At 47.2% G+C, this 140,103-nt stretch overlaps 6 protein-coding genes and 2 long non-coding RNA genes across 33 annotated transcripts in view; 5 read left to right on the top strand and 3 right to left on the bottom strand.

Moving 5' to 3' along the window:
* LOC101074348 (pleckstrin homology domain-containing family A member 5) overlaps window positions 1-22,121 on the top strand; it is a 46,602-nt gene extending 24,481 nt beyond the window's left edge. For 3 of the 15 annotated variants that reach the window (XR_003889528.1, XR_003889538.1, XR_003889537.1), the window contains 24 exons: window positions 4,733-4,853; window positions 4,931-5,035; window positions 6,193-6,265; window positions 7,582-7,682; window positions 8,700-8,815; window positions 9,736-10,242; window positions 11,311-11,788; window positions 11,952-12,035; window positions 12,533-12,652; window positions 13,326-13,379; window positions 14,041-14,121; window positions 15,941-16,003; window positions 16,090-16,170; window positions 16,312-16,461; window positions 16,559-16,660; window positions 16,913-17,050; window positions 17,596-17,751; window positions 18,128-18,245; window positions 18,404-18,519; window positions 19,464-19,682; window positions 19,766-19,927; window positions 20,275-20,408; window positions 20,558-20,985; window positions 21,364-22,121. Coding sequence is in view for 2 of the 15 variants with exons in the window: in XM_029841543.1 (XP_029697403.1) it covers window positions 4,733-4,853; window positions 4,931-5,035; window positions 6,193-6,265; window positions 7,582-7,682; window positions 8,700-8,815; window positions 9,736-10,242; window positions 11,311-11,788; window positions 11,952-12,035; window positions 12,533-12,652; window positions 13,326-13,379; window positions 14,041-14,121; window positions 15,941-16,003; window positions 16,090-16,170; window positions 16,312-16,461; window positions 16,559-16,660; window positions 16,913-17,050; window positions 17,596-17,751; window positions 18,128-18,245; window positions 18,404-18,519; window positions 19,464-19,682; window positions 19,766-19,927; window positions 20,275-20,408; window positions 20,558-20,700; window positions 20,889-20,977 (3,511 nt within the window). In the remaining 13 variants the exon portion in view is untranslated. The remainder of the gene's footprint in view (window positions 1-4,732; window positions 4,854-4,930; window positions 5,036-6,192; window positions 6,266-7,581; window positions 7,683-8,699; window positions 8,816-9,735; window positions 10,243-11,310; window positions 11,789-11,951; window positions 12,036-12,532; window positions 12,653-13,325; window positions 13,380-14,040; window positions 14,122-15,940; window positions 16,004-16,089; window positions 16,171-16,311; window positions 16,462-16,558; window positions 16,661-16,912; window positions 17,051-17,595; window positions 17,752-18,127; window positions 18,246-18,403; window positions 18,520-19,463; window positions 19,683-19,765; window positions 19,928-20,274; window positions 20,409-20,557; window positions 20,986-21,363) is intronic. The other 12 variants (XM_029841543.1, XR_003889530.1, XR_003889529.1 and 9 more) reach the window with 12 other exon arrangements.
* Window positions 22,122-22,755: 634 nt separating this feature from the next.
* LOC101074123 (zinc finger protein aebp2-like) lies at window positions 22,756-36,393 on the top strand. Of its 4 annotated transcripts, XM_003967666.3 has the most exons (9): window positions 22,758-23,389; window positions 23,965-24,175; window positions 24,318-24,425; window positions 24,631-24,817; window positions 25,052-25,176; window positions 28,415-28,482; window positions 34,001-34,114; window positions 34,992-35,021; window positions 35,559-36,393. In XM_003967666.3, the coding sequence occupies exons 1-9, from the start codon at window positions 22,869-22,871 to the stop codon at window positions 35,563-35,565; spliced, it is 1,371 nt and encodes a 456-aa protein (XP_003967715.2). In that variant the 5' UTR covers window positions 22,758-22,868; the 3' UTR covers window positions 35,566-36,393. The 4 variants fall into 4 exon arrangements, with proteins under 4 accessions (XP_011605847.2, XP_011605845.2, XP_003967715.2 ...); XM_011607543.2 differs by lacking the exons at window positions 34,992-35,021; window positions 35,559-36,393 and adding an exon at window positions 34,266-34,430 and having other exon boundaries at window positions 22,757-23,389; XM_011607544.2 differs by lacking the exon at window positions 34,992-35,021.
* LOC115250993 (uncharacterized) lies at window positions 36,236-42,264 on the bottom strand. The gene is made up of 4 exons (XR_003889541.1): window positions 41,860-42,264; window positions 41,655-41,733; window positions 36,753-36,823; window positions 36,236-36,651 (listed from the first exon to the last, which is right to left on the bottom strand). It is a non-coding gene; the product is annotated as an uncharacterized lncRNA (long non-coding RNA).
* A 20,509-nt stretch (window positions 42,265-62,773) lies between these two features.
* On the top strand, window positions 62,774-111,502 carry LOC101073903 (cGMP-inhibited 3',5'-cyclic phosphodiesterase A). Of its 5 annotated transcripts, none has more exons than XM_029841641.1 (15): window positions 62,774-63,345; window positions 64,137-64,397; window positions 92,589-92,639; window positions 97,880-98,140; window positions 100,033-100,190; window positions 104,308-104,381; window positions 104,467-104,618; window positions 104,728-104,865; window positions 105,426-105,537; window positions 105,727-105,840; window positions 106,363-106,562; window positions 106,754-106,957; window positions 107,062-107,223; window positions 108,247-108,502; window positions 108,581-111,502. In XM_029841641.1, the coding sequence occupies exons 2-15, from the start codon at window positions 64,329-64,331 to the stop codon at window positions 108,865-108,867; spliced, it is 2,238 nt and encodes a 745-aa protein (XP_029697501.1). In that variant the 5' UTR covers window positions 62,774-63,345; window positions 64,137-64,328; the 3' UTR covers window positions 108,868-111,502. The 5 variants fall into 5 exon arrangements, with proteins under 5 accessions (XP_029697501.1, XP_011605843.1, XP_011605842.1 ...); XM_011607540.2 differs by lacking the exon at window positions 62,774-63,345 and adding an exon at window positions 63,435-64,055; XM_011607541.2 differs by lacking the exon at window positions 64,137-64,397.
* A 1,421-nt stretch (window positions 111,503-112,923) lies between these two features.
* Window positions 112,924-119,348, top strand: LOC101073679 (solute carrier organic anion transporter family member 1C1-like). 3 transcript variants are annotated; one of them, XM_003967664.3, is made up of 16 exons: window positions 112,924-113,138; window positions 113,233-113,353; window positions 113,983-114,081; window positions 114,830-114,971; window positions 115,154-115,286; window positions 115,481-115,593; window positions 115,735-115,881; window positions 116,016-116,114; window positions 116,223-116,471; window positions 116,669-116,833; window positions 117,330-117,525; window positions 117,599-117,764; window positions 117,829-118,010; window positions 118,087-118,151; window positions 118,231-118,348; window positions 118,529-119,348. In XM_003967664.3, exons 3-16 carry the CDS (start codon window positions 113,992-113,994, stop codon window positions 118,752-118,754), a joined length of 2,091 nt encoding a protein of 696 aa, XP_003967713.1. In that variant the 5' UTR covers window positions 112,924-113,138; window positions 113,233-113,353; window positions 113,983-113,991; the 3' UTR covers window positions 118,755-119,348. The 3 variants fall into 3 exon arrangements, with proteins under 3 accessions (XP_003967713.1, XP_029698099.1, XP_029698098.1); XM_029842239.1 differs by having other exon boundaries at window positions 113,980-114,081; XM_029842238.1 differs by having other exon boundaries at window positions 113,233-114,081.
* A 153-nt stretch (window positions 119,349-119,501) lies between these two features.
* Window positions 119,502-121,137, bottom strand: LOC101073452 (B-cell receptor-associated protein 29-like). Its single transcript, XM_029842240.1, has 8 exons — window positions 121,043-121,137; window positions 120,785-120,885; window positions 120,566-120,666; window positions 120,339-120,486; window positions 120,128-120,263; window positions 119,969-120,065; window positions 119,725-119,825; window positions 119,502-119,655 (listed from the first exon to the last, which is right to left on the bottom strand). Exons 2-8 carry the CDS (start codon window positions 120,874-120,876, stop codon window positions 119,620-119,622), a joined length of 711 nt encoding a protein of 236 aa, XP_029698100.1. The 5' UTR covers window positions 120,877-120,885; window positions 121,043-121,137; the 3' UTR covers window positions 119,502-119,619.
* A 1,861-nt stretch (window positions 121,138-122,998) lies between these two features.
* Window positions 122,999-129,903, top strand: LOC115251134 (uncharacterized). Of its 3 annotated transcripts, none has more exons than XR_003889692.1 (3): window positions 122,999-123,051; window positions 127,422-127,636; window positions 129,790-129,903. It is a non-coding gene; the product is annotated as an uncharacterized lncRNA (long non-coding RNA). The 3 variants fall into 3 exon arrangements; XR_003889694.1 differs by having other exon boundaries at window positions 129,793-129,898; XR_003889693.1 differs by lacking the exon at window positions 122,999-123,051 and adding an exon at window positions 125,468-125,525.
* On the bottom strand, window positions 127,677-129,803 carry LOC101078384 (G-protein coupled receptor 22-like). Its single transcript, XM_003967517.2, has 2 exons — window positions 129,670-129,803; window positions 127,677-129,260 (listed from the first exon to the last, which is right to left on the bottom strand). Exon 2 carries the CDS (start codon window positions 129,254-129,256, stop codon window positions 127,943-127,945), a length of 1,314 nt encoding a protein of 437 aa, XP_003967566.2. The 5' UTR covers window positions 129,257-129,260; window positions 129,670-129,803; the 3' UTR covers window positions 127,677-127,942.
* Window positions 129,904-140,103: the final 10,200 nt, after the last annotated feature.

Here is a 140,103-nt window from a genome sequence, read left to right as displayed (position 1 = left end):
TGGAAATGGGAGTGTTACTCAGTGTGTGGGAGGAGGCGGGAACCTGCCAAAATTCCACCGCATGCGTGCTGTATGCCTGAACTTTGGCTAAAGTCTCCCGATTTAAAATCCAGGACGTCGACCTTTAGGACTCGTCAGCACATTTTTTGAGTTTGGGCAAACTTATCGAGTTTGCAGGACTTTCTGCGTGCAGAAAATGTGCCAGATCCCATAACTTAGCCATGTTTGGACATTCTCCTCACTTCTCTTGAGGTCACACCCTCCAGTTATTGGCTCTACATTCATCTTCCATCCTCACCATCTCAGTGTAATGCTGTGTGACACAGATCAGCTCCACCTCCTGTTTCCTTCTGTTATAGCAGATTCCCTCCGACTTTGTGCCACTCCGGTGAAGTCATCTCTTGTGATGGAAATAATCACATTGAGTAATCTGAAAATTCTGCTTCATAGCTGCTGCAGGAAGGATTCCCACAAGGTTCTATGTTTTTTCCCATTGCACTTTATAAAATGAAAGTTCTGAACGTTTTAATTCTTTCCTGGTGGTCATTTTAGCCACATTTGGTTCAGCAGAAAGTAATTGAAAGATGTTTGTGAAGACATTTGGAGTGCCAGAACTGCCACACGGCACTTTCCCGACACATTCCTCCCCTCTCTGCGCCGCTCTCACATCCATGCTGTTTTTCACATGGAGAGGCTCAAGAGGACAACCGCGACAAGATGTCTAATTTGGAGATTATTGTCTATTCATCAGATGCTTTCAAGGTCAGCCAGTGGTCAGTGACATCAAATGAGATATAGTCTTTTTTTTTGGTTTATTATAGAGCATTTTGTCCAATCGCTGGCTCTATTTTGGTACAAGTTATAAGATGGGAGAAAGAAATTCCCCCTGAAAGAGTAATAAAAGGCAAAGACGGATTTAAGCTGCCACAGGGATAAAGAGGCCAAGCTGAAAATCGCAGCCTAATCTTCTCGACTCTTTAAGTACATCAAAACAAAGTTCCACTTCCAAAAATTTACCCTGAATTAAAGTAAAATAAATAACCAAATTTAATATTTCAGCTGATGGAAGCCAGGATTAATATAGAGTTAACGGGCAAATGAACAAATGGGCTTTTCTACTCTGACCGAGCAGCAACCCGCTTAAATAAACACTTTAAGGATTTAAGGATAGATTTTGTTTTTTGTTTTTAAAGTGCATGAACCTGACGTGCAGAGGGGTAGTCTTCATGTAGAGGAAAGTTTAACCAAATTAAGTCTGAACGTGTGAACCCAAGAATCTGAAGCTCGCTCTCAGTTCGTTTAGCTTTGTGCGGCTACGAAGCCGACGGCGAGATAAACACGCTGGGAAGCAAACGTGCGCTCTCTTAACCTCCAAAAAGTTCAGCATCAGTGTTTATCCTGCAGAACTGTACCTATAGAAATGCAATAATGGCATCTGCTGTGCACTCTACTCCTCAGGCCGCCCTCAGATCCTCCCATGTCGTATGTTAGCGTCGGCATGCTTCGGTCATTACTCTCTCATATCTGTGTCTATTTCTAGCCGTCCTCGTAAACATGTAAAAGTTGACGTGGTCGGCGTCCATAACTCACATGTAAACACACCTCCTAAAATACCCCCTGACCACGTCTGCAGATCTGTACTTAGCTGAAATGAAGAACATTCGCTGTAATTATAGTTGAGGAATATGTCATAAACCCTGATATGATGTGACTGAAACACCGGTTAATGTTAAGTTGTATCATAATGGCTGACTAGTTTATTACAGTGTGCTGATAAACATAAATCTGTTGGGTTTTGCTTTGATTCGCAACCTCATGGAATGGAATGACTGTTCAAATAGTTGGTAGGATTTGACTCAGATGTTCTGGGATGTGTACTGAAATCTCAATACACCTAGGTGAGTATACAGCATACAATGCTGACTAATTACAGCTGCTCCAGGTCCTCTAATATCTCCATGTTTGCCCTGGTTTGTAGGGTTTGTTATCCTGGAGAGTTTTGTTAGCACTTAGCATGTGGTGCACTCTTAGCTGTGTTCACAGTTGTTTTCTAACACTCTAGTCTGTAAGAAATCTGTGCTCCTGTTCCTTTGTGAACCACTAACCTCGGGGAGCTTCTATCCTCATTGTTCCTGAAAACTGAGATGTTAATTTGCCTCCGTCTTTTGTGCAGGTTCACTCCCATCTTAAAAAAATATACTTCACTTCGGCCTAAAAGCTGCTGATTTATGATACAGTGTCGACTCAGCAGGTTAAAGGCTAAAGGCTAAATCTGTAGCAGGTTGAGGTCACAGGTCACGTGAGAGATGGGATGGACAAAGTTAGCCCTGTGAGTAATGGGCAACCAGAACCAGTGTCGCAGGCAGATTGATATCACTGGGAGGGATGGGAAGGCCTGGGCTCTCATGTAGCAGGAGATAAGACCATTAGAGACAGGTGTGGTGTTTACTCAGGTGACTGTCAGCAGGAAGTCACGCCCTGGCAAGACATAAGAGGACACAGCACAGACTGTGATTATGAGTAGCGAGCCACTGTCTGTGAGCTGCTATCAGCAGTCTGAGCTGTCATCACAATGCTGCGTGAATGGCTTGTTTGAAAAGTGCTGCGTTTTACCAAACTGCAGTTGCATGAGTTGTGTTTCATGCGCAAGTGTGTTATCCATTTATTTTTGTGCTCTCCGCTGCGTTCCGTGAACTCGTCCCAAATGTTTGCACTGGCATCTTTATCTTTCTATGTTTGCTTTGTCTTCTGGTCTTTGTTCAGGAGATAAAGGTCAGGTTCACTGCTGTACAAGAGCGTTTAAACGCTTGTTATTTCTTTGGAAATGGCTGCGTGGTCATTTAAAAATGCACCCTCAGCCTCTCGGCTCAGTGTGCCTCCAGCACTGAGCCGCAGTTGCCCATCAAATCCCTCCCACGCGCCCAGAGGAACCCCCAGAATTCATTGTTGCAACATTATAACAGGGTCCATTCTGCAGAGGTGGAATCAACAAGGTCCCCTGTAACCAAACAGGCATCTAAACCTAATCCAGCCATTTTGTCCAATCTTATGTCTCAGTGAGGAGCGACCACATTTAACCTGTGATGTTTGATGTCTGGAATCCACAACGTTCCGTGTGTGTGTGTGTGTGTGTGTGTGTGTGTGTGGGTGTGTGTGTGTGTGTGTGTGGGGGGTGTACCTGCCTCTTCAGATCAAAAGCATACCGCTTCTCTTCTCTCTTCTCAAGTGGTTAAATGACCTCCGGCTTTCAGGCCGTTTATTGTCCCAGGGAGGTCAAACACACACGTCCACATTTCTTTATTTGCAGTTACACTCCATAAGCATTCCATACATGCTCAGTGGTGTTTGCACAGCAACCAGGATACAAGTTAGCCACCTATTTCCTAACTACAAACAAGTTCCAAGACGATAAGGCGGAGCTTTTGTTTTGAAATATTTGTGCGGCTATATTGAAAATCTGATATCTGCTGTTTGGAGGCGCCAAACTAAAAAAGTAAATGTCCATTTATTACTGTCATTTATCACTCTGTGTCAGTATGAAGAGACTTTGTCATCAGGTGGAATAAATGTCATGGTTTTTAAGTGTTGAGGAGAGTGAGGATTCATTTTACAACAAATCCCTAAATTCCAGACAGCGCGGTGCAGCGGGAGGAGGCCTACAGACGGTCTGTTGACAAAATAGAGTCCTGGCTCGCCTTTAATTCAATTCCTCCACATCTAAGGCTTTTAAAATCGATGACAAGTCAACAGATTATTGATCATCCAGGACTTTTTCTGCCATCGGAAGTGCTAAAATTTCTGAACTTGATGTGCAGTGAAATCGTTAGATTAAGGGTAAAGCAAAGCATCTACCCAGCAAGCTGCATGCAGACCTATTAAAAAGGAAGAACAGTATTTATTTTCACTTCTAGACAACATTAGTCTTATAAACTGCCTGGATAGTCTCTTCCTGCCAGTATCACACAGAAACCCCCGATTATACATGATTTATGAAAATACATTCATCACTAAATACAGACCAGGTTAAAAGGATAATTATCATAATTTTCCCATGTCTTCATTACAACAGAATCTTCTGACGTTATCTCATGCTCATTACTTCTTTTTACTTTTTTTACTGATCTCTGTTGACTTAGCCAAATCTGTTAAATCTGCTCAATCATTGTAATTACTCATCTGTGGATTATTTATTGAGTCATTTTTCACACTGATTGGTAATGCAGTCGGGCTATAGGCGTCAAATCCTTGATGTAAGCTGATATGTTACAATGGAGGAGGGTAGATTCTGTCCCTATTTACTGACCTATTTGGTGACGTGAAAGTGGGGCAACAGAAATTTATACTTGTGTCACTGCTGAAATCCTGGTTTCATTCTTCCTGGCAACGGTCCCTTCAGGCCACATTACTGTTCTTTAGACTCTAAAGAATGCAGAGGCCTTCATGCCAAGACACAGTTTGCACTGATTTCTTAATTTCTCTTCTTAAGGTATCATGACCAGTGCTGTGGTAAATTATTACTCGTGTAAATCACTGAAAAGTTCTGCTGGGCTGGAAATGCATGTGGATGACACGCTGGGAGTCATTTCCTTGATTAACTGGAGATGTCATCATTCAGAGTTGCAGTTTTGGAGGAATGTTTGGAGAAAAGAAAAATCTGCTTCATCATTTTCTCATTTTCTATTGGATATCAGCTGTTTATTTTTCAGACTAATGTTCCGTCGCTTTCCTTCAGATCGGTCTCCAAAGTACCAGCGAATGAGAAGATGGAACGGCCGCTGAGCACCATGAGCGAGGCCTCCAACTACACGGGTGGTTCGGAGAACACCACCAATGCTGACAGCCCTGCAGGAAGAGTGAGTGACGCGTGTCATGTTGAGAACCCAATGCCACACCACCAGGAACGTTTGGCTCTAACATGCTGTGTTTGCAGCCCTCGAGGTCTTCCAAAAAGATTCACAACTTTGGGAAGAGATCCAACTCCATTAGAAGGAATCCCAGTGCCCCAGTAATCAAGAGAAACTGGCTTTATAAACAGGTGAGCATGATTATAGAAAATAAATGAAAAGTGGAGCAGTTTGGTTCACTGTTTTAAAGCAACAGATCATCTGATGATCCCTTTATGTGGATTCTTACACTTGCAACTTTAGAAAAAAGTTCAGCAAAGATGCCTTTTGATGTCTTCCTGCTCCTCCAGTCCTCCAGTTATATAATACAAATCCCTCATCACCACTCCCTCGCCACACAAAGGAGGGTGGTAAGGGGCTCCTCAAGGCGTTCCAGGGGCTGCAGGGACCCTCTCATGTTTCCTAAGAGCTAGACTCGTGTAGTTTTGATTGCAGTCTCCCATCGCTGCCTGGTGAAGACATGACGGCTCCCTTTGGTGGAGCTACCAGCTGCTGTGTCTTTGCAAACCTCCATCCAGGGTGGCGCAGATCAAGAGAAGGACTCGCAAATCTGCTACATGGAACAAAAGCTGGATTTGCACTTGTATTTTCAAGTCTCATTCAAACCTGGAAGCTATTGAGGTCCTTGGCTGAAGAGAACACTGCGGTCTTACACTTCCATCCAAAACACCCCCGTGATTGATGTGATGGGGAAACCTACATTTTTCACTTCCTGCTTTAGAAATGATTCAGATCTAACAATATCGGTTTAATCATGATAATGAGAATAAGGCGTCACAGGACACAAAAGATAAGAAATCATCTCTTCTCACTGAGGCCTCTCTGATGTGCTGCCATTATTAACATTCTGAACAACATCTGGTAAAGCGACGCCGACTCTAATGAGTCAAACATTCTGCTTCAATGGAACTGAATTTCCATTTAAAGCAAACTGCAGCCCACATGCAGTTACATTAATAATGACACAGTTGTTGAGGACCCTCCCCTACGATGAAGGCCTCTGTTCAGGTTTCCAGTCAAGAAAAGGGGGACTCGACACCTTTTTCCTCACCTTTCAGCCTTCACTGGCAGCAGCCTGGAGCCCTCTTTGATTATAGTATTTTTTATATAAAAAAAATCTGCAGAGAAGGACCACATGTGGCGGCTGATTCATTGATTTGAAATTCAAATTTGGCACCAATGTTGTCTGTTGTGGTACATGTAATAAACGCTAATGTAGGATGTATTTATCCAGGTCAGCTCGCGCAGGAGATGGTATTGTAACCACCTTTTGATGGTGTGTTTTCAGGACAGCACGGGGATGAAACTGTGGAAGAAGCGCTGGTTTGTACTGTCGGACCTTTGCCTCTTCTATTACCGAGGTGAGTCCCGTCCTCTCCGCTCACGCTTCATTAGTGCTGAGCTGATTAAAGCAGTGCTGGCTGTCGATGGGTGGTTTGCATCACAGCTGTGACCTTCAGAGGCCTGAGCTTTGCTCTCTGTGATCTCTAAAACATGCAGCATCTTAAACCAAGTCAGGAAACATTTAGTTCAACAACATTTATAATATAATAAATAGAAAATGCAGAATTTCTGCTTTCCTGCTGCTGCAGCGCAGTAAGAAAATTATTATCTCTTGCATAAAGAGGTGCAGTTGGCCAGACAGACTCTCTCAGCCAGCACTGATGTTCATGTCAAATATTGACACAGCTGGGCAGAAAGAGCATTTGTGAGCTGTGACCACGAAAAAAAGAAACAGCCACTGTGAATCATTATAGATGTCTGCTTGTTTACCGCCTGCAGCTGCGGAGAAAATCTAAATCATCCCAGCATCCACTCGATGCAGATGAGGTCATCATTGCTAGACTGTTTTTATTTCTTTCTGCCAGTTCTGTGACTTTCCTGCCACCCACCAACTTTTAAAAGTCTCAGACAGTAGCGCATCATAAGGTTTTATCCATCCATGACACATCCATCCATCTGCAGAGCTGACAAAGAGATCATGAACTGCCGGATGACTTCTTTCCTTATTGCGCAGCCAGGACAGCGCGTCAGTGTGTTCAGAAACTGTCTGCTGCAGAGAGGCAGAGCTGCAGCGACTCGATAAACATGCAACCACGGGCTCGCTGTGCTACAGTTTCTACTCATGCTGACATGTCAGAATTGAAAACGCTTCATTGTTCCCTTGGGGAATTTAGTTGATTACTGTAGTTCCAGTCAGTCCCATTAATCAATGCTTCACACTCCAGTGTTGGCGGCATCATTTGCCACATCTTCTGCCTTCATTTCCTGTTTTTAATCAGCCATTTTCTCACCAATCATCTCATTAAACACGCACAGGCCTGCAACACTCTCTTTCTTGATATAATTTGTTTTCCAGCAGTTATAGGTAAGCAGTATGTTGCTCAAATGAGGAGACTAAGCAATTTTCTGGCTGAGACTCTGGACTGGGTTTGATCCCTCCTATGGAGAGCACCCCATTGTCAATGCAGAGTCCTGTCTGCAGACTTAATGAGGATTAGAGCGGCCTTGCTGCGTAGGACATTAAATCAATGCTCAATCTTTTCCACTGACTGGACTCGACTGACCAACACATTTCCTTTTTCCTTTTTTTTAAGTCTCGTTAATCACATGGTTAACACACGAAAGTTGACCAACTAAATAGCTGCTGATACTTTCTTCCCCTGTCTTCCCGCAGATGAAAAAGAGGAAGGAATACTTGGAAGCATTCTTCTGCCAAGCTTTCACGTATCCATGCTGTCTGTGGATGATCATGTTAACAGGAAATATGCCTTTAAGGTCCGTGCACATTTTCATTCCTCTTATATTCCTCCTAAACCCTAGAGAGTATAGCATCAGTCTTCTTTAAAAGTAAAACTTTAATTAGAAAACTACAAAATATCATTGCGGTATCCGTCTATTATTTGCATTTTCTTAGCTGCCAGGTACACGTTTGTTTTCTGCTGCTTTTATTTGATGTCAGTGAAGTAATTCAAGTCAAATCTACCAAGCTTGAAGTGCTCCACTGTTGCCAAGAGAGGAAAGTAGGCCGCTGCCAACAATCTGTCTGTGTTCGAGTACTACTGTAGAGGGCTTGACTCACAGATCCCAAGTTTGAGTGCAGCAGTCATATTTTATGGGACCTCGGCAGCGCGTACAGTATTTGACTACGGGTTCTTCATAAACCTCACGAGACCACAAGGCTGACCTGCCAAGTGCAACCAAGCGCAGACGCCTTGGAGTCTGCTGAAGGTCTCTCCGACCACACGAACCGTTCCGTTTCCAACTCAGACTCGGGCGGGAAGAGAGATAAAATGAGAGAAACGCGAGCAGGATGCAATCACTCCTCGTTAAAGTGACTTCCTGTCTCAGCATTCTACTTTTGGCAGTTGTCAAAATCATTACGACACTTAAATGCTTTTGAATTGATCAATCTCAGTAATTGTTTTTCCATCGATCAGACATTGGTGAAGCTCATATTTCGTCTGTTGACTGAAGAGTCTGTTTTTTTGTTTCCATATAAATACTCTGGGATGTTCGCTGCGAGCAATCAGAGCCACTTTGGAGACGACGCACAACTCACAGTAAGTCGTTTGGCACTGTGGCAGATTTACTGCACCGATCTGGAGGTGTGCAGGGTTTGACTGATGCTACAGATGCTCACAGCTATTTTCTTATTCCTATTTTACTAAAATATATGGTGTATTATATCACTCCACAGTTTGCATGAGAGACAGCTCATTCGTTTTCTTTCTTTCTCTTTCAGGATACTTTTTTTTGTCTGTTGCCTCTCCCCTTCAAAACAACCCCAAACAGGCAGCACATCCCAACATGCGGACGTACTATTTTTGCACTGACACAGCCAAGGAGATGGAGTCATGGATGAAAGTCATGACAGACGCTGCACTTGTGCAGGCAGAGCCAGTCAAAAGGTTTGTGCCAGTGTTGTCACTTTGTCAGGGGAAAAAACAATTCTGTTAGGTTTGAATGGAGGAAAAATAAAATTTGCTGTTAATACTTGTTAAGTCCTGAAGCAACCAGTCTGGCGCCCACATGTGACATTTCCTTCATCAGCTTGAGGTCTAACTCTATTTATTGTTTATTTTAGTTTATTAGTGCCACACTTTCTTCCTTTGTGTTGAATGCAAGTCCATGGGTCCGTCTGACTAATGTCCTCCTCTCTCATGAGGTAGCAGAGGCGTAATGGGGAAGCTCTGTAATTACCTAGTAATGCTTTTAATGCAGCCACAGTGTAGGATCGCAGCACTGCACCTTCTATAAGCAAATACTGTTTTTTTTAACATTTCATGCTCAAGTCTGGGATATTGTTAAGAAAGAATCAATGTCAGAAAAATTCTGTGAGTGTGGAAGACTGGAGAAATCATTATGAGCCTAGAGCTGCTGTTTAAAAGGATAGAGGCGAAAATTGTGAAGGAATGCCTCTCCCACCGCCGTGGTTTTTCCTAAATCCCACGCGAGGGGTATTGGTGTTTATTTTCTCTGGAGAACTGCGTAAAGACCACAAAGCTGAAGATAGGTGTTCCAGGAATGTGCAAAAAGAGGGCTGGAAACTGGATTAGCAGAGTCGGAGCAGCACCTGTGTGACTGCCCCCACAGTGGCAGCGTTTCATTGGGGATATCAGATTTCCTTTTAAATGCCGTGACTTCCCCTTAGCTTGCACTGACACACAGGCTTTATACAGGCAGGTTTTACACTTCTAAGTGGATTTCAAACACACTTGATAGCAGCGTTTTCCCAAATCTTTCTCGTACCTTGTAAAGGTTTACCTGTTGCACTGTCTAAACTTGCAATTTGTGACAGGTGCCTTGACTGATTTCTGTTTTTAATTAGGTTAGACAAGCTAAAGGTGGAGGAATGCGGGCCGCAAGAGAGCAACCACGTGGAGAACCACAGGTCGCAACTCACCGAGCCCGAAATCCAAAAAAACGAACGCAACCGTGAGGTGGACCGTGATCACACTGCCGCTGTTGCCTCCACGACCACAGAAGAGGAAAGAAAGCAGCGAGATGCAGAGCGGTACGGCTTCCAGAAGGACGGGGGGGAGCGCGAGCGTCCCCTCACCAAGATCAACAGTGTTAAACTGCAGCCAGCACAGGCGGCAGCTGTAAAGAACAACATCACCTCGGCGCAGGTGTCCACAGAAACGGACGGGTCACGCCGCAGCCCGCAGGTCAACGGATCGGGCGAGCAGAGTCCGGCTAACGGCACAGGGGGGCCGCCACAGAGAACGCCTACGCATGAAGCGGACCGCAACCTGAGCAGGACCAGTTCTATGCATCAACTGGAGCAGTGGGTCCGCACTCAGCGAGGACGCGGCCAGGACGAGGACAACAGAAGGTCTGTTGGTTGGTGGTGATCCGGCGTTAAACCTTCGTTGATCCGGTTACAGGCCAGACGTGGTTGTCAGTGATGTGCTAAGTGGAAGCTGTGGAGCAGGATGATCTTAATGTCATTAGACGACTCTCACCGTTTCGGCCCTCGGTTGTAAACTTTGTGGGGAGCTTTTGGAAATGCAGCGCTGCCAGGTAATCCAGGGTAAAATGGCCGTTGCTGGATGGCGCTGTCATGTTTGCTCACGGCTTAGCTGATTATGTTTGTAACTGACAAACAGGGATGGCGACAGTGCTGGTGATCTGAGGAGAGCTAGATATTTACCAGCATTGTGCTTCGCCTCTCTATAAAGAAGGGGGGGGGGGGGGGGGGGTTCTTCCTGTCTGTTTGTCTTTAAAGCGTAGAAGGTTTGTTGTCAGTGAACTTTTGCCGCTTCTGACACAGACTTCAAACTTAACTCCCTTCTGCCTTTGGATGCTGTCACCTGTTGATTTTGGCAGGTCTTTCATCGTCACTGTCCCATTAATGTTAAAATGAAGTCACATTAAGATAATGTCCTTTTTTTAGTTATTGTCAGCATCAAGTTAAGATATTTCCATCCATCCTCTTTTCAAATAAAGTCAAATCTTTCTGTTGTGGTCATATCTGCCATGCACATCCTCCTTGCTCTCCACAAATCTTCAAATCTCTGTTTTTCATTACTAGTGTGCCCTGGAGGATGTGAAGTTTCCATGCAGTCACAACTCACAAGCATATTTTTGTGCTACTGGGTTTTACACGCCGATGAGTGTTTCAGCCGCAGTCAGGGAGTGTCAGTAAGAAGGCTTTCCCAGCGCCAGCTGCACTGGCTTTGAACCCACTGTGGGAGTTGAGCCTCTCAAAGCTTTGTTGTCCCTGGAATGGTTTAATGCGTCCTGTCCAATTTGTTAGAATCAAAATTGAAAGGTTTGAAATCCATCTGGGGAAACATGAAAAAATAATGGAAGATCAATGGGGGCTTATTTGCCTGTACTTTTGGTGGAATTCTGGGGATTATTGTTGATTTCATATGGTCATTTGTCTCTTTCTTCTCAGCATCGCGTCATACCAGACGCTGCCTCGTAACATGCCAAGCCATCGGGTACAATACATGCCTCAGTATGGAGAAACCTACTGCAGCATTCCCAGGAACAGCATTGCACAGCGGGACAGCATCTGCAGTATCTCGCCGTCGCTGTACGAGGCCCTGGGTCCCTCGCCAGTGGATAAGCGCCGGTCCATGCGTGACGACACCATGTGGCATTTATTCGAGTGGCAGCAGAGACAGGCCTACGCCCGGCAGCCAGGACTTTACAACAACATGTCCAGCCCCAAAACCATGATGAACCTGTCGGAACACGCAGTCCCGATGCATTCGATCCCACCCTCCCCCTCCCATGGGTCGCTCTCCATGTACGGGGGCTACTCCCCGATGCGATCCTACAGCATGCTCGGTGCTCGTTCGGAGGTGTCTTCTCCCATCTACAGAAGAGATCAGAGTTTTGAGAGACGGCAGAGGCCACAGTACAGCAAGGTCAGTTAAATGTTAGCTTTGAGTGCCGTAAGGTTTGATAAAACAGTCTGGATTTATGGCTTCTGGGCAGAATGACCAATTTCCTTTTTAGCTTTTCAGGCTATTCATCATTGCTTCTCCTTAAAGAGCTTCTAACTGGGCCATTTCTCACTGTGTCCTGCAGTACGTCTACCCACCTGACCGCAGGTCCATGCCTGTGGGGATCCCAGTTCAGACCATCACATCCCAGTCCCTCCAAAGCAAAACAGTGAGTCATAATCCTGGTTGTCTCAGCTTGTGCCCGTCATCTCTGTCTTCAGGTCGAAATTCTACCTGACAGCGATTTCACATACAGTGTGTGACGTTTGACTTCTTTGAGATGCACCTCTGCAACCGACCCGAGCGTCTCGCTTCCATCAGCCGAGGCCTAAAAGCCCGTCACTCACAGCTCCCTCAGCAGGATCGGGATTTTATGTCAGATCCACACATGCGTTGCTGCTGAAGTGTGAACCGGAATCTGTTATGAATACCTTTTTTTGCCTTGAGTGTGTGTATAGACGGCATGCTGGCGACAGTGATAGCACTAACAGCAACTGTTCACCTTCTGAGAGCGTGTTCCTGCTAAACCTCCTGTCCTGGTGTGTTCTCTCCTCTCCTCTCCTCTCCTCTCCTCTCCTCTCCTCTCCTCTCCTCTCCTCTCCTCTCCTCTCCTCTGTGCTGTGTCGCTCTCTCGTTTGTGGCTGTATGTCCGTCCCTCCCCTGCAGCCGGAGGAACTGACTCTGCTGCTGATAAAGCTGCGGCGGCAGCAGGCAGAGCTAAACAGTATCCGGGAGCACACAGTAGCACAGCTTATGCAACTTAACATGGACGGTGACCACCCAAAGGTCAGGCCCCCCCAAGACTCCTCTGCAGGCGTGTGTGTTAGAATGTGCAGTGTGTTCCATCTTTAATCATTTCTAATTACTGTCATTTGTCGTCATTTCTTTTTAGTTTTCTATTTTTGTTTCAAAGTAGAAATGTAGAAAAGGCTCTGCGTTAGCTAGTGGACTACTTTGAGGTCTATTTCTAAAATCAAATTTAAGGTTTATTTAGCTACTTTGGAGTCAATTCATGCAAACATCGGGAAACAAAATATCTATCATACAACAGCTTTGGATTATCATATAACAGACAAATGAGTCATTTTGATCTAATGTCTGACAAATCATCTCAGATATTGGCTCAGACTGAAGGTTAATCTCAAAATTATTTATGAAATTTATAAGGACGTTCGAGTCTTGGTCTCAGTTTCCTGCTTTTTTCCTATTTTCCTGAAGGCTTTGCTTTATTCACATCTTCTACTCATCGAATATTTATGTAGTGTCTTTGTTTCCTGACCTTGACCAGTCCTCATGTCTGTTTCTCTGTACGTGTGTAGGAAGGTGTCTTTGTGTTACTGTGAATGTGTATGTGTTTATGTGATTAAGAGGCAGCCCTGAAGAGAAAGAACTGGTCCTTTTCTGCTGTCTCATGCTCGTGTTGCCTTTTCTATCCTCTTCTTTTTGCCGCTGATGTTAGAACGACATTCTTTCTCATCACCTCCAAAGGAATCTCATGTATTTGGACAATCAGGTGGGGTAATGCATGGATGGCCGGCCCTCGCGCCTCTCTTAAAATCCCATTAATGTGCTTATTTTTGCGTCTATTAGCACTTTCATTTTATGATTTTTTTCCTCCCAACTTGCCATTGATTCATTTCATGTGAAAACCTACTGCATAAGCACATCATATGAAGCATGCCTGCATCCCATAGCTAAGCATTTTAATCCCAAGATAGCTCAAACCAAGATGGACCTCTTCATTTATTTATTCATTCTGTTATTTATTCATGTGTGAATACATCAACTCACCGTACCAGCTGGACATCATCTTACTCATTCTATTTTGCTTCAAAAACATCTATTGCTTTTTATCACATTAAAGTAATATTTCTCCAGTCGTACATATTCATAATAATAGACATTCCGGGGATGTGAAGTGTACATGGATAACATTGTGCTTGCTGTAACTGCATCATTGGAACCTAGCAGGCACGTTAGACTTGCCTTCCAGGGTCCTCCTGATCCTTTCTGTTGACATCACCTGTCGTCACACATCGCCGTGTCCAACTGTGCACACTCCGGATGTTTGTGTTGCAGTCCCGTGTCATGCAAGAGAGTGAGCGAGGTGTTGTCTCTAAAGTGAACAAATACTGTAAACTGATGCTATATCACTCCTTTCCTCACTGGACAAGATGAAGGAAAATGACCCCTTAATCGTCATGACTCACGCTATGATTGAGAACTCTGCCCCGAGGCCTCAACTTTACCAGCAAGTAAGGCCAGTAAGGCTTTGTTCCACCTCATCCCTACTAGCCGTCTGTTGTGCAATGCTCCTCCTCCGACGTCTCCGTCCTCATAGCACCTTTAGCCTGGTCTGTGTACAGCAAGCAGCTCCTCATCCATTGCTTTTGACTGTTATTGTGCAAAATCATGCAGATACGGGAACCACTTGCCAAACAAAAGGTAGCATGAATGTACTTTGTTTGGTTTATGTAAATGGAAGAACAGTTGTATGTTTAGAGAACTGTGTAGGACGCTGTGGGTCTGTCTTTAATCTGAAACTGCATCAGCTTTAACATGTACGGTTTATGCTCGCAGCCTTTCATACCGACTCCACTTGTTTTGTCTAGCTAGCTAATGGACCCGTGTGTGATTTTTCATAACCTTTCCCCCTCATTATCTGAGCAGCCTGGGCTGTAATTAGGGACTGTAATTAGTTGAAATTAAAGAAATCACTTTTCACTGTTCAAGCTTGTGTATCGACAAGTGGATTCAAGTGATTTCTTTGTTAGCAAGAGTACTGTTATAATGATTAACTCTGTTCTGGATGCTCACGCATGAACCCACCAGCACAGGTGATCCAACAGGCATATGAGGCGGTGGCCTCATCTTTTCATTTCGCTGGTGAAAAGGTTAAATGCCTGCGTGTGATTATGGCCGTGGTGTCGCTTTGCCACTTTTGTGACCACTTCTCAAGGTGTAAAAGTGCCGCAGACCACATGCACCATGTCAAGCCGGCAACGGCTGCGTTCCCATCTCCTCTGCTGCCAGCTGCCTGCTCCTGTTTGCCACGCCACACTACACAGTTGTGACCTGCGGGAAAATCTGCATGTTCGGTGTGGAATGATATGTATTTTTCCGGTTCCACCTGCTTTGATTGCTCGTTTCTTGCCCGGTTCAGTTGAGAAGAAACGGAGCTGTTTAAAAAGGTGTGTTTGTGGTCTTAAAATATTTGGACAGTGAGTGTTGATTTTAAGCTAGAACACCAAGTTTCAGTGTAATTAATGTCAGTTTAAGTCAATATATTTATCTTTCTGCACACACAAGACAAATATTACATCAAAGCAGAATGTAAGTCCACTAAATAACAGAAAGTAACAGGTTCAAGGCTGAATGTTGTCACAGGACTGGAGAGACCAGCAAGTCACTGGCTGGATCAGGATCAACAGGAAAGGTTTCAAAATGTCACTGTCCTTAGATTGTTTTTAGACTTCACTTTGTCTCTGGTGAAAGTGAATTTTTTCTGAAGCGCGGGATCCAATGCAGTTAAAATCCAGTAGCACAAACGCACAATTGCGTCCAAGATCAGGCCTCAAAAGTCTAAAAAGGCACCGCTGTGACGCAGTTTTGCGTTGAGCTGCCGGCGTGTAGTTTAGCCTTTGATGATTGTAATCTGATGGTATGTAAATCCTGAAGAGGCTGAGCCGTGCTGCTTCACCTTAACGGTGAAGGCAGTACACATTCAGCTGACCACAGCTCACCGTGGATCAATAGGTTCAAGGCAAAACCGCTGCTGGGCGCAGAGTTTGTGCTGACTCTGCACTTTACTCGGCATGATTGATTTACATTCCTTCACTTGTTTTTCTAAATCAAACCAAAAAAGAAAAAAAAAAATCAGAAAAGCATTTTGTGATAAAAGACCAGGCTGTGTGTTTGGACAGGCTGCTCTTCCGCTGTTGTCAGATTCCCTGAAATACGAACGTCCACGAAAGGACAAATCCCCTTTCATGACACTGCATTAGATCTCCAGATTCTAATGTGGACGCGTTTCTGGGGAACGTCTCTTTTAATTTCCTTTTCTCCCCCTCGCAGTTGGGTCCGGATGATTACAGAGACTATGCCTACACGTGTCTGCCAGAAGAAATGGACGTCGATGTAAGTCAGGTGTTGTCTGTCTTTGACACCACGATCAGTTTGATGTGAAAGGAAGGGTCACGCCTCTTTGTTCCCCCCCTCATCAGAGTAAACTCAGCAGGATGTGTGAGCTGGATAAAATCCTGAGGACACAGGAGGAGAAGCTTCAACAGTTGTACAGAGAGAAGGTAACATAAATGCGACTGGTGGAAAAAGTCCAGCGTGGCTCGATAATCCTTCCAACCCTGCGAGTGTTTGCTGTTCCGAAAGGTTGCGGTGACAGACACGGTCACGTTGTAATGATGTCGATGTCCTGTGTGTTTAATCAGCACACCCTGGAGACGGCCCTCTTGTCAGCCAGCCAGGAGATCGAGATGGGCTCTGATAACCCTGCCGCCATGCAGAGCGTCATTCAGCAGAGAGACCTGCTGGAGAGTGGCCTCCTCAGTACCTGCAGAGAGATATCTAGAGTCACAGCCGTGAGTCCAGACACACCACACACACACACACACACAGGCGCTTGACTCCAGTGGTCTCTATCCGGCACTGACAGAAACCTCATCTTCTCCAAACCAGGAATTGGAGCGGTTATGGAGGGAGTATGACAAGATAGAAGGTGAAGTGACTGTAACTAAGAACATTCTGCTGGAGCAGCTTGAAGCACTCGGAAGCCCTCAGGTACTGTGGAGGAAAGGCCTGGCTGTAGTCATGGTGGCGTAGGTCATTTAGTCTCATCCTTCCCAGTTATTGAGACAGTTAAGCCAGTCAAGGCTGCAGAGAAGGCTGCAGGCTACTGGGAAACCCTTTTCTCTCCCAGTCCAATCTGTCGTGACTCATGTAGACTCATGCTCGGTTACTGAATCACAAAGTGTTTAAATGCAGGAAAAGGTTCCAGATTCCTGAGCAGGTGTCTTTTCTCTTCACAACCAGATGGAGCCTCCCAGCCAGCAGCACGTTTTCTTTCAGAAAGAACTTTGGAAAATCCAGGATGTTTTGGAGGCCCTCAGTCAACACAAAGCCCAGAGACACGCTGTTGATGGGATGAACCCCTACAAGCACAGAGCGGAGGTGAAGCGCCGACCTGCCCCATAATAGTCAATCACTGGAGAAAATGAATCACTTCTGAAGAATAAATGAGCACTAATATTGGTTGATTGCAGGATTTTATCAGCACGTGTATTCCTTCAGTTCTTTGTGTCCACAGTAGATACAGGGTGGTTGATAACCACATGATCACCACTGCAGCTCTGCCCCTGGTGGTGGGTTGCAGTAAATAAATGGATCAGGCGTTTTGTTTTTTCCCCCCCCCCTTGGATGGAGATGTTTGAGCCTTCTGCTGTAGTCTTGCTTTTTGGCCAACCCTAAGCTGACTGCTCACTTGTGATGTCACCAGTGGCTTTACATCTGTCCGCCAAGACGGCCCCATGTTGAAAGTGGGCGCCCTACCCAGATATGAGCGGCGGTGGCGTCAGTCACCCTTCGACAGCATGGGGACGTTTCTCTCTCTCTCACGGTCTCGTGGGCCAGAACTCTTAACCAGATGCTGACCGCCCCGAGCGTGCGTGGTGGCGCCATGTGTCACGCTGTCCTGTCATGCCCTGTGTGATCCGCAGGAGGAAGACTCGGCACCCCCGCGGCCTCCCCTTCCCCAGTCATATGAGCCCATCCCTCCCACCGTGCCCCCCCTGCCCTCTCGTGCCAGCATACGGCCTTCGTCTCTCTACAGGCCGGAGGACAGGAAAGCCAGTCCCAGGAATGGCACCCAAAGCGTAAGCTCGCTGACCTGCTGACCTCTCGGCCGACCCACCCACAGTCGTGTCATCATGCCATTGCTTGCTGTGGTGCTTTTTGCTTTCATTTCGGTGGACGTCTCATGTCTTTTGGATTATTTGTTTCACATCCCTTTGTTCACTTGAAGCCATTCTTCTTCAGTTTTCTGAAGTTTTACTTCCTTTTAGCCGCCCAGTCACCTTTTGAATACTGTTCTTTTTTGTTATGTTATTTCCTTGGTTGCAAACTAAATTCTGCTTGAATTTAAGTTGAACACAGTTTCACACCCTTTTTAAGACCGCGTGGTATTTTGAATGTCGGGGAATTTCCTCCCAGTTCCTCCCAGGCTGAACTTTTCACTATGATTCCCTTCAGCAGGGCCCAGACTACCGGCTGTATAAGAGTGAACCAGAGCTCACCACAGTGACTGAAGTGGATGAAAACAACGGAGAAGACAGATCTGAGCATCCGCCTGAAACTCCTGGAAACAAAGGTGCTTTCAAGAAGAACATAAAGGCACTTCAACACTGACGTCTGTTAGCTGTTTTTGCTTATATCTCCCGATTGAGCTGCATGCTGACTATGTTTGCTTGATAAATTAAACTCTTGTAATTGTTTTGAACCGGCGCTTTTTTTATTCTTACCTGTCAGGGACGTCCTACCCAGTTGGCATTGTCCCACCCAGAACCAAATCTCCGGTGCCTGAATCTTCTTCTATAGCTTCGTATGTTACCCTGAGGAAGAACAAAAAGTCTGATTCCAGGATGGTGAGTCTGAAGAGTCTAAACGTTAAAAACAACAGTAATAATGATCATTTTCAAGATTTTTCTCTCTTTTTTTTTTGCATCCTGTTGTGTTGCAGCAAACTCGACACAGCTTTGATTTGAATGCTTTGTTTTGGTTATTAAACGGCTGTTTGCGATCAACCACGTGCCAGAAGTGGACGCTCTCCTCCTCTGGCCTGGGAGTGACTCATACTTTCAAAACCAGGCGGTCATAAAACACATGCTAAATCTGGTTTATACAATTTCCAGTCTCAAGCACTATCAACTTGGTTATTGTAACCACGTAGTTTGAGTGCCACGCTGTAGGGCGTGTCCACTCTTCAACCCGACATGTTTAAAATAGAATAATCTGTCTGCGTAACTATGTTGATTCCCATTTAGACAGTATTTGTCCCATTTATTTCCACATTTTACTCATCGCCTGCCTGAAGTCTGAGCTCCTGAGACTGTCACAGGCCTTTAGATCTGAGCATTAAACACCAGCCTGAACAATCTGGACAGCTGAGGCTCTCGGAATCTAGATCTGCCAAGCCCTTCAGCATGAGGAGCGCGGCTCAAACCTCTCCTCAGTTCACTTCACATCATCAGCTGCATTACACAGCCCCCGGCCTCTGAGTGCACCCGTGTGTACCAGCAGGAGCGCAAGCGCACGTGTGTGTGTGTCAGCACGCAGTCATTTTTAGCCTCATTTTCACAAGTGATCATTACGAAGCTGTTTCACCACCATGATTTTAGTCATTACGATGATCTCGACTGTTTCAAGAGGCTAAAACATTAAAAAAAGAGGCACGAGTACGTTGAGCGAGACCGCACAAAACCGGGTGTTCCGTTGCTCCAGCTGTAACGTTGACTTCAGTCCTGTAGGTAGTCGGTGTTGTGGTTGTTATTCCGTGGGGTTTAAACATGTCTGTGGCCGTGGTCTCCAGCAGGAGCGTCCACGCAGCGCCGTGGAGCAGCAGCTGTGTCCTGGTGAGAGCGGGCGGCCCAGAATGAGCGTGGAGGAGCAGCTGGAAAGGATCCGCCGCCATCAGCAGGGTGCCCTCAGGGAGAAAAAGAAAGGCCTGGGAATCCGGGCGAGCAGCCAGGACAGCACGCCGTCTCGCAGTCAATCCTTTACTAAAGAGAACCATTTCCGCAGCGTCCAGGTATCCAGTTGCTCATAATCAGGAACTATTTAATCACGTGAGCAAATTCAGTGTAAATGAATGCTGCGTTTTTATTTATTTAGTCACAAATGAGACGCAGAGACGAGGTGATCAGCTGCGACATTCAGGAGCTGGAGGCCTCGCTGAGGCAGCAGGAGGTGGTGAGGGAGCAGGAGACGCCTGCAGAGGAAATCGCCCGTCTCAAAGAGGCCTCCGCGGATGACCACATAAATATGGACCGAGAGGTAGGATGACATTTTCAGAGTCCCTCTTGTACGTCCGCTGTCATTTACCCACAGGAGCTGTGAACACAGACGTTTGCTACTTCTGCTGGTGTTTAACGAGCCTGATGGGACGGGGGGGGGTGTTCGGAGAGATCTGCTGCCTGCCTCCCTGTCTGAGCACGCAGATTTACATAAACTCATTGCATCCGCATTTGGAAAAAGGCCCAAGTCATCAAAATGTGAATGCTGATGTTCATTTAGCATTTATAAAGAGGATAATTTACTCCTTAAGTAGTTATACTTGCATTATGGGTTCATTTCTACACCAACCACGAAATAACAAGTGCATTTGCTGTTTGTTTTTGCAGCTTTCTGTACCCGACAAAGTGCTGATCCCTGAACGTTATGTGGAGTCGGACCCCGAGGAGGTGCTGAGCCCTGAGCAGGAGGCTGATAAGCAGAGAAAAGTTGATCGCATCAAAGCTCTCATAGTCAAAAACAGGTAAACACCCCATCATGACTAGACTGGAAACCAGGGCGGAGCCTCACTCAATGCATTCACTTAACTGTGTTTAGGTTTAAGTATTTGAACTTTACCTCCCCCATTTCTATATAAACTGGTATCTCTGTGTCTTTCATCCCTCCTCCCAGCATGCAGAATGTGTTACCCAGTTTGGCTCTGAGCCCTGAAGACGACACAGTAGAGGAGGTGACATTACAGGAGAAGGAGAAGTTGATCAACATCTCCTACGAGCTGGCAGCCGAGGCCTCCAAACGCAGCAAGCTGGTAGCAGGTAGACGACCACACAGAGGAGCGAGGCCGTGCTGTGCATGTTGCACTGATGCCGCTCATTACGTCACTGATTGGGTTGACTCTGGTTGTGCTCTTGTGTTTGACCACTTATGAACTGTTGATTTTTAGTTTTTACTATTCTGTGCCTGTCTTGTTCGTGATTGAACATGTTGCTCTGTTTCATTGCAGTGAAAAGCCTGTCGCAATCTCCCCCTCCCCTTCCACAGTCTCCTAACACACCACAACTCACTGACGGGTCTCACTTCATGTGTGTGTAGTAGCACCAGTAAGGGCATTCATCAACGTGTTTTGTCCATGCTCATGATGCTTTAGTGTTCACGTTGCGTTAGAAGCTGCCTGAAGTGTGTCCTGTGCCCTCTTTTATGCTGCCTGGTACCTACTCGACCCTTCTCGGCTGTATTGACACGGTTTTCACTGCGGGCTGCGTTCTTCACAGCACCAAAATTCCAAACAGCGTCTCTTTATTTTAACAGCCAGTTGTGCCGATTTGACAACAGTAGATTTTGGTCGAGTTGACTTGAGTGGGTGCCATGCAGTCGAATTGCAGTCAGTGATAATTTTTCTGAATATAATTTGACATCTCTGAAACCCCCAACTGCTCTCTCTCTCTCTCTCTCTCCCCCCCCCCTCCCCCTCTCTGTAGCACAAGCCCTGGCGTCAATTAAATCCTACACATGAAGGAAAGATCCAGAATGCATCGCGAGACGTTCTCCTGGGCCTCAGCACACGACCACAGCTCTCCACATACTCTCTACTCTATGCTCACTGTGACTCCCAAACTCCTCTTTTTTCTGTTATTCCTCCTCTTTCTTCTGCTTTCTTCAGTTATTTTATTTCAGTTTTTATGATTATCGAGTTTCCCGTGTTTAACTTCTCATACTCGTTATCGATTTATGGTGATGACCATGTGAAAAAGCTCTTATATAGGATATGCAGTCCTCTACATTATAAAGGAGTGGCCATTTAACGGTACAGATTATGATTTGTATTTTCTGCTCTTGAGCTGTAATTATTTAAAAACGGGGTCTATAATCCGTTACCGACACATATGTGAATGTTCTGCCTTTGGTCACTGTCTCTTTTTATTGTTGAGAGAAATATATTTAATCTGCGAGAAGGAGAAGACTTTGATTCTATTTTATGACGTTGTTTGACATCTCGGAGAAAAGAAAAAGATTAGCACATGTACAAAGCAATAAAAACAAAATGTGTATCCAGAAATATTTTTGTGTATAAAGTGTAATTAGAAGAGGTTTACTGTGTATATAATGTACATGGTACAGCAGGATGGGATGACGTGCCCTTTATATGTATGGGTGCATAATAGATTTGATTTGGAAATCTTAATATTCCATCTGTTTTGTAACATGTTAAATAAATGTTGCCGTTCTTAAATTGTCACATTGTCTTTCTGAACTTTTATCCAGAATAAAAACATTAGTATAGGATTACTGGACCTAGCATTTTAATAATAATTTAAATCAGAAACAATAATGTGTTTTATTGAACATAATAAAGGTTCACGCCAAATTTTGGACATTTGTGGAGTCTTATTAAGACGCGTACGGTTTAAACGTAGAGTTATGGCTCCCTCTTGCGGCCATTAGTGGCTTTGATATTAATTTACAGGTGTGTCTCTTGCGTTTTGTCCAGCGAACTCATTTTGAAACGCCCTTTTCACTTTCCAACATTCTAGTTGGTATAATGCTTGTCTTGAAGATATGATAAAAGCAACGTTTAGTAACTAAGACAACTTTGAGGCATTTGCACTAAGAATACTAATTGCACTTGTCCATAAACGTTTGTACTATTTCCATTTTCCACTATTTTGTACTTTCTATTCCCTAAAATAATGGGAAGCAGCACTATTTCTATGGCTACATATTGCATAACTCTAGTTAGGTTTTAGTAATAGTGAGTATTTAACAGATGGTATGCAAGGAAGTGCCGTACTATAGGAAATTGGGGACACATGGAAAGTTTAAATGTCAACGTCAGAGTTTCTCCTCCTCGTGTCGCCGCTGGCCAATCAGGGACCAGATCTCGGCGTTTGGCCCCGCCCTTCTTCTGCAGTCAAACGTCTGTCACGGTGCCACGGTTTAATTTGCTCCCCCAAAGCACCGCTCGCTCGGCACCTACACGGCCGAAATGGCTGCTGCGGAGACCGAAGAACTCCTCCCCCTGTGCGGCGAAAACAATGCCCCGTCCGCCGAGGCGAACCGGGGCGACGGCGAGCAGAAAGAAACGGGACCGGAAACGGACGAACAACCTTGCAGCGTAGAAACGAAAATGGAAGCCGATGAAGACAAGCCTGCTCCGGAGGCGGACAAGGCCACGGCTGAGGCGGCGACGGATGCCGGCGCTGCTGCGGAGGAGACGGCGGTTCCCCAAGAACCGGAGTCCAAGCCAGAGACCCGGGAGAGCCCGGCTGAGGTTAGCGACGAGCTGGCTGGCGATAATGCTGCGAAAGAGACGAAAGAAACGAAAGAGGAGTCAGGGGAGGACAGCCGGAGCTCCGGGTTAGACTGCGAGAAGAGCAAATCTTTAGGTGAGGATGGCGAGAAGCCAGGCGGAGGAGGAGGCGGCGAGCTGGGCGACAAGAGGCGGCCGAGTGTCGAGATGTCATCGTCGGATGGTGAACCGCTGAGCCGGATGGACTCCGAGGACAGGTCAGCAGGGGACAGCAGGACCAGTGGTCCTAGCTGAGGAATGTGCTGCTCTCTGCCTCAATTACCTCTCTATTGTCTTGTGCTTCTTTACCAAAACCGGGATGTTTTCTCTTGTAGAAAATTCCACGGAGGAATAAAAATAAAACTTTTCTGAAGTTTTCCATTTGTGCACATGACGGTTGATTAGAAAAAGCATCTAATTAGTTGAATAACTGCATTGTTGGTGCCCTCAGCTTGGATTAAATGTAGCTGCATGGGAATGTTCCTCCTTCAGCAGCTAGCAAATGTCTGCAGATAGTTTAAAAGACTGCCAGTAGTCCTTTTAATCCAACGTTATCAAGATGTCCCCCCTTTAATGAGTGAGCAATTTCAGATAAGAACTTCTAATGATAAAAGATAACGGAGCTGCTTAGTCATCAAAGTGGAACGCATAGAAAATGACGTGCAGCTTAAAGGATTTCATGCACAATAACTTAAACGACCCCACGACATTTGCATCTGTTGCTCAAACCAGCCTGTTGTAATTTGAATATTTATTTTGCTTCCGGTGTAACTGTACTCGGAGTCTCTCTCAGTATCAGCAGCACCCTGATGGAGATGGAGAGCACGGTGTCCAGCGGCCGCTCCACCCCCGCCATGATGAACGGTCAGAGTAGCTCTGCCTCCTCCGGAGCCAAGACGGTGGCGTACCCGTGCTGCTGGGACCTCTGTCTGCAGTACTTCAGCTGCAGCCCTGACCTGGCAGAGCACATCCGCAGCATTCACGTGGACGGTCAGCGAGGAGGGGTCAGTGGACAAGAATTTGATAATAATGTCAATACAATCAAAGGAGGCTTCATTAATTAAGCATTATTGCCACCTTGAGACTTTAAACTCCTAGCTTATCCGCTCTTCCACTCATTTTGGCTCCCTCTTCTTCTTCCTCCAGGTGTTTGTGTGCTTGTGGAAGGGATGTAAAGTGTATAACACCCCCTCCACCAGCCAGAGCTGGCTCCAGAGACACATGTTGACCCACAGTGGAGACAAGCCGTTCAAGGTAACCATAGCAACACGTGTGAACGTGCATCTGCTCCTCAGGAGTCTCCTGAACGCTCAGTTATGACTTTATCATAGATTATGACTTTACTATTCATAATAACATCATGCAGAATTCCCCTGTCTTGTTCCTCTCTGTTGCCGTAGCGGTAAATATCTAAATTTCGGATTAATTTCGGATGATTTATTGTTGCGTTCTGCCACAGTGTGTGGTCGGCGGCTGCAACGCCAGCTTTGCATCCCAGGGAGGCTTAGCCCGGCACGTCCCCAGCCACTTCAGCCAGCAGAACTCCTCTAAAATGTCCAGCCAGGCCAAACTGAAGGAGGAGTCTCCCTCCAAAGCTGGACTCAACAAGAGGAAGAAACTCAAGAACAAACGAAGGTGCTCCCTACGTACGTACCTATGCCCACACACCAAACAAACACCCGCTAAAGCCTTCAAATGCCGTCATTTCTCGGTTGAAAGGTAAATCATGACAAGCGCACCCTAAAACATGTTGTCAGACATGTTATCATATCATTTCTTAGTTACTTGCAGCGTCGGACTACGTGAGATTTTCTCCAGATTCTTCTTTTTAAAACCCAGAACCACAACGGAACTGTGTTTGTTCTGTTATCTTCCTCCAGCGAGGCCTCACGACTTCTTTGATGCCCAAACCATGGACGCCATTCGCCACAGAGCCATCTGCCTCAACCTCTCCACCCACATCGAGAGTGTGGGCAACGGCCACAGTGTGGTCTTCCACAGCACGGTGAGTCCGATCCCACTAAACCCCTCTCACACCCCGACCCCCTCAGGCCTCGTGTGTGTGTGGATGTAATCCTCCGAGCGTGGCGCCGCCATGACATGTTTCAGGCTCAGACAGGAGCGTCCACAGCTGGTTTGTAACCAGCCTGGAAGTGCATGTTTCAGGGAATCCTGTGCGTCATAAAACCATTTTTTCTGCAGCATTTCGGGTTAGAAGTAACGGAGCAGCATGGATAGATGCCATTTATTCATCTCTCCTTCCGCTATCCTTTGATCATCGTCTCTTTGATGCTAAGCCACTCTTAGCCGCTTTGTTGTTTTCTTCTTTCAACAACAGGGGGCGTGGAAGGGTTGCTCTTTGAACGTCAGCCTCCCATCACTGCACTGAGTTTCCCTGCATGCACTTGGAATGAACTTTGTGAATTGCCTCGAGGTTTTTTTTTGTTTTGTTTTTTTCCCCTGCATTCAATCAAAAATCCCAGAAAAGACAATAACTTTATTGGCTGTGTGCTGTGTGATGCTCCGTGCCTGATGCATAATTGATGACTCTCTACGTGCCTTTCCCCAGGATTGTTAGGGGACATGTGGGGTTCAAAGGAAGAACATTTACCCTAAAGAAACCTAGTCACAGTGACAAATGATGGCATACTTCATCATTTATAGGTTAACAATCAGGTTGATTTGAGAAGGAAAGGAACGTTAGATTATTAATGACAGCGTTTCAAGTTCAATCCACTAGGGGGCGCTATACACCCCTTTGAAGCTCATCAAAGAGCTCACTTTGAGGATGAAAATACATTTTTATTCAACATAAATCCACAGTTTAAGAAAATATCCCCTCAGATTTTGAACTTTAGTTTGAACGTGAGGGTTTGAGGGTGATAAGGTCAGAGCGGGGCCACAGATGATGGCGCAGGTGTGAGAGAACCCCAGAAGTTCTGAACATCTTCAGCCGAGTCCCATTGAACTGATATCTACACTAACCTAAAGACGACAGCTTTTCTTTTACACTCCTTTAATTGCTCAGCCGCAGCCACTTTAGAGATAATAATAAAGAGACATAAAGGATGTAAATCTTGGGGAGAGGTCTGGAGAGGTTAAAACATGTTTGGACAGTGGAGGCTAAACAGGGAAGAGAAAGGACAAGGGATTAAGAGGATGTCAGGGTCATGGCCTTGGGAGGAGATCTGGCCCTTTGACCATACCTTCGGTTTCCCTCCAAGCCCTGGAGGGTTGTGGTGGAGGACATTGCGGTGCTGCGTCAGAACCAGGCCTCTGTGGACCCTCCCATGCCTCGGGAGATGGAGCAGAGCTGTGGGGGTTCTGTGGAATGTGGCCAGCGGAGCAGCTGACATGCCAGAGCGGCTCAGTCATGTTTATGATGGGATATTTTGGTGAATGCAGCAATCTGCGTCATCTGAAGCTTGACCCTTTGATACTAGACAGGCACCCGGGTCTGCACTCCCCCAGCTTTGGTCCTGGCCTCATTTAGAACCACACTAATCTCCACTGTTGACTCCCCATGTCTCCATCTCTATTACCTCCTTCTCTTAAGTGCATAAAGATCGGTCTCTTCACACACTTTTTTCCAATCATCGAACACTCGGCTCAGAAATAAGGCTGCTTAAATACTTTCCCTTCTTTCCAATCTTGTCCTTTATGCATCTTCATGTCCACTTTCAGCCTGGCCCTGTATGTAATTACCAACATGAGAAGCCTGAGGGCACGAGAAGAGCTAAGCAGTTCTAATTTAAAGGGCAGTAAAACAGCCTCCGGTGTTCTAAAGTGTTACTCTTCAGATTTGAGACATTTTAGAGCCTTTAGTGCAACTAGAACAGCATCCAGGTTCTCTTCATTTGACCTTATATGATTTAATCCAAATATAGTCCTAATAGGAGGGACAGAAGGGTGTTTTATGCAGTAGTCCACATTAAACCACTAGATGTCGCTCTTTCGGCTAGAAACGAAGCTTCCCTTCATCTTAATCACAAGTGGATACAAAGGGCCGCTTCTTAAATCCCAGCTAGTTGCACATGAATTTATTGCTGGCTTAAACGTTCTTGTGCATTGATTAGAAGCTCTGATCTGATATGTTGTTGCCGTGTTTATTCATCATTAGCGAGGTCTTTTTGTATAACTGGCCTGAAATACAGGGCACATTAAAATGTTCCTCACATCAACAGTTCGGCCAAACTAATTGTGATTTGGACCCTTTTCGCTCCATGCTGCCTTTACAGTAAAATAAATGTAATTTTGAAGTTGCTTTACTCTTAATGAGCCGCTCCTCCATCGTCCAGCTGTGCAGACGTCAGGTTACCTCTGCTAAATTTTCTTATGCCCATGGACACCTGCAAGAAGCTGATTAATAACCCAGTTTCTCATATAAATGGCAGAGAAGACTGTTCTTCTAAAATCTCTCAAGGGAAATTAAAACCGATTTCTCTTTAAATGAAAGGTTTGCTGCATTGACAGAGCAACGCAAGAGTTGGTGTAACTTTGTACGACGTAACTTTACATGTTTTGACCCCATGGATAAGCCTCATATTGACAGTAAGGTGAAGAAAAAACTGTGAATCTTCCTGCTTAAGTATGAGCTCAACGAGGTCTAAGAGGAGCCCAGTTCTGGGTCTTAGGGTCTGTTTTCTCAGCGGAGCCTTCGTAATGTCCTCAAACCAGTTTCCATCAATGCCACAGCCAGTCTCTGGGGTCATTTCAGATATTCATGTGCGTAGGAGAACTTCTTCACATGCGAGCTCATTCCCCGGCCTAAAAATAGACATTCCTCAGAAAAAAGAGCCAATTGACGCAAGAGGTGGCTATTTTTGACAGGCCTGGTTATTTTTCTAGCTATTCTTTTCCCCACTGACAATATTTGTGTGAATTCCAGGCCAGTTTTACTATAAACCAACACAGCGTGATGGATGAAATGTTGTGCATTGGAGATCTGGTATTTCCACATAAGAGGGGCCTTCGTAACGTGGAGGTTGTGACTGAGCCCCTGAACAGTGTGACTGCAGAATAAGCAATAAAACAGACAAAATCAAAAGCAGCACGCAACAGAAGTTGGCGGCAACAGACTCGATGGATCTTCTTGGTTCCATCTGGGTCAACTGTTCTCTCCCTCATGTCCAGATAGGAGATGGTCAGGAGTCTAATCACTTTTCTTCCAGCACACACCAAGTGAGGTTATGGTGGTTAATTGTGTGTGTGTGTGTGTGTGTGTGTGTGTGTGTGTTGTGCAGGTGCTAGCCAAGAGGAAAGAAGGATCTGGCAAAGTTAAGGTCCTCCTTCACTGGACGCCTGAAGACATGTGAGTAAAGCCGTTCCTACAGTCTTCTTGACGTGCACCTTGAACTTATAAACCTTGACAAAAGTGCCCAAACTGTGATGCAGTTCACACAATAATGGGTGATTTTAGCTGTTTCTAAAAACCAAAAAAAAAGCTGAAAATGTGGATTGTTGTCACCTTTTCATGGCACTTGTGCAGTAGATGGTAGCCAGAGGTGGATTTAGATTAGATTTAGATTAGATTAGATTTAGATTTAGATTGCATTTATTTAATTCTGTATTGAATGACCTCAGTATTATCCCCAAATGCTACTTTAATCAGGATGTGTATGAACTGCACATATTTCTGTAGGTTGTAGGTCAAACTGTCCAGATATTCCTTTATTTGCCCCACACTGATGGAATTTGCAGTAACAGCAGCACAGGGGTATTTAAAGGGTATAAAAGAGAATCTAAAACCCACACGCAGATCAGCAGAACGTTCATATAAGGAACAACACACACCAGAGAATCCCTGTAACTGTACGCAGGACAGACGGGCCATCGTTGAACGTTACGCTGGAGATTGATCAGATTCTGTTCAGATTATTCAATAAAATGTTTTTTGTGTGTCCATAAACCTAAATTCCACTCAGCTGCAGTCCAGTTTCCTGAACGTGCCAACCACGTAAAACCTCGGTCCTGTTAGAACGCTGCTCCGTGCACGCAGGCGGGATTCTCCCATAGTCTCACTGTGCCGTCTCCATGTGTGCACGCAACGGGGTGGCGTTCCTTCACCTTTGGGCATGTAAATCTCCGAATCGCACCCTATAAATCTGCTGTGGCTCAGCTCTCAGAGGTCCAGGTCCCAGCTCCAATCAGGGTCCCAAAGATGAGCAGAAAAGTAGAGATTCTCTTTGAGGAGGAGCTGGAATGTGTTCTTCAGGGAAGATCTGACCATCACAGAAAAGACAACCACTTTTTTTTATCTACGGTAAAGTTCCTTTGATTTGATACTCTATTGGTTTCAATCCTTGATTGAACCCTCATGAACGATAATAACAATATAGAGCCACGCTCGCCCCCCCCCCCCTGAGCCAACCCTCCCAGTTCACTCCAACATTGTCTCCAGCTTAGCTCCGTCTGCCTCTCAGCTGTGCTTCGGCCCTAATTAAAGTGATCAGCTGTCAGTTGGGCACCCAGATTCTGTTATTGAGGCTTAAGAAACAGGTCTGCCTGTTAAAGAAAGCAATTTTTTTTTTACGCTAAAAAAAAGTGGTTTTGAGAGTGATGCTTGCTCAAGGGATCCTGTCTCCCCACTTTCAACACTCTGAGCGTGCGGCTTCAGAGGAGGATCAGAGCGCAGAGGGAAAGGATGAAAGATCAGATGGTGAAGGGGTTTGGAGATCAGAAGAAGCAGGCATAAAAGAAATCGATGTGAATAAAGACGATGGAGAGCGGAGGGAAGGAGAAGGAGCCGAGGGAGACGAAGAGGAAGGGGGAAGAGCAAAAATGGCACTGCATAAGGAAACCTGGATGATGTATCGCGAGGCCAATGGCAGCTGACAGCTTCCGCTTAAACACACTGTAACTAAAACCTGGTTGTGAGCTGCTCCAGCCTCCTTTCTCCCCTCTGATCCAGTTTGTCCGTCTCCTCCTCCCTCCACACGTGGGAGTTTAATCTCGCGCATAGAGGAATAATGAGGTAAAGGGTGAGGGAGGAAAGATGGAGTGCAGCGATCAAGTCCCCAGATTAATTCCACACAGTGGTGGATGGAGATGGATACCAAAGACTCCAGAGTCAGACTGGGACAGAACGGATGAGTGAGGAGCCTCGAGTGGATGAAAGGGAGAAATGACGGGGGAACACGGTCGTTAGGGGAGAGATGTAAAGATACTGTGGGCCTTCAGCCATGCGGGGGTCTTTGTTGATGCTGCTGTGACTTATTCATCCCATGACAGGCTGGTCTGGTCTTAAATAAACATAAACATCCGTGCACCGTGGATACCTTAAACTGGTAACACACGAGCAACCAAAAAAGACCAACAAAGCCATCATTTTTCCTCCAAAACAATGCCGATTAGACTAAGGATAGAGGTATGTTTAGTTTCCAACCCAGAGTTCTTTGCAGCGTTCCCAAGTTGGCTCATTAGGATCCCTGAGCCTGTGGTCTCGGAGCAATGTCGGCTGTGAGGGAGGTGGAAGCTCCACGCTCAAGGTTTATGCAGCAACGAGAGCCAATTACACCTTTACACAAGGCTGTGTGCATGCCCAATCCAAAGATACGAGCATATTCTCAGCATAAACATTAGCTACTCGCTAAATATACACTTACCACAATGATCATCTAAACAACTAAAACGCCAGTGAGTAAACACGCGGCCTCTGCTGTGGTTAGCCAGCGTAAAGCTGAGCTGCAGCTCCGGGCGTCTCCGTGCACGACAGGCACGTTTTTCCTGTTCGTGAGGAGATTTTAAGTGATGACGACGAATGTTTGCAGTCCTTCGTGGGCCCTGCTCCTCAACACCAAGGTCAAAGTGAAGTGCACGTGTACGTCACTCGCTGCCTTGATGAGCAATGATTAGCCAGGCGAATGTGGGAATTCATGTTTATTAATGCCGGCCGAGTCCTTCTCGTCCTGATTGACACTCATTAACTCCATGTGGTTTAATGAGTAACAGATTAACACAGAGCATATTCAACCAGAGGCACCACCTGCTCACTGGGGAGGAGGCTGAGGTGGATGGATCCATGGACGGACGGACGGACAGGAAGTCTTATTTGCTATCGTAGCCTTGATAGATGTTGGATTTGCCTGCTTTAGATGAATAAATCATTCCAGTAGCTCATTATGGACAATCCACCACTGAGTTAATGTATGTAACATGGTTTTATCTCTTAAATAATGGTTGGAAATGAAAGGTTTTATCCAGAATGAACCCAAGTAGAGGTTTTGAAGTAAATTATTCCATTGTATGGACCTTTTTTACAGTGGGAGGTGCACATGTGACCTCAAAATGAATTCAAGATGCATGAACCTAAATAAGCTCGTTTTAGGCTGGCCAGTGTCCATTTGAATGTTAGGAATGAGACTGTCATGATGTTTTAAAGCATAAATCGGTATATTTACAGCACAAAATATGAAATTAAACATATTTTTAAGGATGCGCTTTAATGTAGAACCACAGAGATCTCGCTACTTCTCGCTAGTTCTAAAATGATCATTTAAGTGCAGGATTAGATAGTTTCAATCAGACAAAGCTGGACTGGATTTCATCTCGTCTCAATCAGCCCTTAAGTCCAACTGCAGTTTGTACTTTGAGAAATAAAGGGCTGCATAAACACTACTGTCTGCAAGAATGTGGGCCGATTGCTCCCATCCAAAAAGAAACAGTAGAACCAGCACAGATAAACTTCACACTGGTGATTGTTCCCAGAGTTGATTCATGTGGCTCAAAGTCAAATTGTTGCACATTTGATTTAAGTTTGCCTTTATCTGACTGACTTTTGGAACCCCCCCCCCCCATCCCCGTCCAGGTCTCGCCCAGACGCAGAAGGTAACCTTGTGCGTCAGGACGAGACAAAGACTCTCTGGCGTAAACACATCTGCGTCATCCGAGATGATGAAAGTAACCACAACTGCAACAGAGTTTATAGAGCTGCACATTCTAAGGGTGGAGGTCAGGGTTTAGCTGTGGGCCACCGTGGAACCTCTCAGCGAAGATGCTGGAGCTTTATCCTGTGCGGATGTCTCTGACAGAATAGTTTCCGAGTTCAACCGGCCGGGACGGCCGGGACGGACGTGCAGGAAGTATCAGGCAGACAAAATAACAAGTCTGAGAGTAATTAAATAGCAGCTCGCGTGCGTTCACGGCATCTGTGAGCGATGTCGCCGCTCCATTTAATGACCGAGCTCCTTGCAGGGTGTGCAGGAGCACAAGTCTCCGTGCACTATTGTACCAAAGTCACGCCATCCCATTAATTTTGACAGCTTTCCTTTAGTCCGCATTGTCCTCTATGCCCCCCAACCCTGTGAGTGGAGCGCCGGGCTGCTCCGTTTCACTGAGTGATGCACTTTCTGGGGACGGGAAGCTTCCCGTAGGGCTGTGTGTCACATAAAGATATTTAATATGTTATAGATATAATCCACACTTGACTAGTCTGTGATGGAATTATTGCTCCTGGTTCAGATATAATGAACACTGCTCTCAATCTCCCCTAAAGGCCAGGCTTTAATCTGACAGAAGTTCTGCAGACTCACAAAATATGTACATTTTAAAGGCACAAGCCAACTCTTGAGTCTCATCTGGCCACTCAGCTATAAAACTATTTGCCTTCAGTCCTTCTCAGAATATTGTAGGAGTTTAATGGTTCAGCATTTAAAGCTCCGAAAGCTCTTTAGAGTTGCCACTGATGGCAGAGGATACTGTGTGAAGCTGTGTGTCAGGTGACCCTTTACACGTGCGTCGCCACGGTAATGACTCTGACACAGAGGATCCAGGGGATTGAACTGCTCAACCCTGATCAGAGGACAACTCGCTCTGCTTCCCTTGTGGCTTCGCCTCCCTCAGCACAAGGACGCCTCAAGGAAAACTGAAGTCTTGGCTCAGCCTTTCCAATCCTCAACCTCTACTTTATTCCCTCCTAAATGCTGTAAATGCTCTTTTAAATGCTCTTTTATGAAGATGAGCTTCCATCTCCGTGTGTTCTTTGTTACGGTTGAAAAATTGATTCTTGTGTTTTAGTCCTGATTCACCCGTGTGTGTGCAGCAGTCCCAGCTACTTCCCTTTAAACACACACACACACACACACACACACACACACACACGGTGGATAGTTCAGTTACACAAGCATTTAAACGTCTCTGCCTCCCCTCTCTGCAGCGAATGTGCTGCACACACAGAAGTACCTGCGCACCGTCCCAGATCCCACATGCCTCGTCAGCCCGTTCTGAAGAGGCATGTGAATGAGGGATCTGGCTGGATGGCTGCCGTCTTGCCTAACTGGCGTGTGTGCGTGCGTGTGTGTGTGTGTGTGTGTGTGTGTGCTCGCATGTCTGCATCTCTGGGGGCTCCTGTGATGACGCACGTGGTGACGAGGGGAATGCTAGGGGCAGGAAAGGGGTGGCTGGAGGAGGGGGGGGCAGTTAACTCGCTAAGCTCTTTGTTTCCTCTGCACCTCGACTTTTCCTCCTTTCAACCGAAAGACGGCTGCTCCGAGTAGAGTGTGGCGCAGCGGCGCAGTGTGTGTGTCTGTCTGTGCGTGTGTGTGTGTGTGAGGGGGGGATCACCTGGTGGAAAATAAAGCCTACCTAACGGGGTTTATTACAGATTAATCAATCACATGTGCATGCTCTGTGCAGCAGGCCTGCACAAGTCTGTGGTTGCCACCATACTTAGGAAATACGCTCAGTATTCCGAGAAAGTCGTTAACACGCGGAACGCTGAATGGAGCTCTTTTTCCGTCTCTGTAACCTGCTACATCCACCTCCCTGCCTCCGCTCTTCGGCCGTAAACCCGGCTGACCGCCTGTCGTCTCCCCACATGTTCCCTCTCCCAGATTACCTGACGTGTGGGTGAACGAAACGGAGCGATCTCAGCTGAAAACCAAGGTGGTGCATCTTTCCCAGCTGCCGCAGGACACGGCCATGCTCCTCGACCCAAACATCTACCGGTGAGTCTTTGAGAGTGAGTCACCTCTCAGAACGATTCTCAGGTGAATGCCCAGCACAAAGCGGGGCAGAGCGCAGGAGCTGTTACATGTTGCGCCACCAGATGGCGCCAACTCCCGATGATAAAACCAAACTGCCAACTATGTCCTGCAGGGAACGACCGCCATCGTTGCCCTCTGCACTGCTTGATCAGAGATGTCTTTTGAAATAAATTGTACTGTTTGATTAAAGAGTTATAGGTGAGAGTGTCATTAGTATCTTGGATTAGGAATATTTAACAATTGATTTGTTAAAATCCAATAAAATCCGATATTTGGACGGTTGTGCCCCTGTGTAAAAGCATCTCCACATCTTGTGTCTGCCTCCTTCGTTACATTCCACTAGACATTCTCAGTGTTGCCGTCCGTACCCAGATCAGCTCCTCCAGTTTTACTGCTCTCATGTCTGAGATGAAAAAACAAGGATAGCTTTATGGTCCACCATAAAAGGCTGAAAATGTATCACAAAAGAGGAACAATACGCTTAAAATAACAAAGTGGTCCTCCCAGTGCAGATATATGGTTCACCAGCGAGCTGATCAGCACACAGGCCGGCTGATTTTAATTCCATCTGAAGGCTCAGTGGCTGCACAGGCTGCTGCTGGACTCTGCTTTCATGGCTGGATCCAACGTCAGCAGCCAGCCAGTTTACATCAAGCTCGTCCTAATGCATGAAATCCCCCAAACAAATGAGGTGGCTGGTGCCTGTGGCAGTAAATATAATGGATGAACACTGACAAAGTGGCATTCACGGTTTATATTATCTGCTGTGGGGTTTTTCTTTCTGCGCGGGGATCATTTTATGATACTCGGCTAATGCAGCCATGTTCTGTGTTTTCAGAGCACTTCCTCAGAAGAGAGTGAAGCGCAGGTAAGCTGCAGCACTTAGAGATTCATTTAATTAGCTCTCTTGGTCGTAAATAGAGTTACAGAGTCGCTCGCTGCCAACAATGGAAAACCCTCCGAGTCATTATGATGCATGACATTAAAAAGAAAGCACGATACAATGAACACCAGGGCGCTATTTTCAATATCTACGTCGATTTCAGTCTCTGCGGAGCTTTTGAAGTTCCTACTCGTTAACTGTCATCTCTGAGCTGCGGCATCCTCACTTCTAAAATCCTCATCGTGCCTCTGTGGCATGGCAGCGTTTGATGTATCTGCAGGCTCACCCGTGGCTCCGCCCCCCCCAGCTAAATATCCTGCGGGATTATTTATCATCCAAGGTTTCACGGTTTTGTTTGCTCTGTGGAACTAGTTAATTGTGAAGAGGTCATTTGGAAACCACCATAATTTGCCTGTGAGAGGGTCCGAACATCCGATGCAACGGTGAAAAGGCCTCGCTGAAAGCGCTTTGATGACCCACTCTCTCCATCTGTCTGTCTCCCTCCCTTCTCTCTCCGCCCAGCCTGTGAAGGGTCTCTCCACTCTTGAGGGGACGTGTTGGTTCACGCGAGGTGTCTTTACGGGACGGGGCGCTCCTCACTTTGGGAGGTGAACCTGGGCTGTTCTGCTGCTGTCCTGTTGCTCCTCATCGGTTCTGAAGACTCTTGTAGCCACCTGTGATGTAAAAATGGGACATTTTCAGGAGAAAGAAAATCATTAACGCTTGTTTTTTTTAATGATTATTATTATTATTACTTAAAGTCCTAATTGGTGAAAACACAGTTTCGTTTAACTCTGTCTGACAGCACATTTTATATGTTTTGTGTAATTTATGCAGATTTTTAACTTATTTTTGTAACATGAAGATGCTGGCATAATTTGTTAAGGTGTGAATGGAACCACGGCTACTGTGATGATCTGTGTCAACTTACTGGGACATTTTTTATTTACTTCCTACACTTTGGGATTCGTAACAACCTGCCCTGTTTACACTCACTGAATTTTACCTGTGTGTGTGTGTGTGTGTGTGTGTGTGTGTGTGAGAGAGAGAGAGAGAGAGAGGATGCTGTGTGAGTCATCATGTCGGCCTTTTGTTCCTTCAAATGCAAAGTGCTGCAGGAGTAATAAATCAGGGTGAGGACGCGACCACGAAGCTCTTAATACTCCGTCTAAACGAAAGCATTTCAGCGCATGTGGAAAAAGAGGAAATTCCTGCAACTTCACCTTTTTTTTCTTTGTGTTTATCATAGTTATGATAAATTACCGTTATTACGTTTTTACTGTGACAAATGGTGAATTTTCTGCTGTATGTCGTTGCCAATGAAACATTGTGTTTGTAATAAAATGGAGGAAATGGCGATCGTTTGCACGGAGTCGGAGGATGATGGAAAGGTGCGACGCCTCATTTGCGGTATCTGTCGTACGCGGTGGAGGGCCTGACTGGGAGCGAGCTGCGAGGGAGCGGAGGACTGGGCCAGACTTGCTGCCTGCCTCAGAGTTCACGCAGAGGTCCGCTGCAGCGCGCTGCTCCCTGATCTCGGACCCGTGCGCACACAGGCTGCAGAAAACGGTGATCTGGCGGCCTCCGCTCCACGTTGCAGATCTAATCAGCAAATCTGTTTTCATGGGCAAGAAAAGAGAGCTCAATTAGAACAAAATGAACCAACAATAGTCTGTTCAGTTTAATAAATGTGCAAGTAGTTCATTTCAAATGTACCAGTCAGGCTTCTAGTGCACGTTTGAGCAGGGTTTGGATTGTTGTCCAGTGCTGGCAGCCCAAAGTTTGAGCTGTAACAAAGAAAGCAGAAGTGGACGATGACCTGGGAAGATGTATTTTAAGCTCCATACAATGACTGTGAAGCAGAGGAGCCAGAGAGAGAGACAGATGTGCAGAAACAAGTGAATAAAGGGAAATGTGGGAGCTGGTGCCTCGATCATGGAGGGAGGAGCCTCGCGGGGCAGAAGCAGCAGTTAAAGCTGGATTAATGGGTTGTCCTCATGCGTCTGGGTAACAGCTGAGGTCTCTCCGTGGGTTTGTGCACAGACCACTAAATACGGCATCACGCTAATCAAGTCGGAAGGCCGGCATCAGGTCAGCGCCGCCGCGTTTCCTAAATCACCCGGCTTCATCTCGCTTTCTCAGGTGGCTGCGTTGGCTGATTTTTCACTTCTGGCGGCCACTTATCTTCTCCTAGTTATCTAATTTTAATAGATTGAACACTTGTTTCTCTTCGTTTGTGTACATTTTGACTCGTGGGTGTGCCCTTGACGACGGCGCCATAGATCACTTTCTTCTGACCGTGACGCGATGGGGTGGAGGCGCATCCGGGGCCGCATCCGCCGCTGCGTTTGAATCACCACCGGGCCCGCCTCCACGCCGTTAGCTTCAGCCGTCTACAGAGTCATCTGCGAGGTCAACTGCTGCGTGTTTTCCCATTCAGTGGTTGTTTGCCAGGTGTTTTCATGGGAACAAAGTTGTAGTTGTAGCTGTAGTTTCCAGATCCTGACCTCCGAGGTGGCATCCAGCGTGCCTGAAGCTCGGCCTGCAGGAGCTAATCCTGCCTCAGCCTGCGGAGGAGAGGCCGGGATGCTACCCCGAAGTGACGTCTGCTCGCTCCAGCCATGAGATGAAATTTCCTCTACCTCCTCTTCCTCCCGACGCCCATCCTCTCGCCTCCATCTGCGCTGGAAAATCCCCAGATCCGGTATGTTCGGGATGAATCACAGAGCACTCGTGATCTGATTTTATTCCCGATTTTTTTTCTAATGTTCAGCCGCATTAAAGGAGTCTTGTCCTGTAATGCGACATGAGCCTCATTACGCAAATCCTCAGTCATGTGCGAAACTCTTTAATGCCTTTTTTTAAAAAAAAAATTCAGTTCCAAGCTGTTCAGACCGGGGTCTCTCCCATCATCCCCAGCTCCCGATACGCCTCGCCTGACTTTCTCATTGTGCACGATTTACTTTGGCAACATGCTTTGCTGAATGCAGCCGTTAAATCTAGAACAAAGGCGATGAGCTGCTGGACTAGAACTGTTCTCTCTCACTGTTCCACTTATTTAAAAGCTGGAGACGATGTGCAGGACAGCCCTGCGTCTCCTCCTCTAAACATTTACCTGTTTATGTTGTAAAATATTTTCCGCTTCGACACCTGATCCGAGTCCTCGCACACATTCAGAAAGGCCTCAGAGGGGATTCAAACCAACAGCCCTCTCGATATAGGCTGACTTCAATCCCTTCGACACCGAGTCTGGCTTTTCTGGTTCCACGTGTTTTATCCAACTTTGGGAAGACTGTTTTTCCTACATTGTGCGGTCGGGTGACAGAAGGATTTCTAAGTGTTTGTGTAGGAACAGAAGGCCTCGGCTCCGTGTCAGTCCCACTCTGTAGATGGACTTTTTATTGGGCGTCCGTCATGCTCCTGACGGAGCCGTAACGGTCTGTTTACAGCGCGTCCTCTTCATCTCCACGTTCCCCAAACTCCCCTCAAGATGCTACTGATAAGTCATTCTTTTCTTAAAGAATAGTGCAAAAATAGCTGTTGACAGCCTGCGTATTAGTGCGGACGCCACAGAGGACCATCCATCCATCATCAAGTGACCCCCACTGTCGACCCCTCCTGTCGGCTTGAGCGGCCGATCCTGTGTAAACATCTCACACCCGGCGGAGCAGCTTAAAGACATTTCAAACGTCAGCGGCGCCAGTTTGAGCAGAAAGCCGCTGCGTGGTGGCGTCTCGTGAGGCCACCGGGACGTCGGTCAGCTGCGTTTACTTCAGGACGTGTCGGGTGTTCCGCAAACATCCCAGCAGCATGTTGCATTTTTTAAAAAAAGAAAAAGGAGCATTGGGGAAACAGCTGGAAGAGCTCTCCACAAATAGGAGAAACCTTCATACCAAAACCTGAAAAATCCCGTCGTGCCTCCAAACACAAACACATATATTAAAGATACGAAGCAGGAGTCTCGATGTCTCGTGTGTGTCTTGGCTCACGTCAGCCTGACTTGGTGACCTTTGGTATCTAATAGTCAACAGATTAATGGTGTTGGGTCACAGTTACACTAATAGACTGTAAATAAAAATGAATGGAGCAGGAGTGGGGCCCTCTGCTGGCGGCTGCGGTAAATAAAAACACGCCTCCTCTCCAGATGACGTGAAAGTCGGTTTGTTTTGAGGGACATTCGACCCACGAATGAACAAAAACTCATCCGGTGTCTCCTCCAACACGACAGAGAGGTCGAGTCCTCAGAGACCTTCTCTATTCATGGCTGCTCCCTGACATCATGCAGGGGGGGCTGGCATAAAGAGGTTACATAAGTCATCATTACAGTTGACCTACAAGCACGGAAAAAGGCCTCCATTAATGAGTTAATATCCCGCTCTGTCCCCGCGCTCATTCAGGATTCAGCCTCTGCCGCTGTGTCAAATTGGCCATTTATCCGGCATCTCGCTCGCTCTTCACACTCCCATCAGGCCGTGCGGCTGAATGATACCAGCTTTTATTTAAAGATGGCGATGTTTCATCAGAGCTGGACCAGAAAGGGCCGCCGGGCGATTGGGTCCTGATATCCTGTTGGCTGTGATTAGAGCAGGTTTGGTCCCGTTAAACTTTGAAAGTCTCGCGTCCAGATTGGTGTTGCGGTTTCCTGCAGCTGCGTCACGGATCCCATCTGCAGATCGTTTCTGTCAGCGCGGCGGGGTTATCGCGATCAGGTTACGTTGCAGATTTTGGGCCCGTATCTGCACGTTTTCGATTGTGACAGCACGTCTTGGCCGCGGCCGATTGATGTGCGGCTCCGTGAGGGGTCAGAGGAGCCAGATGGGTCGATGGTGGAAAAAATAAAAAGGGTCTGTTTTCTGTGTTCTGAACTCGGCCCCTGGAGAGATCCAATTAGTGAAGGCACATTAGTCACGCCTATCGTCAGCTTCCCCGTTACCTCATGTGAAAGACAAAAGACACTCTCGGCCTTTTAGGTGCTGCGCTGTAACACGCCCCCCACCCCCCCACCCCCCGCCTGTGACTCTGGAGAACGGGGGGAGGCCGTGGGACTGAGCCGCCATCTGGGAATAATGTCATGCTTCTTGCCTCCCTCTCAAACAATTCTATCATGGCAGATTACTGGAGATCACCCTCAACCTCTGACACAATGAACGCCGGTTTCTCTGCGACATAAACAAGATGGAGCGACCCCGCGTGCAGGATAATGACTGCAAATGTGCCATCTCCCCCACCACGGCGAGGGCTCGGGAGCTTATTGGAGGAGCCGAGCCTCCATATTTTCCCTCTGGTGATTAAATGCATTGGCTCTTCACACCGCCGCCCAGTTCCTGTATGGGTTCTCATGTTTTCCTTTCCAGAACGCCTCCCTTCGTTATCTTCTTCGGAGCGCCAGGCTTTGACAGATACAACTCTATTCCTCTTGATCCTCCTCGTATTAAGGTGCTAGCATAGGAGTTAGATGCAAACACATCAATACCTCTTGGAATTTTGACAGATTGGAGAAACAGGAAAGAGAATGTGGTGTTGGATGGACTGAATAAGTTCTTGGAATGTACAAAATCAGGTGTTTTTAACATGGATTTATGGATTGTGCATAAATTAAACTACTCTCAGCAAGCAGTAGATCCTCACTGTGCTGTCAAAGCCCATTAAATTGATTTCAAGCCATGAGATTGTCCCGTAAACACCCCTCTCCATCAATCATCAGAACCGGAATTTGCACAGACGTGTTCCAGAAGATCACAAGACTGTCAAACTTATCTTTAAATGATGTAAATATCCAGACATGTAAATGGAAATACATTAAAAACAAGTCAAATCTTATGGTCGTGGTGGAATGGCCGCACACTTGGAGAGGGCACGAAGCACTGAGACGCGTTTCTTGGATCCGGTTTCCTCTTGAGCCGAGTGTCGGGCTGCCCTCTCACGTCAACCTACTTAATGCTGCAGTGACCATTTTCTCCTCCCTCCCTCCCTCCCTCACACGCACAGAAGAAATGGGCATGTCACGCTAACTCTGGCACGGATGCTCCCTCTTTCATGTGAGAGCCAGCCCGCTCCTCAAAACGCTCTCTCCTACGCCAGCTGCATTGCCTGATATGGAAATAACTAGTGGCTGCAAAGCTGTTAGCGTGTGTGAGAGGATGTTGTTTTTGTCTTCTGAGGCTATCAAACTGCCCTCATGTTACAGAAATGTCGACCGTGCATCACTTTTGGAGCGCGTATCACGAAGGCGGAGAGCTGATCGCTTGCCGGCGTCCAGGCTTTTTCTCTTTCCAGGTTAGCATTGTTAGCATGCAGGCGGGACCGGTGATCCTTCAGGATGGAGTCGCCTCTTTGGCAGCTTTATTGCCCCAAAAAGCCCATGAAGCTGAACCATTTTCAGGTCGTAGACCTTTCCTTAAACCCAACGTTGGCGCACTATTTTACACCTGACGCAGGCCCAACGCGGAGCTTTTAACAGACCGTCCTGACTGTCAAACGCCACTTTTCATTTTGAAATCTGTCTTCCCGGACTGAATGTGTTTGTTGCTTGTTATCGGTCCCAACTGTGTGGTAAATCACGACAAGCAAAACAAAGGCCGAGCACGGGGCCAGAAAAATGCAGGCTTGTGTAAATACCTTGGCGGGATTCATGTCGGCTATCCGTCAGTTCTGTTTCGCTCTGCTCGCTTTGCTCCTCCGGCTGATCCGATTGCATCTGGGAATATAAATACTGACGTCACTTCTGCTCTTGAAATGGATGCAACGTGCACGTAATGGAAAACTCAGCTCGTTCTCAGGTCTGCATTCCCCTGTCATCACATCATGGCGGGTGGGATCTAACCTGAGCCGCACGGCCAGATCCAAGACGTCCGTGCAGAGCAGCAACGGCTACAGGCACGATGACGAGCCGCCTCCTGCCGCACGGAGACAGAAGGAGGGCGCCGATGAGAAGGGCTGAGCCTTGGCGCTGCAGTCGGGATGCACTCTGCCTCCCCCTGCCTCTCAGGCCTCCTTTGGCCTGTGTATAATTGATGATTGGGGTGAATAAGAGATGAGTTTGTGACTGTCAGCCAGCCTGATGGGGATGGACAGAGCTCAAGTTTGGCTCTCCTCATCTGGATGATGATGACGACGATGCCCCAGCTTCTTCCGCCACGCCGTCCCGGGCCCCCGCGTCGCCGCTTCCTCCTCTGAATGGCAGCGGGTAGACGGAGCGGCGTGTGCCAGGAGGAGGAGGAGGCTGTGCGTGCAACTGCACAGCACCAGAATGGAGCTGGATAAAAGGAGGCCAAAGGATGGGAGTGGGGGAGGGGAGGACAGGGAGAGTAGAGCGTGAAGAATATCATTTATTAAAAAAAGATCTGGGTTTCATGAGTGCTGCATTCATGAGGACCACAGAAGTGAGTCTGAAAGGTGGAATCTGGGCAGCTTTAGCTACAGCACAGCAGACAGATAGATTCCTTTATTTGTCGTTCTGGTTGGTCTCGTGGGCTCCAGATGTCTGGACAGCGGTGTGAATGCATTACTGGGCACGTCCCCCCCAAATCATTTTCAATCCATTTCCCCTTTTTATGAAGAATTCTGCCACTCTGAGACAACAATTTACATATCAATGTGTTCTTTCTGAGGGGGATTACCATCTGAAATTGGACTTGTTACAGGTCTGATGAGAAGGATCGTTCTACAAATGACTCACCAAGGGATGAGTTTTCTCCCTTCCTGTCGTGAATGCTGATTTTGTTGTTGAGGGGGGGGGGTCAGTGGGTGTGTGACACGGCGTCCACCATGTTCAGTTGATGCTACACTTCAGGATGGGGACAACGAAGGTTGACGTGAGCGATGGATCTCGAAGGAAGGTGACACTTTTTTACGATGAACTCACATCTTGTGCGACCTTTGCACACATTTGGAGGTCATCTTTCCTTTTATCAGCGCCCGGTGGTGCATTAGTGCAGCTGGAATTCTCCACTTCTCTTAATTGTGATCCAATAACAGAAAAACAGAACCTATAGAACCTTGTTTATTCTCTCGGGGCGATTTATTCCATTCCCAATTACAGTATGCAAAGCAGGAATTTCCACCAGTCTGCTCGCACTGAACGCACCTCTCGGGTGATGCGATCACCGGCGAGCAGCTCCGGCATTAACATGCATCTCCACATGCGTCTCGAGTGACCACTTGTGATCGTATCTCACTTCTCGCCGGCTGGTAATGCTAATAAAGAGGAACAGCGCTGGAGGGAATGGACTCGCTGGGCATTTGGGAAGGATTTTAGATTTTTTTCTTCACAAACTAAAGCCAGGAAGAATGTAGACATTGTTTTTGCTGCAGTTAAATAGAGTTTAATTCACATTTTGAATCATTTATTACATGTGTGTAGCCGTAGTTAGCTCTGTTGGTTCTATCTGATAGTTTCCACTTCCTCCTCCTCTGCATCCATTATTGTGGGAGCTGTCATCTCGCTCTGCTGGCCTCCTTTTCAGCCAGAGTCTGTGCAGGACGACTGGACGGCAGCGCTGACTTCTGGGTGACTTGTCGTTGGCAGCTAGCGACCGATCGTGGGGTTTTGGTATCGGATTGCTAATTAAAATGAACCCAATCCAAGAAGCAAACAAAGACCGAGCTCATTTTTGGAACCTCGTTATCCCAGACTCCTTTTTGGGCATTTTTTGCAAGTATTGCTAAAATATTAGGGAGAGCTGGACTTGTTCTCTTACTGCAGTCGGCCACCAGGGGGGAGTTGAGACGTTAACCTTCTTTATAGTTTTGAAGCAAAAGACCACCGAAATGACTCGGTAATCTCGCCACTGCCCATTTTCTTCTGCTAATCACCAGTTACTTTGCCTATTCAGAGCTTTTTCTGAGCAGTATTTGTCAGCTCAAAGACCTCGTTCTACACAAATCCCCAACCTCTAGCTGCGTGTCCCGTCTGCTGAAATGGAGACGTTTGCTGGGATTCCGCTGGTTTTGGCGGCGAGCTGTTGGCGGTGGCGTTCAGAAAATGAGCCTGGCCTTTTACACAACCGCCGGGACCGACTGACTGGCATTTCTGCTAATGCCATCACAGCCGAGCTGCGCCATTTAAATGAAGACGTGGACACACGCCACCCTGTGTGCACGCACCACCGCCACCGCACAGGAAACTCCGCGCGCATCCGGGCCCTCCGCCGGTGGCCTTCGGAGGTCGAACCCTCGTCGCCGACCCCGGGAGCGCGTGAAATGCCGTGTGGCGGCCTCCCCGGATGATCGGCGATCGCGGGCGCCGGCTCGGAGCCGAGGCAGGTGAGCACAGAGCAAAAACTACAACCATTTTTTTTACTCGGTGACATTTCATACCCAGAGTGAGACTCAGTCTGAGCGTCATTTGCCGTTAGCCCGTCGCGGCGCGTTGAATCCGAAGGACGCCGATGCATCCGCCTGTGCTCGCCTTCTTCTCCCGCTCCGTTTTTTGGGCCGAGGTGTTAGTTGGATATAAAGCAGGCGAGAGTGCGAGCGGTGCAGTCAGAGGAGCCGAGCGATTCAGCTGAGTCCAGCGTTTTTCCTCTCGGCTCCCTGATGGCTCCCAGATGTTTTTAAAGCAGCAGCAGCAGCTCTCTCTGTCTCTACCCTCCTCTGCATCTCCTCCTCTCATAGATTCCTCCTCCTCCATGTTTCCCCGGTCTTTGGGATCACCCCCCACAAGAGCAGACGCTTCACCTTGTCCGGCCTAAATCGGCCCCTCCTCAAATAAACTCTCTTGTTATTTCTCCTTTGCTGCTTCTTTATCCTCCTCATCCTTCGTGTTCGTCTCTCTCCTCCAATACGCTGAACCTTGAGATGTTTTTCTTTCTTTCTTTTTTTTTTTTTTTGCAGCGCCGAACTTTCACAATTCAACAGTCAAGCAGAATTTATGGGAGTCTGAAAGTTTCCTCAAGCAGGAATTAGTGTGGGCTGTGTGAAAAAGACGTAAAGGCAGAGATAGAGTGGAGTGGAGAGGAGGAAAGTGAGTTAGGAAGTCATAAGTCAACACCTCCCTCCCTCCCGGTTCTCCTGAGAACACAGGAACTCGTATGAATGAAAACAAGTTGAGTGGAGACAGTCGGGCTCCGTCCTCGTCCAGCCTGTTCATCCGTCCATGAAGTGACTGGTTTTTAGTCCCCTTGTTCGATCCCAGTCAGAAACAGGTGGGAAAAGGAAGATCCTGAGCAGTTTATTGTAACATCACGCTACTTTTAAATGCTCTGCTATAATCAGGCTGCAGAATGTGTGTTTGCATAGCAGTTAATTTGTTTGATGCTTGTGCTTTAATATACAGCACTTACTTGTGTGGCTTGTCCATAAATTATGGATTTGTAAATGTTTAAGCGTTTCCTGCCCCTGGGAGGCCATTCTAATGGCAGTAAATCATCCTGCACACCGACGTTGGGACTGGGCTCCGACACCAGAGCCATAAAGTTAATGATGCATCCTGCACCAGCTCAGCGGGGAGCGGCGATAACTTTTTAATCATTGACGTATCAAAGGCAGCCCGTGAGGAACCGGCGCCGAGATCGCCGGGCGGTCACATCTGCGGTTCGGGCCGCGCTCGTTCCTCCTCTATTCCGGGAGCACAAGCGCGTCGGTGTTGACTGTAAACGCGGCCGTGTGTTGTGATGACGCACGAGCGGGTGAAAGTTAACCGACGTGGAGAGGGAAGTGGGGGCCGGAGCTTCCCCATCAATAGGCGTCCCGCTGAGCTCCAGACCGGGACGTGCACAAACCCACGCCGGTGTTGCTTCATCGGGGGGGATGAGATCAGACCTCCAGTGATCCGGCCACCAGTTCATTCCAAGCTGCCGCTCGGCCACTGACGTGTGCCGCGGCGTTCCTGGATGGCCTTTCTAATTTTATCCCTGCGAGAGTGTGACGCGGTCGCTGACCCTGCTGCAGGTTCTCTGCTAGAGATCTACAAGGTCCCCAAATGCTCCCATGTTGGTTTCCAGTGAGGTCGGCGTGATCATGTGACATCGATTTGTGGTGGCCGCTCACGGAAAGGCCAGATGAGAGGAGGGTTTCTCCCAGCAAGGCGCCATCTTTGCTGTAATTGCTGTTTCCGATGTCTTTGGGGCTCTTTTTCCATGTATGAGCTGCAGATGGGAAACACGTGTTTTTGGTGGCGCTGATGTCGGACCTCTCCGCGGGGAGAAGCGTTCCTCTGCAGCCGTGAACGGGATCATCACACAAACACGGCTCATAATGAGCCGCAGCACTTTCGCTTGATCCAGATTCTAGACCTCACATTGATTTTTTTTTTTTGGTCCCTCTCTTGTTAAAAATGTTCATTATCATCTAATTAATTGTGGCCCCGCCCCCTTCTGCTCGTGGTCTTTTAATATGGCTCCTAAAATAGCTGGATCACTAATTCATTTCCTCTTTCATTGTGCACCTCTCTTCTTCCAGTGGAGCCTTTGCCTTGCTGCCTCCTTCTCATCCCCCCTCCTCTTGATCATCATTTATGACCCCCCCCCACAGCCTCCTCCTGCTGTCCTATTAAAAACTCTGCCATTTTACTTTGGTCTTGGCACAGATCCCAACTCCCTCCTCTTGCTGGCATCTTCCACTCCTTTCTGCCCTCCCTCCCAGTATCCCCCCCCCCCATAAGGAGTGACGCACGGCTCCACTGTCAGTGCGAGATAGCCGGCTCTGCTCCGCCTGTGACGTCATCAGGTTATCTCCGAGCAGGAGCAGAACGGACACACGGGAGCGTCCAGGACAGCTCAGATCTGCTCTGCTGCCGGTGCAAATGTGGATCATTTAATAACGTCCATGCATACGGAGCCAGGGTCAGACCCCTCCCCCGTTTAGTATTGATACTCTGGATTTTAAAAGTATTGAATTGTCAGATGATTGTTTAGGTTTTGTGTGTTTTTTTTTTCTTATATTTGGTGATAAAACATGGACTCATTTCTTAATCTCTATAGCAAAACACTGAACATCCAGAATGGAGAAGTTTCCCAGCTGCCTTTAGCTGGGTTAATGTGGAACCGCAGAGGTCAGTCGCCGCCTGACCTGAGAGGTCAAGTGTGCCGCAGATTATCCAGGATGGGGGGGGGGGGGGGTCACCAACCTCTGAACACACCCCGAGGACCTTCACTTACCCTCTGTCTGCTGGATCGGCCGATAAATTATTATTTCAACCCTTCTGATGTAAACAGCCAGATATAAAAATCAGTGGGTTCTGTGTCTGGGTTCTGTCCAGTTGGCCCGCAGCACAAAGGTAAGCTTTGTTCTTTGTTGTCCTGTTTCCCTGAGGTGCTGTCAAAAGTGCAGCAGCTCCACAGAGAGCGCCACACGTGGAGAAGTCTCCCCGCACTGAAGCCTCCGATGGCGGTTTCATATCCAGCGGAAGGATACGCCCCAGCACAGCCCCGCATTGATTGAAACCTTTACTCACCACGCAGAAAAAAGGGCCCCTCACTCAATATTCCTTTGAAGTGGAAAATCAGAAGTTCACTGGGTTTGGGCGAGATTCACGCGGCAAATTTCCCCATTTTGCCGGGCTCACGTCCGGATGCGGCGCCAGCTCCGGGCCGCGGCGCTGACCAGGGCATCGGCCTCCTTTCCTTTGTTATCATTTGTAGAACCTTCTCTTTGATCAAATCCACCGTGGGAGTAATCTTCTGGATTTCACGGCCTTGGCCTCGTATTGCTCGCGGTTGTTCCTGGGACGCGTCTTCCTCCACATCATCATCGTTACACCGACAGTGGCTTTGAAATGCTTCTGCACACATTTGGGCCGCTAACTGGCTGTGACCAGAGAGTGTATTAAAGCCACGTAGGAGCTGTAGGCCAGGCTTCCCCCTAAAGTAATGACACTGGGGGGGTTGCATGGCTGTGTTTCCTTTGTCTTCGCCAGCTTACGTCAGCCTGCCATGATGCAACGTGGCTCCAGAAACGAGGCTCGACGCAGGCATGCTAGCGCCGCCGCACAAGATCTCTTTGAACGTGAACTGTGCGAGCACGCAGTGATGCCGGGACTCGGTATTCCAACATTTGATCACATTTGTCCTCTGTTCTCCTGCTTTTAATTGAATCCACCATCTGTAAAGGACAGATTATCTTGAGGAATGTAAACATGCTGAAACCAGATGAAATCCCGGTTGGATCTGTTGCACCTTTCTGTCAGTACAGAAACCAAATCGTACCGTATTTGTTTTATTGTTTTCCGCTCTCATTAGTCCCTGTGGCTTCTTCACAATGTTTATACTCCAGTTTACAATGTCCCAAAAATAAATGCATGCTTCCTCTGCGGCTCCGAGCACATTTGAAATCTTTCAAAAAAAGAAGTATTCACAAGACAATGTGTGTTGACATAGTTTATGATCAGTAGCATCCGTCCCCCAGACAAATCTGTTTGTGCCTTGTGGTCAGGACATTTTGTTCACAATTTTAATTCGATGTAATTGGATGTTTTCCACTAAAATGTCCCTCTAACTATTAAAAATGTAGAAAAAGGGATCCCGTCTGCTGGTAATGCTAACACAACCTGCTAGTTAACAAAGAATAGCTCCCAGTCTATAGCGCCCATTTGCCATCAATTGTTTAGAAGAATTTACAGTATTTTTTTAAGTACCTAACTTATTTGTTCCCATTTATTTATTATTTATTTTTGAGATGGCGTGCATGACAGTACCCACAAACCCTCCAAACTCGATTTTTCTGAGCCTCTAAATAGTTTAGAAGCATAAACAACCACCACCCCCTAAACAATTCATGAACATCGGAGGCAGGAAAAGGGGACACAATTCACCTGAGAACGGTGACGTTCACGTTTGGTTCCATTAGAGTCCTCGCCCACGACATGTTTAGCCTCTTAAAACGAGCAGACGGAAGAAAAAAAGGTTTACAGGCACAGCTGAAGGACGCTTGTTATTTCATGTTTTACTGCCTCACCTCAAGATTCAGACGGCACTCCTCGCTGCTCCGTCATGACGGGCTCGACAATCTCTACAGGTTTGGGCGCCAATCCAGACATTAATACGTGTAACTGTGGAAAGCGAAAGTTCTCGGGTTCAGCCTGAGGAATTAACAGACAATTCTGTCAATTCCACTGCTCTAATTGTCCTGTCACATCGTATAACGTGCAGAGCCGGCTGATGCTGGTGGAATCAGATTATGACGCTGGCGGTTCTGTAACGTCTCTCACATGTGCGGATAAAGTGAACGGACCAAATGAATGCGTGGAAATGAGAACAGCTTTAAAGATGCACGAAAGGTCCCGGTGGTTCTGAGCTGCTTCTGACATCCAGACCTGACAGCGGCAGCTTTGGCCGGTCCTCCGCACAGCCCAACAGGCCCACGGCTTGAACTGTAAAAGCATGTTCGTTGCAATTCGGGAACTATTTTCTAATCCGTGATGTGTCCTGCTTTCAGGAAGAGCAACTCAGAGGGGTGTGTGTGTGTGTGGGGGGGGGGTGACGGGGGCCCTCGGGGGGAAACCTTCTGGGTGAGAAAATGAGCCGCGGCCTCTCGAGCTGGGAGCTGTTTACCTGGCACAGCGACGCTTTGCAGCGATTTTGGGTGTCACGTGAGGCGGAGCGCCAGAACTGGGGGGGGGGGGTTGCGAGAGTCAGAAAGAGCGCTAAGTGAGGAGCACAGGGAGGAGATTAGCGCGGCGCTTAAAACTGGAGGCAGATAATTGTGTCCTGGGTTTGCTTTGGCAGGAGCTCCCCGCCGCCGAGCCAAAGAAATCAAACAGGCCAGTGAACTCGGAGGCAGATCGCCACTAAAGCTCAGCTGCTTTCAGTCAGGCTCCACTGAGGGCACCCCTCCTCCCTCCGTCAGACGTTTGTTCTTGTGAGGATCCCAACGATTCCGACCCCAGTTTTACCTGATTACCGCGTTAAATCCTTTCGAGCAGGTCGCCGCCCACCCTAGATGGACGACGATAAACCAGCCAGATATCAAATATCGTTTTTATTGCAGAAATCTCACTTTAGATAATTGTTAGCAGGCGCTGCGTTAAATAGTCCTGCTTCTTGTTAGAGACGGTTAAAAACGGTCAAGGAGGGTGACAGGAGCGGGCCGAGCCCACGGATGATTGTGACAGATTACTGTTGTCGACTCTGCTGTTTATCACACCCCTTCCTGTTTTACGACCTGCATCCATCAGGCTCCGAGTAGTTAAATACTAAAGATAAAAGGCCGCACATAAAAACGGACGCTCCCCTGATTTATGGCGCCGTCCTCCACCAAAGATCCGATGTTCTCAGGGCCGCGGCGCAGACACTTCCCCAGCAGGTCTTCAGCTCCGTCCCGCGCCTCTCACCAGTAATTGTCACCTCCTTGATGGCTCTTTTTTCCCAGCCCTGATAAAACCACGAGCCAGCAGGAACGCGGCGTTCCGGACAGCTGATGTCGCTGAGACTTCCGGCGTGCATTCCTCCATCTGTTTCTCCGACTAACTCGTCGTATTTCCTTTATTTTAACCTTTTAAAACCCTTTTTTTTAGTTGTAAACTACTTCAACCACAGCGATGCTTTTCACTTCCTTGGTCCTCAGGTTCTGGAGTATGTAGCATGGGTTCGCGACCCTTCCTGTGTTAAATCAGAAGAACGTTCTGCCACCGCGGTGCTGATCTTCTGTAGCTCTTCTCTCTATTTGAGTGACAGTCAGAGATAACAAAGGCTGGTGGAAAGAGTCTGTTTGCTCAGCCCGAGGACAGACGAACAGGCAGACAGACAGACGGATGGAGAGAGGAACCTCCTGAAGCGTGACAACCTCGGATGACATAGGTCTCCATCTCTGAGCGGGGTGATAGCTGACAGCAGAATTTGGCGTGAATTTCTGGACCATTCCATTCGGAATTCTGAAAGCGGAGGTCAAAGGTCGCCACAAACTTCACGGCGGAGCATTTAAACAACCATATTGTGTTCTCACACTAGCGTCGTCTCGTTGGCGGATCAATTACGACCCCCACCAACAAACTTTCTCCCCCAGCCACTTTTGAGCATCGTGACCATCGTGATGACGTTAACCGTCTTTCCGTCCTCCTCCCGCTCAGTTCTCGTTGAGCCCTTCCCCCCACACAACGTTCTCTACTCAGCTCAACCTTCCTGCTGTTTGATCCATGTCCTACTTTATGATAAAGGCACGAGATTTAAGCGTTTTTTATTCACTTCCCTTTCCATTAAACACTCCGACGTGCACACGGTGAACTCCAGGCTCAGGCCACACGTGGACACTCCCCCGTTTCTGACGACTCCAGCGAGGCTCCATGAAGAGCCCATCGTGATGCTGAGACTCTTCATGCATCACGGAGCTCCATATACTCTAAAATCTCATCGTCTGCTCTGTTTTCCCTCCCGCTTTTTCTTCCACGTTAGCAGTTCTGAAATTAAAAGCGGATATGTAGACAAATCACATGCCTGAGCCTTGGCTTTGAAGCCCACATCAGTGGTGCAGACAAGAGCTACGGAAGAGCCTAATTAGGCTGCAGAGACCGCTCCTCTCTGGGCCGCTGTGACGCAACGCGCCCCCATACAGTAACTGTGTAAACAAAGACAGTAAACGCATCTCTGATCCGCGTTTTCATCGACGGGATGGACTCGCCGAGTACTTTTGAGAAGAGCCGGGCGCAGCTGTTAATTACCGTGATGTGTAATTTGAGGGTAGCAGGGGCGCAGGAACTGGCCTTGGCGTATCCGCTGTGTTTGATGTACAGCCTGCTCAACATAAATCTCGCCCCCGCGGTTCCGCCTTGATAAAGTGTCCCGGGCAGGAAAGTGGAATGACTGTCATCTGCGAGGCCGGCATCCTGCAGGGAAGCCTGCCTGAATGGGCCGCAGACAAGGCTGGTTATAAATGACGGCTGGGAATAACAAAATCGGGATGTTGGATAAACAATGAGCCAACAGAATTCATCACGTCTGCCAGCTGAGCGGAACTTTGCCTGTAAGGGTTCAATATTCTGGTGGGGTGCGCTTTCTGCTGGTCAAGCCTTCCACCTCCGGAGCGACTGTTGAGCCGATAAAGGATCATTGAAGGATTCCAGACCTGCATCCTTGTTTCCCGGACAGTCTCGACCTCCATCCAGTTTGAAGCCAAGTGTGAACTGGGATGATGGTCAGCGCTTCCATGTCTGACATCTTATAGCTTAAGCTGGAAAATGGAGGAGTGCTGGAGTTCCGGATGGGAGAAGGCAGCGGGGGGGCTGCGTTATCTCAGGGTCATGGTCGTGAGTGAATGGAAAAGGGAGCACGGATGGATGTGTGGTTTGGCCGGAGTGATGCAGAAGTTACACTCTCCCATTGTGACAAAGCGGGAACGGAGCCAAGCGTAAAGTTTTCCATATCTGTCCATTCCAAGCCTCGTCCATGGTCGGGGGGGTTTTAATGACCGAAGGAACGAGATGGCAGGGGCCAGATTGAGTTGGCTGGATTCAGCCTGAGAGGTGGGTGAAAGAGTTCAGAGCCGCAGAAAGATGCAGTCCCTGCTTCTCTAAAGGAACCGACGGGTTGGACGGTCTCGTTAGGTCTCCTCAGGGTCTCCGTTTGGATGTTGTACTGGGAGCAGACCACAGTTTTGGCCAAATGTGTGCTCGTGTGTTTGAATTGGCCCCACTCGTAAATTTAATTTTCATGCTCGCAGGTCACATTGGCTGCATTCACTGACAATCTGACACTTCCTGTTTCTGCACTCTGGATCTTTTAAACTACAAGGAATGCTAACACATGCTAATTTGTGTTAGCGTAAAAAGCCTCGTCTGATGAGAGAGCGTGCGGTTTATGATGACTGTGTTGATGTCAGACTGAATCTGGGAGTTAGGGCAGGTTTAAGCTGTGACTAACACCGGAGAGGCAGTTGCTATGGAGATGACTAGGAGGAGCCAAAGTTTGGTCGACTCCATTAAAACTGAACCAAGCGAGCAATCTAACTACATCAGCAGCTCTTTTACTTCATGTTTATTGATGTCAGCCGAAATGTTTGATTCGTGTATTTACAGTGGATGTTATCATCTAAACGAATCCTATCTAGATGATAGGATTCCTCGTTTTCGTCTTCTGTCTCTTGAAAATTCTTCTAAAACAGCAGATTCTTTTCCTCAGAGCTCTCACTTTAGTGGGCCTGTTGGAAGATACGTGGCCCTGGAGAACGGAGGAGCAGACAGAACCATTAGTTGGATTACAGGGTGGTGGGGTGGCTGCGGATGGAAACCGAAGGGTCAAGGATCTTATTTGGACTCCCTAAAACAGCAGTTCCTGGAGCCGCACAAGACCGTTTTCAGCTGTTTCTCTTCACCGCGAGCGTCTGATGGTATCTCTCCTCTTCTGCCTCGTCCGCTGGACCATCGCCGAGTGTGGTCTGAGAGGTAAACAGCACCCAGGGGGGTCTGGGAGCTCCGGGTCTGGATTTGCTCCTGCTGTATCAGAGTCAAGTGTGTGCTAATGGAGCCTGTCAAAAGGCCTGTCCCCTGAAACCACCTGCCTCCAGAGGTCTCGCACGCAGACGTGGGCTCACAACAGTAACACCCAGCAGCCCTGCAGCTAGACTCAATACTGCGCTGTCGCCCTTGATTTATATACTTGTGGAGAGGAATAAATGCCACAATTAATCTTAATTAAGCCTCGGTTATCCCGAAAGAACTATTGGCTCCCACTCCTGTGACCTCTACAGTGGAAACGGCTCCATTTTGACTGGGTCAGTGTGTCAACGGGCCCGGATAAAGTGACCTTGACAATCGAATCGTTCGCTGGTCCACCAATCGGATTATTGAACAACCACAAAGTAGAGAAACTCCGCAGCTCCTGTTTATTCAGTTGTGTGCTTCCATGATTAATGAAACTCCAGAGCATGAAAATATACTCGAGCGTACGCTTGGTTTGTCAGGCACGCACGCGGGCATAGGTCCCTTTAACGTCCTTAATCTTTCAATTCCGAAGTGGTTTGTCCGTCGCCGGGCTTATCAGCTGCCTCTGAGGCCGGCGTCAGAGTGCACGTATGGAAGAAGGAGCACTTTCCTCCTGGCCGCAGTAATAACAAGCTTTGCTGGGTTTTTTTTCTTTCCTGCCGGCGCAGATTAGATCAGAGCCAGAGCCTGATGGTTCCGTCTTTCCGAGTGCGCAGCTTTTACCTCTTGGACAACGCGGAGGCCGTATCCCCGGGGATCCGCCATTTGAGGCCAAATGGGGGAGAAGGGGGCGCTGCAGGGAAAATCCAAGTCTTACAGACAGGGGTCTGAGCACCAGGAAGTAGAGACAGGAAATGACCTGGGTCTTTGGAAGTCATTAAACCCTTAATCTGATACCACGGGGACAGGACACGAGCAGGTCAAACAGTATGTTGGGGATCATATATTGATAAAATCCTTCAATTTTTAACACACATATATATATATTTATAAATGTTTTCTAGCTTGTGTTTATTGTGTTGTGTTTATTTGGAATTAATCTCACCACTCATTTGAGAGAGGTGGGAGTGCACAGAGCAGCCACACAGGGCACGAGTCACGGTGAAAGGGTGTGTTTAAATTTTTCAACATATGCCATTTTGGCACTTTAATTATTGAACGCTCTCAGTGAGGCGAGAGCAACCTCTGCATAATGCAGACACAGAGAAATGTTTCAGCAGCGCGCCGTCTGAAGAATTTGGCCCGCGACTGTGGGCCACTCAGTTTTCTGGGAAAGAAAAATAAACAGCGCCGGTTTATGTCACTGCGTTTGAGAGTCAGCAAAACGCTCTGCCAACACCAAAACAGATTCGTAGAGAATATGACGTTAAACTTGACGTTAAGACCCGCTGATTTATTCACCGCTTCCCCCGATGCTGAGTGAAGACCATTAATAAACGCATTGGTGCTAACAGAAAAACATACCAGCAGAGATTACAGGAGCCAGGAAAATCCAGATGTTCCTCTTGCCCTTTGCCTCACCTTAGACACAGAGATTCAAACAGAACCATTTCTCACTATAACGTATTATTCTGAGAGGAAAACCGCAGGATTTTTGAAAGTGCAGGTTGCATTTTACTTACCGAAAATATGCGAGCAGCCTCACTTCAAGCTAAAGGTTGCTTCTTTGCTAATTAGCAGCTTTCAAACTCTCCGTGGCGTCACTGACAGACGTCGCTGCCAGCAGCTGCCCAGCTCCTCCTCACGACTGTCACCCAGTTCGCTCGTTTTTGTCGTAAACAAGCAGCTAATTTATTTTCCGCCCAATGGAGCTGCAACATTCTGGGTCTGCCTGCGACCGAAAACAAGGAGCTGTCACTTATTTGTGAAGCGCTTCTTTTAAAAATCGGAATAACTCATCTCCACACATGCATCTTTATGGAAAGGCAGTGATGATGTCACGTCCGCTGCGCGAAGCCCGAACCAAAGCCTGAGCCAGCGGCGTTATCGGAGGAGTTGAGAGCGCGGACACGTCGCTCGAGCGTCAGCAGAATGAAAAAGGACTGAAAAGAAAGCGTAAACCCCCCTTGAGTCACATATTTTTCCTCCCAGCAGAAGAAAAGCGGAGCCTAGCATCGATGAATGCGGTTGCATTAGTGCAGACGGCATCTCGGTTAACTGGACACTGCGAAATCGCAGATAAAATACTGTTTACATCCAGGCTGGACAAGCGTATCACCCATGAAGAGCTTCACATCTCAGCCAAAACATTCAGAAGTAGCCTTTTGTCAAATAAGATGCTTTGTGTAAACTTTGGCTAGCTTCAATGGAACAGAGTTTATTAGAACCTCAACAACAACAACCAGCTTCACATAAGCAGTGGGGGAAAAAAAGCTGAAAAAGGGGGGACCTGAGAGGACCGCTGAAAACACGTCCGTCCCTCGTTCTCCATGATTTGGGGAGAGGGAGCACGCATCTTCCCTGGTTTTGCCTTTAAAGGGTAACAGGGATCTGTTGGTACAGAGAGTCCCGACATCCCTTGTAAACACTCCTGACACGGGCTGATGTTCCGCGTCCCGGGGCACACGTGCCTCCTGGAGACTGTAAACCATCTCTCAACACTCTGGAAAAGAGAGGCACCATTAGGGAACATGACCGCTCCTTTAAATTTGCTATTCTATATTTGAAAACGCAGCAGGGTTGGATTCGCCTCTGTTGATCTGGAGACGACAGTATTACCTGGATTTCTCATCCATCCTGTTGAAGAGATTCATAAACAGGAAGGGAGGTGCTGAGGACACATGGGGGACACGCTTGGACAAACATGAGGAGTGTTTTCATGGTCCCTATCATCAGTGAAGCCAAAACATCTGAAGCTGCTTTTTGACCGAAAGTCCGGGGAACTTCCCGTTCCTGCCAGCAGCTAAAAGCTTTTTTTCCGTGGCCCGTCGTCGTCCACCGCAGCTAAAACTCCCGGGAAGATCCTGGCGTCCGATCAGATGCTGCGGTGAAAGATTTTTTAAGAGTCCTGTTTTAGACATCTTTAACAGGTGTGACGTTCACATGGATATCCCGGCGTAATCCGTCCCAACGAAGATCGGCTCTCAAATCAGCCTCAGATACTAAACCGAGTATTCAGAAATGCGCTCATCTGCTTTCAGCCTCCTGCTCCAGTGAGTGAGTTTAGAGAGCAGCAATTAGCTACATTTGAGAAAATATGAAAGCGGGGAACCAGAAGCAAACTCGTTTTTACTCGTCTTTGTTCATTATTCATCGCAAATCTTAAGAAATTTATTCCCACTTTTCCAAAAGCACAAAAACTGCAAAGTGGAGGACTTTTCAAGCATATTTAAACACTTCAACTGGATTTGGCGAAGACGTCAATGCTAATGCCTGTTTTAAAACATATTAACAACACTTGCTAACGCTGATTTTTGTGTAGATTACAAGATGGTTCAGGTAGATGCGGCTGACAAATTACAATTAGAGGGTTCTCTGCTTGTAAATAGAGACCAAAATCTGGAAAGAATATCTGGGGCCAACTATATATGGTTATTAAAATGTACAATCGCACAGAGATAAATAGGGAGGGACCTTCAAAGGAACTTCATTTCCATGTTCAGATTAATTATCAGCCTTTCGAGTCTTCCGCCTCCCAACGTATAGCCGTGTTTTGCTGAGCGAAGGCTCGTGAGGACCATGCTCCAGCTCCCCTTGTTGTTTACAGAGCTGGGCTTAACCAGATGACAACTGTAAGCTGTTAGAGAACTTTCTCATTTTTGTCAGTTTATTTAAGACAGTCTTTCCTCCATTAAATGACGTCAAACAGCCACTGGAAGACTAAATAGGGCGTTTTTTTGTTTTTTTATGCTTACCCTCCACGCAACTGTTCCTAATGAGAAGGCCCTCCTCTCCGGGTGTCGGAGGAGTTGAGGGGTGGAGATGCTTTATACGCTCAAATTAAGAGCTGGGAATGTTGCCTTAAAAGTCTCTGTTTATGTATCGGCTGTTTAGGTGTTTCCCATAAAATCGAAATTGATAGAGCGGAGAACAAGTGCAGAGAGGGAGAGTTTGCAAATGGAGGTCTTCCTCCTGAGGGACCACACACTTCATGGATCACTTCCTCCCCGCGGCCTGATGTACGTTGGCGCTGCGATGGTAACCGGGATAAACGGTGCAAACAGCGGGGGATACATGGCAGCTTAAAAGCATCTGTCCCGAATAAAAGTTCCAGAGAAGAATAGAAAAACAAGAGCTGCTGTCAGGTTCTTGAGATCAAGACCAGCCATGTCGTCTGGGATGAGACGGGCCAGCGTTTCAGGGAGGCTTCGGGATCTCTGAGGTCTCTCTGCTCTGTTCTGGTGCCAGGTTGGCTAAATCCTGGAAGGGTGGCTGACATCAGAGCTGATATGGAGTCTCCTCTTCATCACGGAGCTTAGCGGCGTTTTACTGTAAATCAGCGGACAAGTGCTTTAGAAAAACTGACTTTCATAAAAGTCTGTCCAGGTTTGCAGGATTTGGCCAAGGGAGAGGAAAGTCCACATGCACGCTTGACTGAGCGCGCACAGCTGTTAGCCCGTCCCGAGCGGTGCCCTAAACTGTTCCACAGCTTCTCATCCTCGATGATTGTTTGTGTCTGGCGTTTGAAAGAGCAGAAACATGTACCCTGGTTCTGATTCCTCCGTGCACGGAGAAGCCAGGCACATTCTCCAGTATCGTATTCACACACCGGCAGAAGAAAGTGCTCTTCAGTGTCACTGGACTCTCACTCGCAGCTGGAAATCTGATTTTCTCTGCCCTGATGTTGGGGCCAAAACAGCCACGCTAATGTCAAACCTGCAAACCTTGCTGGTAATTTATACTTTTATACTGTCGACATGAGATGTAGGACATTAGTGACTGATAAACGTCGACATAAACGTACACGTTTAGCACAAAGAAGGCGGTAAATGGGGTTCTTTAAAGCGCCGAAAACATATAAGCGTCTCTTGTTATTTATCGAAGTTCCTACAACTATTTGTCTCAAGTTCTGCCTTCTTGGAACACTTGGAACTGTTTCAGGGGGTAATTTAGCTCCTACTTCAGCCCAGACTTTAAACTGCCAGCCGCCACTGACATAACTGTATGTTGACTGGCTGAACAATGGCCATAAAAAGGCATTCTGAAAAGGCTCCACACGGTTGTTCTCTCTGCTCTGTGGAGGAAGTCCAGCCCGGTTCTGAAGGCCACAGGGGAAATGAACCGAGGACACACCATATGTGACGCTCTTAACCTGTTCCAGTTAGTTCTGCTGGGAGGCTGGTTCAGGGATTCCTGTAACTACTTGGTGTTGCCATTCCACCACCTTCAGAGCACTGCCAAGGTACCCTTGGGCAAGGCCGGGATGAATCGTTCAAGAAGATGGGATGAGATGAGACCTTTTTGTTGAGCTGAGGTGAAAACAACAACCCCCAAATGTCCCAAAAAACCCTCTGAAAACACATCTTAAACCTCCCGTGGTCTCTGCTAAACAAGAACTTTCTGACTGTTGCCTGCAGGTTTGGAAAGGTCCCCCCCCTCCCCTCCCCCAACTGGGAAGTTGCCATGAAGCACTTTTACCCATGAGCCCCTGTTTCCCTGAGAAGGGAGCAGATGAGGAGTGATTGGGAAAACATGTATAGCTCCGCTGCCATTCCTCACCTGGCACCGACATCCACAAGAAAACTAACATTTGTGCGCCGGACTGCCTCACACGGTCGGCGCCGCTGTTTTTCCTGGCTGCTCCTGGGCAAACATGCAGCAGTTCCACAGGCCGGCGCGTCACGTCCTGATCCGAGGTTTGATTTTTGCGTCATATGCAAAGGCTTAGCCGATAAATGCGTGTATGTAGAACAAGAGCAGCAGAGATGTACAACAGACGTCCCTGCAGCTTTCCTGGGCTAGCTTAAATCCCAAGCTCACGCAGATCTCTGGCGTCTGAGGCGAGCAGCACGCACCGCGCCAGCTAACTGCCACATGGTCCCAGTCAACTGTTGTGGCAGAGCAGCTTTGAAAACTTTTATCTGAAATATTCACAACTCGGGCAGGCGTTCCCCTTGAATATACAGTATACGCGGGGAAAAGCGTGACTTCTTTCCCTCGCAAGCCGCGCAGTTGCATTATTCATCTGAGGAGACGTTTCAACTCTCTCCGCCGGCGCCGCCGCCACCCACACGTGGGTTGTAAGCCTCCTAATTCACTTCTGATATTCTTCCATACCATTCTTTTCAAACTTTAGCCCCGCAGAAACAGCTAATACCTGCTGGAAATGGAGATGGGTGGAGCGTAATGAGCCAAACCATGAAGGAATAAAAGGTTTAGTTCGATTGTAAACACGAGCATCACAGACGGGAGCAGTGTTAAAAGTCGGGGGGGCTTTTTTGGAGGTTTTCACGTCAAGGTTGAAATTGTTCAGGATGTGTTCCGACCTTCTAAACATGCACCTGACTTTTGAAGCATGTCATCAGTGCAGTGTGAACTTTTGCCCCATTATTCCTAAAGCTTCGCACGACCTTTAAACTTTGTCTCCGTATGATAATGTCAGTATTTTATATGATTTGGACAAATTTTATCCATTAATGCTCATTTAATTTGGTTCATTTCAGCGGTAATGATCCTATTTCCCAGGAGATGCACATTAATGTCATGTGATTGTTTGACAATCCTGAACGCAGACTTGGAGAAAGTTGCTTTTTATTTATTTTTAACTTTATTAGAAAATTCTTTCATAATTAATTAATACATTTTACAAATTCAGACTGAAGGCTTAGATGAATACAAAAATAAACCATTTTATAATATGACTGCATGTTGGAAAAATGAGCAATCATCTACATTTAATGCAACTAATTGTTGCTTTAGCTTTGTCTGACCTTTGACCTCGGCGCTCTCATATCAACCCACCTAAAATCATGCGGTTTTCCACATTGCCGGTGAATTCCCAAATTGTGCATGATTAGAGCGGAATATTGATTTGAACAGCTTGGCAGATGTTGAAATCCCTGCTGAATCCCCGAACTGGACTCGTTCATGATTCACTTGTTTTCGCTCCAGGTTTCTGCTGCATTTTAGTCCTCATTTTGTAATAGAAGATAGCGCAGGCTAATTGCATTTTGGAACATCGGGTCAGATCTCTGCTTTAAACAGAGAAGAGAAACTGAAATTCTCCTCTCCTGTGTGCACTCCTGCAACTTTACACACAATTCACAGTCAATGACCATTAGGAAGTTTGTGCATGTACGTGTGTGTGAGACGGCAGAGGTATTTGTCCAGATGTGAGTGTGTGTGTGAAAGCTAATGGGTGTCCGCAGCACCTCAGTGGAAAGTTGGCCGTGATCCGAGCGTTGCCCACGACGGCTGGTAAACGCGCCGTGATGGATCTCAGTCTGCACGCAAGCGCCCTAAACAACATCAACTAGTTTCCACCAGTCCTGTAAACCTGCATTCACCATTTCTTCATTGTATTCCTTCCAGCTCTGTATTCCAAAGATTGCGCAATTGCGAAACAGTTTTGCCTGGATTTAGAGCGATATCTTATTGAGTGTTGAGTTTCGGCTAAATGTTTGTTATCACCTGAGTTCAAGGACCTTTAAAGACTGCTTACAGGCCAGCACAGATCCCTCCGAGGTCACATCACATGACTGAAGTCCTCACGACATCCAAACCAGATGTCTGATGAATGGCTCCCCATAAAAAGGTTCCTTGTTTAACAATGGACCGTGACATGGCCTAACTAGCGGGAGGTGGCTCCACATGTGTTCCGCCATCATTAAAATTCCTACATTTAATCCCTAATGGCCTTGAGGTTTGTCAAATGATGAATGATGGCTATATGGGCGACTGAGTGTCGAACAGATTCGTCTCCATCTGCCCCAGCCTGCATCTGAACTGGCAAGTTTAGCCTTCTCTGGGGGGAGGGGGGGGGGGGGGGGGGTGTTCCAGTCAGAAACAGTCACTTTAATCATTTTGATATTTCACAACCTTCACAAATTTATATTTCAGCAAGATTGACATCATTTGCGTTACATTGCCACGTGTAAATATGGTTGCTTTGGACGACCTTTTGCCCTCCCAAAGAAAAATTTGAAAGAATATCAGCAATGTTCTAACACAACAGTACCACATCTGTCTAGCAACTGTTTATGTTCCAGTTTTCTGGCTGACTTTTAAACTTCCCTCTCTTTTCTCTTCCTCTTATCTTCTGTTTGTGAAGACTGGATCTTTCTGTTCTGTCCTGTCTCCCTCCCGAATCAGAAAAAAAGAAAATGGTGTGATGGAGCAGTCCAGAGGGACGTTACCCATGGGTGTTGATAAGGTGAACACATGTCACAAACAGCCTGCGCACACAGATGTCCTGCGTTACACGCTGCAGCCGCAGCGTCCTCTGGCTCCCACTGAGCATGTGCTGAGAGCTGACGGACAGGGCCTGGCTTCGTCTTCCTCCTATCACTCCCTGTTAGCGCGTCTCCTCCTCCCGTGCTCCCAACTAATCACAACTGACAAGGGACACACAGGGCTCTGTCGACACCATTGGATAGAAAGAGTCGTGCTGAGCGGCGCCGGTCCGCAGGTGAGGAGAGCACTGACGGCAGAATGAGGATTTCAACCAACATCTGCAGCCCGTTTCTGCTTAATGCGCTGCTTCTCCCTTCAGACGGCTGTGTGAATTTCCTTCAAGTGCCAGACGGGGAGCTTAAAAACCCAAACCGTGGCAAAACAGCACAGCATCTAGTGTGAGAAAACACACTGGCACAGTCAAACCCTTGAGTTTGTGTGTGTGAGAGATGCAAAAAAGATAAAGAAGAGTGCTGATATGGACAGTATGCAGGTCATCTTCTTTGTGTGCATCAGCAAACACGATGGAGATTACTTGTGCTTGCTTAGCTATAAATGCCTATACATGCCAGAGGGTACGCTCTCCTGGGAGTGCTACACTGGGACGCACAGGAAGGCACGCATATGTGCCCCTTGAACTGTGAACTCGTGCATCTGTGAAATCTGCATACTGAAACATTGATAGAAAACTGTGAAGCAGCACAACACTAGTGACACTTAAAATATGATGAATATTTCAATGATGGAATGAAGTGAGGGCGTTAAAGATCGAGCTTTGCTGCTATCAGAATGTGTTTTTGGGGCAATTTGTTAAAGGAACAGTATTAAATGATGTTTAAAATTAGAAGATGTGGTCTAAAAGGCCTGAAATGGTTGTGATAATATCACAGATGTGGCCTGAAATGTGTGTCCCCTTGATAAACTGCATTAGACAATAAAGGTCAGTGCATTTGTATGCAAGGATGTCGAATGAAGTGTAAAATTTTATCCAGATTAAAAAAAAAAAAAAAAATTCCGCAGTTTATTAATTATCTGTTGAAGAGGGTAAAAATATGCGAGCTCTGTAGAGGACACCACCTGCTCTGCTGCTGGGGAGAAATTTGGGGCTTCACTGCTGCAATGTCTGCTCTCATGCGAGCAACTCAGGGGTGTGAATGAGCAGAGACTGGCGGCTGGTTCGAGAGCCGCTGACAAAATCCCCCGGATTTGCCCTGAAAAACGCCAAACACAGACGGACGGTCACTCCTACAGCTGAAATTCCACAGCAGGCTTTTTGTCCTGGGAAGTCGGCGGGAAGCTCCCACTTGAGGAAAAGATCGGGAAGTGGCTAAACAATGCGCACAGAGAGCGAGTTTTCAGTGTTCACGGAACGGGACTGATGTGCTGCGAAGGCGGGAGCTGTTGTTTCTGCTGCGCGGACCGTGGAAGTGGAGCGGCACCGCGCCGAACAAAGGAGGGCAACGCAGGAGTGCGGAGACGCAGCGCTCCTAATACGACCTGCACCTGAGTTACCCCCATACAGACTCTGCCCGGGCTGCTTCGGGTAGCACGGTGTCAACGGTCACCTGGAACGGCCCAGAGAACGCGTCCAGTGGCCGCACATCCTCATGCGTAAACGGAGACGCGTCGGTGCGTATTCGTGCACTTTTCCACGATGCGTTCAATAAATCATGTTTGCTTTGTCACTCATGTCCCGTCCTGTGACCACACCAGTATAGATGCATTATAGACTTCCTCATACTTCATATCTGCCATGAGTGATGGCGATGCCTGCAGAATCTGACAATACTGATGCGCAAAGCAGTGCTCGTGAGAAAAGCCCGGGCGCACCGGATCGCAATGGTTATGTGAAAACATGTGTCGTCCCACTGTACCGTGACCGAGAGTGGTGCGAGTCGTGGGTGAGGCTAGTGCTGACTAGAATCTGGAGTTTCCAGAGTCTCCGGAGCACGGTGTGTGCGGGGTCGCTTTCAGTTTTCCTCGCTCTGCTGCTCAAATGCGCAGACTGGAAAGCTGAAGCCAGCAGCGGCGGCGCGGACAACAGACACTCGCATTCATCGTCCCCCCTCCACTTCGTCTCTGGCTGCGCAGTGGAGCTGTTGCAAACTTGCTGGAGTGTGTTTTCGCCATTGTTCACTCTCCTCTGTGCCTTCTTCTGGGTCGGCGTCTACTTGATCCGCTGCGGGGTTCTGATCCGAACCACGCTCTCGCTCCTAACCTTGTGCCACCTGGGCGCAGCGGCGGCGTGGTCTCTCCTGGACGGGACAGATGAGCAACTCTTTTCATTTACGACAGCAGCCGTGGTCGTGCTCGTCTGCGTGGCCACCGGCGCACTCATGGTAGCGCGGCTGAATCAGGGCATATCTGTCATCCTTTACATCAGCATTGTGAGGACTGTCTCACTTTTCTCGCTGCACAAGGTTCGGGCAAATTGGAGACCGTACGTGGCGTACCTGGTTGGAGTTCTGGGCATCCTGCTGGCGAGGTATGCTGACGAGCTTCTTCCCAACCAAGGGAGACACAAGGAGGGCTGCACCCCCGTGACTGGAGCCAGGGAAGAGATCCCTGTATTTAAAAGGCGCAGGAGGTCCAGTTCTGTGATAGCCTCAGACATGGCACACAGTCAGTCCAGCAGTAAGTCCCATCGTCGGACCTCTCTGCCATGTATCCAGAGGGACCAGGTAGGAAGTTTGCGAGTTCAACTTTTATTTTTTACAGCTGGTTTTCAAAATGACGATGTTTGCCTTTGGGGCAAATAAAAGATGAGACTGAGCGGTGAATTGGTAGTTTATTGTTGTAAATAATCACTATTATTATTGATATTATTTTATGATTATTGCAGTTTTGCTCACTTGCAGCCATTAATCAAACATATATTTTTATTAAACGATAGTTATTTTCCCATTTTCCATCTACAATTTGCTTCCAGTTCACTGAACAGCCTCACAAAATGTTTCTACAGCAATTGCTTGTTTTCTATTTACATCTGATGCTTTTACAAGACCGTGATTAAAGAAACTGTTATGTGGTAACGTTGCACCTGTCAGACCGAGGTGGTGATTCCATCCATCCAGAACCTCTGTCGTTTGCACATTGAGTGACCTGGTTGGCAGTTTGTCGCTGTACAGATGATGTTTTAGAGGAGCTTTGATGCGATCACAAGAAAGGCAAAGACACAATGTTGCCTATTTGTTTCATCCTGAACTTTGTCTCCAGTTTATCTCCAAAGCACTGACCTCGCCTCTATCCCCTTATCGCTGATGGCGTGCTCCTCGCCACTTATTGGGGCTCGCTCTGCTTAAATCCCAGGAATGTAGCACTTCTGCCCGTTAAATCTCTTGTGATATAGTGATACACATGGGGGTGGGGTACGTGTGTGTATGTGTGCGCGTGTGTGTGTGTGGGGGGGGGCATCCGAGCAGACTCATATCAGCTTCTCAGCCTTCCTTCTGGAAAATCGATGCGCATGCTGGGCCTGTGAATGGGAAACAGACTTTTAGGGTGATCAAAGCGCTCGTTGTGACCTGTGAGCGTGGTTAGTCTGGAGATGAGAGGCGGCACTGTCGGGCCGGACACTTGAAAGATGCCCTCAGCTCTTAAGGCCAGTTAGTGTTGTCGTGTGCCTGTTTGTTTTTCTCTGTCGTCTCATGCATTAACATGAACACACACACACACACACGCGCGTATTATGTGTTGAAAGACTCCCAGATATTCTGCTGTTTACCTTTTATTTCGATACCCATTTGATGCCTCAGCTGTTGTTTATTTAGCCGTCCATTATGACTTCACAGTTGGTCGACTCTGGTGTTGGAACTTGGTGGATGACTATATATTTAATATTCCCTATATATATTTGTAGCGTGACGCTAAAACTGTGGCAGTCGTCGCTGTGTCTTTCTACCCTTTCAGGTTATTTTATTTAATTATTGCAGCAGTAGCAGCAGCATCATTAGTGTTCCCATAAAAGATGAAAAAGACACAATCATGTGTAAAAACAGAAAACACACTAAGGCCTCTGCTAAATGACGCCGTGTGTTGCATGTCTTCTTTCACAAACGTCAGAACTATCAGAGCTTTTCTGATCTCTGATGCAAAGTATTTGACCTGTCATGACCGGACTGTAATTGAGACACACATGGTACACATATGCTTCCCTAACTGTCTTGTCTGTGTGGTCCCTAATGTGTAAACAAGCCCCCAGTCATCACCTCACTCACACGGGGTTCTGGTCTCCCAGAGGGAGGTCAGACGCACATTTGGGGTCTACGATGCAACCACCACCTGGTGACGAAAACAGCCAAAGTGCCAGAAGGCATAAAGCACATCAGTGACTCAGCCTGGAGGACGAAACACACCCCAACCGGGGGGGGGGGGATGACGCGGGTGCCGCTCCTCGGTTCTGTGACCTAAAGATGTTGAATGTATCCGCAGTTGTGTCCTTTTAGAATTGTGATGTTTTAAAGAGCGAGACAGCGGCGCGAAGGAGCAGATCTGCTCTTTGTTGATGTTCCTGATGTTTGTATTAGTGCCGCGTGTCCGAAGAGTTTGAAGAACAGTGCGAGGGCGAGTGAAGGATTACAGTTGATACTTAACTTGATTTTTCTCAGGAAGCTTCTGCCACAGACCCTGGACTCTTATATAAAGGCCCGTCTGATTGATAGAGACTGTAAATGTTGTTTATTCAGAAAATAAATACTGCGATGAAGAATCCCATCTCTTCTTTCGCCCTCCCTCAGGAGCGCTAAAGCTGCCATGTCGGCCTCCGCCACTCGCTTCTCCGAGGCCGCGCTTTGGTCCGCGCAACAGTAGATTTAATCACCAGTCGTTTTCTCTGACTTTTTTGATCAGAAATGAACTGCCAGCATGTATTAGCTCACTAAGTGGGTGAATTTCCCGTGACTGGAGTCATCCCTCCAATCAGAAAAAGTCGTTATCGGCCAATCTGATAGCAATTAGCGGTGGCCTCTGCAGGGTCGTCCTTCTTTCTTTTTTTTTTACATTAATGCAAAATGACAGGCTGCTCTGCTGTTTTCTGCCGGGGACACTGAACTAGAGGAAGAGGTGTGGACACGTGGCGTAGATCGCTTTTCACCGCATGTAAAGAAATTTGAGTCCAAGGCTGTACTGCTGCAGACATCAGCACTGTCAGAGCTCCGACCCTCCAGCACAGCAGCATCACCAGCGCCCGCCAAGGGCTTTTTTTCCCAGCTGAACTTACCTGAGTTGCAGATTTCGACAGATTATTCCGTTAAGGGAGTGCACGTTAGCGTGCCGTGCACGTTAGCGTGGCTCCCGTGGCTCCGTGAGGCGTCGGAAGCCACTCCTTTTTCTGTCAGTAACTTCAGCCCCCCCCCCTCCTCGCAGCGCTCTGCTCTCTGTCCTCTCACTGACACCAACACAAATATTATCCCAACCAGAGGAGGAAATTCTTTCTTAACTTGGATGATAAAGATATTTTTTAAATCTATGGTAATGACTTCCTGTGGAACAGGATCCAAACAGAATTACTGTAGCTGTTGTAAATGTTTCCTGTTACTCTATATTTGCAGCAGTGTCCATAATTGAATTGTGATTTGGATGGAAGAGGTTGTTGATAGCCTGTGGGATGGTGATTTACCACTGAGCCACTGCACACTCTCATCCCAAACAGCCCTTTTTGTACTTTAAACACAAAGCCTCATGGGATATGGTGTTTTTATAATTATTTTTACAAGCGGGTAAAAATAATCATCATTTAAAAGGCGAGCTCATATGACTGTGGGCCCGATCGGGCGATCCGCTTCACACTTTGAATCCCCCTTCAGTTCCAGTGCATTAGCTGCACGGTGCATGTTTGAGGAGGCGATGGGTGGAGGAAACGGAGTAGGGATGAAAGTAGGTCATTCGAGGTTTTTGTGTAGTCGCCAGGCTAAACAGCAGGCTTACTCCAACTTTGATGAATGGTGGGAGACTCTTACATTTGACCGACGGAGCGTTGCGACTTGCGCGCCGTATTTATATGTGACACCTCAGCCATCTTTGCACACAGCCATGTTCACCTCTTACTGTACACTTTCTCTCTTTTTTTTGACCTTCAGTAAGTTTTGTGTCCCACCATGCTCAGGTTCTGTTGCACTGGTCTGCTCCCAGTTTCAAAAACACGATGGTTTCTGTTGATCGCTCTCTCGATGTTGTTTCGGGAGTTCAACCACCAGTCTTTGTTACGATTACCTTTTAAAGTACGAGCTGGTAACGCTACAGTATCGCTCCAAAGGAAATGGGCCAGGAAATTGTGAGTCAGGCAGTTCTAGATGTTGTGCGCGAACTGGGAGTGTTGAGACTTTATCTGGAATTTGCCTATCTGCAATGTTAAGAGTCAGACCCGGCTACACAGTCAAATCAAGAAGTCGTCTGCAAACAGTGAAAAATATTTACAACATAGAACCTTAGTGACATTTGACCTTTGGCCCCTGTAAGAAGTTTTGAGCAGAAGGTTTTAGGTTCAATCCCAGCTGAGCTTTTCTGGGGTTTGCATGTTCTCCTCATGTTTGTGTGGGTTTTCTCCAGGTCCTTCCCTTTCCTCCCACAGTCTAAATACATGCACATTAGGTTGATTTGAGACTTTAAATTGCTTTTCAGTGTGTGTGTGTGTGTGTGTCCGTGTGTGTGTGTGTGTCCTGTAATGGGCTGGTGCCCTGCACAGGGTGTATTCTGCCTCTGGGCCATTGACAGCTGGGCTAGACTCCAGCAACCTTGTGACCCTGATTAGGAATGAGTAGAGGTAACAGGAAGTGGATGGATGGATGGATGGATGGATGGATGGATGGATGGATGGATGGATGGATGGATGGATGGATGGATGGGTGGGTGGGTGGGTGGTTGGATGGATGGATGGATGGATGGATGGATGGATGGATGGTGGATGGATGGATGGATGGATGGATGGATGGATGGATGGATGGATGGATGGATGGATGGATGGATGGATGGATTGATGGATGTTACATACATTGTTACATGATAATATTTTCAATGCAAACTGAAACACACACAACTGAGTTTGACCCACAATAACACAATAATCCTCTTGTCGTTGACACTTTGCTGTTCTTGATTCACCCGTATGCATCTGTTTCACTCACGCTAGGCTAGAAACCCATACCCAGATTCTTGCCCTTCTTATCTGATCACCTGATCCCACCAAACCAGAGGTCCAGGCTGTGCACCCCACCCCCTCTACTTCCACCCCTGGCACGATCACGATCTGGCTCCCTACTGATTAGCATGGAAATTATGGAAGAACGTCTGCATGAGCATATGAATGTGTGTGTGTGTGTGTGTGTGTGTGTGTGTGTGTGTGTGTGTGTGTGTGTGTGTGTGTGTGTGTGTGTGTGTGTGCCAGCAGCTTGATGGCTGCCAGCTGCTGCAGGCTGAGAGGTTGAATCCGCTCGGAGAAACACTGAGGGCCTCAAACCACAGACAGAACCCAAAGCAGCTGGAACTGCTAGACAGGCACGGGGTTCCAGTCTGACACACAACAACATATTAACACCTCAGGATGCTAATCGCTGCCCCGGCGTTGAACAAAAGAGCAGAAGTTGCCGATTAATTACGCATTTTTGTGTGTGTGTTGGTTTATACAGTGTGTGCGGATGTCTATGGCTGGATTACATGCTGTACTCTTTCCTGTTGGTCAAACTAGAACAAGGCAATTAAGTCACTTGAGTTTTCTGCGTTACCATAAGAGACCGACTGTTTAAATGATGGAGGTGAACAGAATGTTCCTGGCACTCGTGTGTATACTGTAAGTGTGCAATATGTGTATGTGTGCGCGTGTGTGTTGCGTCGGAGGCAGGAGAATGTATGTGTGTTTACAAATGCTGGTTGGCTTTAATATTTTCATCAAGCAACCAAAGTTCCTCTGTAATTTTAATTAGTTCAGTATTCTTACAGAACCTCAATGTTTAAAGGAGGGGAATCTTTTTTTTAAATGACCAAAAAAAGATATGATGAACAAGTCGAGATGCTGTTAAGTGACAGAATTCTTGTGTGGTGTCCTTAGTAGATTTCACATCATTTTTATATCATCTGCTTTCAATCGGGTTTTTTTTCCCGACTTATTCCTGTTTGCCATCGTGACGAGACAGAGCGGTTGAAGCAGCGGAGCTCACTGAAGTCGGTATCGCCGCCTCCTGTTATATCAGGCAGCAGAACACAGCTCATCTGGGCTCTGGCTGAAAAACCAAAGTTGGAACGCAAACAGCTTCTGAGACCGGTAGACGCTGGTTTCACAACTCTGGATGCAGCTCAGATGATTTACAAGTGACGAATTGCAACGTTTCCAAAGGGGACTTAAAGTGCAGCAGGACACAAAAGGCAGGAAGAAGCTGCAGAAGAATCAGATCGGCCTGCAGATTTAGGAATTATCAAGGAGTTTGAGATTTCGGGGATTATAGGTCTCATGGAATACCTGGACGCTGAGAACAAAAGTTTAACCAGCAAAGTTGCAAACTGAATCAGGGAAAACCAAAAATCCCGGCGAAGCGAAGAGTCGTGCGGGCGATGCTGAGGCGGTGGTTCCGCTCTTTAAAGGATGGGCAGGTTAATGGGCGCTGCTGCGTGTCCGGAACAGCATCACTTTGGGGAACTGGACGCAACACATTTGGCTTTCATCTGTATTTATGCTCCTGAAGGGCCTTTTCAATCACACAAGGAGCCCTGCTTCCAGACAGTGATCTCTTACATGAGGGGACATTCCTGCACTCGCCCCGGTGCTAAATGAACTGGAATGTGCAGGTTGAGCAGACCCTGAAGGACAGCCCTGTGAGCCCGTTCCCTCCGCCCTCCCCGTCCCGACCCCCCTCCTCTCTGCCTGCTCGCCCCGACTTGAGCCAACACCACCATCTCGGTCTGTCACCAGGTGTGCAGCTGGCCTCTGCCGAATGAATAGACGGTCTCACATGGCCCTGGGAAGTGTGTGCTTGAGCGTTCATGTTTGTGAGGTAGAGGCGGGGTGGGATGGGGGGGGGGGGGGGAGTGCTGGGAGTAAATAACTGCAGTCAGTAGAATTTATGAAAAACAAATGGAACTGTTAATTTCCCCTCTCAGACTGTGTGGACATGTGTGTTTGCAACTGCGATGGCTTGAAAATGAGCTGTGGGCCTTTGACTGGTGTCCAGCTCCATTACTGGCCATTGTGTCTCCAGCAGGAACAGCCGAGTCCACATGCACTGCCGCTGCTCCCATGATTCATGCAGCGAACGGGAACATTCTGAACCCCCTCTGACTGGGACTGTCCCATAAATCCTAACATAGATAGCCATCAATTGTATACTGCATAATTCACGAGCATGACAAGCTAATCTACCGCCTGGCTAAAATCTGACAAGCACTTGCGTATGTTTTAGTTGACTCAAACTGATCATGTAGCATACATTTTCCTCTAAACTTTGCAACCTCTCAATTTCACCACAGAGCTGTTGCACAATATTTCCAAAATACCAGTGGTGGAGAAAGTGTTCTGATCCTTCACTCAGTAGTTTCATTACGATAAAATATACTCAATTGCAAGTCAAAATCTTGGATGAAAGAACTATGTGATATGCAACAGACCCACTTCTGTCAGACGGATGTGTTATTAGATGAATATTATGAATGATTTGAGTTTTTAAGTCCATTAGATTGCACATTTTGGTCATTTTTGCACATGGCCATAACGTTTCAACATGAACACACGGTTCTCTATAAATCAATATAAAACCATCTTGTGGGTGTAATAAGTGGAATGTCCCTGTGTCAGCAGGCTGCACGTCAGTCTGGACGACTTGGAGCAAGGAAGCGTGTTATTGTAGTGTCTGCCTGGAGAATCCCCCCCCAGTCCAACCAGCTCGCTGCCTCACTGGCCCACCATGGGCCCGTCTGTCGCTGCAGCCAACAAGGCCAGCGCTGTTCCCTGCTCAATGCTGTGTTTTACTCTCAAAATAAGGTAGCCGGGGGGGGGGGATCCGTCTGTACATCTGTCTGTCAGTCAGGTTATTTCACCCTGCCGGGGCCACAACCTTCACGTTTTGGGTCGGGGTCTGTGTTCTCAAAGTCACTTTTAATTACTTAGATATTAAAAGTAATACATTTGTTTCATATGGTTTTCTTCCCTGACCAGTACAATGGACTGGTTACTTTCGTGAGTGTCCTTTTTCTGTTCAGACAGTCACCATCTGCCAACACACACACACACACATACACACAACCACACACACACAGAGTGGTGTCATTGATTTGCTGCTGCATTGCCCTCCATTGCCTGGAGACACTAGATGATGTCAGGGCTGATGTTTTCTTGTGCAGGTGACATCCGTTTGTACTCGGGTACAATTGATGGCTGTGAACAGGAGGCACCGCGTGTCCAAAAGGTCATGTGGTCAGGCAATATTTGTGTGAAACCAGGGAATAAAGATGTCATCACGCATCACAGATGACATAAAACGTGCAAAAAAGAACATGGTTGCAATTGAGTGCAAGAAGATATCCATAAATGTGTCTGTAGCCCCCCAAAATGCGAATGCACCTGCTACTTTTGCTCATTTCACTTCAAAAAGCATCTATTAGAAACAAGTCTGATGGCTTATGGGTGCATCCAGTGAATTAAACCCGTGAAGGTGACAGCAGCGTTGCAGGGTGCAGCAGTGGGCTCGTTGGGTTTGTACTAGCTGTGATCCCGGAGGCAAAAAAAAGGAGGCATCAGCGAAGCAAATAATGAAGTGCTGGTCAGCGGCAGTGTCAGGTTTACTCTGATCCGCTGAATTTACCAAAGTTTACCAAAATGTGCTTTTGGGATGCTGTGCTCCATCATTGTTGTTGATGTCCTAGAAAATGATTAATACCCCCCATTTCATCAGGTCTAATTCTGGGTAGAAATTTTTAAACTCTCTGATAGGTTGGATGGTTTGGAGGCGTGTCTGCCACTAGTTGTGGGTAGCGGGCCTGGCCAAGCTACCCCTTCATGTAGGGTCTGAGCAGAAAGGGGGTGAAAACTGAGACTGGGAGCTGTGACACTGTGACTGGGGTTAGAATGGACGTGGGTGTTTGTTTTAATGGCTAAGTGCTTTGAGCAGCCTCGGGTCTCCATGCTGTTTTCCATTAGCTGCTGTTGCAGCAGTGCTACCTCCTGTCCCTCGGTGTCGTGTGCAGGACTGGGCGACTTAAATTAAATCTCTCTACAGCTCAGCTGACATCTAACCAGTTTCTGATCACAATGAAAATAATTAGATGTCAGCTTTCAACACTGGAGGCAGTTTAGGAGCATCAGATCCTCGATCACAAGGATGGTTTCTCTTACTCTGGCTCTGTTTTCCACCATATTTCTGTCATTGGTGTCATTTCTGAGCTCGTTGTCAAAGGGCCGAACTTTTTCATCGTTTGGTCAAGTTTTCTTCACTCTAACATTGTAAGAGTGTTAAGATTTAGGAGTTGTGAGATTCTTGGCAGGTGTTTGATGAAGGCTTTGGAGGAAAAAAATTTTTCCGTTATAAGGACGGGGAAAGGGATGTGGTGGTTTTGGCAACGCTCCACAGTCTGGAGAGGCAGAAGGGCTTTTGACGTCATCGGGTAACGTGACCCACTTCTCAAAAGGCGAGCAGCCTTGGGCTGGTTGAGCAGATGTTGCACAGATGAGCCTGTATGCACACGCTCCTGCACACACCTACCATGTATGCACACCGCCCGCCTTTATTTTCCATTTATATACCAGGAGGAAGAGCGCGGCGGCACGAAAGTGGGTCTCATATCGTTGTCGAATTGCGTGCTGGCGTGACTGAAGTGGCGACTTTCGTCAGAAGCTATTGAGGTTAAATCTGATGGGATTTCTTTAATCTGAGATGGATAGAAATACACCTGAAGCAGCTTCCACAGTCTCGGTCTCAGCTGCATTGCTGTTATATAAGTTGGACCTACAGAGACGGAAGTGATGTTGAGCCCCGGAGAGCCAATAGGTCCAGATCTGTGTGCGCGAGCCTGGATCAGCCAGGGGCACTCCCTGTCCTTCTGCTCCCCTCTACCATCACTCCATTTCTTTGAGATATTCCATAAAGCCTTTGTGGTCCGTCAGTCAATAAGATGTGTTACGGCCCTTCTCATCTCCTGACTGGAAAGGTCCCCGCGATGGCGCTTGTTCATGGGTGTCGAGCGGATTGCGGCACTCCCGGCGGAATTCTACGTCATAAAATGCAAATCAAAGTTTGCTGATTTTTTTTCCGCTAATCACAGATAACGTAATAAGAGACCCCCTCCCCCGCGCTTCCCTCTGCTGAGCGTTTTATCATCGCACACGCCACCTTCCTCCGAAGTGAAGTAGTTTGGAGCTAAATGGTTCAACTTCAGGAGATGATGGATCCTCGCTGCACTGAGAGGATAGTGAGTCTAGTTGTCATTGTTTTTTTGTTGTTTTTTTTATTTCAGTTGGAATGAGTTCCTAAATTCAATAACCAAAACAAAATCTCTGAAGATGAATCAGCAACTGCCAACTCGCGTTATGCGCAGGCCTTATTTTATATCATTATATTCGTATTATAGCCCACAGAGGAAAATAATATTGTAATAAGAAGTCAGATTGTGTGTTTCCTTCTTCAGGAGTTTCCAGTTTTGGCTGAAGCCTGGCTGACGCAGCAAACCTGAGCGGCTGGCTGTTCACTGGTACCCCGACTGCCCAGCAGATATAATATAAAAAAAATTACACTCACCCGACCGCAAATAGAGACGTCGCTATTTCAATCTTAATTTCCTGATTTGATTTACGTTTGTGGGCATCTGCAGTAAAATCCAGGGTAGTCTTTATATTTTGTGGTTGCAAAGTGGATGGAATGCTGCAGGGGGAAAAAGTCTTGACCAAATGGGTCGAACTCTGAGACTGGAGATGCTCACAGTTCTACAGCATCTTCCTTGATTTAAGACTCTTCCAGTGTCCAGAGGTAATAGTACAGTAGTTGGACAGCTTTATTGGTACAACACTGTTGCCACTGACAACAAAAAGGGTTATTTTAAGAAGATTTAGTCATAATGCATAGTGATCTGGCTACTATAGTTTCATTTCAACATTTCGATTTTTAAGCTACTATATATATCTTTTTCCCTCGTGGATCGCCAGCATCAAAGGTGTCATTGGGGCGACCATGATGCGGTGTCGCATGGTGCTGAAGTCTGTGCCCGCATTTGGCAGACGATATCGTTTGATCTAATTGGATTCCAGCTCCTAAACCTGATACACACGTCGCCATTTGGGGTGCAGCCGATGGAAAGTGAAATCAAATCATGGATCCTGAGTGTTCACAGCCTGGTCCAGCCCCAAATCTGCAGGTCTCGAGTGACTAAAGACACACTTCCTGTGTAAACACGTTTTCACCTCTTTCATTTACAGTAAAAAATGTCTTCCAGATCCTCCGGGACGCTTCTGATAGATATTTTTGGATTCGTCCGAGTTGCATTTAAATATCTCTGTCCCCAATGGGCTTCAGAGCGTTTCTCCGTTTCAGACGATTACATAGCTGCAGTAATGTCCAAGCCGCAGCTGGCAGTCGCCGCCCAGTTTTCTCAAAGATCTGCAGAATAAACCAGACCAGTGGATAAAGACAAGCTCCTCATCCATTGATCTGCATCCTGAGCTTCTTTGAGACGCTGATATTGTTTAGTTTTTAATCTAGCTCTGTTTTGGCACCCGATCTATCTTCATTGGTTATTTCTTTCCCCTGAGGATGAGTCAGAACCAGAGGCAGATGTTTAACCGGACCCGTTTGTCCGGCCTGTTCAGGATTCAGATGAGGTCCCGAAGCCAAACAACGGCGAAAGGCTGCGCACGCTGTCGATGATGAGCTCATTATTTATCAAATGTCACTGCTAATGAAGATTGGTCACCTTCAAGAAACCACTGCATTTGCTGCGGCCGAGGTCTCTACCCGGCTCCTCGCTGTTGTTCACCACCGCCAAAAGGGCATCGAGCTGTGCGCAGACCAGACACGATTACACGCTCATAAAGATTACCGCCGCTTCATTTCACCTGTGCCAATATTGTTGTTCGATGGAAGGGAGCACAAACTGAAAACATTTATGGAATATGCCCGGACACATGCGCAGCGCACAGACCTGCATTTTTTTTTAAAAGCCGGCGGTGAGCCTGTGATGTTGCAGATGTATAAACACTCTTTCATTTCCACCTCGGCCGTGCGTTGAGATTGATTCAAGGGCCGGGAGATGAAAAGGTCAGTGGGCTTGTTTTTGAGCGAGTGTAAGATTTCCATCATCACGCCACACGCTCTACAAGGTCCACTCCAAACTACACAAACAGCCTTCCCGAAGCCCCTGACAGCCCCAATCCCGCCATTAAGTCAATAATCTGCTCTTACTCTCTCGTCCTCCTCCTCCCTGCTGTCAGTTTACGTACTTCCCTTTTAGACTTACCCTCGACGGTGCTCGCCCAAACTCCGGCATCACTTTTCCCCCTCGTGTGTTTCCCTTTCACCCACCGTACCATTTTCCACAATTCATCCACATTTTCTCCTTTCCCTTCCTCTCACCTAGAACCTCTCATTGTTTCCAGAAAGGGGTGAAACATACTGAGAGAAACGTCTGGAACCTTAAAGTCTGTGTGCACATTCACACACAGGAGGAATTGTTCCAGGAAAGTGGCATCTGGGCAGCCCATTAGACAGGGATTCATTGGACTTGTGAGGGCCTTTTACATATGGTGGTCAGCTGCCTTGAAAGGAACTGGAACCAGAGGTCACATTTGAGAGAAAACCAGAAGACACTAGGGGAGATTATCCATTTTGGACACACACGCACTTCAAAGCTCAGCAGTGTCCTTCGCGGCTGCCCCGGTAACACGGCGCGTTCCTGTCTGTCGAGCCCGGCCGCAGTTACACTCTGGGCCGTGCTCCTCGCCAAACCCTCAATCTCAGTGAATTCAGTCACTCATCTTCTGGTCAGTCCTCAATCCAGCTGCTCCAGAACGTTGTTGCGAGGCCGGGGCAGCAGAGAGAGAAGGCCCTAATCAGCAACAGCACAGTCATTATGCAGGGGAAGTCCACCCTGCCGTTATGATGACTGGACTGACTCGAAGGGGAGAAACGGGTGTTTCACAAAGATTTTATTAATGCATTCTGCTTTGAGTTGTCCGCAACCGAGCGCACGTACAGGCCCGGCCCGGGTCAGACCAGGATACCCCCGGCTGATTCCAGAGCCATTCCAGCGGCCCTCACGGAGTCGACCTGCCACAATGAGCCGCCGACCTGCAGCACCTGAACTCTGACAACAACACACAGACACGTGTTTACTATACATTCTGTACATGCAGGTCATCCTCCGGGAGGAGTACCGGGGACTGGCAAGAGGAGACTCTGCTCAGTCCAGCGGATTAACATTCGCTGCAGATATTTGCACTTTACAGTCTTCACCCTCTCTGTGATTTATATACGGGCTGTACTCGAGCTATCAGGTTGGTCTGCTGTGTGGCGTTCAGTCGGACCGATGTTTGGCCCTTCCCCGCATTTCAAGCTCACATTATCTGAAAGCGGTGACGAATGCAGCCCGGCAGTCAGATAACAAAAGAAAGCGCCAGAGAGCAAGAACAACGGCACTCCTGGGTGGTATGCTGTCGGCCGCGGCGATATTCCGAGCGCCGCGACCCTCTGGGAAGATCCTGCCGGCGCTGTTAGCATATGTGTGGCGTCAGAGCACCTGGTCAGAACCTCAGGCAGCGGCTGTGACTGAACACGCTGCATGAATGTGAGGCTTGTTAAGTTTGCTGCCCCGCCAGGTGGACCGCGGCTTGTTGCAACACGTGCCGCGCACATGACACTCCGCCACGCATGGACGCATGCATGTGCGCAAAAGAACGGGCATGTTCCCACACGATGCAGGTGCAGACAGAAGCGGCGAGGGGAGGGGGGGACTCTTGTAAACCTCTAATCAGATCAGCTCAGATATGGTATCACTGTAACCAAATTAGGGATGGTGCAGAGTATAGTATATCAGGATTTGGCCAAAGCTCAGTCACATTTGTGGCAGAGAAGTGACATGGAGCGCCTGTTCCAAATGTAATAACCCAACTCGCATCACGCACATTAGGGACGAGTGGAGACCACCGCTCTCCGCGCGCTGGATGGAGCTCCCCACGCCAAGCAGAGACGGATACCTCTGCCTGGAACTGCTGAAGCCACTTAGCTGCAGTTACAATGCGTCTTTTGATCTGCGCTAATCCATCCTGGTCCCAACAGGCCCGTCTTGAAAAATAAAAATGGAGACTGTCATTACAAAGAGAGGCACCAGCTCGTATCGTCTTTCATGGCTGGAAGGACTGACGGCGTCGCACACGCAACATTTGCTTATAATTATAGCTCACTTTTGTACCTTATGATAAAAACAAAAGATATTTCTGAGTCCTATGAAACCTGCGTCTATGAATGAGTTTTTCTCACTAACATGTCGGCTGTTTGTTATTTCTTTTCCAGGAATACATTTGTGACCGTATCGTTCATTTGCCTTTATTATATTAATAAAAATGTAATCGGGGGGAAGAAGATTTTTTGCTTTATATTCACGCAGGAAACTTCATGACTTCTTAACAACCTGGTGTGTTTAGAGGAGGATACTTCTGATGTAACAACACCTCTAATGACCACAATGCCGTTGCTAAAGCGACAAATAAAATACTAAATAATGTTAACCGATGATTTTGCTACCCTCTTGAAAGAGTCATTGAAATGTTTGACTTCTCTCCTCAGACACCCACATTTCAGCCTGTAAAACAGGCAGAATTTGTTCGATTCACTGGGTGAAAACAAAAAGGAAATATGGGCGTATTTCGAAACTTCTGGTGACTCTGGTCTGTCTGGTCTCACGTAATGGTTCTCGTGGTGGGAATGTGCATTGGGGCCGATAATGGATTGTGGATCGCATGTTTGTCTGGGCATACTCTTCTCTGATAGGACCGCGCTTCTTAATTACCAGAGCGGCTGTTTATCCACACTGTTTGCCTGAATCCTTATCAGCCTTAATAGTGTTTTAACTCCCAGTGGAGAATGTGTGGGAGATGTTGAGAGGAAGTGTGTGTTTGTGTGTGCATGTGTGTGAGTTTGATAGACTTTGTCAGACATGGGTTTGAGTGTGTGGAATGCAGAACATGCAGATTCTGTCTGCGATACCCCGGCCGTGGCTGCGCTGATGGTGTCGCGCCCATGATGGGACGCAGAGGCACGCTTGTGGTCCGGTCACCCACGGGTGCATTTATGCTGAGGTTTTAGCAGCCCGGGCGAACGCTCCTCAGCTCCGAGATCCTCGGGCAAACGTTGGAACTGCACGTTTAGCATTCCAGCGAGGAGCGCTGGTGAAGTTAGCTTGATTTTCCCAAGTTGGGATTGTAAAAAGTGTCCGTCGGTTTGTTTTCATTTAAGGAGGGGGGGGGGGGGGCTGCTGGAATGAGTCTATACTTTGTGTGTATGCGTGAAATGTGTTTCCTTTTGTTTCTGTGTGCATGTGTATGTTGTGTGCACATGTGTGTGTGTGTTGTGTGCACGTGAGTGTGTGTGTGTGTGTGTGCGAGCATGTGTGTAACATGAGCTCTGGCCATCTCCGTGTGTGTGTGTGTGTGTGTGAGTAATGGTCCCTGTTTTATTGGCCCGCTCCTCAACAGACTCTATGAGTAATCACATAATGCCTCCTCTTGACGTCAGAGCTGTTTCCATGGTAACAGTGCTCCCCACTCTGGGGAGGTGTGTTCACTTTTTTTCTCCTTTCCCCCACATCTTGTCCTATGCGCGCTCCAAGCTGCAGCTTCGGATGGAGACAGGACTCCTTAAAAGAATTTTAAAAAAAGAAAGAAAGCGTCTGTAATCTTTATTTTTGTGCTCGGTACAATAATCTTTTCTTTTTTTTTCAGGCCGCGCTGGCACCGTTTCTCTATTTCTGTCGTCCTCGGTCTCCTCTTAACTCCCAGCTCTGTCTCATCCTCATAATTAGCTCATATCTTACCCCGTGTCCTTTCCTTTCTCTCCTCTCTAAAACACCTTTTCCCGTTTCCACACCAGATGTGTTCGTTTTCTTTGACTTTCATGCATATTTGAGTCCTGCTGAACGGCTGACCCCTCTCTTTTTGTTCAGAATTCTCTTTACAGTTTCCCCCCCCCCCCCACTCCCTTTCTTTGCTCTGGTGAGAGGAAAACCTCGGATGAAAAGGAAATACTCGGTGTCGGCTAAAGCTTGGTGCAGCTCCAGGCTTCCCCAGGGTGCCAGGAGACAATACAGCAAGTTCAGGTTTAGTTTAGAACCGAAAAGTTGCTGGAAAAGTGTTATTTGAAGTTCTGCTTGCTCGAGTGTATAGATAAAAGTTTGATTTTATTCCCTGTTACTTTCAGAGTCTCTTGATTTCTGATCTTGTGCAAGCTTGAAAAGCATGAAAATGTCAATAATCGGGCCGGTCTCAGGTCCGCCTGACCGGCCAAACCCTCTCACAGTGGAGCCGTTAATGGCTCTGTTGTCACCGCTCCGAGAGTCTGGAGCCGAAACCATTACGGTGCCAATTTCCACCACGTTGCCCTCTCCTGTCCTGTGTCGCAGCGCTGACAGAAACGGTCATCGACCCGTGCTGTGGTGGCAACGGCGACCCTGCTGCTCAACCATCCAGAAGTTCTGGTGCCTCCCCGACTCGGATTAGACGTTAAGGTGCTGTAATGCTGCAGTGCCGTTGCAAATCAGCAGTTAATTAGCTTCGATATGCGCCGCCCGGCCTCTGTGGGCGCGCAGCTGCGTGTGAGGGAGGGAAGTGAAGCCAACGGAGGAAACGTGACGGGCAGTTCATGGAAGCGTGCGCGGTTTGGTGTGGTTTCTCTGGAATTAAGCCGCACCAGATGACGGTCGTAAAAACGTGTTGCTTTACAGCTCGGCCTCCAGTCACGCCGGGGGTTCTGGCTGACTCGGCCTTGACTCTTTGGAGTTCGGGGACAAACAGTGCTGTACCCATTAGTGGCATTTTACGTGTGACTATAGTTTCGACATTTGCCCGTTGAAGCATTATTGAACTGCTACTCAGCAGGGCACATTTGAGGGCACTGGCGCCATTGGCTAGTTCCATTTTTGTCTGCACATTTGTCTGTTGGCTCTTTTGGTTTTTTTTAAAATTCATTTTACAGTAGCTTGAAACTCTCAGCATAGTTGTTGCGTGACAACCGGGAACGAGGAAAGGTGAGTGCTGCCTCCACAAGCGCCGGTTCTGAGTTAGATGCTTCAGTTTGCCCCATGTTTATGCTAAACATGCTAAGGTAGTTCTTGTAATGGCTTACGTACGTGTTCCAGAGACAGAGAAATCACAGTAAAACCAAGGACAAGAAGGCCATGGCCTGTATGTTTTTAAATAAGATAGGCAGTCTTTTGCCCTGAAACCTATCATGACAGGAATCATAGTTCAGGATCATGGACGTCAGTTTGCTTTTGGCTCCTGCAGCAGGAGGATTAAGCTCCCTCCTCGAACTTGTGCAGGCTAGTTTACGGATTTACCCTGAAACAGGAGGGAAAGCTGCAGATGTCGGTGAAGTGGGAGCAGGACTGTAGACCCAAACAAGAAGGGAGAGATCCTGAAATCATACAAGGCATCACAGAGCCTTAGAGGATCTTTGCACTCTTCAACCACAGGAAGGAATGGCTCGCTTCACCCAGAAAACTCCCAGGGACATGGACAGGGACATGGACAGGGACGGCAGCCCCCATCTGCAGCTGCACGCCATACGGTTTGTTTTTCATTCAAGACCCCCGATCTTGGAGATGGAAAATAAAACGGCGGGCAGATAGAATGAAGACAGAGCGCAGGCCTCGTTAGATCTGAATGCACAGGACAATATCCAGCAGCCACTGGAAAAAACAACTTTAAATGGCAAAGTTTACACTATTAGCTCGGCTGGTAAAGTGGAACCTACACTGCACAGCTAAACAGGCCCTGAGGGCACTGGGGAAGCTAACCGGGCTGTAAAAATGAAACAGCAGAGTAGCTGCAGATCCAATCAGTGGACCAGCGAGTGGTTCACTAGAATCTCTGGCTTGATTTGCATAATCCACCCAGCACAGGTCAGGGTGGAATTGCCTGCAAAAATGAGCCGCTAGAGCTAAAAGAACAGGGTGAATTTGCTCGGAAATGCATGCATGCGCGGAATTCAGATGCATTTTAAGTCTAATTTTCGAGGCTTAATGACCGACTGACGCCGCATCCCCTTTCATTAGCATTGCCGGGGCAGCGGAGCCCATCGATGTTAATCTACCAGTTGTTTTCCTGCTCTTTAAAAAGCTGAAATGAAATGTGACGCGTGGAAAATGCACTGTAAAACAATCTCCCTTCAACCTGACAAGCATCGTTTAGCCGCCATTTTCCAGCATGTGACAGCTCGTTAATGTTGCCATGATTAGTTTTGTAAATTTGTAATTGTTGGCCGTTGCCGTGCACGTTGTGGTCTCTCTGGCCTCCCACTTTTTCTTCCTGATTTGCACCGTGACAGCGGCAGTGACAACCTGACCCGCCGGCTCCCCGTTCACTCGCGGCCCTGCTGTTTATCTCCACTGTTTTTTCTGTACCAGATCCATTTGGTCCAGGCTGGCGCAACGGTAATAATCTGGTTATATGGGGAGAAGTAATTTGTTGTGGGGTCTGTTTTCCATTAGATTAATGCACACATGCCACAAACAGACATGCAGATTTATCAGCCGGGGGAAAAAAAGAAAAGAAAATCATCATTTTTCCAAAGTTTTCCACAGTTTCTGAGTGGAGGGTGGCCATTTTGTATTCACAAGTCCCAGAGTGGAGCCTTATCGGTGCTGCAGCTGAGGCGGTTTATGGCTCAGGTTTATGACACCTCCCTTCCCGTCTACATCCCCAATTAATTGAACTAGTTCCCATTACGCTGGCTCGTCCTCTGCAGTTGGACTCCCTCGTGTTGCCGTCCTTGTGAAAACAGCCCTGCTTGATGGTTGTCGTTTACCCGCGGCAGACGTTGGCTGTTTTCCGTGCCGCATGGAAAGAGCAATTACAGCAATTACCGTCGAGAAGTCGCACTAGCTTCGGGCTACGGAGCCACTTTGTCGCGAACGGGACGTGAACTTCTGCTGGACGCGATCAGAACGAACCTGCATAAATCTTTTCTTATCACTGTTTGATTTAGACATTAGCCATCGTTGCTAATAGGCCAATTAAAAGAGTAATAACCAGCTATTTGCTGGGCGCAATTAATCACATCCTCCGCCGTGCCGCTGTTTTGTTTTTTTTTCTGCCTCTTCAGATGTTCGGAGGATTAGCCTTCTGTTCCGTGTCTCTGTCCCATCTCCTGGGGAGGAGCAAAGGTCCTAACTAATTGTTTCCTCAGCTGTACCACAGAGATGGATGTTTAGGATAGGTTAAGAATTTAGGAGCTGCTTCTGGAGTTGTTTTGTCTCAAACTTCCTCTGTTGTCAGAGATTTTGTGGCAGAAGCCAGCTGATGAAGTCTCTATTTTGTTTAAGGGGGGGGGGGGGGGGGGGGGGGGGGGGGGGGGGGGGGAATCCATGTCGGGAAATGAAACCAAGGAATTTTTCTTAATATTTGTGTTTCCTTTGTTTACATATCTCAGCCAAGTTATTATACAAATGAACAGTGAAGTATCTTTATACTGTGTATTATTTACTGATTATCCCATTAGCTAGCTCCTAAATGACGTCCTCGTTACTGGTTTTTCTTTGTTAAATATGAATCTGTTGGGGCCGTTTGAAGGCGACGTCGGCGATGCGTTAAAGTTTGGATCTCTGGGCTTCATCCAGAATCCTCTGTGTGTTTACGGACGTGGTTTTGTCCGGATTTTAAACAAAGTAAACATATTTTGCGTTGCGCTTCTGCTCACTGTGGTAATTTAAAGGATTTTTCAGAGAGCCCTCAACTCGCTGCTGAAAACATTTTTGGACGCAGGAATATTTTTTTGGAACGGTGAAGAGAACAAATTCGCTGTTCAGACTAAACAAAGTGTTGAATCCCCAGTCCTGAAAAGATGGCGTCTTTACAGACCTGGCCTGGTTTTCAAGCCGCTAATAACGCTAACTTACCAATAAGGCGTCCCCGTGATGCGGCCCGAAGCGGCGATGTATACGTTTACGCGTTCATTGAGATGCTTGTTCATCTCTTGACAGCAGCTTTAGCAATTATTTATGGATTTTGTGTTTTAAGTGGAACAGGAAGACTATTTCAGGCACCAGTTCATGAGCTCACAACTGCTTATGAAAACAGATGGCGAGCACAAAGTAGTGCTTATTTATTTTATCAGGCAGAGATAAATGCAGCAAACACAGGCCAGTGAGTGATCGCTGCCTTTATAACGCACGTTCTGTGCTCGCTGTGTTCCACTGCGTCTCAGACCGTATCAGTGAGAACGCAGATTAATGAATGTGTGGAATGTGAGCTGACGTCACTGGACGTACTGTAGCCTCAATCACATGGCTAGATAAACACAAGTAGCTCTGCAGCCTGGTGTGTGTGTTGGTGTGTGTGTGTGTGTGTGTGGGTGTGTGTGTGTGTCTGTGTGTTGGTGTGGGTGTGAGACCCGAGACCGAAAAGAATCAAGAACCAAAAATGTTCCTTCGGGAAAGGTTCTGCTTGGAGTGGAAAAAAGGAAATGGTGTGTGTATCTTCACCAGGATTCTTCCACATTTAGAGCACACACGCATGCACTCACACACACACACACACACACACACACACACACACACACACACACACACACACACACACATACGTACACACACACACACACACACACACGCACACGCGCGCACACACACACACACACACACACACACACACACACACACACACACACACACACACACAGTATAACAGTTCTTCAGTAAAATTCTAATCTCCAGGATTTTACTTGTATCTAAATTGAAAGTAGATTAAAAAGGGGATCAGGCATCGATATCATGGTGGTTTCATCATGCCCCAGTAAAAATATTACACAGCAATTGTGTTCAGGAGTTAAAAGAAGCTCAGATGTGACAGAGTATCTGTTTTCTTTCTGCTGCTGCTGCTGCTGCAAAAAAGAGAAGTTGCATCAAAGGTCCTGACTTACACGGGTATAAAATCAGCCCGTAAAGAGAATTTATCTGCTCGCCGATCCAGTGGTAGGAACAGAAACGTGCCTCTTTACGAGGCCGTGAACAATCGTTCTGGGTGGTCCGCTCGCCGGGCTGCTTTTCAGCAGAAATACATCATCATCTACCTTCGCCAAAGGCACAAATTTTGCGTAATATGCTGACAAACTCTTGCTGCGAAGCCTTTGCTTGTTACCCTATCGTATATCACTCGGGTGGATTAAAGAAGCGGATCAAGTGAGCCGCGGCGATGGCGTGATTTTTCCCGTCACTCAGGGAGGCTGTGGCCCGTTTCCCAGGGGGACAACCGGATTCTCCTCCATCTGGTCCTGTGGAGGTCGGGCCGGCCTGGCGACCCGTTCCTGATGGTTCTATAATAGTGAGAGGTGCAGCAGAACTCTGTCCTTTGTTCCCCCGTCCCCACAGGCTCCTGTGCTCTCCTCCTACAAGGGGAACCAGGACCTGCTGTGGACCTTTTACAAGCTAACGCTGGAAAACCTGTCCGCGGGGCTGCCCGAGCCTCTCACGGCGGACCAAGTTCTGCACCGCAAATCCATCCACCTGTAAAAGAGGAAGCAGAGATTTATGCCCCCATGCAGAAGCACATGCTGTTTATTAGAGGCTGGCATTCACACACACACACACACACACACACGCTTCCAGTACGTTCGGTCATACGCTGTACTTTGTACAGTCGTGTTTCTACATCAGTGATTTATGAAGGATGTGATTTTAAGGCATATGCTCATGTGGGCAGTCGCTGTATATTTGTTTACTGAAGTCCTGTGGGAATCTTGATGGGATTGTAAATGTTCTGTGTGCTGCTGAAATACACAGGGGGGCGACGCGTGTGTGGTCCTCTCGCCGATGAGCACTGACACAACCCAGAGCCCGGCGAACAAATGAAATAACGGAGGCAGCTCGCACGCGCTGCTTTTCTTTTGCGAGCTAAATGCAGCAAAAACCAAGTGTGTTTGCAGACTCTGACTCCCGTATTCACCCAATTACAATCCCACAAAGGTTATGTTGAGTATTAAAACAACAGCAGCGTATTGTCACATCACTCGGAGCCAAGTTTGAACGCGGACAGATCCCCGTGTTTGCATGTTGACGTGGCGATGGTCATGTCGGATGACCCGCGCGAGGGAAGAGCGTCCAAGACCAGATTTGGTCAAATGGCTCCGATGGCAGAACTTTCCAGATGCTGAGCGATGCTGATGCAGGCCGGAGTTTGCAAAGTTAATTATAACTAAAGCACTTTGAAACCATGGGAATGGTATTTGGGTGTTTAAGCATCTGCATGTCAAGGTCAGGTCCAAACGGTTCCATCATTCGGGCCCTTTTTTTACGCGATTAACCTTGCTGTCCGCAGCTGTGTGCTAAACCAACGCGGATCTATCATTCCTCGTCATCTGCTTCATTCCTGTGGGCAGGAAATAAGAATAATGCTGCCTAATCTGTCCCCTCTACCCACACTCCTAATGGTCTGTTTTCATTATTCGATTTATTCGAAGACACGAAAATCAATATGAGGCCTCCCGCGTTGTGATGAAAGCTCGGCTGGAAAACACCCAGACGGCTGAAGCACCAACTTGATGGATGATGAGGAAATGTGACTCTTTATCTCCAAGCTGTAACAGCTGATGAACATGAAGCTGTGCTGGTGGGGGGGGGGACAGCCTGTAAGAGAGAACACGCTGTCCTCTCTATGGCGTGTAATTAGCTCATTTACACGCAGGTGCATCACCTTTGGGGGAACCATATCGACCACGCGATAAGTGACTACACGAGCGTTCCGAGGGGGACCAGTTAGCTCCAGTGTGTTATTGAATCGCCCGTCATAATCTATTTATGCTAACACAGCTGTGCTGAACAAAGAGTGGCCATTACTGGTGTTCCGCGACCCTCAACGTTCTGTGGAGCGGGCGCCGTGTTGCCCCCTCGGCCCTTCGGGCTCCAGCAGTAATCCTGACTGGACCGCTATACAGTAATGGTGGCACAGGCTGTCCTGGGGCAGGCCGCCATATCAGAGGCGCCAGATTCAGAGCTTGGAAGCGCTCTGCTTGTGAAGGAGCGGTCAAGGACGTCTGCGTGTGCAGCAGGGAGATATCGGCCGCGGCTTTGTCCATATTTGCGCCTTTACCACAAATATTACAGATATTTCCAACTGGAAAAAAGTGACTCTTACGTGATTATTTCAGGCTTTTGAAGTATTAAAAGATGGTTAGCGAGCTAAATGGTGGACGATACGACAGGAGAAAGAGGCCTCTCTGCTGCCCCCTGTGGATAGGCTGCAGTACGACTTTCCCGTCTCACTTTCTACAACTTATTTTTTTATATTTCAGAGTCTGTCTCATTGCTGTTTGTGTAAAAGCGAAACCTATGGCTGCAAATGACATCATCGTTCCAAGATGGCAGCACCATGGCAACTTTATATGTGTTTTTATGGGTTTTAGTCAACACAAATAAGGTCGAAATTCGATCCCCCGATCATTTTGAGGACAGAAGAAAGGATTGAAGATTTCTCAGCATCCTCTTGGCCTGTGCATTTACCCCTGGGGAAGGGCAGATCTATCTCTGGCAGGGACACATACGCTGGGCTTCTTTTAGGATCAGGCTAAGTCTCTGCCAGGAAACGTAAAGACGATAAATCCCATTAGTCACACTTCAGAAATTAGAAGAGTGTGAGTAAGGAAGTGTGAAGAGTAGGGGAGGGGTGGACAGAAGCCTGAATGCCTACAAAGGAGTGGCCATTTGTGAAATAAATCACAGAATCTTGATTTTGGTTTTGGTTTTGGTCTGTAAGCGCAGGTTAGCATGTTTGCGCGAAGCAAACACAAAAGTCTGTAGATGCCAGAAGTGATGGGAGCCCAGGCGCTCACCAGCGTGTTGCACATTCGCTGCACACGGCCCCGCCGCCCTGGCAGCCTACCTCTGTAGTTCCCTTCCCTGCAGCGATGACGCAAATGACCCACGATGACTGACCCCCATGGTAAAACCTGTAAAACATTAGCCAGCATGAATAGGAATGAGTCTCCATATTCGCCCCTCGGCAGGCAGGGCAGGATTTATGAGCCTCTGTGTGGCTCCAAGTGCATGTGGATGGAGAGAAGGTGTGGCGCTGGGATTCTAAGATTTATATCCACGCTGGGTAATTGCTGCCCAGTGACCATTGTGCTCTGTTATAATATCTTTTCTGTAGAATTGAACCCCAACAGTGTGAGCCTGATGCCCCCAATAGTTCCATCTCCTTATGTTTGAATAGGAATTGTTTTAAACAGAATTATTCTATAGTTTGAAAGCGCCTTTGGGTGGCGTCATTGAAAAAAAGCTGGAAAATTAAAAGAGACATTTTTCCCACCAAAGGCCCCAGGAGAGGAGATCTATCTGCTGTGATCATGAGAATACCTCCACCTGGGGGTGCAAAACAAGATTACAGCTCATTCTCGAAGCCCAGGCGGACGAGAGCAACCCCACAGCCATGAAATTGAGCCCAGCTATCGTTGATTGGCGCCTTGATGGTGTCCTGACGCTCGCATCTCTGAAGCCCCCGTACGCCGAGGCCGAGCGCCGTCTGACCTACTTTCCTTTCTGAAGGCTAAAATGAAACGGACTGAAGGGACGACTGACTCAAGAGCTGCAGACTTGCAGTCATTTTGAGGGAGAACAGGCACGGAGGAGCGAAGGAGGGGCAGATAGGCCGCATCGAGACCCCGGGGCATTATTTGTGAACTGGTGCACGCGTTTGCACGCTTCCTCGTGTGGGCGTGCTAATCCGCGACTCTGCAGACTCCGCTGTGAGGGCGCGGAGTAATTGCACGGTTGTTTTATAAAAACCTGATAGGAAATCCGGCAGACTGACCTTTTGGCCCCTCGGTGCCGCCTTGATTAACCCAGCCTATTTTCCGCTCTTCTCCAAACAGAGGGGCTCCTGTAGTCAGCACTCCCTCCTTAATATGTCCTCCGGCCTCGGCCTGGGAGCGTCCACCGCTGCCCAAGTCCACTCACATCAGCCTCACTTCCTGGAAGCTGGTAATGAGGAACTAAAGAGGACGTGTGACGCAGAAACGGAACAACGGGGGCCCGGTGGTGAATGGATGATTAGCGCGCGGCTAAACGGCGCTAAGCTAAATCAGGATGAGGCAATTTCCACCTCCTTCCAGCTCCAGTCAGGGAATTACTGATGAGTGGGACAAGTTGTTGAGGGGCTTCAGGTTGATCAGATGGGAGCTGCCGCTCCCACCACTTCACGCCCACAGCGAAGTGGCTCTTAACTGGTTATTGGCAGGAGGACGTCAAACAACAAATCTATTCCAGCGGCGTGTTTGTGCTCTGTGGCCGTGGTGTTTACACATCACCTCAGAGGCACGACAGCTTACTGTGGGCTGTGGCTGGGAGCCATGGTGGTGGACAGGGCACAGATACATACTGGCATCCACCCCGCTGCCCTCTTCACACGCAGGGTGAGGGGAATGCTGGGAGTTTTCTCCTCAACTCATCAGCCCCCGTGGAGGCCCTGTCTGTTTTGTTTCGTTTTAAACGCTCCAAATGGCTCCCAAAATCGAAATTTGTGCATGTGAGTGTGAAATCTGGTCGCAGATGTTCATCACAGAAATATAAAGTGGTCCCTTAGAATTACATAATTCATCACCAAAGTGGATGGAAAAAGAAATGAATCAAATAAATAAGACATGCCTTATTACTAGCATTTATTTATGGAGCCACTGGGGCGAGGAGGGCACATTATCAGGAGATGCAGGACACAAATCTGTCTACCAATGAATCAATAATAACGGTGGCTGAGCTCAAAAGTAAACAGTCCTAAAGTTTTAGAAAGATACATCACCTTTAGAAGGTTTCTTCTCACTCTCAAGTACACATTGTAAATGATTGATGGAGCTGGAATGAAAAGAGCCCCTGAGTGATGTGAAACACGTCACGACTGGGATGCACACACGACTATTAATCAGAGGTAGCGCTAATATTCCTCCCTTAAGGTGGATCGACTTGGTCCTGCTCCAAAATGTCTGTCTAAACAGAGACATTAGAAGAGGAGAGGCATTAAAAAAGAATAGCCGACAAGCTGGCCAATCACAGCCGTGGTGGCCAGTGTGACGGAAACTTTTTCAGATCCTCTCATTCTGGAATTTGATGTTTTATTTCTGAGAATGTGCGGCAGCAGCGCCCAGCTCCAGGAGCGGCGTTCCTGGCTGGCCTGAGCAGTCTGCAGAGCTCATTGTGTCCAGGTTTCACTGTTAACAGTGTGGTCTGCGGCTTTTTCCACACTTGCCGCTGAGAAGACGCACTGTTGGGGAAGCTTTTAAACGTCGGTGCTCCAAAAACACAAACATGGGCGGAATCAAAGCAATCTGCTCGGACAGAAAACCCCACAATGTCTGCACCAAATTCTCACTGAGCGTGCACGATGACCGGCTAAAAAGAATCTAGACTTTCGAATCTAGATTCGTTCGTGACATCATGACAAATAAACTTGATGTGTCTGTAGGTGTCGTGTTGCGACTGAACGACACGGCACCGTCTCCCGTTTCCCCCTCCTGCAGAAGAACCAATTTCACAGTCTTTTAAATCAAGAGCGCTCCTCTAAGCCGCGGAAAGCTGGACCCGGCCCGTCCGGAGCTCCGAGGCAGCATAATGAATCCCACACCGGGTGAATCAAAGGGCATAACTTGTGCAGAGATGTTATTTTTCCCAGTCGGTGTACTGGAGGTTTTGGACAAAAACAAATCCGTTTGGGAAATTTCGCTGCTTCAGCCTGCGCCGCGCTACCTGGACGGGCTCCATGAAAAACCAGGAGTTGTCTGAAGAATCATTCACGTGTTTTTAACCTCTCCAGACATAATATTGGCGCTGGAAGTGGAGGCAGACACATTAGAGCAGAAGGAGAATTATTTTTGGTTATTATTGTTGTTTGTGATGGATTAGCAGATATGAAGCCTCACAGTGTTGTCATATCCCTCTGAGGTCCAGCCACACACATGCTAAATTAGCTTCTGTGAGGCTAACTCTGCTGCTCTTGTGTTCCCTGACACTTCTGTGTCTGCGCAGCTCTGTGGGTACCCAAACACCAACAACATGTTTACTGGTTCCAGCTCTTGTAGATGAGTCGAACCCACTCCTGTGAATCCACCGTATGGCCGAGGGAGCGAGCAGCACACCCGGCACGTGTTTCTGCTGCTCAGTTTTTAAAAGACGACGCGGATTCTCCAGTGGCCCGTAAAGTCGCTGCGCGCAAGACCCCATCTGTGCGCTTAAATTTCATCCTCAGCTTTGATTATCTGAGTTGGTTTGGTTTTTCCCCTCTTCTGGCACATCAAAAGGCACATGTAGACTTCTGTGTAGTCTGAGCCTGTCGCTCGGTGCAGGCAGATGAAAGGTTGGCTTACGTAAGGCTGTTTTGCGTGCGCGCCTGCGGAGCCTCGCTGATACAGGGGCCGTCTAATGGTGCACGACTGCGCTGTGACGGTGGAGGAGCCGCCGCCAGCGCCTGTACTGTAAAAGCAAACCCCGTCAGCAGAGCAGTAAAGAATAAGAGCCGCAGCTCTGGCTGGCTGGTGCCATCATTTACAGTAATTTACATCTCCTGAGCCTTTTACACAGACGATTGCCTGTTGACTTACTTGTCCATCCACCGCGCTTAATGTAATGCATGCAGAGGTTCGTGCACGCTCCGCAGGGCTTTAGAGTGTCACTGATTATTATTGTGGAGATGATCAGAGAACGTGGACTCATAAAGGCTGCAGTGCCGAAGCTTTAAAAGGCATCGCGAGACAATAAGGGTGTTTGTTCAGAAAGCCAACGTTTCATTTCTCACCGTGGTGGAGATGTAAGATGTTGGGATGTTTCCTGACTGTCACCACCTTCGGTCCAGATGTTCGCTTTATCCCCGATCAGTCTGGATCTTCAGCTCTGTCCTGATGAATATATCAAACTCACTGAATCCATTTGATTCATTGATGTTAAAACACAATCACTTAATTATTTTTCTTCGGGCACCAGACACGGGCTGATAAATAATTCCTAATTCTTCATATTGTGCTTCTTTCTTTACTCAAATATGGAAGCTGAGCTCCATATTTGAGCTTTAGCTCAGTTCTAGCTCCCAGCGTGACACAACTCAGTGACCTCTGCTGACACACTAAATTGCACCCGTATTATCAGTTTCCCCCCCCCCCCCCCCCCCCCCCCCCCGCCCCTCCGCTCCCCACCTCGGCGCGCGCAGCAGCAATTTGTCACAGCGACGCGCTCGGTTTCTCGCCGCTCCTCAGCTGTGGGCTGGTAGCTGGGGAGTGGGTGGCTGGGGCGATAATGTTGACTTGGCTCTTCTGCAGCATATTCACCCGAAATCAGTGGCAGAGCTTTACTGATGTATTTAGTGACTCCCGAGAAAGTGGAAAACAGGTTTACGAGGCCTGTGGTGGGACACAGTGGCTGGTAATTAGACAGCATAAAAATCCCCCCCCCCCCCCCCCCCCCCCCCACCCCGCCCCCCCCAGGCGGTGAGCACAACCCAAAGTGAGCCAACCTGTGTGTGAAATTGCATTAGACGTATGCGCTTAATGGAACGTTTTGGAAAATGGCAAAGCGCCATTTTGCATTTATGAGCGTTTCCATTCCCCCCACGCCGACCCCCCCCGGCGGAGTGGCCGCTCCTGCTCCCCGTCACAGCAGACCTTCACGGACCAGGATGTGCAGGACTGTGGTCTGAACATGCCTCTGTCTCTGCTTTCCCACAGATGCTCTCCCGCTCAGAATGGGACCACAAGAGAGGCTCGCGAGGATCACAGGTTAGCGCCGGTCACAGAATACCAGTCACAGCAGAAATAACAAATAAGGACGCACAGCTGCCAAGAAAACACACACACACACACACACACACACACACACACACGCACAATCACAAGTTTCCTGGTTGCTGTCACTCGCCTTCACAGGCCATAAATGACGTAAAGAGCAGAAATAATACCACTAAATGCTCAGTTCACACACTCCTTTCAGCTGAGGTTAAACAGCCGGTCCTGAGGTGCCACCTCCAACCAGAGTCGGGCTCCCATTTGGGTGTAAAGCCTTGGCACGAGATATGTAAAGGTCAGGGATTTGGACAGAAGGACCCATCGCGGATTGCAGCCAGCACACACCCGCACACACACACACACACACATGCCGCCACATCCTTGAGCTCACCTTTCCCATCTTTGTGGGGGAGAGTTTGTGCCTGTTTGGGGATTGATGTATTGAGCTTAAGCAGAGCCATGGGGCAGGGCTCTGGAACAAACGATGCCCTTGGTGCTGGCACGGCGCTACACACTGTGTGTCTGTGGGTGCTCGCTGCTCTGCTATCAGGAGGATATCCTGACATAGACAACGTGTCTGTGCTGACGGCGTACGTTTGCGCGGCGCCAAAAGGTTGCGGCGGACGGAAAATGATGGGGATCTTTTAATGAATTGTAATTGTAACTTTGCATGGCAGCATTGGGGAGTCACATCAAATTACACAGGATGTCATTTCCTAGAGATGCTCAGACGGCGTCCAAATAGCACGTTACCCGTTCAGGAACATGGTCCCAGGCCTTTGTACGCAAGCAAATATTTGATGATTGATGCATTTGCCAAACTGTGTTTCTGATTCCGTGGTCGGTTCCTCCGTCCGTGGAATCCTCTGACAGTCCCTGCCTCCATCTCGTGGCCGTCTTCCCTTAAGTCTCCCTCCGGGGGTTAAACCGTGTTTTGAATTTGGCTACGCTGGTTTCAGGCGTGATGGCGTGTCGGCAGCACCTTGTAGGTTTGTAAATGACACCCTCCAGCCTGCGGTGGTGATTGAGCTTCACCGCGACGCCCTGGCCAGCACGCGCATTAGCAGGCTGCTTTTCCAAACCTCCGATCTCCCCCACGTCCAAACCGTGCAGCGGGATGTTTTATCTTGGGAGTTGACAGTGAATGTATGCATGGAAAGAGCTCTTTAAATATTTGTATTTGACATGAAACACTCTGGTTTTGGACGGTTACCCAGAGATTAGCGGAGAAAAAGATTTCTGGCTGGCCCAGATCTTGTGATTGTTGTTATAAATTTGAGTCTGGAAGGGCCGTCGTTGAGGAATGACTTCCGGTGCTGGTGAAGATTTCGCTAAATCGCTGTTATCCAAACTATTTGGGGAGTTGACCAGGAGTCACAGCCGCCACCACAGATAGGCAGTCAATGATTAATGCGGAGGCATTAGCCTGTTTTCAAGCCCAATAAATTTAAAGACGTTAATGGATAAAAGCAAAGCTCTCTACAGGGTCCACATGTCTGGAGGGTGGAGCTGCAGGACAGAAGGCACCACTGGATGGAGGGTCAAGGAGCCGGAGCGAGATGTCGAAATGGCTCACGGGTTTAACAGAATATGTTTGTGCAGGAATATTGTAGCTGGAAAAAGCTTCACATGTTTACGTTGGGCAGGATTTTCCTGCATCTTGGTCACAGTGCAAATTTCACGTTGTTGAAATGTGTTTACAAAGACAATCAAATTCCTTTCTCTCTCTGGTAGGCCCCCGAGGCCTTTGAAGAGTTTACAGCTCTCATGTGGGAACCATAATATCCCCGGCGTTGCGCAATACTCAAGCCCACATATCACTGGTGCAACTGTTTGGATGAGGAAGCTGAGGGGTTAAAGCTACACCGAGTGAGCGGGCTCTGAAATGACAAAAATGTGACCTCGCTCTCCGGGGATCTCATTAATAATCATAATTGTCCAGTAAAGAGCAGATTTGTTTGTTGCAGCGAAAGCGTTTCATCGGCCGTCTGCGGAGCATTTTGGAGAGAGAGGGAAAAAAATCCGTGGACACAAAAGGAAAATCAGAAATGCTTCCATTTTTACTGGTGTTTATAAGAGACTTGAGTAATGTGCAGCCACTTAATGGGCGCAAACCAAATATTGTGAAGGCGCAAATGCAACTTTTAGCAAATCACCTCTGACGTCTTCTTGTCACATTATTAATGTCTGTGGCTTAAAGTCCGGAAAGAATAAACTCTTAAATCGCCTCTTTGCAATTAAAGGCCCTTCAGAGGAATTTGCTGCATTATCGGCCAGCTTTTGAACGTTTTGCCACAACTGAGGCTACAAACACAGCTGAGGAAGTCCTGGAGCGTCACAGTCACAGCTGGCGTGCTTTGATTGGCCTTTGCTTTGGTTTACACGGACTCCTGCGTGGGTCCTAATCTATGGCGTGTCCGCTGACGTCTGCTGTCCCCGCCTGTGGACGCACAGGCGATTAAAACCACTGATGGTGCACATCCTTATTATTCATACCGAAATGTCATAACACCACATCCGTGCGGGGTTCAGTGTGTGATTTGGACCACAGTCGAGTCCTTAGAATTGATGCAGTTTTGTCAAAGAGCCTAAACTTGTGCAGGAATATTTGGGAGTTTTGTGGTTACCGTGTTGCCAGGCGTGCTGGCAGCAGGTGTGGCGCTGACTGGCATCGGGGAGACAAATGAACGTTCCGACCGCAAAAATAGCAAAGAGCCACGAGCAGGACAAGAGCCGCGTGCACCAGCTGTAAATGGTTCCTGTAAAATAACAATGGCGCTGCTGACAACGTCCACAACAGACTCGAGGCCTCGCTGTTCTTACACTGCCCGGATTTCCTACAAGTAGAGTTAACAATTTAGATTAAATCGCCAGATTTTGGATATCAGTGAGGTCAGACCTGATGTTAAAATATTGCCCTTTCCTCCACATTTTGACCTTTCTGAGACTGCGGTCTCGTGCACCCTTGTCCACTCACATATTCACATATATCTGTCAGAAAACAGAGATTCATCCAAGACTGAAAGCAGTCTGTCACCAGAGGGAGAACACGGACGCTTTGGCCTCCTGTTGAACGGCTTATAAATGAGGTTTTGGGGGTTTGTTTTCCTCTGGATCCTTCCAAGTTTACTGATACCACCTCTCTGAGGGCGAAACTCCACCAGACTTAGCAGGTTGCTGTATTATATAACCCAACTTTCAGCAAAAAGACTGACTTTTACAGTTTTACGAACTTTGAGGTTTCCTTGATGGCTGTTTTCTCATCTGAACACGTGCTCCCATGTGGCGTCCCGCCGCTGTGAAGCGCTCGTTCTCATGGATTTATCTTGCAGAAAGATCTCTGCAGAGATGAGTGAGAGCCTCTGGTATGGCTGCATGTGTGCTTGGGGAACATTTAGAGATTAAACACATCAGCATCCTGACTGACAGGTTAAATAACAGGATTTTTAATCAAACCCAGTTAGAAGCGGCCGCGGCGGTTCTTTCAGGAATGGAGAGCATCAGAATCTGCCCACTGGCTTTCTTTATTTCTGGATGGTCAGTCTGCAAGGCTCATATCTCACTGTCAGCGTTCCCCGAAAGTGAAGCAGGGCGGCTGCAGAGGTAGCCCCGGCTGATGAATGAAAGCCATCATGCGACCTGACAGGAAATTCTTATATAACGTTATGTTATTATGCAACTTGCGCTCAGTTTGATCTGTTTCAGGACGTCCACGTATGGCTGTTGAGTCTCAGGCTCCAAAAAACCCCAAAAAACAGGTCATCTCCAAGCAGACCTGATGGGGATCGATAATCACTGAAATTGTCCGTGTGCTTTGTTGGACAGCTAAAAAGTACTGGGATCACAAATGCCAGGCTGAGGCGGGTTATGATACGGCTCCAAGTTATTACCTTTTAGATTTAAAGCTCGTGTCTCAAAAGCTTTTAGACACTTTCCCCACAATCTAGTGTGAGCTTCCTGTCGTGGACATATGGGATGCTGTCGGTGGCTTGACACCGAGCCAGTTCACTGGTGACGCAGGCGGCGCTGCTGGCACAGATAACAGCTTCCTCATCTGCAAGACAGCAAATCTCCAGTGTGGAAAGTGAAGGTGAAATGAAGGTGTTGCTCGCTGCAGCTCCAAGTGTAACGTTCCTAAGTTCTAGATATCATAATCATAAATCCCTGTCGACCCAGAACAATGTGCATTCGATCCAATGCAGCCTAACAAGGGAACAAAAACCTCTTTTTATACTTCTGTCAGGCTGATTTTGGTCGCACTAATTGTCTGGATTCATCCCTTGCAGCACTTGTGCCACTTTTTTGTTAAAGTAATGAGAGCAGACTTTCTGATTAGCTGTTGATACGTAAATGAATGCTGGAACGTGTAGAAAGCTGGTGAGAGCATCCAGCTGTGCACCAGCAGGTTACAGACGAACTCCTGTAAAATGAAGATTAGCACCTCGTGTTTTAGATTTCACAGGTAAATGTGCACCGTATGTGGAGTTGGAGGCAGAAACCTACGGGACCAGATGTTCCCCAGCAGCTCCAGTCTTCTTAAACCTCCTCTTTAGCAAAGCACTAAATCAGTTTGTGAAGGAGCTGAGAGAGGGTGTTTACTTACCCACCATGTAGGAGTAAGAGCAGAGGATTTAAAGAAGGGAAAAACGAGCTGAACGCGATCAGTGTTCACCCAGAAATCCTGAATCAGCCTTCCTGCCGTGTCTTCCGCTATAATCGTGATTAGCAGTGTCCCAGGTGGTCATGTGACAGGTTTATCGATAAACATTTGTGGACTTTTGTCATTGCTGATATTGTGCGCAGACACCTCCCGATCTGGGAAAGGTATTTAAAAAAAAACAGATCCTAAGATTCCAGCAGAGACAGAGCTAACGAATCCGTTCATGAAACATTCAGGATCTTACAGCTGCTCGGTGCGAGAGGAACAACTCCCAGCTCATCTCGCCTGAGCTAAAACAGACGTATAGGTTTGAAAACTGAAGGATTTTCTCACTGTGCTCAACTCTGCTTTGGCATTTGTTTTCTCTTTTTCATGTTTTTTGTAGTGCAATGATCTCATGTCTCTGATCACTACCAAAAGGTCGTGCACTGTTGTTGGGAGCAGACTGCGCTCCGTATCTGTCCCCGGGACGAATCACACATCCACTATCAGACACGGCCATCAATTAGCTTCAGCCCACATTAGCAGCGGTGATGTTTATCTCTTATTTCTCTGTCCCTCTCTCACCTCGCAGTCATCAGGCACCACTGTCATGGTCGACATAGCTGTGATGGGAGAGGCTCACGGATTAATCACGGATCTGCTGGCTGATCCCTCGCTGCCCGCCAACACCTCCACCTCGCTGCGAGCCGTCAGCAAGCTGCTAAGCACCCAGCTCACCTTCCAGCCTCTGCATCGGCCGCGCCCCGTTCCGCTGCTCAGCCCCAGCGACGCCTACACACTCTCAGACTCGGAGGATGGTCCTGAGAAAGGAGAGAAGACGTCCATCCACAAGGTGGGAAAATAAGCGAAGAGGACAAGATGCTTTACCTCAGTATCAGATGTGTTAATCATAAGCCGTCACGGGCCAGACGAATAAAATTCTCCACCAGAAGCAGTGAAAAATAATCCTTAGATGGAAGTGCAGTCCACTTGATCTCCACCAAATGATTTATATACCACGCAGAGCCCCACACGTGTTAATATTTCAGCCCGTGCTTGAGCTAATGATCGCTTCCTGCTCTCAGAGCTTTTAGCATCAAATGAAGGAGCGTATTTTCTCAGAACCCAGGGAAGAAAAATAGAGCACGTCTGCTGCTCAGAGCACCGTTCTCCCTTTCATAGGCACAGCTGTGTCAACATGACAGGCGTGCACAGCCAGACAGTGTGCATGTGTGCATGTTAGTCATGTAAGCAGGGCAGCAACATGAAGGTGAGCATGCACCTAAACTGAAGACGCAGATCTGGACGGTCGGGATAATACAATTCCTGCACGCTGGTGTGTGGCCGGCCGCTGCTGTTCCACCTGGGAGGGCTGGTTTAAGCCGTATCAGGTTATTAAAATGAGCTGAGGGCTGTTATACATGCTAAGCGTTTGGTGAGTCTGCACCCAAACCCGCTTCTGACTGACCAGGAGATCCGGAGGGGAGCTGCTCAGTGATGGAGTGGAATCGTGCTTCGCTGTTTTAAACTCTCCATTGTGTCTCTCGTGGACGTCAAAATTATTTATCACATTCCCAAACAGCAAATACTGTAAAAGACAAGTGACAAAACTTCGTGCCTTCTGTGCTTCAATTCTTTTAAATTAAATTTTAACACTCAGATTGGTCTGGTAGGCGGTTTGAACAAACAATAAGAGCTGCGTCTGACAGCTCCTATTTTTGGTGAAGTGTGTTGGTGTGTTTGATCAGAGCCTGCAGGTATTTCATCAAAGAATGGAAATATAGCATCGGAAAACATCAAAGCACCGACAGTCTGCCTGAAAAATAAAAACAAATGTGTGTGTTTCATTTGAAAACACCACACGGGTGATGAGTAGATCTTTTTCTGGGAAGGTCCTGCTGCTGCACATACATAATGCATGCACTGATTGTGCCACGGCTTGTCAGCTTGATGGTATCTGATCTTTTTTTCCTGCATGTTAAATTAGTAGAAATAATTGTCAGAAACAGTGGAACTACTTTTTGCTGGTAGCATGAAAATATCTCTTCTAAATGTGCCTCTTTCTTCAGTGGCCGTGCTTTTGTTTTGAAAGTCTAAAAGAACGCCTCCATTTTCGCCACACAGAATCTGGCCACTAACATGTACTGATTATCTTTGTGGATTCAGCCCAGATCCGTTTGTCTTTACGTAGACGGTTGTTCAATGTGACCCAGAACACTTTCACATCCACGGGTCTGAGAGGCGTGTCCACGTGTGGTCCAGACGACCTCTGAAACGATCTCTGCTGCATCCCCACCTGGAATTATGGCTGTCCGTCTGTGACCGAGTCACTCGGGATGGATGTTAACACCAGGTCTGGACGGGGGAAGAGTGTGAGCGCGAGCGTGCGCCTCCGTGCACGACTCCAAACGCGCTTATTCAGGATTCTGTGGAGATCTTTACTAGGTCATTCTGCAGAGAAAGGCTGGCACGCTCTGTGCTGCTGTGCCAAGCTGCTGCACGGCTCCAGAGAGAGGCATCGCAAGGGCACAGACCGCAATGAATCCCACAGACACAGTCATGGAAGGAGGGATAAAAGAGGCTGAGGCTCAGTGAGGAGATGTAGCTGTGCAGTTCTGTGGCATTAAGTCGTTTCAGACCACTACACAAAAGTCAAATGGTGTTAAATTAAAAAGAAATCATTTGGATGCATTCTGGAAGAATGTGCCGTTATCGTGGTGTCCTGTCCTGTGCCTGCATGTGCAGCGTCTGAGGCGGAGTCTGCACCCCGGCCTGCTGAGGAGGATCTCTTCCACGTGGACCACCACCACCTCCGCCACGGGCCTGCCCACCATCGAGCCCGGGCCTGTCCGCAGGGACCGCAGCGCCAGCATCAAACAGTACCACGAAACACTGACCTGCAGGTGAGCCGCTGCTGAATCAGCTCATTCTCGCTCCTCTCTGTCCTCCCAAACATCCAGCTCAGTGGAAAGAGTACGCTAACCCTGCTGCTGCTAAATTATTTAAGGAGACCCCCTACGATGGCTGCCGCCATTATGACACATCACTCTGAAGAGCTTTTATTTCGCAGCGGCGCGGCTGCAGTTGTGTGCCTGAACCGCAGCGGCAAATTTTGTGTGCACAGTGTGAATCAGGAAGCCTGACAGGCGAACGTGTTGACCTGAATAATGAGACACGCGGATCCCGTCTCACGGGCGGCGCAGACATCGCGGGCCGAGTCACGGTTCAGGGGCGTTGGCGTGATTATCTGTTGGAAGCAAACGCGACACGTTTCGAGAAGGACGCCTGCCTGCTGCTGGGCGTGCATGTTAAAAGCACGTGTACGTGTACCTGCTGGCGTCCGTTCAAACAGGACTCCACATGGTTGAGATCCTTAAAAAAAATAGCTCTGTTTGTTTCTGCTGCTTTAGTTTTGAAATTGCATCGACGCTTTAAATGCGGTTCAAACGCAGGTTCTTGATTTATCTGTTTGGTCATTTCGCCTGATGGCTGCCGCCATTGCATTCCTCACAATTACCTCCCGCTTCCTTTGACGCCGTTTGGATTTCTCTTCTTTTTGGGAATAAAGCGGATCGTTTTGGAATTTTCAAAAGAGACTCGGCTCAGGAACTCTCGGCTGCGCACGTTCGCCCGCGCTCCAATGCGAGTTTTGCCGAGTTGTTGTGAAGTACCAGGCGGTATTTGCTCCCTGCTCTTAAAATATTAATAATGCCGCAGCGAGAAAGAACATCTCTATGTTTCATCTCCTTTATTCAGTTCCTCCCAGCTCCACTTTGTGTCACAGGCACCAAAATCCCACTGACATCGCAACAACAGATGTTGAGTGTGTAACTCATATGTGTGTGTGTAGCAATGTTTGCTTGAAGATTCAGAAATGCTTGTCTGACGACATCAAATGAACACTGAAACAGGCTCAACCGTGTCTAATCACAGAGGGGAGCTTGGAAGTCTGTTCAGACTTTCTTTAAAATGCTTAAAATCCCAGATCATGAAGACAGAGACGTGTATTAATCTCTCTGAACGGCCACAAAAAGCAGCTATCGGGGGTGGAAACTGGCGTAATGAAACCCTCCCACGCCAAACGGTGCCCTAAAAAAATCAAATCAGAACCAACAAATCAGAACCAAGCACGGAATGCTGTCCTGGATGCCCTGCAGCAGCTCCTTGGCTCCTTGAACTAGGAGCAGTTAAATCACACGTTTCTGGTCTTTAAGGTTAAATCTACCCGCACAAATTAGCAACCTTCTCCTCTGCTGACTCTAAGTTCTCGTGGCCCTGACGCAACAACAACAACTAAGGGAATAAAATCCTCTCTGCGACCGGCCTGCCGTGTGGCCGACCTTTCCACGTGATTTATATTGTATTCTGCTGCGGCTCAGCGGCCCTGTGGAGAATCATGGCGGCCGTATCTGTCAGCAGCCTGTTTGGCTGTGTTTGTACAATGACAGCGTGATACTTGAGCAAGTGTAAGCACACCGAGCAGCTTCTGTACACACGGCCTGTCGCCTGCTCCCAAAGCTCAGCTTGGCCCAGCAGCGGGACCCGGCTATAGCCACTTATGGTGGTGTGAGTATCAACAAACACCTGGGCTTCTCCCCCGTCACCAGGACCTTGTGATGAACACACACTCGCTCTCAGACACACTCACCCAGCTGCGACCTCGGGCGGGGGCTGTAGGAGGATCCCCGGGTTTAGTTTACCGCCGCCGCGAGAGCTTTCCTTCTGACGAAGAGTTTATTATAAATCTTCTAGGTGTCTGGTCCTGATGCAGAAGGCTTTAGCGTTGGGCTCAGACAGACGTCAGCAGAACCCGGGAAGGTCCCGCTCCAACGGGTCTTATCTTAGCGAAGGGCGAGCAGCCAACGCGTCGTCTTTTCAGTGGGATTTAGCAAAAACAGCCCCCCGTTTTAGGGGCGCAGGAGAGGAGCTCTTTAATGATTCATGCTCTGTAAACCCATGTTCATCAGCGAACGGCCCGAGACTACAAGGACCCATTCAGCTCTCCGCTCCGTCCCAGAAAACAGAGAAAAGGAGAGAACGGCAGCGTGCAGCAGAGGACTGGGACAACATGAACAAACACATGGCTTCAATTGCTTCCTCTCTGCTCCATCAACAAATCTGTCCGATCTTAATTAAGACATTAGGCTACCCCCCCACCCCCACCCCCCCGTTCTTTTTCCATCGTGTCAGCTTTCGGTGACGTCAGGAGCTGAGGGTGGAACAACCTTAATCTGACAAACCTGATAAAAAGGGAGGTAAAAAAAGGGAAAATGGGGGCGTTTAAACGGCTTCCGCTTCCCCCTTCGCCCTGACCACGGTGGCGTTATCGCCCTCACGTCATCTGGCGTGAGAGTGGGTAGATTACTGGAAATAACGACGGCGGGTTTTTATCGCTGCTTGGACGCCGTCCGCTTGGGCTGTAAACCAAAGGTGATCTGTCAACCTGCTGCAAGGGGCCGGGGTGCAAAATCTGGGAGGTTACTGCAGCGGAAGGGGGGGGGCTGTCACCTCAAAATTACATAGAAAATCAAATTTAAGGCTATAAAATATTCAAAATGCACAAGCATGATCCTGGTGTGTAACATACCTCACCAAATATATCTTTAAGGACCAGACGTAAAGGAAACACCCCCCCAAACTCTGATTTAATGCGGTCCAGTGTAAATGCATGAATGAAACTATGCTTAAAACCTTCAGGAATGTACCACATTTTCCTGCCGCTGGCATGTCTGACTGGGAAATTGCAGCACTAATCACACAGAAGGTTAATAATACAGGTTATTTCTGTCACTTATGAGGTGACTGACATTTTCCTTGAATGAAAATGACCGACCTCCTCATTTACATCCTGCGCCAAGGGCTCGGTGTAAGTAGCTGAGGCGATTCCGCTGCATTAGCAGAATAGGTGGAGCGTCTGCCAGTTCTTCAACTTTCATTAAAAGTAAACCTCCTAAGCCAAACGCTGCCGCCTGCCCTCGACCCCCTCGCAATAATGCCCTAACTGTTCGCCCGCCAAACTATCAAACTATTTTATATTCCACACCTGCTAGACATTACACCCAGCGGCCCGACCTGGACGTGCAGACACAACAGAACTGGCTTTGTTGGGCCTCGGGACCATTAGGCGGGGCGGAGAACGGCTCGAAAGTGTTCAAAAAACAATTTATCAGAAGGAGATAGACACAGTGCAGGCCTTTGTGCTCCCTGTGACACCAGGCTCTACTGGCAGGCATTTCCTGCCCTGAGAAGGCAGGTTTTACAACATTTAGGGAGAGGTATTTTAATTGGAAACACCTCCAGCCTGACAGAGGTCTCAGTGGAGAAACCTGGACAAAAGCCGGTTGGAGCAGCTCCGAAGGCTCCCCGTCGCGTCCTACAGCCAGCGCGCCAGCTCACGCTGAAAGAACACCGCGTTTTCTTCTGGGATGTCGATATTATAGTCTTCCACAAAGACAATCTGTAGCCTTTTTGTGTGCTTTAAAAATCCCAACTTTGCTGGTTCACATGTCAGAAGGGGAGCCGGGCTGAGGCTGCATCTCCACTGGTTTGGGCATAAACGCTGACTGATCCTGCTGTCCTGCACCACTTTCAGGTGTTCGCGTGGACTCAGAGCTCACGCAGCAGCAGCAGCAGAAGCCTTTGTTGTGTGAGCTGATCACCAGATCTTGCTGAACACGCACAAATGCCAGTGTGGTGTCAGCTATCAGGATAGCAGTCCAATTGCTTTACGGACACTTGACTGTCACTGTCAGAAGGTCCGTGGGAGCTCTTTAAATGCTTTATTCCTTTTTATTACAGTGACAAAAGTGGCTGAATTTCAAGATGCACATTTGTTTATTTATTTGCTTGATTCCTTTGACTTGCGAATGTCTTTTGGACAGATTCAAGCCTGATGCGGACTCGGCTGCGGCGTGTACCGCCAGTGAAAATGTCACGTGATCACACCTGCTAATGTCATAATTTGTGAGGCATTTATCTTGTAAACACGGCAACTTTAACCAGGTGAACTCCTGCTTACAGCTGTGGGAGATCGTACATCAAGCTGAGCCACGGGGAGGGCTCGTTGGACAAAGGGGACAGGTTACCGCGCTCAGGTACAGAGATGGTTGAACTGCACCTCGCCTCTTCAGACAGGTGCAGAAGGTGGACGCTGACGTCCCTTTGCTTCCATTTGAACAGCGGAGGACCATGTGGTCGTGTCGTCAGATTACGACAGCACCCACGAAGCCAACCACAGTGACAGCAGCGATGTAGCACATACGGAGGAGGACACGGAAGAAGGAAAATCCTCTGCCCAGAACGTCATCCTCCACCAGCTAATACCTCCTGAGGTAGCAGAACCCACAAATACACACATACATACATTTGTGGAGCCACAAATACACAATCACCGCACCTCATCATTTACATGTACTGATGCATTTTCTCCACGCACCACAGGACAAACCCATCCTGGCTCCAGAACCGTTATTAATGGAGGACTTGGACCCATGGATGAGTCAGCTAAACAATTGGAACTTCCCCATCTTCACTTTGATGGAGAAGACCAACGGGAAATGTGGACAAGTCCTGAGTCAGGTGAGACAGAAACTATGAAATTGTTGTTTGTGGTGGCCTGTTTTTTTTAGCTGGTCCATATAAGTCCCACTTATTAATAACTACAATACAGTATTATCCTCTTTTTCTGAGTCATTATTTTCTGTTTTAAACTCTCAAAAAAGCATCTACTGGGGTGATTAAGCTAAGTGAGGTGGATAAATATCTAAAGCAGCTATATTGATATCACAAAAAAAGACTTAATACTGAATTTAAAAGCCCTCTGGAGCCTAGCAACTGCCTTTGAAGCATAAATAGAATGATCATGTGTATTAACTGAGCCTTTTTCCTAAGTAGTTTATAGCATACTGTAACAATACTGACTGTCAGGGTTTTTAGCCTTTATCCATCTTTGTCTTCAGGCTCAGTTTTTCAGGTCAGCGGCTTATTAAAACAAACTTCAAGGCTCTTTACCCTCCTCCAAAGGCATCACACCGTTGCTTTCAGCCTTTCCCCCCCTTTTCTTTTGCATGTGTGTTAATGGGAAAGAATTCTCCATTTGTATGGCCCTGTTCACTGACTATGACTTTTATTAATTCCAGGTCGCCTACAGGCTCTTTGAAGACACCGGTCTGTTTGAGACCTTCAAGATCCCTGTGAAAGAATTCATGAATTACTTTCATGCCCTTGAGAATGGCTACAGAGACATTCCATGTGAGTGTGAACGTCACTTTCACATCCCTTATTTTTAAATTTGTCCTAGAAACTGTCGAGATGCGATGACAGAGTTGACCGCCAGAGGGTGCTGTCGCCTAGCTTCATGTTGTCATGGAGGACTATAGGCAGGCCAACAGCGCGTCCTCGTGGACGTGCCTAAACACACACTCTCTTTTCCTGACCCAGATCACAACAGGATCCACGCCACAGACGTGCTCCATGCAGTCTGGTACCTCACCACCCAGGCTGTCCCTGGTCTGCCCAGTCTAGTTGCTGATCATGGCTCTGCTAGCGACTCAGGTGGGTCTACCTGCGCGTACTGCTCACCAGCAGGCCTGATTGTGTGTCAGAAAATCCGTTTCAGTTTTCTTGATTCTCTTAAGCTGTTTAAAAGTGTGCACATCCACTCTTTTGTTTCTTTTATTCAGTGTGCTTTTAATGGAAGCTGTCTCATTAATTTCAGAGCATCAAACCTGCTAGGGGTGGGGGTGGGGGTGTGGAGGGGTGCACTTATCCAACTCACAGTTTGCCTTATCTCACTTGAACTTTTGGTGCTTGCAATTTGAATACGAAATGCTATTTGAAGTCTGGCACAGCATGAAATGGCAGGCAGATTAGAGCCCCCTCTCACCCACGTTCCCTTAACTTCATTTGTATGCTTTGCTAAGGAATTCCTTTGATCCACATATAAGTCGATTTGACTGTCCAAGTGTGTATTTTGGTTTGGGAGGGAATGTGAGGCACACATTCAGTACAGTATATGTGTCAATGCTGCCAACTCGCTCCTCGCCCTGCTGACTTTGTCTGTGGCCCTGTGGCCAGACTCCGACAGTGGGATAACACACAGTCACATGGGCTTCCTGGTTTCAAAGACCTACACTGTGTCCGAAGACGGTTATGGCTGCCTGTCAGGCCTCATTCCCGCTCTGGAGCTCATGGCCCTTTATGTGGCAGCTGCAATGCACGACTACGACCACCCTGGCCGGACCAATGCTTTCCTCGTGGCGACCAGCGCTCCACAGGTATGACTTCCTGTAAACCTCTGAGCAAGGTCACCAGACAGCAGGAGTGGACTTTTCCCTATAAATAGCTTGTATCTGACTGGCTCTTTATTCTCACAGCGACTGCATCATCACATTGTTATTTTGTGTGGGTGTGTGTGTGTGTGTGTGTGTGTGTGTGTGTGTGTGTGTGTGTGTGTGTGTGTTTGCAGGCTGTGCTCTACAATGATCGATCCGTTCTGGAAAACCACCACGCTGCGGCAGCCTGGAATCTCTTCATGTCCCACCCAGAGTACAATTTCCTCGTCAACCTCGACCACGTGGAGTTCAAGCGGTTCCGTTTCCTGGTGATTGAGGCCATACTGGCCACCGACCTGAAGAAGCACTTTGACTTCCTGGCGGAGTTCAATGCCAAGGTGAGATGATTAAAAATCGAATTTTAAAAAGAACCTTTACAAGAGATCACTGGCTGACTTGGCCCGGTGGCTCATGACACCACGTCTGTTTGCCGGTTCACCAGGTGGGTGACGACCCCTCCACCGGCATCGACTGGTCCAACGAGAATGACAGACTGCTGGTCTGCCAGATGTGCATTAAACTGGCTGATGTCAACGGGCCGCTGAAGTGCAAAGACCTGCATCTGCAGTGGACGGAGGGGATCGTCAACGAGTTCTACCAGCAGGTGTGGATACAGTCGCTCTCAGTGTAGCCGGTTTTCCACTGACGTCAAAAGCCATAATAAACCCATCAATGGGGATGTTGTACGGTGGATTAACACAGGCATATCCTCAAACCAGTACAGTTAGGGTTAGCTACAGTGCAGCTAGCTACAAGTAAAGAAACCATCAGAGGCGGTAAAAGGTCAATCTAAAACCATAATTACACTGTGCCCCCTCAACTCTGCTAATCCCTGCTAATTAGCGTGAGGTCAAGCCGTGCTGCTTCTGCCCGGTGATGAAATCATCTCCCTATAAGATAATGTGAGTTCTGGAAGGGGGAGGTGTGGGTGGGTGGATGGATGGAGAGATGCTCTTGAGCAACAATAGTTAAAGTGAAGCTCAGTGTGGTGACGCAAACCAGGTGTCCAGGCAACTGCCATTCAGAGAGACAGCAGGCAGGCAGCCTGGAGAGAGCAGCGACACCCTTGAGCAAGACAGGCGGAAGCTACTGTACAAAACTCTGCCAGGGATCATCAAAAACAGAGCCCGGTTCCTGAGGACGGGTTAGTAGCCGCGTCATAAAGCTTTCAGCGACCTGGGCGGTACCTTTGGAGCGGAAATGCCCCCCCCCCCGCCGACCCTTCCCCCCTTTTCATGACAGCACGTATGCTGTCAAAATTCCATTTGGTTGGCTCGGTGGATCCCTCTGATCCCAGTGTGGTCCTGCGCTTTGATTACCAGAGAGCTGCTCTGAGGGAACAATGGCATTTCTCCTCTACGGTGGCTGCTGTGACGTTAAGGGTTCGGTTGCCAGGGCAACCAGGCCTCCCAGATGTCATTCATTCGCATCGTTCACAGACGTCATAGACTGCACACATGCTGTGACCCCCTCCGGTCCCCTGAGGCCAGCCCACTGTACGCCCTTTTGCCCGTCTTTCCACGTCGTTTGTGTGATACCAGCACAATAATGTGGACGGAACATTCTTCTGGGCATCAAAACTGCTTCGGCGAGGAGTTGACGCTTTGTGCGTGTCTGGTTTTGGTAGGGCGACGAGGAGTCCAGCATGGGCCTTCCCATCAGCCCCTTCATGGACCGGGCGGCGCCCCAGTTGGCCAAACTGCAGGAGTCCTTCATCACGCACATCGTGGGGCCGCTGTGCAACTCGTACGACTCGGCCTCCCTCATACCGGGACGATGGGTGGAACCCAACCCGGAGGCGGACGAGCCGGAGAGCACGGAGAACGAGGAGGACGAGGAGGACACGGCAGAGGAGGACATATCCACCAGCTCGGAGACCTCACGTAAGCGCTCCGCGTGTTTGTTTCTAAGTGTCACCGAGATGAGAGCAGAGTGAGAATTCATTTATTTTGGCTTCCCAGAGAAAGCAGCTCCCAAGAAGAGGAGGAAAGTCTTCTGTCACATCACACAGCACCTGCTGGAGAACCACGAGATGTGGAAGAAGGTGATCGCAGAGGACGCTCAGAAGCAGGCCCAGGGAGGGGAGTCGGTGCTCCTAAACAACGTGGCCGAGCCCATCCTGGCTATTCACGAGGAGGAGGAGGAGCCGGGCAGCAGAGAGGAGCTGGCGGAGGGCGAGGAGCCAGAGGAAGGAGTGGAGGAGCCCGAGTGGTCCCCGCAGGAAGACTCAAACCCCCCAGAGGAATGAGAGGAGGGGGGGACTCACCGTGAAACCACATCTGCAGACATGCTAAGGACGTGGAGGAGACGCCTTTCCAGAATTCTTCCTAATTTGCGAACACGACGCTGTAGATGTTTGGGAGACGTGTGCCTATACAGAAACAAACAGGGTGGGAAAGTCTGTGCTGTACACATGTGAACTGAATCTTCCCCAGACGCTTGACGGAGGGTTGCAATACAGGACTGTGGGTGTTGCCCTGGGTTACAGAGCAGAGGGAGACTGTTGCACAGACCTCCACCCAACGTGGGACTGCAGTGATTTACTGCCACTTTCTACATTCTTCAGTTATATGTAGACTTCACAGGTACTTGGGTTTCAATTTTAGCACGAGTTTTGATATCTCACGTGGGTCATAATAGCCCTTTGGCCTCTATAACCACCCTCCTTTGTAACTTATCACCCTTCTTGCACTCTCGCTCCCTCTATCCTCAAGTTTCCCATTAGCTTTAGCCCAAGAAATTCCAATATTTTAACATTTTCCGTTTAATCTTTGTCGCCAAATTATGTAGGTGGCCTTCGGGCTCTCACGCGATCCGTGTGCACGAGTGTGTGCATGAGTGTGCGTTTGTATTTGTACTATCGACTGGTCAAAGTTCCAAATTGGAGGTTCCGCCAGCAACACTGGGATGTTGGAAATGTGCTAAATACAAGATTTCAAAGCAAATCCCAACCAACCAAATCACACTTCTATTATCTGTTGAGGAACATCTCCACAATCCTTCCTGTCCTATAGATTTTGGCCTCTCTTATGGTGTATTTACTGGTCCTGATGAAACAAAGATGCTCTCTTTAAAGCCTCAGGAACGCCTCCATCTGAAATCCGCAATAAGCTTCAGCATCATCTTTGAGGGTAACGTGTCAGACGTAGCTGAGATCTTCACGAGACCGTAGGAAACGTCACAACAGCCCCGATTGTGGTTGCAGAGCATCACGGTGAATCTGTTTGCCCTCTTCTGGTAACTCAGGAAGACCTTCCCTTTTAAAGTAAACGTCTGTGGGACTCCACAGTGCAGATTTCTGCATCTGAACCCGACAAATCACATCCGACACTGTGGTGAGGGAGAGATCTGGCGCTGGCAACCAGAGCCAGGAAGGCTGGAGATCCGGGGGAATTAGGACTCGCTGCCCTTAAAGCGTGGGTCACATTACCCATACCATAAAGTTAATACTGTTGCCACAATGATGTGGAATGAAGATCTGTGTTAATGCAGAAAATGTCCATTGAGTGGCTGCTTGAGTCTGAGCCGTTTGAAGGCAACGGAGCGCAGCAGCGTGCCGCGAATTATCCACTGCTAATCTCACTGCGTCCGCGTGACCCACGAGCGCGCGCAAACCTCTAATGCTGCCGTTTCCGGTCCCGTTGTGTCCCGCCGCTCCGGTCCGTCAGCTTGAATTGCACACCAGCCTGCAGAGAGGCAACGATCGAGCAATTACACTGTAACTGTGCACCATCATGTCCTCGCGGTTCCCCACAGTAACGAATGGCACTCCATAAAGGTGCGGAGAGGAGAGCAGGAAGTGGCGCGGCCCGGCCCAGGAAAGGCTCAGAAACATAACTCGCTGCCTTCGCCGATCCCAGGAGATGCTTCAGCGGTGCGACGCAGGCAGAATGTTCATTTCATGTGAAGATTTTAACCGTTTCAGGTGGTTTCTTCCTCTGAGAGAGGGAGAAGGTGCAGGAGCGTTTCTTCTGTCCTGGTTAAACGAGCTTTTCCGAGGGCCTCAGAGGTGACTCGGCCCTGGCATCAGCTGGTGCGTCGTCCCGCTGCGACTCCTGCCGGAGCCCCCGGCTGAGCTCGCTGCTCACCGACGGCGTCTCTCCTCACGTGCTTCCTCCCCGACCTAGTGGCGGCGGCAGCACCAGCGTCCGTTTAAAGGTGATTCTCTCCACTCTGGTGGGTTTTTATGGACTGTGCATGCCCCCCCCCCACAGTCACACCTGTCTTAACTCCTGGGTTCCAGTTGATGCAGAATATTAGTCCTGAAAATGCATTTTTCACTTTGTTATTGGTTTTATTTCTCATATTATTCACACTTGTAGCATAGTTGTAACCATGTGAACCAAACGAGCTTTACAATTATGTAAAAAAAAAATTAGTATTTTTATATAATTGACACGTGATTTAAAGATTGCTTTCCTCTCATTAGTACCTTGCACTTACAACCTATAGTAATACTACACAAGGGAAGAGTATATCCAAATACATTGTATTTGTGAACATGAAATTTTCTTGCAGGTTGATGATCCATTTTGTACAATATTCATATATGCTGTACAGTAAAGAAATTTTAAAACTACAAAAACTCTTTTAGATATACATTATTTATTTTTACCATTTTGTAATTTAGACACTATACTGTAGCTTCAATATTGCCAGACTTACTGGAAGTGCCTATATTGGTATTATGTATTATACATTGAATATATTTGAAGATCATTAGAAGTCGTCACCATCTGAACCAAGTGGATGTTGTAATGTGAATACATTGAATTACAAGACTATTATTTCTGTGGTACCCTTGTGTTAGTCTTGTGCTTATTTTTTCCCTTTTTTTCATATTAAGAATCTGCATTATTATATTAAAATATATGATAAAAAGATGAGTGAAGGACCGGCTGTTCTGCTTCAAGACTGTTTTTGCCCTTGCACACAACACAACTGCAGCTTTGTCTGTTTCTTTATGTTCTTTTCTGCTCAAATATTTGTTTTTAGGATCTGGTTGCAGACATTTTCCAGGTCGCTCTACATTTTAGATTCGACCTGTGGAAAACATCTACCTTGAGAAACAGGAAGTGGGAATGGTTAACTTTACCGAAACTGGGCAGTTTAGTGTAAAATAAAAAACCAAAATCATGTTCAGAAGCATAGCTGAGGTGGAGTTAAAGGATCTTCGGTTATATTACACATATATTCAAATTCTTCCTTCCAGAGTCTCAAAACAGACATTAACAGCTGACAGCTTTTTAAATTTCCTGCATTTACAGTCGGAGGATATTAAATCACATACTGGAGGCGTTCTGATACCAGGATATTTAATTTGTCTCCATTTATTCATGCTTGATGAGTCGAGATGGCGAGTTGCTGTGGAGCAGATGTTCTCGTAAATTAAAACCACTTTCCTCTGGTTTTGGCTGCAGAAAATTACATTTGTGTCAGTTTTAGAGAAAACTTCCCTCGTTTTGACGAATATTTCACCTTTTTTTTCGATTGAACTCGACAAAAGCTGTTTATAATTTTTCTACACAACTGGATTTATGACTAACTGCAACTCTGAGCCCCATTTTTAATCGATACATATGAGACACAAATATTTTCTCTGATTATTGAAGTCATTCTGCATCGTTATATATCTCAGTTCAGCCTCCTAGTATGACCGAAGCCGTATTCCTGTCGAGAGGAGCTGATGTATGCGGACCAGTGGTTGCCACAGCAACGGATCATTTAAGGTGTAGCCCACCTGTTGTTCGGGCTCAACAGGCTGAAGATGACTTTAACGACGCATCATTAATACGGTGCAAATGGGCATTTAATCACCCCAAGGCTGCTCAGTTCACTCTTATTTCAAGTCACCATGGCAATAACGATAAATAAACAACAAAAAACCCCACTTTTGGCTCACACAACACGCTAGAGTCTAATATGAATTGTCTCGCAGACGTCCAGCAGCCCTAATGGGGCATTAATGGTGGATTATTAGCCGATATTGCAGCTATTTATTTGCATGAACACGTCGTCAGTCGCGGCTGGGGGGGCTCTTTTGGTTTGCGGGTAGTTTCGTGGCTCCGGGCGCATCACGTGTGCAGCAGCATCGCAGCATCGCAGCAGCAGCAGCAGCAGCAGCAGCATCGCAGCAGCAGCAGCAGCATCGCAGCAGCAGCAGCAGCAGCATAGCAGCAGCAGCATCGCAGCAGCAGCAGCAGCATCGCAGCAGCAGCAGCAGCAGCATAGCAGCAGCAGCATCGCAGCAGCAGCAGCAGCAGCATAGCAGCAGCAGCATCGCAGCAGCAGCAGCAGCAGCATCGCAGCAGCAGCAGCAGCAGCATCGCAGCAGCAGCATCGCAGCAGCAGCAGCAGCATCGCAGCAGCAGCAGCAGCAGCATCGGAGGACCGCAGCAGACCGCCCGGCTGCATCTGACGCAGCAGCAGTCGCATCTCCGCCACTCCGGACCGCAAACCCCCGCCGATGAGCAGGAAGGTCGTCCTGTCGCAGGATTCTCGCCTCACTTCCACCCGAAGGTGAGACGAGCGCAGATTTAGCCGGAAATTTTCGGTTGTTGCCTGTTGTTGCCTGTTCTTTTGTGACGTCGCGGCTGCTTTATTTTGACACCAGAGAGGAAATTGGAAAGAAACCATAGAATTAAACAACCGACGAGTCTGATTGAGGCGTCATCTATAGATCATCAGCAGCAAAGTCACGGAGGAAGTCCTGCCTTTTGATCCGGGATCAATGGGTCTGTATCACGCTTTTTCAAGTCACATTAAAAGTTTCTAATCAAAACATTCGTTCGTCTTAAATATGTGAGTATGTGCAGCGTAGAGGCAGCCAAGGCCACGCTAAATCAGCTCTCTGGAAATGTATAGGCTGAGTAATTTCTTCTGAATAATTTGAGATGTAAATAAGGATTCAGGTGAGTAGATTTCCTTTGAGAGAAGCTGCTTTGTGGCTCCAGAGGAGTTCAGGAGTGTTTCAGCCTCTGCTCATGTGTGCATTTCTGAGAAACACAGCTCCTTGTGCCTGAACTCCTTTCTGTTTTCTGGGAGTTAGATCATGTCTTCCTGCAGAATCCGAAGGGTTAGTGCACAGAGGGAGGATCTATAGGGCATCGCAGCGTCCCTGCCCAACCCGCTCCACCCATCGCCTCATCTTGCTGTTACTGGGACCAGTTTGTTCTGAGCCGTGCATATTCTGCTTTGCTTCACGCGTTTAATATTCATGTGTCGCTGCACATCGCAGCCCATATTTACATCTCTCATGACCCATTTTTGCGCGAGTGTTTCCGTGTCAAGTTTCTTTAGGAAGAATAGCAGATGTCGATAGCTTCCCTTCTCCATCCATCTTTACTCTGTCTCTCTGCAGTAGGTGGCAGCCATGAAGAAAATGGACGACGTAGTCAAAAAAAGTGATAGACCAGACAACACTTCTGCTCCAAAGGAGACATCCTGGCAACCTAATCTGAAGGTACTGCATTGTCTATAGATTAGAGTTCCAGGCCTGTGGAACATCAGGGCCTACCTGTCTATCATCATCGGCCTCAGCAGACCTGTTCAGCCTGATGTGTCCCCAACTTACTGCAGACACTTTGGGTTTAAGATCGTGGGGGTTTTCAGGGTGGATTTTTGCATGTTTTTGCTGTGCTGAGCTGGAAACCAGGGATACCACAGTAAGCACCGCAGCTCCCAGTGCCCTTTGGTCTGGGGATTCAGCTGTGGGGGGAAAAAATCCCGAGACAAAGTGTGTTTTTCACCAAAGTAGGTCAGAATATAGGGTCATTAACTCCTTGGGATTAGGAAGCATAGCTTTGAAAAATAAATAGAGGCTTAGAGAAATACTTGAACCAGTGCATAGTCAAGTCATGCTGCACATCTGAGAGAGGCAGTGCTGGCAAACATGGTTTATTTACTTTTGCACTCAAAAATTTTGATCACATTACTCTACACAATACAAAAGTGCTTGAACATTCATAATTACAATAAACTTTAGATGAAAACGGCGACTATTTTATTAGTCTCTCATATTTAAATTCATTTATGAGCAGTTATCACATGTCACCACTAGAGGGAGACGCCGGTGCTCATTTTGATGCCTGATGGGAGGTTTTCCTTGTCATAAAAGTACTGTTGGAAAATTTGCAGCTATCTAATACGAAATCAGATTTATTTGTCATTTAAAGGTCAGACTTCCACTAAAATTCTTTTCTTGTCTCTAGATATTCATCGCAGCCTTGTCCTATGCCTATTTTGCCAAGGCTTTATCTGGCAGCTATATGAAGAGCACAATCACTCAGCTGGAGAGGCGCTTCGACACCCCCACTTATCTGATCGGTATCATAGATGGCAGTTTTGAAATAGGTGAGCTTTTGTACTTCTATTTTCCTCCGCAATCCTGCCACGGCGGCGTTCACACGCTGCATTTTAATGGTTGTTGTTAGGAACTCTGGATAGCTGAACTTTATTTGGAAGTCTCTAAGCAGCCAGTTGGGTGTTTGATGCCTTTTTTGTCATTGGTTTCTCTTTTCCTTACGTCTCTGAAGGGAATTTGCTGGTGATTGCATTTGTGAGCTACTTTGGCGCCAGGCTCCACCGACCCAAGATCATAGCAGTCGGGTGCATACTGATGTCTTTCGGGACCTTTTTGATTGCCATGCCTCATTTCATCATTGGCCGGTAGGAAGAAGCGAGCAGCGAACAAAGCCGACTCACGCACTTCCCTTTAAATCTCACTTTCTGACACAGAGTTTTGGGATTTTTGCACGTTTGTCACTCACAATTTCCAATGCTGTGCTTGAATTTGTTGGTAACCATGCCTGATGCTTTCTCCCTCCCCTTGTTTAACAGTCACATTGGTATTTTGTACGCAGCTATAAGATCGAAACGTCAGTAAGATCTTCACTGAATTCAACCAAAAACTTCTATCCATGTCCAGAAATCTCCCCCGTGCCGACTGACAAGGCCTCTATTCTTCCCCCTAGGGGTAAAGTTCAAGTATAAAACTTGTCTAATGCCAAGAGTTTAATGACAGTTTTTAAATTTTATATGTAGCTTTTGATATAAATTGTCTAATCAGAGTATGAGGTGGATTTGTGATATACGTAGGTTATCTGTTGTTTTGCAGGCTGCGAGCGAGAGTCCAGCATCACCATGTGGATCTATGTATTCCTGGGAAATGTCCTGCGTGGAATCGGGGAAACTCCGGTCCAGCCTTTAGGCATTTCCTACGTGGATGACTATGCTCAGCCGGAGAATGCAGCATTTTATATTGGTAATGAATATTCAGGATAGATGGCGTGCTTCTTATGTTCCGTGGTGCGTTCGGATGCACCTGGGGGGAGGGCCTGGTAGTGAGGTGCAACGTCTGTTCAGTGCTTTACTGATTGAACACTGGTTCTGTTCCAGGATGCGTCCAAACCATGTCAGTTATTGGTCCGGTCTTTGGGTACCTGCTGGGGTCGCTGTGTGCCAAGATCTATGTTGATTTTGAATATGTGGACATGGGTGAGTGAGACGAGCGAGACATGAAACGATTGTTAATTGTTCCAAATAGAAGTTGTCCAAAGTCAAGCGGCGGCTAAAGTAAGTGACGGACCTCATATTTCTGCACAGATACTCTGACTATCACCCCCGACGACGCCCGCTGGGTGGGGGCGTGGTGGCTGGGTTACATCATCGCCGGCACCATCACGCTCATATCGGCCGTTCCGTTCTGGTTCCTGCCCAAGTCGCTGCCTGTCCCTGTGGACAAGCACGACCTCAGCTGCACGCTGGAGCAAACCAGATTCATCACAGACTCCCCAAACCTGGAGCACAAGTTCAGACAGGAGGAGCCTCCAGACCTCCAGCAGATGGCCAAGGGTGTGTTGGCGCTGACTCTTCTTCAGTCTTTCTCTGCCAAGAGTTTTAGCTCAGCAGTCGTTCTACTCTGCATCTTTCCATAAACAGTCCACCTTGGGTGAAGAACTGTACAGCTCCGGCCGTTTTAAAGGCGCCCGCGGGTCCTAATGAAGTGACCTTTACCCTGCGTCTGAAGCGTTTTTTCCATTTTTCCGCAGACTTTGTCCCAACTCTGAGGAGTCTCTTTGGGAATCCAATGTACATCGTCTACTTGTGTGTGACCATCCTTCAGTTCAACTCCCTCATCGGGATGGTCACCTACAAACCCAAATACATCGAGCAACATTACGGCCAGTCGGCATCGACCGCCAACTTCCTCATGGGTGAGCAGAGCTTTGTTTACACAAAATTGGCTTCCTCTGAGCGATTTGCGGCCCTGGGTTACCGCACTCTGCAGAATCTGCTCAATGATGCAAAGTTGTGTGAGCCGGATGGTGGTAAGAAGTGTTTCATGAGGGGGCTTTGATGAAATTTTCATGCTGCAGCTCTGACGGTTCGTGCATCAGTGCTTCAAAGGGAGGAACCCGTGTACCCAGACTCAGCTGAGACAAGCTGAGATGGGGGGGGGCAAATTGGAAAGATGCCGGCAGGACCGATATGAGGTGAAGCCGATGGAATAAGAGGCCGGGCTGATGGCTCAGATCTTCCACGCCGATGTCGGACCATGAGAAATGCGATCCACATCAAAGCCTCAAAAGGAGCCTCTTCCATCGCCACTCACTTCGTGTGAAATATGAATGAGGGGGGAGGTGAAACCCCCCCGTCGGCTGTACTGCTGCATGATGCTGCCTGTTGAAAGTCCCTTTTTGCTTTGACCAGGTGTGATCAACATCCCAGCGGTGGCTCTGGGGATGTTCTCCGGAGGGCTCGTCATGAAGAGGTACAAGCTGGGCATCATGGGAGCAGCTAAATTTGCCTTCGGGACGTCCCTGCTGGGCTTCTTCCTGTCCCTGTTTTTCTTAGCCATGGGCTGTGAGAACTCCAAGGTGGCTGGAATCACGGTGTCATACAGCAGGTACGAGCTGGTTTGAACTGGTTTTGCAGCCTGCTGAGACTGACAGCGGCTCTTGCCTTCGTGCCCCCCGCAGAGAGGAAGGCTCGTCTTATCGGGAGCCGTCTCTCTTCTCCGACTGCAACTCCGGCTGCTTGTGCTCGAGATGGGAGTGGGATCCAGTGTGTGGCGAGAATGGGATCACCTATGCGTCCCCGTGCTTGGCCGGATGCGTCTCCTCATCCGGTTCTGGCAGGAGTACGGTGAGGCGCACGCCCCTGCGTCTCTTTGCTGTGTTGTGTTACCCGCTGATTCTGGTCTTTTCAGGTGTTTGACAGTTGCAGGTGCCTGGCGTTGGCCGGGCAACCGGGCAACCTGACGGCCACCCCGGGCCGGTGCCCCGGCAGAGAGAGCTGTGACCGGATCTTCCCGTACTTCATGGCGCTGTCGGTGCTCAGCTCCTTCATCATCTCTCTGGGGGGAACCCCGGGCTTCATGGTGCTCGTCAGGTCTGCTGTGAAATCGACTCCCATGAAAGCAGTTCTTGGATCCATGTTTTTTTTTTAAATCAGTCTTTTTCTGTAGATGCATGAAGCCTGAGTTGAAGTCGCTGGCTATCGGGATTCACACATTAGCCACGCGCACCCTCGGTAACAACCGTCTTTACTGCAGCTTTCATTTACAACGCGCAGTTGTGCCTTTCTAACAATACCTTCATTTTTTTTACAGCTGGAATTCCGGCGCCGATATATTTCGGAGCCATCATTGACACCACTTGCCTAAAGTGGGGCTCCAACATATGTGAAGGTAGAGGAGCGTGCAGAATATACGACACCTCAGCCTACAGGTACGAGCTGCAGCTTTTGGGGCGTCAGATGATCCAATTGTGTAATGTTTGAATCTGAATATGGGATTTGTGAGTTTGTGGCCTTGGAGCCTTTTCATCCAGGTTGTTTTAAATCAATATTGTGGAGCTGGGATTACCAGTCCGGACCCTTCAGACTGACAGGTTCTGGTTTTTTTGCAGGATACTGTACCTGGGTCTGACGCTGGGCTTGAGGACGCTTTCCTTCTTCCTTTGTATTTCAGGTTTTGTTTTCCTCAAAAGACACATTAGGAGGGAGGAGAGGTATTCTCTGACCAATGGGAGCGCAGAGCTGGACTCCCTGAGGAAAGAGGAGAACAGCTCCGTGCTCTGTGAGCACTGTTTAACGGCCTCAGATGGCCGTCATGACAGAGAGACTTGCCTGTGAGTCGATGGGGACACATACGCACTGTGGACATTTTTATTAGTCAATATAAATGTCTATATTTGTATAAGATTTGTGCCAGCGTTTGGGTAATTTTCTGTTCTGTTTCTGACGGCTGAATGACTTTTGTAGATGTCAGTAATGTAATTATTCTTGATTTCCCACGTCGTGTTTTTTTAAAGCCTCATGAATTAGCTAAATTAGCGTATTGAACTGCCATGTTACTCCTGTGTTTGTGCTTTTTATCTGGGCTTTATACCCCCATGTATGAACTGTGAATCTGCCATTTTCGAGCCACCGGATGGAACGAAGCAGCCAACAATCACATGAGACAGAGCAAACCTTCCCTTCTGCAGCTATAAGAGAACACGGAGCAACACGATCCCCAGCTCCAGACCAGCAGCAACTGTCCTTGTTTCACGTAGTCGAACACGAGTTTTCAGATTTGTTTGTTTTCCCATGATTTTGTTGAAATGATGTTGAACTGTTATGGTAAGAGTTTAACGGTTGTCAGGGCACTTCCTGATGACCAGTTTAAATAAATACAACAGAATGAGAAATGTGACCTGCTGTCCCCTCCAGAAAATGTGCAGTTAGGACATTTTCTGAAGAGGACAACAATATACTGTATAATCTATTGATATAAATCATTGTGCTGAGTATCAGCACCTGTACAGGTGAGCTGTGAGAGGCCATATTATCATATCTGATAAAGCGTCAGCTGTTAAAAGTGGCTATCAGCAGGGATTGAGAGAAGCAGTTTGTATTTATTGATAAAGTTAAGCGTGACCTCTGACATGTAGCAGCTTTAATGTGTTGAGAGAAAGAAAACAAAGGTAAAACCTGTAGACAGTCTTCACTCCTGTGGCTACTGATCCTTTTTGTCTGCATCACTGTGGAGGTTCTGCGGAACAACTTCCATGTTAGCGTACTGTCACTGTGGTTCACGGGTGTGTGTGTGTGTGTGTGTTACCTGGAGTTGATGGTGTTCTGTCAATAGTCTGTCGTACTCTTGAGCAAGACCTTTGGCTTGTTTCTTCATGGCCTCCACTTCAGCATTAGACTTGCGCACAGCTGCAGATACAAGCAGTTCCAACCTCAGCGTTTCAAACCAGAACTGCTCTGCGGGAGCTGGTGCTCCCTTAATATTTAATGGAATCACGCTTCTTAAATATAGGAATTCAGGTGGTGTGTAACCGGCATGGGGAAGCCCTCACCCTCATCAGCAGCCTTGACTTGCTTTTTCAACTTCTCAACCTCCGTCTTCAGTTGCTGGTTGCTGATCGTCATGGCTTTTTCCTCGTCCAGAAGAGCCTGAAGGTGACAGGAAGCTGCATTAATGGTTACAGGAAGTCAAAATGCTCTGATGGGCTCACTCGCTCTAGCAGCTGGTTGTCCTCCTGGAACTTCTGGGCTGCCCTGACTGCACTGTCCATCTGTGTCTGCAGGCTGGTATTGTCCTCTAAGGTTACAGCAATCTGGTTTAACAAGCTGAATATCCGACGCATGATGCTGCGTCCACAGAACACAAGAACTGAATGAGTTAATTGATTATTACCTTCTAAATGAATTTAAAAATGCACTCACAGCCAAAGGAAGAGAGAGAAACCAGATATGTACAGGTTCCTCTGAGCTCTGAACAGCTTCATGTGAACGTGGTCATAAACGCTCGGGTTTGCTTTGGCGTCCTGCAGAGGCTCGGGCCTGGAGTACTTGTCTACCTCCCGTACAGCATCTGAGGACGAGGAGATGTGTGAAATGATTCTGCTGATGGGAAAACAACAGCCAGTCAGTCGATGCAGAGCGAGGCTCACCCAGTAAAAGAACGATCAAAACCAGGATCATGGTAAAGAAGCACTTGTTCCAGTACGGAGACAACAATTTCCATATTCTCCAGTTGAAAACCAAACGCCAGCTGCATGGCAGGAGAGAGGAGCCCAGCGAGTCGCCCAGGCGAGGAAAACAACAGTGATTTGTGTTTATGATTAAACCTAACTGGGCTTTAAGTCATGGTGTGTGTTACACTGCGGTACCGTTTAGCAGAAATGAAGGGAATGCACAAGATGAGATTGAGTCCTATCTCTGCATACAGGAAGAAAGCCACCACTGTCCACTGGAGAGTCATGACGATTTCCTGGAGAGAAACTGATACTTAGGCTAATCTTTCTATACCAGCTGTCAGATTGCTGACAGATTGTTTTCTTATAAATGTTCCAAAATAGCCATATAGGCAATTTGCACATTTGTTTGCCACATTATTGCAGGTAAAATAAGGAAGGTTTCTGGCTTACCAAACAAGTATGGAGACCAGACGAATGGGAAAGTCCGGACTGACTCACAACAGCTGCTGTGTGCACCAGAGGGTCTACCGCCCTAAATAAAACCCTGTATTGGTCCGTCCCTGTCAGTGTGGTAATCTGACACAATTGGCCTCCACTCTTGAGTGTTTGCTGATGTCTTCTCATATGTCATTCCCCAGTCCAAAAATAGCTAATGTTCATTTTACATCTCTAAATAGAAAATGATGTCCACATTTTCCCATAATTTGAGAAATCGAAATAAGAAAGTCATTTATTTCACTGCACGGCTCTGGGTGAGCTTGAATTTTCATTTTTCTGCAGAGAGCTACCGAACTGAACCACACGAGGGCGGTGTTGCACAACTTTCCGGATTTTCTTTTTAAATCCTATCGAACTCAACTTCCCTGTGTGTCTGACTGGCAGCAGTGTGCGTCAAGTGCTTTGGTTGATATGAATAAAATAATTGACTCTACTACACGCTCTTTCTCAAAAGGCTGCAAATTGTGCCTGTTATTGTGGCACATACTGTATTATATTGCACGGGGATTGAACATCAACAATAGAGTCTGACTCATCATTTATTTCTGTGCACAGGTTTACAAACAAGCTTCATCCCTTTGAACGGTGTGTTTTTCAAAAGAAGTCAGCTCCATGGACTAGTCTGTATATTTTATCTCTCCGCTGTATTCAGTTTATTCAGCTCATAGTGTGTATTCACATGCTCTTCCTCTGTGTGAAAAGAGATGGATCCTTCTTGAGTATGTGTCTCAGGGGTGCCGAGGAGCGAAATGTTTACAGCTGCACTCAATGTTGGCATTTAAAGAGTAGGGAAAATGGGATACTGTAGCAGTAGTGAGTATGCTCTGATTGTTCTCTCCTCTCCATCATTTCATAGGCCACAGCCCTGGAGAACCAAGTTTCTTTTTTTGAGCTGTATGCCTGCAAAAAGCAGATGGCCGGGCCGCTGGGATGCTGTGTTTGATAGCATGGTGCAACACAAACACTCCATCTTATTTGTTGGTCCCGCCAACATAAAATACCTTAACCGGCAAGGAGAACTGTCTTTTAAAGGTAGCCTGCTGTCTCAGCACAGCACTTTATCTTTATTTTACAGCACCAAGCACCTGATGCTTTTTGATTATGTCTTATGTGCTGTCTTTATACCAGTCTTGGAAGACAAATGTCTCCCATCTGGTGGCCAATGAAATATCTTAGGTGTTGTTTGTATGCACATAAGCATCACTGTGGAAATCACTGAGTGTCATGCTGTTGTAAAACTGTCACTAAAAGGAGGACTTGGTCACAAGAAAGGATATTTCCTTTCAGGCAGCCTCAACTCTTCCAAAAAGAGATTGTTAAGCTGCTGGCTCCTGTGCCTGTGATCTAATTTTGGTTAATGAAGCACTACATATCAGCTCAGACCTTCCCCTTAGTCAATCACTTCAGTCAATTGCAACCTGTTCTTGCATAATCTCAAATGCCCAAGTCATCATACCGAGTTTTTAGTCTGGATATGAAGCTTCTTTGCCAGTTTGAGACTTGCGTTACCACGCCGGGCTTACTCCTACTACATACACCCACAGCACTCGGTGCTGGCTGTCAATTTCATATAAAAACTATTCTCATATTTCCATAGCAATGCTTCAAGAGTGAGGGAAAAGAATACGACTACTACTATTACTACTACTACTACTACTACTACTTCCACTAATAATAATAATAATAATAATAATAATAATAATAATAATAATAATAATAATAATAATGGGAAATAGCTAAATGGAGGTATTTAGCTTTACAGAAAAGGAGCCCCGATATCAATATTATACATTTATAAAGTGACTCAACAGAGATTAATCGCTGTTTAGCTTGTCTAAATGTTGGGGTTTTGGCAAAGTGAGACCGCAATGTCATCGTTTCACCATTGGAGGCGCTGTGTCCAGGTCAGGTGGCCCGAAGGTTTGTGGAAACATCCGCGAAGAAGAATTCAGCACTAAAAGGTGATAATTATTGTTTTAAGAATAATACATTTTAAAAATAACCGTATCGAAACTGGAAATTTGGTTTTATTAGCTAGCTATCTCACTAAGTATCTTAACTAAATTGTTTGACTACTTCAACTGTAAAGTTGCTCTGAGTTGAGATAAACAGATAAAAACATAACAGCAATATCAAATGCACTTTTTATTACACATCTGTTGTTCATTTAGTCACGCTAAGTTATCTCACAATCCCACTTGAAATAAAAGCAATACTTATTTTCCTTGGTAGCCATATTGAATTTACAGGTAAGAACATTTATTGAAGTTCTCTTCCCAATAATGAGGATGAGCATGGCCCTGGGTGCACCAGAATTACCCCACAATTAGTTGCAAAAACGGCCTCTTTGACCAAGACTGTTGTGGTGGGTTTAAAATACACTTGATTATTTAATTAGTAACTGTCCTCAATGTCTTTCATTGGGTTTATTTTGCTAAACATGGTTGATAAACTACCAGTTGTGGTAGTGAAATTACTGTCGCAGCACATTTGTCTCAGTAAACTATTCATTCTTTATACTAGACAGGAGCTTTAAGCAACAATGGTGCTATTCTTCCTAAAGTGAATGATGCCATTTCTAATTTTCTCCAGAAATAGAGAATATGGCTGACTTGGTGCCTCTGACATCCTACTCTCTGTGGGCGATTATTCTGGGCCATGATGTTCTGCCAGTAACACAGAACAAAGAATGATTTTAACTCTCATAAATGTATTTCTTGCGTCCAAAATGGCATTTATTTTGTTGTGGTAGAAGGTCTCTGATTGTGTTGTTTTTGTATTTTAGCCAGTGGAAATGTCAGTGCAGCACAGTTAATGTTACGCTTCTCTTAATTTCTTTTATTGTGAGAAATATCCACATAGTTAAATTTTGTTCCAATCCTGTTTCATTCCCAAAATAATATGGTTATATCAAAATCATTTGATTAGATTTACATATAATTTTATGAATGCGCGTTTCATATATTTCCATTTTTACTTGGTGCATATCATCTTTAGCCTTTCCTGGAATTTCAGTTTCAACAAAAATAATCATAATCATTATAACATGATCACCGACCAAAACAAGCAGTTTAACACATAAATCACAAAAAAATATTGATTAAGCTCGGCAAGTCAAAACTCTCACACACACATTTGAACTAGAAGTAGGTGCATATAATAAGTTTGCAGCCTGCATGAGCTGTTACCCAGCAACGCTATTTCAGGATGCACTTACACTTATAGGGTAGAAACGATTTCACGGAGAGCTGCGGTAAGAGGAGTTGAGGAGGTGGTGTGAGGTGTATAAAATCATATAAAATACCAAGCAAAAACTTCAGCATTGGAGAGTTTATCTGTATTTCCACCCATCTCATCTATAGCTAAATGGTGAAGAGAAATGCTGTAGTTAATGTATGTAGGTGCTTTAAATGGCAGAGCCCATCAATGTCCACCCAAAATTTACCCGGATTTTATACAAATCCTCCCTTTCTAGATGGTTGCAGTGGAGGAACATGCCCTGTCATGGAAGTAATAAAAGTCAGAGAGGCTACAAACCAGAAAGAAATGAATTATTTGTGTCCGCTCAGGTCGCCACTGTCAGCAGCCATGTTCTGCCCATCAAACCAGAAGGACCATGTCACCTGAAATGGCCATCACCTGAGATTAGTGTTCCGTGACTTTGAACCTGTTCCTCTTTTTAAACTCTGCCCTTTTTATTTTTGACATAGAAAAGTGAAGCTAAAATTGTGGTTTAAAAGTTTTTACAAATCCGATTTTTTGGGAAGTTTTGGCCTAAAACAAAAATCTTAGTTGTTTCCTAATTTACTGGCATTTACTTGCTCTTTTGCTCAGACGTATCCCACAAGCGTAATTTGCCCTTTAATACAGCCCTTGTATTATGGAAAGCCTGTGATGTATCAGACTGGCCGCCGATGCGCATGAAGGTCATTTAACTATACGCCACTGGTTTCAAGGCAGAGTACTTTGCTATTTTTCCCTCAAGACTGCCCTTATGATGCCATTAGGGTCAGAGCAGGTAAAGGTCATGCTCTGTTGTATATGTCTGCCTTCAGTTCCTTTGAGACGTAGCTCTGCTCGGACGCAGGCTGGAAGCTGCATATAAGAGCCATATGTCTTATACTGGTGGCTGTGCGCCTCGTCTTTGCAAATGTGTCTTACTGAGAGTCACATTTAGAAAATGACCAGAGCCAACAATTTGTCAATGTGTGCTGACTGGGGTGCTCCACTCACTTTCTCTACAATAGCAAAATTACAGTTGAGTGTTCACTGACCTAATCCAATAGAGTCTCCATATGGACACAGTAATGTGATTTCCCAGGCTTTTATTCTGTGTCTGCAGCTGCATGGAGAGGGGCCCCCGAAGAGATGGCATCTGAACCGGCCAGGAGCAAGTTGGAGAGCAGCCACTGAGCAAAGGAGGAAAGGAGCTAATGTATGGGACAGGGACGGTGACAGGGCCCGAATGGGAAATGTAGGAGACAAGGGACAGGACACGCTGAGGTCAAGTGATTCTACATGGCGTGCTGTGATGCCTCATTGTGCACGGTGAAGCACCACTGAGCCTTTGCTATTGACTTTAGTGGAGTATTGACCTATGTTTTTCCTCTAAAGGTCACCGCAGGTTGGAGCTGGGTAATGGAGGTTGTTTGTTAATGCTAACTTATCCAGAATGCTCACTTTGCCATGCTGACCTTGATAGGTGTTCATAGGAGCCATCTAGATAATGGATTACCCCTTGTGATATTGGTTTTTTAAATTAAATGAGCTGCGTGAAAATAAAACCAGAAGCACGTAGACGTTAAGGCTGAGCGTGAAATTACCCCCCCCCCCAAAATAATCGAAAACAAAACGACTAACAAGAGGCATCTGGGTGGTGACGGGCCGTTAACGCTGTGGCATTTCAGACAAAACATTACACCATTGTTGTACCGTCATGGCTGTCTGGCTGCGACACACAAACCCTGACCTGAAATTCTGCTCGCTGTAAACGCTATTGGTTTCTGAGATGTAATTTTAGAAGCCGGTCAATACAAATGATTTTTCAGCCGCAGTGATGACATTGAAAATAGTACCTGACATTTGAGCTACGGCTCAAATCTTGTATTCGCTGGGAATGGGTCGCAGCCAGCCGCCGTTCCTCATTTTTCGAATGGTCACGTGGTGGTGCTAATATTATTATGGAGTGATTACTTTCATATTCTCACGCCCAGTGTTTGAACCTCTTGGCTAATGTTGGTCTTGTGTACGCGTGTGTTCTATTCATCCTTTGGCTAAATGTCTCATCTCATAGGTCATTTTCCCTTCCCTGTCAGCTAATCTGCTGCTGGCTCTGATTCCATCTCCCCTTTCAATCACAGGCGTGCCCTCAAGGCTCCGTGACATCCTCGCTGCCTGTTTACAGCGGGGTTATAAAGAACCTTCCCTGCATCAATATTCCCATATCTGTCCTCTCTGTCGCGCTACAACCTGCTACCAGAGAAGCATCTGATCATCTCAGGATCTGATGGCCTCTTCAGTTTTTTGGTGTATCTGAGACAGCAACAGTATAATAAACTGATTACTGAGACAGGAAGAGGAGTCCTCCGCGTGCACGTGCTCATGTATGCATGCATCGGGCTGCATTGTATTCTGCAAACTAAAATGGGATGTAATCTCTGACTGAGGGATCGTGATGAAGCGAGCCGCCGGAGTAGCTGGGAATGACTTTATATGCTAATGGGGCTTGTGTCTCCTCAGTCTGCATCTAGATTTGGTATTAAATTATTGTGCAGGCTGGATGTAATAAATCCATTTTAGAAGCTTAACCACGGGAAAGCTGCTGTTGTCTAAATAAAATATTCCGAGAAATTTAAAGAAACAAGTTGAGCAAAAAAAAAAGGTGTTTAAATGGATTTGCTTTACTGTGTTAATGTTGAGAAAACAATGATAGTAGCACTATTTTGAACCTAATTACTGCTGTGATTGACAACATCCCGGGATTATTCTCCCGTTCAGAATGAAATCCGGATTTCTTATTCTCATTGTGTTCAGTAAATGCCGTCAGTTGGCAGCTCGCGCTTCTCCACAAGACACTTGTGCTGAGTTCACCAGGCCAAAACAAAGGCATCCCTCCAGTTTTTCGATTTGGACGGCGTTGGCGTGGTAAAATAAAACAGTACCCCCTTGATTACGTCTGGATCGTCTCAGAGAAAATGATGACAGCGGCGGTGTTCTGTTTTCTCTGTGCTGTGTTACCGTTCGTGAACTCTAGAAGCTGTGAGTGCACGCAACTCGCACACAACTTGGGCTAAATTACTGCTTCCTTTCTGTTCTATATTTGTCCCTGCAGCCCGCCGCCTTCGCCCATTCCTCGCACGCACGGGCTCGTTTGGGGCTGACGCCTTCTCTCCGAGGGTCTCCGGGCAATAAGGTCATCGGCCACTTGGGACGGTCCTGCGGTCGGAGGCGGTGACACCATGATAGATGGGAATAATCTCCCAGCTACTACTGTCACAAATATGTCATGAGGGGGAGGGGAGGAGAGGAAGCTGCTTGCTGCGTTATGTAAGTGAACACAAAATTTATTATAAATATACATATACATAACAATTCTTTCTTCTTTCTATTCAAACAACATATTTGCCCTAAGCTGTTATGTACCATAAAAGACATGCAGTATTTGTAATAATCTGGTGTATCTATGAAATCTACTTTGCTGTCAATAAATAGTAATAAATTAGCCACTTTTTACATTCTACTATACAGAGTATTTGTTACTGCTTTGGATTAATTTCCCTTTTTTCTCCTCCTGACCTGCTGTCAGGTTTAGCTGCTTTTGTTGACTGTTGTGGAATAAAAGGATAAATTCCTTCACTCCACGTCCTCAGAAGACATACATTTCTGTTGGGCGTCTTTATCCTCAAATGTCACTTTTTTGTTCCTCTTTGGATCAATCCACGAGTTGTGGATAATGGCGTTGTTAGGGGTCGGATCAGCCTCGATGATCGATACCACGCGCTTCTTCATCTTGCTTTTTAAGACCTTCTGGAACTTCTGCCTCGTGAAGGCGTAGAGCAGAGGGTGAAAGATGGTGGTCCCGTAAGCCATGACCAGGAACCCCAGTCTCAGCTTGACCATCAGGTCACTGGGTCCCACACTAAGAATGACGGTGTTGAGTATTGTGATCGGTGTCCAACACAGTAGGAAGGTAGAGACAATCAGGAGGGACATTCTGAAAACCCGCTTTTGGCGTTCCCGCCTTTCTCTGTGGCGCTTCACTGCCCTGCGTAATGCAATGATGACAGAGACCGAGGTACGCATGCCCAGCGTAGTGTTGCGGCTGCCGCTGCTCTGGGACGCGTCTGTGGCCTCCTGCTGTGTTGTCATCGCCGTCATAGATGGACGCTTTTTCCTGCGTGCCTTCTTCTGTGACGCGTGGAACCGCGTGCCGATGCGAATGTTCAGAGCCTGCAGGATCTTCGAGTAGGTGATGAGCATGACGATGGCCGTGAAAAAGAAAATGGGAATCTGAGCGAGCAGGTGGTAATAAAGTCCAAGTTCTGTGTAGTACTGGTTAGCGTCCACTACGTTCTCCACCACAGTCTGGTTCAGCTCAGCATTCCCCTGAGCAAAGAAGCCCACCTCGATAAAGGGTACAAGGAAGCTAATAAAGGATAGCACCCAGATTACAGCCAGGAGGGCCAGTGCGCGGCCCATGGTCAGCACTCGGTTGGCTGGTTTGACTGAGATGTCGTAGCGATCAAGGGTGATGGCCAGGACGTTAGCAGCCGTGGCAACGCTAGCAAAAGAGACACAGGCTTCATGGAAGCAGCAGACCAGAGCGGTGTCTCTTTCCAGGGAAAGCAGCACCACCACGATGGTGAGGGGGATGCAGCACACACAGATGAGGACGTCCAGGACGTGGAGGTTCATAGTCACAATGTTGCTGACAGAACTAATGAGGTTTGATTTCATACAGTAGAGGGCGAGAACAGTCAGGTTGGAGCTCAGGCCCAAGAGGATCTCCAGCATGAGAAATCCAGTGATGGAGACTTGGAAACTGACGGGATAGGGGTTGGGGCTGGGGCTGGCCGTGCTCATGGTATGGCTGATGGGTTCGGTGTTGTCTGTGACCGTGACGTTGCTCATGGTGGCTTCTTGTTTTTGACAGGGGAGGATATGCATTATCCTGTGTATAGGAAGAAGAAACAGAATTTAGTTTGTTTTGAGAGGTTTGCGAACAGGTTCTGCGCATCTTTATGGAGTTTTACGAGTGGGAAATGCTGTTCAAGGTGATTCTGCAAGTTGCCAAATAATAAGGGCGCTGAAATGACTTTGAAACCTTTTTCTGCCATTTCCCGCTGATTAGATTGCCCCGCTCAATTGGCACGACCAAAGACTATATATCTTGATGTGTAGTTATCACCATTTTTATCAAATACCTTCATTCACAAGAAAGTCATACAACAAATTATATGATAAGAACCCAGATGAAATCACGTTGTGCAACCCAGAAGGCAAGCAATAAAAAGTAAATGCAATTTGAATGAAGATTTATATGCTTGGGACTACAACAGATGTCATTTTGTAATATTTACCGTTCCTCCAGCACTATCTGAACACCATGGCTGCGCAGTCAGGCTGTAGATTTCTTGTTAAATCCAGAGAGACCAGCATTTCTTACACGCATAGCCAATGGAAATCTGTTTCTCTTCCAGCAGTCCTCTGGTGAGGCTGTTCCCTTTGCTGCTAGTTCATCCCAAAGAGGATGAGAGCCAGAAGAGCACCTGTCCTCTTCGCCAAAGACTACAAGCTGCCCGTCAGCAGGTAAGCTGAGAAATCAGCCGACTGTACTGGGTTTTTTTTAAAGGGTATATGCTAAAGCCCTCCACACATTTCCGGTCCATTTGCTTTGGTGATGGAGGGAGCAATGATGGATGAGTGCAACAGGGATGAGAATTCAGAGCCACCTCCTGCTTAGAGTCTTATGGTATTCCCAACAAGGACACAGACGACAGAGAAATGAAGACGCTTTCCCCTGAGCAGGACTGGGATTTTGCACTTGAAGTATTTTTGTCCTCAGTGAGATGATGTTTGTCAGAGATTTGAGCAAAGAACGCAGTTGTATCCGTGTGCTTGTATTCCAAAATCGAGCCTCTCACTCACCGAATGGCTCAGTTTACATTTTAGAATGTCCACAATTTGCTCAGCAGCGTCAGCGTGTCCAGGCAGCGTCCAGGCCCATTTTCCCCTGTGACCACTAATGGAAATGATCTTCGCTCTCCATCTTTGGCATCAGTCTCTGCACGCCGGGTTCCAGCCACCGTTGACTTTTAAACAGAGAGTAGATCTCCAGTTTGTCCTTTGCCATGCTGAACCTTCAGCCACTGGCGGCGAGGAGAGATTATGAGAGTGAGCGGGCGCGTCCAATTACTGTGAGGAATGATCGCTGTAACATTCTACATGTGCACGGAAAGGAGGGTGATTTGGTGGATCAGGAGGTCATCTCCGTGAGGTAGTTGAGGTTAGGAGGGAACAGTCCAGAGCCTCGAAGATTAGAGAAAACAGATCCCAGACAAGAGCTGGACATTAGGAAGTGGTGGCTGTATACAATGTCATCTGTCTGTCCTTCAACATCATTCACTGACCTGAAAGAGAGACAAAGAATTGGGTAATTAATGGCAGAGTAGGAGGAATAGGAGATGGTGGAGTGGGAAACGCATTGGTAAGAATTAACATATCTTCTTTAGAGACGTAGCAAAGAAGCTCATTAGCATAGCATGTTGATCTCTGTGCACTGCATGATGCACAACACTTGTGCTCCGTAGCAGGGATGTAGAAGAGACTCTAATATTGAGCTTCTGCTTGGGATTGATCACCTATAACAGTGGTGAGACAGTGGTCCTATTTCCTTTGTTAAAAGGTAAAGCGTGTCGAATTTGAGGAGGTTGTATTGCTCTGTGTGAGATCCTTGTAATGTCTTCAGGGAAACATGTCGGTCATTCTTCAAGGTTGTATCAAAGGGCTGTAATGTAAAGGACACAGTCGCACAGTTGTTTTTCTCAAGATAGGCATTTTAAAATTTCTCCTCGCAGATCCAGGTTTCATATTTAATCGTGAGAAATGATGATGTTGCAGAAAGATGAAAATCCAAATATTTCCAATAAACTTTAGGAGCGTAATGCTTAATCTGCAGCTTCTTTTTAGAATACATACTGGAAGATATGTGAACGTCATTTATTGCAAATCAAAGTCTTGTTATTCAGGCCTCACTTCTTCACAGGCGATTATCGACATCTTTGACATTGAATTATATTGACTGCCATGTGCTCTGTCCTCTGTTGGCACCCTAAATCAAAGCAATAAGTAGAGTGCCCCATCAGAGCACAGCAAAGCTCACCGTGCAGGGTAAACACAGACGCTCCGGGGCTGCTCCACACACCTCTCCCCTCATGCTCGTCGCAGCTCTGTCGATAATCTAGGTCAGCTGAAACTGCCACTTCCAGCACTAATCCACGAAGTGGGATCGTCTCGTCGCCGAAGCCCAGCGCTCACGAAACTGACACATGTCCGTCCCCTCCAAAACCCACCAAAAACATCCTCGGAGCTGTTGCTGATAGTGAGCGTCTTCTTCTTCTTCCTCCTTTCTCCCTATTTTTCCTTCATCCATCCAGCGGGGTGTGAACTCATCACCACACAAACTCTTTTGGACTCCATCTCTCCCACTGTTACTAACTCACTGCCTGTAAGCGAGTGTAAACCATCACACTCTATCTCTCTATTGCCTCCTCTGCTCTCCTATCTATCCCCCCCCCCTCTCTCTCTCTCTGTCTCTCTCTCTCTCACTGCGGAGGTTTGCAGCGCTCCACCATTCCTGATTGGTCCTCTGTAATAGGCTTAACCCTTTCTTTTTCAGCTAGAGAAGGTATTTCCTTTTGTTCTGACTCTATCCTCTCTGGCCGTGCTGATGGTGACAGTGATATCATTGTACAGTCATTTATTTTTTTTATTTTTAAAGAAACGATTAGCCAAGCTGACAGCTTGCTGCAGGGTTGACTTGGCACACTGATGAAGGGAAATCAGCAGGAAGTTCTGGGACTTGTTTTTCTCTTCCTGCTTCTGCACTTAGAGGGATCATTAGGATCGGGGACCCTTTTTCTCCCCCCTGATTCTACACCCTTACATAGATCCTGAGAGGCAGCAGATGGACAGACAGGTGAATCTTGCACCTGTGAGTGGTGAAAGTGGTCCAGAATCCAGAGGTCCGTAAAAAGACGGATAAAGTCTCTGACTGATAGTTTCAATTATATCTGTTTGTCAGATCAGTGAGAGGTTCCTCTCGTTCCTTCGTCTTGGCTCTTTTTTCAGATGCAATTACTGCCCGAGGGCATCCCATTACCTGACAGCCCCCAGCATAGATGAAGAGGGCATCTGTTGCTATGGATCGCTCCCCTAATAAACTAAACATTAAGGCCTTCAGAAAACTCATCATGCCTTATTTAATTGTTGACAGCTTAATAATCGCGGGTGAATGTTTCAGTCAGGGTTTGCTGCTAATATGGTGCACGAAAATGATGAGCAGAAGAGGAGGGGGTCGGAATCTCCATTGTAATGAGGAATCACTACATTAAGTGTATTGAGATTTTACACCTAATGAAACTAATCGATGCAGCACTATCTGACTTAATGGAGCACAGCAGCTACCCGCGAGCAGACCCAAACACATTTCCTCTCGCTTTCACTCAGCACGGGGAACAGCTCAGATTCTCACTTGATCATCGCTTTGCATGATATAGGTGTCAAGTGTGAAGACGCGGAGCGAGAGGGATGGAAGGAGTCAGAGCTGTTATATTTATGAAACTGCTTTCTCTGTAGTTGCCGCACTTTTGTACAGCTCACCTCCGTGTACCTCAATGTGACCAGTGTCAAGTAATTGCGTCCTACACGGATCCATCTGTACGCCTCTGGCTGTCAGACTATAATTAAACAGCACATTGAAGGAAAAACAGCTTTTTCTGTGACCGCTCGTGGTTCAAGGTCGCGTATGTTCTCTGTTTCATCAGAAGCGTGATAAAGAGAGTGATAAAGGGGATGCGGGTTTTTAGGAGTTCTCATGGTTTAAATAAACCCGCTGGTGCAAAAACTACTCAGAATTTTAGAATTCAGTAAAAGAATGTCTTTAATATTTCATTTCCATTAATATTTCATTTGCTCAGTTCCCCAGAGTCCACTGCCTGATATGCATAACAGTTATTCACACTTTGACTGTTGATAGCCTGTAGTCAGCCATGAATTAACTGTAAAAATGTCTTTTGTTAGCTCATGGACCATTATGTTTTGACACCTTTGGTGTATTTTGCCTGTGGAACACTGTTATCGAAAAGAAAAAGAGGCTATTTTGTTAGTGGAAACCTGCCGTCATGTGATGTGGGATGGAACATGGCGGTCCCAGAAGTCCCACTTCACAGACTTTTATCTCCTGGAAGCAGCCATCCTGCACCTCCGCGGCGCCCCTGTGATTTGCTCTAGATTTTACCGGAACCGTTTAGTGCTAATGGAGTGGCTGATTTAAAATGGTGCAGCAGTCTGCTGTCACCTGATCTGAAGCCTTTTCCATAAATCCCCAGCGAGCTTCATGGTCAACCTTTATATAGACCCGGGCTGTTCGGATCCAGAGAGAATCCTGTTTATGTTCCTGTTTTCTTCAATGTCCTCAGCCAGTCTCCACAAATCAGCTGTAGCCAAAACAGTAAATCAGGTTCGTTAAGGATGCTGGCAAAGAAGGTCTGTGTTGCAGATCAGATCATCTCCTCGCTGTTTCCTGCTGTGCTGTGACCACCTCAGCCAGCTCTGTCAAAGGAACGAGCAGCTCTCACAAAGCGGCCACTTCCTGTCCGGTGCAACATCTGTTTACGTTAGCCATGTCACAAAGCTACAGCCGAGGCGTGGGAACGCAAGCGAGTGTACGCACGACCCTGCGCTCACCCACAGGGAGGTGTAAGAGTAAACAGAGGGCCGAGTCTTTGGGGAACACGCAGCGAGGACAGCCACACACAGTCCGCAGATATACACACTGATGCACACACTCACATTTTGTCTGGTCATGCTTCTGCTCACATGACTGGCAAACGCATGGTTTTCTGGAAACAAGATATTCTTCAGCTAATTCCGCGGCTGTCAGTTTATTAGAGACTTTAGGGTAATTGATATTGATTTCCAGTACCTCACCACTTAATCTGATTTACCTGCTTCTTGTTTCGGGAAGGTTATTAATGTGTGAAAGTTCAGATTTAACACATTATCTGATCTAAGTGTTCAGTTGCCAATGGAACCGATGTCAGTTCTAAATTTCTTGAAACGGTCAAGCGAGTATCAAGATTATTATACAGTTATTACCAGACTTTACCAGCACAAGATCGATGGCATTTCCTCTTTTTAGTTTTAGAAAAGTATCTTATCTTTTCTGTGAGATTGTTTTTCTAGTTTTGGGATGCTTGCTCATTCGGAGGCTTTTGTGGTTGGAACACTGTGGCCTTTTCTGCAGAAGGTGACAAACTTTGCTTGTGCTTTTCATCCTTGAACTTTTTCTTTGAGCTGCTACTCTTTTGGGAGAAAGGAGGGATTAACCTTAAATAGAAGAGGCTGTGAACACCAACCAGGAGGCCTGCTAATAAGCAGTGATTTTTCTTCCTGCATGTCCACATCTTCACTGGCTTCATTATAAAATACCACCCTTATACTAAAGCTAATATGGTAGCTTCACGTTTGACTTAACGATTGCTATATTTATTTGTTCTTTTCTGTAACAAATGTGGTATTTCTGCAGGTCGCCTTAGATCTCCAACGCTCAGAGAAATGTAATGGTGACAACCAAATCCTCCAGTATTACACCTTGTCTGCAGACAGTGTGATCCAGCCATTCTGCTGTGCTTACCTCCCTCAGATTGCCCATTTCCTCCACCCTGTCTCTTGCTCCTGCCTCGTCCCCTTCGCTCCCACTTTCCTCGCTCGAACCCAGCAATAATTAGCTGGTGTTGGCTGTCTTGTATCCAGTCACACCTCTGCAGCAAGGCTTCACTTGTGGGCAGTTCACCACTAATGGGCCACTGGCTTGGCTCTGACAGCTGGGATGACCCTTTCTTCCTCAGCTGCTGTCTCTTCATTAAGGCCTGCCTCAGGCTACCGTGGCTCAAAGATCAGCGCCTTTGTCTCCATGTCTGTCAGAACAGCTGGGAATCTTCACAGCAAGTTTTTTTTTTTCACATCTCCTGCCCAATAACACCTCAGCCTTTATGCACCTGGCAGAAAAGAGCGCTCTCTGTGCAAAATTTGTGTTTGTTTTTTTTGTTCTTTGATAAGCTTTCAGAAAATATGCGGAAAATATGAGGGCTTGGTGGTTATCTACATCCATATGCACTACAGAGTTAGTTGTTCTCAGCCATAAAAGCAAAAAATATACTTGAGTCCAGATGGCAGGAACTCACAAGTCTGAATGTGACTGATCATAAACCCTTCACAAACTCAGGATTAGATGTGGAAGTTAATTACATGCAATTAAGAGTTAGATGGCGCGTTGAGTTTATTTTTGTCTTTACTGAGGAGTGGTGATTAATTCCTGTGCTTGTGGCACTCCGGTGTAGAGTGAAAATCAAGATTAACCTGCCACCTTCACAATTAGCCTGACATCGCTAAATAAATCGAAATTGTTTAGTATCCGAGACACCGGGAGGACTTTAGTTTGGTCTTAATGCGTCAGTTGAATCTTACTCACAAGTGCGGCAGCCTGCGTGGGTGGTAGCAGCAGGGTGTTGGCCCTGTCTATATGTGTACCAGGCTGCTGCCCTTTATTGTCTGGCTGCAGGTCAAGGTAACGCAGGACTGGTTGTACCGTCGCCAGTGTTCGCTGTGTAGAAACGTGAGCACGGTTGAAAATGTGCGCGCTCAAAGGAAAATAACCAAGCAGGTACCTGTCTATTTACGGGTGGCTCACAGCATGTCTGTATCTGTCATATATAAATTCAGGCTTGATGATGCCTCTGTGGCTGACTCACATTCCGTTGTGTAATGCATCCGTCCAGCGCCTTGTGCATGGCTCATCTGGCATTGTCAGCAAAAGCACACTTATTTCAGGACTGAAGAATCAAGAGCATCATTTAGATCTCCCTCTGGCATTAACAAATGCTTAAATTGTGTCTTCGGTCTTTGTGTGCACGGAGCATGCTAATGCGCTCGTTCTCTTTGTCATCTCTGCAGAAATCCAGGTGCTGTGACTTGGATATTGAAATGAGACGGGGGGGGGAAATGTAAATTAGCGCCTGTCACTTTTTATCCGATATGCAAACTGTTCAAACATGACTAAAACATGAATCTTCTTGATCTCTTTGAATATACTTATTGTTTAATCACACCAGGTATTGTTGTATATGTTGTTTGCTATGAAGCCACCCAACCGGCAATGCCTCACCTGTGCACCTCCTATACCAGCTGTGTTTCACCTGTGGGCTCTATTTACTGTTCTGACCACCTTAGATTTATAAGTCAGTACTGCAGCATTAGTGTGAGAACATGCCATCGTTGTACTGGGGTTTGCTTTAGGTAGGGAAGACGTCCTTAAGTTCAGATTGTTTAAATTCACCTGCGGCACATTTGATGCCTGCTTTCTAATTAAAGCACTGGAATCGATATAAGCGCGCTTGACAGTGTTTACTCTGGTTACATTAAACACACGGCGACCCAAACAGGCTGTTTATAGGCCTGGTATAAAGTAGCCTTGAATCATTAAATAGATTAGATTTGGTTTCACTTGACAAATTGACTGTAATTGCTTTTGCTGGCTGGATGATCGGTGGAGATTGGATTTCTCTTGTGTTCTGCTAGACGTTCACTGGGAGGTTTCAGCGGAACAAACACCTACCAACCGGCCAGCCTTTATTCAGACAATCTTTTAGCATCAGCCGGAGATTGTGATCACCCGTGTGTGACAAAAAAATTAGATTTTGTGCCTTCCCAGGTGATTACAAGGACAAGCTGTTTTTCTTTGTGACCGAGAAGAAATACAGCACGCTGAAGCGATGCTCTGCTAAGTTGTCTTCATGAGAGCGACTGTTTAAAGGTCCCCACAATAGGAGAGATTCCAGGCAGGAAATACACGCTCTGCTGCTTTAAATGCCGAGCAGATGGCAAGCAACAGGGCCCTGTCTGTCCAATGTGAAGTTGTGACTTTGAAAGAAAATACAGAGTGATGAATGCTCAGGATGGGCTTCAGGCCATCTGTCTGTCTTCAGAGGATTCATATTTTTGCAAAGAAATCCAGCGTACAGATTTTCATGCTGATGGTGCCCGTTCTCAGGTAGTCTTTCCGATAGTTTCCGGACGCCCACACAAGTTGCGTAATGTGCGTTATCTTCAGGAAACCTCTTATTACAACCTCAGCTCGGTTTTGGTCTGTTTTCCTTTATCCTGCTCCATCTCACAAGTTACTTGCACTGCGTTACTCTGTGTTGCTATGTAGTTGTTAGGAAGGTGCACAGTGATGTCCATACCACCCCCCCCCCCCCCCCCCCCCCCCCTTATGGAGGAATGATGCAGGCATAGAAAGGAAGCTGCCTGAAGAAGGAGCCACTGAAGCTCACACACTTGTAGAGACATTGCTGATCTTGCCAAATGGAAAGGAGTTTGACCGCCTACACACACACACACACACACACACAAAGACACACGCAAGAGCACGAGACTTGTGTTTGGGCTCGGCTTCCACGCTGCCGGCGTGCTCCACTCAGGCAGGCGGTGCGCAGTTTGTCATTTACATGAGAACATGAAGCTTAAGGGGCAGAAAGATGGGTTTAAAACAGCCGATCACTTTCAGCTCCAAACAATAATTCCCAAAGGAAACGACGGCAGGAGCAGAATGATATGGTTACGTGTGTATGATTTCAATGCCGTGCACTGCGTTTTCTTTCCATTGAGATCACAAATGGTGAATTTCATCTAATTTTGTTCATAAACCCACTAAAGGGCAGACAAATAACCCTGTAACAACATAACCTCCTTGGTGAAGGTAGTAATTAGATTTTCGAGACAAAGGTTAAGTGTTTTGTAGACAGTAAAGGACAATAACAGCCGCTAACTACTGGAGCTGACTACATTAGGCCTTACATTAGCAGCAACTCGGCGGATCATTGTGAAATTGATTCACTGCATGCAGTGCACAACAAAGAGGCAGGAACTGTGAAAATGTTGTGGTCAGTGATGGAAAGAGGACTTTTCTTTTATTGTGCTGTCTTATTCACTGGCCTGTATCATTAGTGTCTATAGAGCAGCTGTGTTCTACCTATAGGGCCCAGGAGACAATTACATATCCTGAATCTTTTGGAGCCTGAGTAAAACGCTGTCCGTTCAACGGCCTCATGAACAGAATGAGACCTTTACAACATTTAGTTGTAATGTGCACCTATTTTTACCGCGTGCCAATCAATGGGAGCCAAAATGTCAACCCACATATTATCATGTCTAGATAAGAAACGTAGAGTCAGTGCGTTGCTCTTATCATCCTGACCCAGAAAAGTCATGGAAAACTCATGGGGATCATGCTCTAATTTAGATGTATTTCACATGTAGGGCAGGTGGGAGATGGAGGAAAGAAGGATGAAAACAAAAAACACAGAGAGTCCCCGCATTCATTCATTCATTTTTTTGTACAACTGGATTTTGGAGTGTCTGAGCTCCACTTGTCTGAGTTTCTGAATGACAGGATCCTATTTTTATAAATAGGAGTCTATTTTTATATTAAAGATGCTGTCTAGACCAACTAGACCCGCGGTCTCGCTGGAGGAGCTAGGTCTGGATGTCAGTGTTGTAAATGATGCTAAATGTGTTACTAAAGCAGCTCCATGCTGTTGTTCTACCCCAATATAGACTTTAGATTTAATGAGTCCTGCACGCTTGGAAACACCCATACGTGCTTATGAGGTCTACAATTATTTGCATCGTCCCAATTGTGACGTCCCGTTGTTATAAGCTAATGAGGCGTGGTTTGAAGGATGGCCCAGGCCCCTCTTCATGCCCCACAGAAGATATTGCCACTGAACTGACTGAGACGGCGGCTAATGTTGGCGGCGAGCCGCGCTTGATCAATCCTGAAAATGTTGCGCGCTTCAGTAGCTTCGGTCGTGCCGTGGAAGTCACTCTTAATGCTGGGAGGTCTGTAATGAAGTGTTGCACACAGAAGTGGGATTTGAGTCACTATTGTGAAGTTGTTAATAGCTGTTTTTTGCTACAGGATCTTTGGTGTTGCCACAGTACAGCTGCGTTAAGCTTTAGGAAAGCTGTATCGGCTACTGGGCAGAGTCTAATGGAAAGATGTGGTTGTCTGGGAAGGTTCGCAGTCATCCAGGTGCGGATGTGGTTGCTTTACATTAAATTAGGCCAGTTTAACTAACTAATTTCCTCTGATTTCCTCTGATTTCTGCAGAACCAAAACTCATTGTTTTTCCTCTCTCTTGAGTTTCATCTTCCTGATCTGCTCAGTGTCAGGGAGATTCACCTCCACCAGTTCATGATGACAGGTTTTTCTATTTTGCATTTTCCTTTCATTTGTTTTCTTTATCTTCACCCTCCCTCCTCCTCTCTGTTTACCCCCACTTCTACCGCCTCCCTTTGGGCGATGGGAGCTGGGCTGCAAAGTGAGATGAATGATGTTGTTTTGAACTGTGACACTTCTCCATGCAAGTCATTCCATTATTATTCATAAATAATTGCCCGGGACCGTGTGTCAGAGCTATTTATGGAGCTGATTGCTGTTTTTCACCGAGGAGCACATACTCTGAGAGCTTTACGTCTTCGATTCCCGATCGGCCAATTTAAAACCATAAAAAATCCGCGAGGTCATTGAGCCTCTCATGTGACCCTGGACCTCTGTAAAGATTCCATTTGCCCTACAACAACATTCACATCCTGCCCCCAGGTGAAGTGTGCAGAAATGCAGTAATACTGTGTCTTCTAAAATCTCACAGTGAATAATATAGAATTACAAT

Source organism: Takifugu rubripes, chromosome 9 (assembly GCF_901000725.2).
Source record: "Takifugu rubripes chromosome 9, fTakRub1.2, whole genome shotgun sequence".
In the NCBI taxonomy this organism is placed as follows: Eukaryota; Metazoa; Chordata; class Actinopteri; order Tetraodontiformes; family Tetraodontidae; genus Takifugu; species Takifugu rubripes.
Note: the sequence above shows the minus strand (reverse complement) of the source record. Positions and strands in the feature narration are given on the sequence as shown.

Coding starts and splice junctions, on each gene's coding strand:
- LOC101078384 (XM_003967517.2), bottom strand. CDS start 129,256: ATGCATATCCTCCCCTGTCAAAAACAAGAAGCCACCATGAGCAACGTC.
- LOC101073679 (XM_003967664.3), top strand. CDS start 113,992: ATGAAGAAAATGGACGACGTAGTCAAAAAAAGTGATAGACCAGACAAC. Junction 115,594..115,734: donor CTCTATTCTTCCCCCTAGGG/GTAAAGTTCAAG, acceptor GTTGTTTTGCAG/GCTGCGAGCGAGAGTCCAGC. Junction 117,765..117,828: donor CCGGTTCTGGCAGGAGTACG/GTGAGGCGCACG, acceptor TGGTCTTTTCAG/GTGTTTGACAGTTGCAGGTG.
- LOC101074123 (XM_011607543.2), top strand. CDS start 22,869: ATGGCTGCTGCGGAGACCGAAGAACTCCTCCCCCTGTGCGGCGAAAAC. Junction 24,176..24,317: donor TGGACGGTCAGCGAGGAGGG/GTCAGTGGACAA, acceptor TTCTTCCTCCAG/GTGTTTGTGTGCTTGTGGAA. Junction 25,177..28,414: donor GTGTGGTCTTCCACAGCACG/GTGAGTCCGATC, acceptor TGTGTTGTGCAG/GTGCTAGCCAAGAGGAAAGA.
- LOC101073903 (XM_003967665.3), top strand. CDS start 63,477: ATGGCGATGCCTGCAGAATCTGACAATACTGATGCGCAAAGCAGTGCT. Junction 100,191..104,307: donor CACGAAACACTGACCTGCAG/GTGAGCCGCTGC, acceptor TCCTGCTTACAG/CTGTGGGAGATCGTACATCA. Junction 105,538..105,726: donor TGGCTACAGAGACATTCCAT/GTGAGTGTGAAC, acceptor TTCCTGACCCAG/ATCACAACAGGATCCACGCC.
- LOC101073452 (XM_029842240.1), bottom strand. CDS start 120,876: ATGACTCTCCAGTGGACAGTGGTGGCTTTCTTCCTGTATGCAGAGATA. Junction 120,264..120,338: donor TTCTCTCTCTTCCTTTGGCT/GTGAGTGCATTT, acceptor CTGTGGACGCAG/CATCATGCGTCGGATATTCA. Junction 119,656..119,724: donor CAGAACACCATCAACTCCAG/GTAACACACACA, acceptor GTTGTTCCGCAG/AACCTCCACAGTGATGCAGA.